The sequence below is a fragment of the Chelonoidis abingdonii genome, chromosome 2 (assembly GCF_003597395.2).
Source record: "Chelonoidis abingdonii isolate Lonesome George chromosome 2, CheloAbing_2.0, whole genome shotgun sequence".
Classification (NCBI taxonomy): Eukaryota; Metazoa; Chordata; order Testudines; family Testudinidae; genus Chelonoidis; species Chelonoidis abingdonii.
In genome coordinates, this window is record NC_133770.1 from 9,964,900 (window position 1) to 10,109,078 (window position 144,179).

At 47.5% G+C, this 144,179-nt stretch overlaps 2 protein-coding genes across 9 annotated transcripts in view; both read right to left on the reverse strand.

Moving 5' to 3' along the window:
- Positions 1-8,602: 8,602 nt before the first annotated feature.
- ZBTB47 (zinc finger and BTB domain containing 47) lies at positions 8,603-104,834 on the reverse strand. The gene is made up of 7 exons (XM_075062168.1): positions 103,382-104,834; positions 49,679-50,181; positions 39,866-41,242; positions 30,050-30,197; positions 27,780-27,895; positions 15,881-16,025; positions 8,603-15,325 (listed from the first exon to the last, which is right to left on the reverse strand). The coding sequence occupies exons 2-7, from the start codon at positions 49,703-49,705 to the stop codon at positions 15,297-15,299; spliced, it is 1,842 nt and encodes a 613-aa protein (XP_074918269.1). The 5' UTR covers positions 49,706-50,181; positions 103,382-104,834; the 3' UTR covers positions 8,603-15,296.
- Positions 104,835-125,278: 20,444 nt separating this feature from the next.
- The window catches only part of NKTR (natural killer cell triggering receptor), a 112,519-nt gene continuing 93,618 nt past the window's right edge, over positions 125,279-144,179 (reverse strand). For 6 of the 8 annotated variants that reach the window (XM_032772492.2, XM_032772485.2, XM_032772459.2 and 3 more), the window contains 6 exons: positions 142,176-142,321; positions 132,736-135,696; positions 131,509-131,604; positions 130,790-130,849; positions 130,050-130,154; positions 125,279-127,893 (listed from right to left, as the gene is read on the reverse strand). In XM_032772492.2, the coding sequence (XP_032628383.1) occupies positions 127,815-127,893; positions 130,050-130,154; positions 130,790-130,849; positions 131,509-131,604; positions 132,736-135,696; positions 142,176-142,321 (3,447 nt within the window). In that variant the 3' untranslated portion in view covers positions 125,279-127,814. The remainder of the gene's footprint in view (positions 127,894-130,049; positions 130,155-130,789; positions 130,850-131,508; positions 131,605-132,735; positions 135,697-142,175; positions 142,322-144,179) is intronic. The other 2 variants (XM_032772476.2, XM_032772469.2) reach the window with 1 other exon arrangement.

Below are 144,179 nucleotides of genomic sequence, written 5' to 3' on the forward strand. Positions count from 1 at the left end.
GAACGATAGATGCTATGCACTCAGCAGTACTATCAGAGGAAACAGAATGCACATAGACCACTAGTAAATATTAGCACCAGCCGACAGAGATGCCTTCCTGCACTGCTCTTTGTCTAAGCACAGCGACAGGAGTCCAAAATTATGATGCTATGTACACAACTCTGTGGTTATGAGGGAAAATTATTAATCATGGACACATGCATCTGACTGGCTTCTTTGTTAAACTAGGGATGGGCACCGTGAGATCCTGGAGCAGTACAGGGCGTGACTGCTTGCTTAACTTTAAGCACATCCCTATCCAGCGAAATTACACTGAAATCCATGGAAGTTAGGAGCCTAAATATGCGTGAGGATCTGGGTCTAAGAGCCTGATTCAAAGCGCACTGGAATCACTGGGAGACTTTCCACTGACTTCATGGCTTGGATCAGGCCCATGGCCATCTGCTCAAAATTAAGCATATGCTGAAGTGCTTCTTCTGCATCCTTTGAAGCAAATGGCAAAGCTCTCACTTGCCTCTGTGGTGGGAGATCAGGTCAAGTAACTACCTTGACCTGGTTTTGTGGCTGTTCTTTTAAAAAGCAGTACATATGCCGGTGTAAATCAGGAGACGAAGCTGCTCAGGCTGTGTGGCATCCCAGTAGATGAAGATCTGGGCCAAGGTGCAGATCTGATTTACAAGGAGTAGGTAAAATCTGCTAACATGAAACAACTTGCCCTTTCTTAACATGCACTCACAGCCCCCAAAACAATCTATACACAAATGGTTTTCAAGCACTTGACACTGAGGATGGACAGTTTGGCACAAAAGGATGGACTGAACCTAGGGTCCTGAAGGCAGCTTCAGGCGAGGGACCAGTGAAGCCATCTCCTTCCTCATTCTCCTCCCTGACAGTGATGTGGCTGATTCCTGAAAAACTCAGCTCTCTGGTCTATCTCCCCTACCTTCCACACCTATCCTTGGGGGCTAAGACTCTGTTAAAGAAACTGGGGAAACAGGAAAAGTCTGGGAGAGCATCAGTGACACACGCACACAGGAGCGTGTGTTCCTGTTTGGAGATAGTTCAGTAGGACACAGTTAATAAGCACAGTTAATAAGGTATAGACTCTTAGATTCCAAGGCTGGAAGGGACCATTGTGATCATCTAGTCCGATTTTCTGTATAATACAGGCCAGAGAACTTCTCCAAAATAATTCCTGTTTGAACTAGAGCATATTTTACACAGGAATCCCACCTAAACACCTTGAAATCAGGTGAAAAATCAGGTGTTGTGGCTACAAATTTGGGAGAATGGGACAAAATCAACTGTGAAAAATTGACAGCACTAGTGGTCAATTCAGTCCTTTGCTATCTCCAATTGCAGCATGTTCACACTAGTCTCCTAGATCAGTGCTTCTCTAAGCCGGTTCGCAGCTTGTTCAGGGAAAGCCCCCGGTGGGCCAGGCCGGTTTGCTTACCTGCCATGTCCACAGGTTTGGCCGATCGCGGCTCCCACTGGCCACGGTTCGCTGCTCCAGGCCAACAGGGGCTGCAGGAAGGGCGGCCAGCACATCCCTTGACCTGCACCACTTCACGCAGCCCCCATTGGCCTGGAGTAGCAAACTGCAGTCAGTGGGAGCCATGATAGGCCGAACCTGTGGACGTGGCAGCTAAACAAATTGACCTGGCCCACCAGGGGCTTTCCCTGAAAAAAGCGGTGGCCCTACTTTGAGAACCACTGATCTACACGATCATTTGATACAATGCTCTTTAAAACGTAACAAAATGAAGAGTATCAAATGAGTCTTTAAAGTCTCAATTCATGCAACCGGTGTTGGAATGTTGGATGTACAAGATAAAACAAAACCATATTACAAACTATTTGTGATGGGAGAAGAGGGAGGAGGAGGAAAGATGTACTAGACTTTCAGATCTTCACTAAACTTTCAGACTTTCAGATCCAGCTAAGCAAATGATTTGCAGGAGCTGAGAACAACCACAAGGTGTCCCATCTGAGGCATGCAAAATATCTATTAGCAAATGACTATCATCAACATTTGGGTGGGAGAGTTCACTTTTTTTTACCAACTCAAAAATCACCCCATTTTCCTGGACAATCTTACTATAGAATGCAAAGCTTCAAGAAAAAGAATTTGTAAACTCATTTTCCAGTGAGACTAGGGATGGTGCCATAGCAAATATACAACCATTAGTGAGCAAGAGCAGCCTTTGTATATTTTTTTTTAAAGCACACACTTCTTTTGAGTTTTTCATGCAAAATTTTTCATCCCCTTGTCTAAGTGAAAACAAACCCTGTAACTAAAATAGAACTTGAAGGGCTATGAAATTGGTTGAACTGGAGAACACTGTCATGTGAGATTCTGCAATCAGTAAGTGTGTATTTTACAGAGCTCTAGTGTATGTGTGTGTATCAACATGTACATAACATACCTACTATTCTACATGTTTATTTTATTGAAAGTAAAGGATTCTGAAACCTTTTGTTAAACCCTGTGGAGGTGGGGATGGCAGTTCACACCCTCCACTAGTTGTATTATAGAAGCAGTCTAAAAACTGAACAGCTGACCCTCACCCAGTTCACTCTTCTCCTGAAATTCTGGACAGTGAGGTAAATTATGACTCTGCTGCAAACCAGCCCCGTGTTGAAAAGTTAAAACTGGCCTGATGAGGTTATGCAAAATTCAAACCCAACTGTGATCTCCCCACTTCTCATGTGCATCCACGACTGTCATTTAAGATGTGTTTGTACACCACTTAACACAATCGAGTCCAAGCTGGTGTGACCTTTAAGGGTTACAACATATTAAATAATAATAATCCCCACTGAGAAGACAATGCGGGTTACTGGTGCACATGGAAAAGCGACAGATGTGCCCCTTAGATTTTGCAAGCTACTGATAGTTGCAGCTGTTCGTCTAACCCAGATTTTTAAGCAACAAATTATCCAGGCAGACAGGCAAACATAAGGACACAACCAATGCACCTAACAAATGGGACAGAAGATCTGGAGCTCAATCCATTATGGAACATCCTACAGAATTTAATAGTGTCACGAAGAGGACGCTGCGATCCTGGGAGTGACATGGGTGCCTGGAGCAGAAATGATGGCGGCGAGACATCACCCAGAAGAGGGCGCACTGGCTAGCAGAGCTGATCCCCGGGACATCCAGCAGGGGACGCCACGGTGGTGAGTCCCACCCCATCACAAGCCCTAAATCCGTAGAGCCTTTAAACTCCATCTTAAAGTCCATCCGTAGCCAGAACAGCACTTACCTCTTTTAAGCCTTTCCCATTCTATTGACTTCAAGAAGATTTTGGCACTTGCTTAAGCGCTTAAATCAGAGAAATAATGGGGTTCTACAGAACAAAAACCAGCAGAATTCAATAAAGAATGAGATCCTTTGTATATGCTTCTTTTAAACCCAGCCTACAGTAAGCGTATCATTTAAGTTACAGGGGAAAACTTCAGTTCAGAAAATCAAGTTCTTTTTGAAAATGTGGCACCAACTACTTTTATAGGTAACACCTAATCTCTGATTCAGCAGCAAAAGGGCAGCTCCCACCTCTGATCAGCCCATGTCATCCTCCATTGGCTATGTGTTATATTTCAAACAAGCCCCTTCACACTTTCTTTTATGCTGCCCTCATGCTTGAAAGGAATTCCCCATAAATATCTGCAAAACTAACTCAATATCTTCTTAAAGCCCTCCTTTCCTGTGATGACTGAAAGGATAACAAGAAAACACTCTACAAATACATTCGAAGCAAGAGAAAGATTCTCACAATCATGACAGTGGGACCAAAGACTTTAAAAAAAAAAACAAATATCACAAGGTTCATGATAAAAACCACAAGAGTTGCCAACACGGAGTATCTTACTCCAGATATAATCTCACTGAAGACATTGGGGTTACCTATGGAAGATACTACCCAGCATGTGTAAGTGTATCAGCATCCGCTCCCTGGTTTTCTTCTAAGGACATCCTTAAAACATTACCCGATAGTCTACTTAAAGGAAAATCAAATCAGAAAAACAAACATTTTAAAAACAAATCAAAGAAACAAACAAACCTAAGCTGACTGGGTCTTTAAAAATGTTACAGGATGGTTAACAATAAAATTTACAGAAAGAGTAATTTCTATTAAATTCCACAGGACTTTTCCATAGAGGACACAGAAGACTTCCAAAGCTAACTGGAGAAGAAACATCACATATACAATAGCTTCCTGGCAGGAAAGAAAAATTCCTGTGCATAGCATGAAATCAATCAAGCAATCATTTCCTGGGATAGCAGAATAGCACCTACGGCTGTGGAGGGATTTGGACATAACCACTCATTTTTATTGCTGGGCTCTCAAAACCAGTTCATTGGCGATAAGGTATAAATATATATTTAGTTCCTTATGTTGGAGGCTACACATACATAAAAATAACAGTTTTATTGTTAACCATCCTGTAATATTTGTGATGCCTTGTATATACAAACAGATGATCAGAGACCACCAGTTAGCGCCACGATTAACACGTACCCCTCCATAGCTCTACTGATAGGAAAGGGTTAAAATAAGTAATATGTGGGGGAGAGTCACATGAAGCACCCATAAGCCGACCAATATGATAAATGGATTAGAGATCATCCTAACATTGTTCCCCCATCACTGTCCCAGAGTTAGTGGGTCTCATTCTCAGCTCCAGTGAGTAACTCCATTGATTTCAGTGTAGTGACTCCAAATTTACAAGCTGGCAAGAGATTCGAAGCAGACCCAGAATTTTCTGCACTTATCCCATTTGTTTGTAGACATAATCCTGATTGTACATACTGGATCGTTCCCCAAGGAGGAAAAGGCAGCTCCTTCTCCTCGGTTACCCATTCAGAACTGCCGCTGTGCCGACAAATGACTGCTTCCAGAACAGATTGCACAGGAAGGAAGTGTCCAGTGTAAAGGTCACACATTGGAACTCGCTATGCCCAGCTGAGAATTGCACATGGGCCTCCTGAAAACTGCTGAGCATAGTTCTTACTAGCGTGAACACTACATCGAAGTCAGTGACCCAGTTTTCCTACCTGTGCTCATGCAGATACCTTACTCTGCAAGTCTTCCTGATGAAATCGAGACGAGGTGTGGAGCAGGGTAAAAGTTGCCCAACGAGGCCCAGTGGGACGATACTACTGTGCTTTAGCGATGTCCGAAGGATGAGGCCTTTCAAAAGCATTGTCCATCACCCGCTGACATTAATGGAATGACTCCGATTGACTTCAAGAGGCATCAGGCGAGGTCCTTAGTTCATAAGAGCCTACACAATCCATGTCCCCAGGACAGAACTGAGGCCTAGCAAGCAGCTCACAAGCTAATCTTTTGGGGCCATGACTCCCAGTGACTCTTTCCCATAGCCTGGAGCACAAACAAGGCACCTTCTCCACCCCACCGAGGCAATACTTAGAAATCTGGAATGCAGTCCAGGAGAGATTCTCAATGGCTTTGATCAAGAAAGCTCAGATGTAACTGAACAACTTACCCTGTCCTCAAACGTAACAAAATGGAACACGGTAATGGCTGCGAAGCGGACTTTCTCTTCCTAAATATGTCCCACCAGCTGGAAGAGGCTGCCTCTGTTCAACACCAGAGGGGGTCAGAAGAGTTCTGCACTATGGAACTTTTAGCTATTCTGGTTCTCCAAAGAGCAGGACAGTCCTGAATACCACACAAAAGCATTCAGCAACGTCCTGCTAAGGGACTACTTGTGGGAAAGTCCTATGGAATGTACTAAGGCAGAAATCAATAGGGTCCATAGAAACCACTTTTTGAAAACCTATAGATTCGAATGGACAGCGAGGTCCTTCCTGAAGGTTATGTTTAATCAGTCCTATAAGCACAGATAGAATTCTCCATTCAATTCTATAGGGCTTTTCCATGGAAATAGCTTAAGAACATAAATTCCACAGGGACAAATCATTGAAGCACCAGCAAATTCTAGAATCACTGGCATTCTCAGGTCATTACTTTACCAGCTGTGCAAAAGGCACAATTTCTAAGTGTTACAAAAAATTCCTCACATTCTCCCAAGCCACTTCATCTCATACAGACTGTCTTCAGCCAAGGCCAAAAGATCTTCACATATCTCCTCCAAGAAATCCTGCCACATGAGCCCATGTGCAAATCCATTCCAGAGTGGGGCTAGAGGTGTAGGTAGAACACAGGATCCCAAGTTTCCTGCTGGGACTGCTCTGCCAATGCAGCTGAGGAAGCTGGATTCCAAACGACTCCCAGCCACTTTCTGGGATATGTATCCCATGCTTTTGGCTGTGGTGGTTCACTGAGGCTTCCTCCGGTGGAACAGGTGGTCTACACAGAAATCATCAAAAACACACAAAACTACACTCAAAGACAGCATGACAAGACATACTGCAGGCACTCCTTTTCTCTCACACACTGCTAATCCCAGAAGGCAAGGTTGTGTCTAGAGAATATCTCCACTCCCCATACATAGATACACTCTTTTCAATGACCGACATTCTTGGACTCTTGTCTCAGCTGCATTCCAGTGCAGCATCAATTCTTGGCTTCCTCCTGCTGTTCCTAGCCCAGGTATGTTTCCATTCAGAAAAAAGCCTTTCATCCCATCTGGAGTCCCCATAGCTTGGTGGATCCAAATACATGCTGAAGTATACATTAGTACAAGCTGTTAGGCGCTTCAACATAAACAGGGTAGTAGATAACACAGTTATAACTGGCGGAGGAAAAAAGCAAAAGATAACTGAGGATCAGCCTCCATGAGTAAGAGCTATTTGTGGGACAGTCAACCCAGTCTCCTTTCCCTTCCCCTTCCCCATGCTATTAGCTTAGATCAAGCCTGGTACATGATAGTAAGTAGATCTCTGTGCAATACTTTTTTCCTTAGAAAAGGGTTAATTCCCACCAGCACTTTTCTGGCATTGGGATACCAAAGACCATTTAATCAGAACCAGGTGTTTTGAGTGACATCCAGAGCCAGTCAATTCCACACCATTTGGTTCCCAAAATATTTCATCCCATGGTTCTTTAGCTCACCAGTGGTCCCTGGCTCATGGCTCAAGAATCACAGCTTCAGCGTCCTCATCTGCTCACCCTGTAATTCTGTCCTGCAATGGAAACTGCTGATGAGTGTCGAGCAGATTCCCTTGCTCTTTAAATTCTGTCCAGGAGTCAGGGCCAGGGGCCATAAAGGAGACTAGGGCTTTTCAGCTAAGGAATTAGTTCCACCCCCCAAAAAAGAAAAGAAATTGTTTTATAAAGAGGGCCAGATCCTGAGCTGGTGGAAGCCAATGTAGCTCTACTGAAGGAAAGGGATAGCTCAGTAGTTTGAGCATTGGCCTGCGAGATCTGAAGTAGTGACTTCAGTCCCTGAAGGGGCCACTTACAGATCTGGGGCAAAATCAGTTACTTGCCCTGCTAGTGAAGACAGGGGGCTGGACTCAATGACCTTTCAGGGTCCCTTCCAGCTCTAGGAGATAGGTATATCTCCATATATATACACACAAGTTAATGGAATTATGCTTCTTCGCATCACCAGCTGAGGACATGGTTCAACAAATATTGACAACATGTGCATTCTCCTCAGAGGTGCTAGGTTCCTGGTACCAACAGGCTGGGTAAGACCAACACTGTTATTCAAATAGGGACATTCTGACTCGCTGCTGATGGGATGGGCAGACTAAATAACCTGCCTGGTCTCACTTTCCAGCTCTGACATAATTCCAGTTACAGCTGCACACAGAGACAAAAAATGAAGCCACTCAGCAGCAAGACAATGCATCGGCCTCACTAGTACAACTCCACCCACTGGCCCCCTCAACAGCCACTTCCAGTAAGGCCCCAGAAAAATATGTCTGCACGTCTCCTTCTCTCTCAAGCCACCAGCTAGCATTACACACTATTCTTACAGGGCCCAACCCGGAAGTGCTGATGTGGGTGCAGCAGGATTGGGACACAAAATACCAGATGGGCCAGTCCTGAAGAGCCCCTCTCCGCCACAGGGCTTCCTGAAAAGGGGGCAAGAGATAGAAAGTGATGGGCTTGAATGACAGCTAACATTTCCTTTTATAAAAGGCAGATCGTTTATTGGTTCAGGTCTTCCTCTTGCAACCTCTTTGGTAACAGTCAGAATATTACTGTGCTGGTAGGATGCAGACCCAAGGGCCTGATTCTGATCTCACACACCAGTGTGATGCCCTTGACATCAACTGGTTTACTCCCCATTTGCCCTGGTGGGAGGTCAGAATCAGGTCTCCAAAAATTCAGCCCATGGAGATGCGCAATTCCTCCTTAGCAGCTGGCAGCTACCAGAATGCGGTGGTGCCCCTCGATCTGAACAAAAGACCACCTAAATGGAAATGCACACGGAGGTCTTTTCCACAGGTCTCCCTCCAGTGTGACGGGCAGCTGCGATCTGCTCCATTTAAGGCAATTTGGTTCCCAACAACTTGCCCATATGGCTCTCAGAATGCGGTAGATGCTGGCGCTCTTCCAATGGCCATCATGATGACCTCCAACACGAGAGAGGAGAATCTTGCTTTCCCACCCTCCCCGGACATCAGACCATCCCAAAGAGAGTGCTGCCGTACTTGGAGTTAAAGATAAACATATATTGATTACACATGGTAATTAAAAAAAAAAGTAGTAACGCATTTCCTAGAACATTACTTAAGATGCTTTTGGGAAGCATCCAAACTCCTCTGATCCCCTTCCCCGTATCTACACAGAATAAAGTGCTTCATTTATTTTGTTCACAACTAGTAGAGCCACCGATACACTCTTTACTTGGCATGTTTGGGCAACAGATACTGAATGCCATAAAATAATACACAGCCAAACGTCAGGCATTAGAAACTAGTCTGAGGCAAGTGAAGTGCTTGTGTTTCTTTTTCTGTCTGTTTCCTTCAAGTTCCATGCTACTGAGGTTGTTCTTTTATTAGGTTCTACCCACCCCTTCCCTTCATGGATGGTGTATCTCTAGGCAGGGTTGTGGTGGAAAGTTGCTTCCATCCATGTGGACCAAAGGTGTCTGTCTGTCTACAGAGTTAGAAATCAAGGTTGTCCAGCAGCTGATGCCAATTTGCTATTGCACTGCGTCACAGCCATCTCAGTCCATCACCCCTCTGGCTGCGTTCTTGTTGTGGCTGTCGGCCAGGGGTCCAGTCCTGCTTTATGAACAATATATGAGGCAAACTGGTCTGGGCTACCAGGTTCCTGGGAAATTGAAAACAAAGATAATCCCCACCATTGCCCCCTCCCTGCAGGTTCAACCCAAGAAAATGAGGCTGGGGGAGTGGGCAGGTGTGTGTGTGTGTGTGTGTGTGTGCGCAGAGTTGTTTGCTGAACGTTCATTAACTGCTAGTGGAAATAAGCCCCTCTCAGACTCGTAGCACATTGAAGGAGAGATGCGAGGGGTTAAGGTGCAAGAATTCAAATAAAAAGATTGAAAACAGGCTGAATTTCTCCCCTGGTTGAACTCAAGAGGCTTTCTAGGAGTTCTACCAGAGACGAACATGGGCCAATACGCTTCTGGAACCATTCACTTCAGCTCTTGGTACGGTCATAAAAATACCCAAATTGACACATTTAGACTCAATAAGGGTGTAGACAAAAGGATTCAGAGATAGCACAGGAGTCCTGGAGGCATCTCTCTCTCCTGGCCTTGGAGCCCCAGGGATCTGGCTCCCCAAGTGTTCGTATGCATGCCCTGCTCTGCTGTCTCCAGGCTGCTCTCTGGGCAACATTTTAAAATGAACCCAAATGGGCAAACAGGCACGGATGGGTTCTTTATGCACCTGTGTCTGCCCGTATCACCAAGTGGCTGGATTCTCCTCCCGCTTACACCTGTTTAACGCTGGCTTCACTGGGATCACAGCCAGGTCCTCCTGTGGCACGCTGTGGCAGCTTTAGTAAGACACACAACTCCTCACCTGCACATCTTAGGCAATCCAAAATAGTGTCCTCCATGCTCCGTGACCTTGCATGTGCGGCACATGCAATGGCATATTGGATGCCATTTTGTTCTACAGAATGGGGTCCTCCGGGGGCATGCCCAGCTGGTTGTGCATGCAATACACGTTTTGTGTACACAGACGGCATCCCACTGGATTTACCCCAGTCTGTGAGGAAGAACAGGTCCTTGAGACAGGCACATGGAGAAACTGCAGCAAGCTGGGGAAGAAGTGAGCGATTCCAATCGGATTCTAGGCAATCAATGACTTTCCTTTTTGGATAGTGTGTGTTTGTGGGAGTAGATTCAGTGCTGGGGAAAGGAATCTGTTATGCAGCCCCAGAGGCTGACATTTTCAGGCCATGCTCACCTGCCTCAACTCTGACATGGAAAAGTAGGAGTGGCAGGGGAAATCAGTGCGCACAGCCCTTTCTTTCTATGACCTCTGTTGAGACTGCCACAAGGGCTAGGCAAGAGAGACAATGATGGAGGTGGCTTTTAATGACACGAACTCCGAGCCACTAGGAAGAGACTATCAAACCCCCCATGGCATACGCCTTCAGCCAGCCATCCTCAGAGGATAAGACCTTCCAGTCATGACCAACTTGGGTTGGGTTCACTCCAGTGACCTAAATGCCTGAGGGTCTCTAGCTCATTGCCAAGCTCTTGAGCCATCAGGTCTCCTTGCAGACACGTGATATCTAAAAGATGTTGGATAGGCCTAACAAAACCCAGGATGCTGAACCTGTGGAACCAGCTGAGTAGGACACCCTGTCCCATGGGATATCTGCCCCTGATCTGAGGTGCTCACAGCCATACCGGCAGCCCATTCAGCAGCCGCCTCACTTTACATGAAGCAGAACCAGAGTGTTTGCCAGCACAGACTCTGCAATACAGGACATTAACTGACTGCAGTATAGAGGCCGCGGTTGACATAGGTGACAGAAGGTGTCAATGGATGTGAAAAGTGATGTGCCTTTCAATGCCAGCTGGTGCTCTAACGAGGAGGTGTCAGATGTGGGGGGCAGCGCTGGAGGTGCACTTCGTGCGCCAAGCAGGAGTGAAGTGGATCAGTCATTTAAAGTCACAAGTCAGCAGTCTAGCCCTAGTCAGCAATGCACTTGAGCTCATGCTTAACTTTAAGCACATGGTTAAATCCCATTGACTTCAATGAGGCTTAAACACATGGCTGTTAAATAATGATGGTCGCCTGCATGTGTTAAATGCTTTGATAAGTTGGGGCTATTAAGGCACGCCGTTGCAGCTTCCGCCTTAGCCAGCCATGGCTCAGAATCTCCACGCATGTAGGTGTCTCGATTGAAGCTATACAGCCAACAGAACAAATAGCTAACGAAAAAGGGATTCTTCAGCTGACTACGTGTGTCTTCTCCCTCCTGCTTCCCTTTTTCATATCCCCAGGGCAGTGCTCGCATTGCCAACTATGAATCTGGCCAACATATTTCAGGACAGCCTTTTCTCCTAGATGCTGCTCCACCACACATTGGGACCAGAAGGAGATACATGAGGGGCAATACAATGACCACAGTCAGCACTGCCTTCTGCCACTCTGCAAGGTGCTGATCAGCTCTAAGAGCAGCGCAAAACACCCCCCAACACACACCAATGGGAGTTGAAGGTGCCTCCTGGGAGGTGCTTAGAGTCTTGCAGAGTCTAGCTTTGAGGGCTTGTTTGGACTAGGGAAAGCCTCTAGACTAGGGTAATTACATCAGTCTGGTTACACCATTGCAGCCTTCTAAAGCACAGACACCACATTGCTGCAAAACGGGGCTTATCCTGTGGAAAGTCACACAAGTGCAAGCCCCATTTTAGGCCATGGGAGGTAACAAAAAAGCCATTCTAGACAGGGCCTAAATGATCTGCCATTCCCTGACCATGGCACATGCCAGCCACATGAAATCAGGGTTATAAGCTGTACTCCCACAAGTGTGAAACGATCCTTAATAAGTGAAATGCAAGATGAGAGTTGTCCGTGTAAGAGACAGAAAAGCCCACCTACATGATGCAGCTTCAGACAGAGCCAGCAGAGGCCGGGATGAGTACTGTTCTGCTGCACTTCAGTGACCTGAGCTATCCCCCCTAGAGGCCAATGCAAAAAGGCTTCCCTGAAATGGCACTCTAAGTAACATGGCACAACCCCGCATCAGTCAAGCAGTATCATGGAGCCAGGCGAGGGAGTTAAATTTGCGGGATCTGAAACTCACATGGGCTTGCAACATTTTATAAGGTGCTTGTACTTCTTGCCAGGCCCCATCACCAATAAAGCAGCCTCTAGCTAGAGGGCCACTGAATTCTAGTAGCCAACTCCATGCTAACGCCCTCAAATGCACTTCCTCTGTACAAAGGCTTACTGTGCCATGACTGAAGGCAAAACTGGACTCCTAAAGGAGAGTAAAGTACTCGGGCTGGGGGGCATGAGACATGAACGGAGGAAAAGGAGACGAACCACCACCCTTTCTTGGTACTACGGGCAGGTTATCAGATCTAGTGTGCAGACTTCAGGCTAAGCAGACTCCCGAGCACACACCGGGGAGCTTACTTTCAATAACGGTAAGGCACTATTATGAAGAGTAACTTCCAGGGAAGTCCAGCTGAGGACTAGATTCTGCTGCGCCATTCAGGCTGGAGTGGAACGACTTTCCAGCCTGCTTTTTAGTCTAAAGACCAACGGAGAGATCACTACGGGAATGCTCCAGCTCCACCACCAGAGCCCACACACAGCTCCAGACCACTTCCTAGCAATGCGGGGCTCATTTCTAGCATCGGAGCTGGGATTATCATGGGTCTTAACCCCTTTGGGGAAAAAATCATATCCAGCTAGTGAATCCTTTCATTAAACCCAGCTGCCTGGGTTGGGGCTTTAGTCTAACAAATTGCAGAGGAAGGGGGGGGGTGGAGGGGTGGAATCCCGGCTGGAAAGGAAGACATAACAAGGGCTGCTAACGAGCAGGCTGTGATGGTGGGTTTTGGAGATGTGGGCCCCTGTCCACTAATACGCAGCCCCCTAATTCATAACTTAGTTGGGAATTGGTTCTGCTTTGAGCAGGGGGTTGGACTAGTTGACCTCCTGAGGTCCCTTCCAACCCTGATATTCTATGATTCTATGTCGTGTGGGCCACTGGAGATGCCAGATAGTGGTAACGTCTCATCCTCCCTAACCTGGCTTGGATTTCAGCCGTGACCAGGGGATTCCTGTAATGAAGTGGTGAACTCATCGAAAGCTCTCTCCTGCAGTACGGACGGGCTCAAGCACAAATATGCTAGATTACATGTAACAGCCACTACCTCTAATCCGTGTAGCTGCCATGAAATATTACCATCTTTTGTTTTCGTAGCCTGTGTCACTTGGAAACCCCCCTCCACTATGCACACAATAACATAGCATCTCTGCCTTTCCTTGTGACTATTCCTGCAGCTGGCTCACTGTGTGAAATGGCCCTTGAGTCAATCTCACAGGGACTGTAGCTCCTGTGCATTTTTGCATCTGTGTGCCCATGTCTTGTGCAGTTTTCCCAGAGAATGATGATTTGGGCTGAAACACCCATTATGGTGGCTAAAGCAGGGTTACCAAATGGTTGGTCTACGCTGCAATCAGAGGAGCGTGATGGCAGCGCATGCAGAAGTACCAAAGGCTAGCTTTGATCGAGCTAGCTCAAATAACAACAGTGATGCTACGGTACTACAGACTAGCTGTTCGAGTACAAAGCCAGGACCCTGGATGGGCTTGCATGGCCCCATGCTGCTGCAGATTCAGTGCAAGTGTTCTTCAAGCTAGCTCAGGTACGTCTACAGGTGCCACAGTCGCACCTCTGACAGCAGCGGACGTACCCAAAGTGTGCAATGCGGCAACCTTTATTTTTACCACAGCCTGCAAAGACTACAGCTCCCAGCCTGCTATGTTCCTTCCTTCGCCCAGGAAAAAGCCATTCAGCATGGCACTGCATGCTAGGACTTGTAATCTTTTCAGGTGGTTTCAGTGGCGTACTAAAGAGGGGTGCAACCCTGATTAAACATTTCCCACAGGATGCTTCGCGGACAAGTTCCTGACTAATAGCCACATGCAAAGCTAAAAGTGCTGCCTCACGAGACAAAAACACCTAAAAAAACCCAAGCCCGCCCAGAGGATTCAGGGAGTCAAGGGCAAAGTGGGGGAGCTGCAGCGCTTGTACTCACACAGTGGCGGTCCGGGTCTTCGGCGGTATTTCAGCGGCAGGGGCCCTTCAGTCACTCCGCGTCTTCAGCAGCACAGCGCTGAAGGGCCCCTCGCTGCTGAAATGCCGCCGAAGATCCGGACCACCATTGGACCAGGGCTCATGGGGCATTTCAGCGGCGGGGGGGCCCTTCAGTAGCTCCAGGTCTTCGGCAGTGCTGAAGGGCCCCCTGCTGCTGAAGATCCAGACCGCCACTGGACCAGGGCTTGTGGGGCCCCTGTGGGGCCCGGGGCATATTGCCCCACTTGCCCCCCCCCACCCCCCGCCCCGGCGGCCGTGGAAAAACCCTTACTGCTGCCATTGAGGAACTGTGAAGGCTCTATGGGTGAGTTGAGCTGTGCATTGTTAGTCTTAACGTATCTCACGGACATGAGGAACACGTGCAGAGTGGAAGACATGTTGGCAAAGCGTTACCGATAACAACGTGACTCAGCGAGCAGAGGTAAACCAGCTCAGCAACAATCCTGGTGAGCGGAGGAAGGACTTGACAGGGCTTGGGAAACGCTAGAAGCCACTGGAAGGAGGAGGGAAGGAAGAGCCGTTTGTCTCACCCTGATTGAACGCACGGCACGCCAGAAGCTTGCAGGGAGCTTGCGTGGCCCAGAGCCCCTGTCTTTTGACGGAGGCTGACAGGCTCATTCATAAACCAGAGGGGGTAAAAATTGAACAGAGAGAGAATGGAACACGCTCTTCTCTCCTTCTCCCGCGATATCACGTGGACGAGCGCCTGCTGGGCACTCCCTGCGTGGCAGAGCAGTTCCCGTGGCGGCACGCTGCCTAGTTGTTCGAATTGACCGCCCGCTGGGAACAAGGGAGGCGCGGTGGCGGTAGGTGCAGGAGGGGAGGGCTACGGGTGGAGCTCAGCGGCAAGTGAGTGGTGAGGTGAAGGGGCACCCTGGGGAGCGGAGAGGCCACGCCGTTGTTGGCGGGTGTTGAATTGTGTCCGAAGCTAGCGGTTCGCTGAGCCGGAACACTTCTCCTGTGGGCCTGAGCATGTTGGAGAACGGGAACTGCTGGCCGCACACGTCACAGGGTAGGGCTTTTCTCCCTGTGGTCGGCGGTGGCCGTCATGTTGGGGCGCGGCTTGGTTGAGCTCTTGCCACATTATCTGCAAGAATGTAGGGCTTTCTCACCTGGGGGACGAAGACGGCTGGTTTAGGGACAACTCCACTCTGTGTGGTGTGCACATCCTCCCAGCTTGCCTCCATCACCCAGAGCCTCCCCATAGCTCAGAGTTGCTAGGAGTTCCTCCAAACCATCAATGCATTCCCAGCTCCCCAGAGCCAACTGGGGAGTCCCTCCCGGCTCGGAGTGATCATCCTCCCTCCATAGGGGGACCAGGAATCCCAGCTCCATCTCCACCTCGAGGCCGATTTGCATGGGCGGGCACGATCACCCAGCCTTTGACAGAGCAAGCAGGCATACCCAGGGATCTCATTCGCTACAGCCCTAGGCATCGCTAATGTTTCCCGATCCCATTATTATCCAGCGCACCAATGAACAGCCCATCACAGAACAGAACCTGCCCTGATCCACCAGAATGGGGGGCAGAAGGGGAGCAGCAGAGATATTCCCTGCTCCACAACCCCAGAGGTTCTCGGGGGGGGGGGGAGCAAAAACTAAAGCAGGGTTCCCCCAATGCCCTGTAGCTGGGGGTGGGGGAAGCTGGACATTGGGGAAGTTCTCACCTGTGTGTGTTTTCATGTGCTCATCGAAATACTGTTTCATGTTGAAGTCCTTTCCACACCACTGGCACATAAACTGCTTGTGTCCGATGTGGATACTCATGTGAGAGCGCAGCTGGTACTTGTACTGGAACCGCTCGTTGCAGTTCTGGAAGGCAGAGGATGAAGTGAGAGACAAAGGCAAGTGGCTGAACAGCAACAGCCCAGAACAGGAGTGGAGAGGGTTTTCAGCAGCAGCAATCTCTCGCTCATTCACGTTCAGTCATGGGTAGTGATCGCTGTTTTACAGAGGGGAAACTGAGGCTCTGAGAGGTTAAGTGACTTGTCCCAGGTTCACGAGAAGTCAGTGGCAGAATAATGACTCCTAGATATGAACTAAATTTTATCATGAGACATTCCAAATAACTAGGCTTATGATTAGGGGCCAGACCCTGATGCCTTTACTCAATTTTTATTAAGCCCTTGCTCGGTTTTTATTAAGACCGCTCCTAAAGACTTGAGGATTAATAGGTCAAATAGTAATTCAGCCATGCATGTTGCACTAAATCCTGAAAGGGCTCCAGCTTCCCAGAAAAAGTCCCTGTTGGGCTGAGCTAAAAGCTTGTCTGATTTAGGAGAAACTGATTTTATCTTCAACGTCCTGCGTGGTGCTTCGCAGAACAAAGTTATCTGAAGCGCACACCAAGTCCTCCCTTACAGGGAGAGAAAGAGGTGGTGGGTGTGCAGACAGTAGATAGCTAAGAGGACAAGCAGTCCAGGGCGGTGACGGGGGAACATTCAACAGATAACCTAGCACTTTACATCCTTTTCACTAAAACAACTACTTACCAACTCATCACCAATTCTAAAAGTATTTTAATCTGCAGGACTAGTTAAAAACATTTCTTGGGCTCTAAACAACAAAAATAAAATAAAATAAAAGCAAAGAATTAAAATGATACACTTTGCCTCAAGAATTTGCTGAAAAACTATCACACAATTTTTTTTCATACTATATCCACATCATAAAGTTGCAGAGTAAGTGCATTAATAGTAAATCGGGATTAGACCTGTCCAGGAAACAGAATTTCTGTCCCATGGGAAAGTTCAACATTTCATCCCACATCAGGACGAAAAGTCAAATATTTTACGGAACAGAAATTCCAAAAGGGTTTGATTTGGAAACATCAAAACAAAATGTTAAATATTGTCAAAATTATTATATAATATATATAACAGCAATATTATTGTAATATAAAAATATAAAGTTACTGAAACAAGAAAATTTACACAAATTGTTCGGAAACTTTTGCATTGAAAATTTCATCAAAATCCCAGGAAACATTTCCATGTTGACAAAACAGCATTTTCTGATGGAAAAATGCTGACCCTCTCTAATGCTAATATTGTTCACTGCATCCCAGAAGATCCAGGAACACTTTACACACTATGGGCCAGCTCCAGCCGCTGTTAATCACCCTAGCCCCTGCCATAAACAGATAGTTAAGGGTTAATGTCTCTTTTACCTGTAAAGGGTTAACAAACAGGGAACCAAACACCTGACCAGAGGAGCAATCAGGAAACAAGATACTTTCAAATCTGGGTGGAGGGAAGCCTTTGTTTGTAGTTTTGGGTTTTTGCTTTGTGCTCTCTAGGCTTTGAGGGTGACCACACGTCTCTACAGGCTCTCTAAGCTTATGTCTCCAAATTGTAAGTACAAAAATAAATTTGTACTTACAAATTGGAGACATAAGCTTAGAGAGCCTGTAGAGACGTGTGGTCACCCTCAAAGCCTAGAGAGCACAAAGCAAAAACCCAAAACTACAAACAAAGGCTTCCCTCCACCCAGATTTGAAAGTATCTTGTTTCCTGATTGGTCCTCTGGTCAGGTGTTTGGTTCCCTGTTTGTTAACCCTTTACAAGTAAAAGAGACATTAACCCTTAACTATCTCTTTATGACAGCCCCATTGACTTCTATAGAGTTATCCCGATTTACACCAGCTGAGGATCTGGACTGATACCAAGCTACTGTACTCTAGGGTGAACAGCAAGACAAGGAGTTAGTGGGTTACAGATTGTAATAATGAGACATTAAACCAGTAGCGCTATTGAGTCCATGATTTTTGGTGTCTAGCTAAGTTATGAATTTAAGCTCCCAGGCTCGTCTTTTGCAGGTAGTCCGCAGGTTTCCTTCTAAGATTAGGACTGAGAGATCAGATATGGAGCGATCACTCCATGGAAAGTGTTTGCCCATGAGTGACAGGGTGTTTTTGTCTTTTATCATTTTACTGGGAGAGTTCATTCAAGAGTGTAGTGATTGTCTCTGGTTTCATTCACATAGTTGTTGGGACATTTGAGGCATTGGATGAGGTACACCAGATGTTGTGATAGGCATGTGTAGGACCCCCGGATCTTGAATGGTGCGTTATGGGGGGTATTGATCATCATAGCACTGGAGATATGTCTGCAGATTTTACATCTGTTGTTCTGGTGCCATGTTCAGTTGGCGTGTCCTGGTCTGTGGGGAGCTTGCTTCTGATGATAAGCTAGGTGAGGTTGGGGAGTTATTTGAAGGCCAGAAGAGCAGGTTCAGGAAAGATTTCTTTCCGGATGGAGTCCCCATCAGGCATAGATTGTAGCTGTTTGATGATACCCCATATAGGTTCTAATGTGGGGTGGTAGGCATGTGAGGTGGTTGGTGTGTGATCAGTGGGGGTTTTTCCACTGTATTAAAGCAGGTTCTCTTGGAGATTCAGAGAGACCTATTTCATGATGTGATCCACTTCTCTGAGGGAGTGTCCTTGCTTGGTGAAGGCAGTTTTAAGTGTGTTAACACCTGTATCCCAGACTTTCTCTCATATTCTGGGGTAGCTAGGTGCCTGGTTGCAGATAACCAATTTCTTGGTGTGTCTAGGACAGGGCTGTCCTTAGGTATATGCAGAATATGCAGCTGTGTAAGGCACCAAGAAATTTGGGGCTGGCACTGGCAGCAGGGGTCAGGCCTACCCCTGCACTCACTGGCAGTGGCAGGAAGCAGAGCAACCCAGCCCCAGGCCGGTCCATTCCGCTGGCTCCACGCTGTGCTGCTCTGCTTCCCAACGCTGGTGAGTGCGGGGTGGGTGGGACCCCTTCCCCCAAGCCCCCTCCCCCGAGCAACATGGCTGGGGCAGGTTGTTACACTTCCTGCTGCCGACGCCAGCCCCCCACTAATCCCCCGGGCTGCTCCGGACCTGTGGGGCCCTCCAAAGTGAGCCAAAAACTCCTGCCTCCGTGGCCCCACAGGCCTTAAGCGCAGCCCAGACCCTCTGCGGGAGAGAGGGATGAGAGAGGAGGAGTAGGTGCTCGGGCTGCGTAGGGCACCATAATTCGTAGGGACGGCCCTGGTCTGGGGGGTGGGTTCTGGATCTGTGGAAGTTGTATGTGGTGATTTGTGGGTTTCTTGTATACAGTTGTCCGTAGGGTTTGATTGTTGAAGCTGCACATGGTGTCCAGAAAGTCCACGCTGGTATGGAAATGTTCCAGAGAGAGTTTGATCGAGGGCTGGCACAAAGACCGACACTGATCAGACTGGGATTAAAAGTACTTCTCTGTGTAATTTATTTGATTGAATTTTTAATCTCAGAAACAAACACCATTTGTTAGGCAGACCAAAGGACAAGTGCCCCTCGTCTCATTGCCAGGGTATGAAACATGTGGTCTTCCCCATGCAGCTCTCTGTGATAGAATATACCTTTGTGTCCACTACTGTAATAATCTTGTTACAAAGTAGCCCTGCAAACTATCATTTGAAAACTCATAATCTGCTGGTCATTATTGTCCCAGTAAAATATATGTGGCAACACTGTATGTAAAGTATAAGATTCCACTGTATAATGTTACTAAAGCATGTTCCACGTCTAGGGAGTGGCCAGACCAGTTCCTCAGAGAAAATGGGGAAGCAGGCATCTCGACCAGATGTAAACCAGCTAAATGGCCTGCTAAATGGCCATTCTTTGGGCAGGAAAGGGAGCCTGGGGGAAAAATCTACATCTTAGCAAAGAGACAGCTTGGGGTTCCCGTCCACAGACACTGCCTGTTGCCATACTTCCAGCTGGAGATGCTTCTCAAAGGGGGAGAGGACTATAAAAAGAAAGGGGAGACACCTCCAAAGCATCATGCCTCCTCTCTCACTCTCGGTCCAGCAATTTGCTGCACCAGAAGGAACACAGGAAGCAGCCATTACACAGGAGAAGGGGTCCTGGTCTAAGAAGTTTGGCCAGTAAGACTGCTGAGAGCATATGGTAGGGAAAAGTTAGCTTTGAATTTAACCTAGATTGTTAAATTAGGCATTAGTTGTGTGTTATCTTCATTTTTCTTGTAACCATTTGTGACTTTCATGCCTCATTACTTGTACTCACTTGAAATCTATGGGCACATCTACACGTAAAACACTGCATTAGGGCAGCTGCACCACTGTAGTGCTTTAGGGAAGATGCTCTACAGCGATGGGAGAGAGCTCATCCATCAGCATAGCTAATCCACATCCCCAAGAGGTGGTAATGGAGGAAGCTCTCCTGCCAACATAGCGTTGTCTACATGAGGAGTTAGGTCGGTAGAACTACGTCACTCAGGGGGGTGGACTTTTCACACCCCTGAGCAACATTGTTATAGCAATATAGGTCCATGGCGTAGACCAGACCTACCTCTCTGTAGTTAATCAACTTGTTTTATTGTTTTATGTAAACCAGGTGTGTCTGAATTGATGTTTGGGAAACTGCATTTGAAATAACAAGATTTGTGCATATCATTTCTACTAATAAAATGACAGACTTTATAAAAGCTTGTTGCGTCCAGGAGAGGGCTGGGCAGTACAGGACGTGCATTGCTGGTGGGGGAACCAGGAACCAGGGGGTGTTGGGGTCACCCTGCAATTCAACCAGGCTGGTAGGGGCCAATGTGTGGCTGGCTGGCTGCAGCATGCACAGATGTATCCGGGAGTGATTTACATACAGGAAGCTGTATGTGAGCAGCCCAGACTGGAGGGTATAGCAGGAAGGCATTGTACAAGGAACCCCAAGTTAGAGGGCAGGGGACACAGCTACTCACTAGTCTGGACTGTACCCTGAGTATGTCACACTCTCCCACCATGACAGTTAAAGAGATGACTTACATTCACACAACACCTTTCAGCCTGGAGAACGCACAAGTGCTCACACTCCGTATATTCAGGAATCACTTGCCTATTCTGAGACACAGCCAGCTCCCTCGGGAGTGGACTGCCATGGCTATTTTGCACCAGTAATGGTGCAACATCTTTTTAGGTAGGGAAGAGACTTCCTAAGCTGATGATGCAGAGGGAATTTCAAGAGGTGGGACATGTACAAAATGGAATTTGTCCGGGACCCCGGGGCTCTCACAGAATGCACTGTGGGACTTTCGATGACCACAAGTGTCAGCGCTTTGGTTTTCCGTCTCATCCGAAAGAGTGCACACATCACCTCAGTGCTCCCCAACACCATACCAAGGCCCTGCTCCAGGGCTGACTCAGAGGGAAGAATGCCACCCACTCAGTCAATGACCCTCACTCCCATGTAAGAACAACAGCTACTTCAACTAGTGTAACTGCAAAGCCCCAAGGGCTGCCACTCATCCTGTTTCATGCTTGACGAGGATTTAGCAGCAGAGTCAAGATAAATTACAACACGGTTAAGTGCTGAAGTGCGGCTTCCCACCTTCCGTCGATGCACGTGGCTTGGCGACATAACTACAGGTCCTACATTCCTAAGCAGGGTCGAGGGGAACGGAAGGATCAACAAATAGATGGATGATTATCCCAGACTACAAGAGTGGTTAAGACTCCTTATTCAAATGCATTAGAGCAAGAGGATTTACTGTATTGCTGCTCAGCTCTGGAGGAAGCAGAGAAGACACCTTGCTCTATGTAGTTGTGGACAGTGGGAAGCCAAATGGTCATTTTCTGCACGTCAGGTCAGGAAGTGCACATAGCTAGGCTGCATCCCAGGGAGCTTACATGCATGACCCCAGCCTTGAGCAGCCCAGGGATGGCCAGCAGAACCCAGAAGATAAAAAGAAACAGCAAAACAGGTGTACTATTTGCAGCCTGCTGACGAGGAACTTTCACATGAGCAAGTTTGTACCTTGCTACCTTCCAGGGCCAGAATACAAGCCAAAGCTCCAGCGAGCTCAGAGCTTCACATGGTTCCCTCCACCAACTCTATGGCTTGGAAGAAGTTTTTGCATTGCTACAAGAAAAGCAGCCAGATTATTCAGCACTTTTTTTTTTTGACTGTGCAGTTTTCCAGTGGTGAATTTATGCCCCAGCAGCAGTTGTGTGGCCATTTAGGTAAATTAGATAAAAGCAGATAGTGACCCTGCATCTGTAGTGGCTGGAAGAACCATGGAATTCAGAATGATTGTAGCTGCAGAATACAGGATTCTCTGAATTCACACTCACCCTTGTTTTAATGTGTCTTTTACATCAATACACTTTAATATCCTGTGGATGGGTGATATATTAGTACCAGGTGGAATCCATGTGTCCCTGTAGGAGCCCTGAAATCAGGCACTCCCATTAAGAAACATTTTGATAACCATTAATCAGACCAGATGATTACACGTGTCCTTTCCAGCCTTGAAATCTACAGCACTTATCCAAGCCCCTGTTACCACAGCATCTGTGCACCTCACATTCTTTAATATCTTTATTCCCATGGCAACCCTGTGAAGTAGGGCTGTGCTACTGTTCCCATTATACAGACAGGGGAAACTGAGGTACAGTGAGACATCACTGGCCGAGCAGGAACTTGAACTCAGGTCTCAGGCTAGTGCCTTAACCACTGGACCATCTATCCTGCTCTGGCTGTTGTTAAACATCTGACTGCCAGAAGCTGTAACTTGATGACAAGCAATGGCTTACTTCATAATTCCCTCTGAAGCGCCTGTCATTGGCCACTGTCCGCTGACAGGATACAGGGCTACATGGACCATTGGTCTGACCCAGTGTGGCCATTCTTATATTCCTCTCCTCTCTGTACTTTTATCAGCCTCTCCAAACTAGCAGTGTGCTGGAACACAGCATAATTCACTCCCCATCTAGGGGCCAAAAGAACCCTAATCTGTTGATCTTCAGGGCATGCTGCAAAGCCCACCTCCAGGCTTTTGGAAGGGAAGGAAAGCCAAAGGTTGGGTGTAAATGCAAGGCTGGGAACCAGCTGCCAGATTAAAGGATTTCCCTGCCTTGTCCCTTTTTCAACTTGAGACACCTGCCTTGCTTGCTTCCAGCTTTCTGAACCTATAACAGATGTAGAAAGTACCTGGAGATTTTGGAGTGATGCTTTTCAGTTACTTAGCTATTGAACGAAATCAGCATTTAACACATACCCACGTTTCAAATGTGTGCAGCGACAACAATGGCATACGCAATGCCCTCCCAGCCTAACCGTGGGAACCAGTTCTTAAATTTAGAAGCCCTTTTAGAACCAGTTGTCTTGTGCGGGCTTCCAAATTTAACAACCGGTAAGCTGAAGTGACCCAGGAGCATAGCTGGCAAAGGAAGGGAGCAGGGGGACTGGCCGCTCCCGAGCACATTATCCAAAAGTGGCACCTTAGGCACCAACCCCGTGGGTGCTCCAGCTCCCTACCCAGCCCCAGCTCAGCTCCGCTCCGCCTCCTCCCCTGAATGCTCCCCCCTACTTCCCGTGCAAACAGCTGATTCGCAGGAAGCGGGGGGGGCTGCAAGCTTGGCCTGACCCGGTGCTTCAGGTACTGCACAGCAGCGGTGTGACCCAGCTCCAGCCAAGCCGCACGGCTGTAGCACCTCCAGGCAGCATGGTAAGGGGGTAGGGAGTGGGGAGGTTGGATGGAGGGCAGCGGAGTTCAGGGGGGTGGTCGGGGATTCGAGGGTTGATAGGGGTCAGGGCAGTCAGAGGGTGGGGAACAAGGGGATTGAATGGGGGCAAGGGTCCCAGGGAAGCAGTCAGGAAGGAGCAGGGGTTAGATGGGGCGGCGGGGGGCAGTCAGGGGACAAGGGTTCCAGGGACAGTCAGGGGCTAGGGAAAAGGGGTGGTTGGATGGGGCAGGGGTCCCGGAGGGGCCATCAGAAATGAGAGGAGGGGTTGGATGGGACAGCGGGGGGCAGTCGGGACAGGGAAGGGGGTGGATGGGACAAGGGTCCTGGGGGGCCAATCAGGAATGAGAAGAGGGGTTGATTGGGCAGTGGGGGGGCAGTTCGCAGACAGGGAAGGGGGTTGGATTGGGACAGGGTCCTAGGGGCCCATCAGGAATGAGAAGAGGGTGGATGGGGCGGCAGAGGGCAAGTCAGGGACAGAGAAGGGGGTGGATGGGAACAAGGGTCCTGGGAGGCATACAGGGAATGAGAAGAGGGGTTGGATGGGGGCAGTGGGGGAGCAAGCGGAGACAGGAAGGGGGTGGACTGGACAAGGGTCCCTGGGGAGGCGGGGCTGGCCATCAGGAATGATGAAAAGGGGGTTGGAAGGGCAGTGGGGACAGTCGGGAGCCGGGAAGGGGGTATGTAGAGAAAGGGTCAGGGGGCCCGGAAGGGAGTAATCGAGAATGGGTTTGGATGGCGCGGATCAGAGGGGCAGTCAGCGGGACAGGCGAAGGCGGGTGGATGGGACAAGGGTCCTGGGGGGCCCAGTCAGGAATGAGAAGAGGGGTTGGATGGGCATGGGGGGCAGATAGGACAGGGAAAGGGGGTGGATGGGACAGGGTCCTGGGGGGAGCCATCAGGAATTGAGAACGAGGTTGGATGGGGCAGTGGGGGGGCAAGTCGGACAGGAAGGGGTGGATGGGACAAGGGTCCTGGGGCCATCAGGAATGAGAAGAGAGTTGGGATGGGCGGCAGAGGGGCAGATCAGGGACAGGGAAGGGGGTGGATGGGAAGCGGGTCCTGGGGGGCCATCCAGGATGAGAAGAGGGGTTGATGGGGCGGCGGGGGCAGTCGGGACGGGAGGAGGGGGTGGCTAGAGGGGCAGGGGTTCCTGGGGAGGGGCCTCAAGGAATGTGGGGGTTGAGGGCAAGGAACCCTGGGAGCGGGGGCAGGCTATGACGCCTTGTAGGGTGAGGAGTGGAATGGTATGTTAGAATTTTGGCCAGCTCATCACGCCCGATTCTTAATTCAAACAACGCTATGTTTATCCCATTAAAAATAACATTCTAGGAAAGGCGGGGAGGCACCAGAACAAAGAGGCTTTCAGTGCGGCGGCTCTCTTTGCATCCATCGAGTAGCAACTGCAGAGGCAGAGTGGTGCAACGCTACCCCAATGCCTGTTTCTCAGAGGCTTAACATAGAGCCTGGATGACCAAACCTCAGTGGGGACGAGACAGTCCCATTCGTCTCATACCATTCAGTCGCTTGGCTCCCTTCTCCTTATTAGGCAATGAGAACATTAAGAACGGCCATGTCTGCATCAAGAACCAAAGTCCTCTAGCCAAGTATCCTGTCTTTCCACAGTAGCCAGCCAGGCTGCCCCAGAGGGAATAATGACAGAACAGGTGATTCATCACGTGATCCATGCCCCTATCCACCCAATTCGCAGCTTCTGCAACAGTCACTAAGGACACCATCCCTGCCCATTCTGGCTATAGCCATTGAATGGACCTATCCTCCATGAATTTACTAGTTTTAACCGCTTTTCAGTCTGGTGTTCACAACACCTCCCACAAGGAGTTCCACAGGTGAAGCTGTGTGTGTTGTGGGAAAAAATACTCTCTGTTTGTTTGTTTTTAAAAAATTGCTGTCCTATTAATCTTCGATTGGTGATGCCCTATTTCTTGTTTAGTGAAAAGGAATAGAATAACACTGGGGGGGGTGTTCGTATTTACTTTCTCCACACCAGTCATGAATTTATGAGACCTCTATCATATCCCCCCTTAGTCATCTCTTTTCCAAGCTGAAAAGTCCCAGTCTTATTAATCTCTCCTCATATGGAAGCCTGTTCCATACCCCTAATCATTTTTGTTGCCCTTTTCTGAACCTTTTCCAATTCCAATATATTTTTTTGAGATGGGGCAACCACATCTGCACATGCAGTATTCAAGATGTGGGTGTACCATGGATTTATATAGAGGCAATATGATATTTTCTGTCTTATTATCTATCCCTTTCTTAATGATTCCCAACATTCTGTTTGCTTTTTTGACTGCTGCTGCACATTGAGTGGATGTTTTCAGAGAACTATCCACAATGACTCCAAGATCTCTTTCTTGAGTGGTAACAGCTAATTTAGACCCCATCATTTATATATGTATAGTTGGGATTATGTTTTCCAATGTGCATTACTTTGCATTTATCAACATTGAATTTCATCTGCCATTTTGTTGCCCAGTCACCCCCAGTTTTGTGAGATCCCTTTGTAGCTCTTCGCAGTCTGCCTGGGACTTAACTATCTTGAGTAGTTTTGTATCATCTGCAAATTTTGCCACCTTACTGTTTACCCCCTTTTCCAGATAATTTATGAATATACTGAACAGGACTCGTCCCAGTACAGACCCCTGGGGGACACCACTATTGACCTCTTTCCATTCTGAAAACTATTTATTCCTACCCTTTGTTTCCTATCTTTTAACCAGTTACCAATCCATGAGAAGACCTTCCCTCTTACCCCATGACTGCTTACTTTGCTTAAGAGCATTTGGTCAGGGACCTTGTCAAAGATTTTCTGAAAATCTAAATACACTATATCCACTGAGGGTAGCAACTAGTGCCAATTGCGGTGCTGATTTTGTGGCATGGAACTGGGCTGAGTTCCCTCACGAAAGAGCCAGTGGTTGTGGACTGGTGACCTGGGAGGTGTAAAACTCTATCTCAGTGCCAGTCCCCAAACCGTCTCGCTGCTTTCCTCCATGAAACACAGGAATTGCCGCACTGGATCAGACTCATGGTCCATCTAGTTCAGTATCCTGTCTCCAACAGTGACCAGCACCAGCTGCTTCAGAGGGTAGTTCAGATAGGTACTTTATGGGATAATCTGCCCCTTGGGAAAATTTCTTCCTGACCCCCAATAGTTACAGGTTGGCGTATGCCTTAAACTTGATCCGCAGGACAATGACTGAAAGCTGGCAGCAGACAGAAGTAATAGGGTTGTGGGTAAGATGCAGTACTGAGAGCTAGGACTCCTGGGTTCCTTCCCCAGCCTATTTACTCATGAGAGTCTGGGCAAGTCAAAATCTCTAAGACCTCAATTTCCCTGCCTGTAAAAATGAGCACAGTACTAATGTAACTAGTCTGCTGCCCACTATAGCTACTGATGGCAAGAGCGGCCATCCACAGAGACCACAGGGGACAGAGCTCTGCTCCAGAAGCACAGCTTACCTGGGCTAGAAGGAGACTGTTGGCTATTCAAATTACACCCAAAAGGGGGCAGGGATGAACACTCACACTAGTGATGAGCAGGGATCCTTGAAATCTGTTTGCTGCGGAAAAACACGGAATTTGCATTTTTACAGAGAATCTGACGGGGCTTGGGCCGTCAACCCCAAACGGTGGGGCTCAGACCATCTGATTTCATTTTAATTGCAGGAAAACCCGGATATGTATGGGTTCTTTTTAATTAGAGAATTTTGGGAGTGGGTTTTATCATGGAAAACTAGGATCCCTGGTGATGACTAGCTGGTTCGGTTAGGTATTATTTCCTTCCCAAAGGCCTTATGGAAGGCTAAATTAGCCTTTGTAAAGCATATGGCAAGGCTTGGATGACAGAAAGATCCTCTGGGTTACAAGAAATGGAAGCGATTAGCAAGAAAGGTTTCAGATGCAGAAGGGCTTGTGGTGAGGGCCGGGCATGAGTGTGTGCTAATTTGAGACTGGAAGGCCCAAGCAGAAAGCAGGTGACTCGCCATGTTGAGAGTGTGAGGGGAGGGATTTTTTTTGCGGAGGGGGTGTCTGCAGAATTTCTTCTCTTACCTCGCATTTAAAAGGCTTTTCCCCGGAGTGCTGAAGAGAATGGACTTTCAGGGACATGCTGCGTTTGAACGACTTTCCACACGTCTCACATGTGAACGGCATATCCTTGGTGTGAGCTACAAATGAAGACAAAAATGCAATAAAATTTGAAGGGCGAGGTGATACAAAGTGACCGTAATAGTGAGAACGCCCCGGTGCTCCCTCCAGATGGAGCCCATCGCTGGCATGTCAAAGTAAGGCAATCTGGACTTTGCACCTCAGAAGGCTGCCATGTGAATGAATGATAAATGGAGCTACTTAACGTCTATGTTAGATTAACAGCTGAGCTAGCTCGGGAAAGACGGGGCAAATGGCATGACGTGATTTTAAATAAACAGTGATAACTTTTACGAAAGAATACATGCACCTCTCATAACTCACTGGCCGCGCTGCCTAGCTGCCAGCATATTCTCTGAACTTTTGTATTTATCACCCTCTCTTTTAATATTTTGAAACAAAAAACTCTGCTACCTTCTATTTTGTTTCTCTTTAATAAAGAGTAGTAACTATCGTCTTTCAATAAATCAAGATGAAACTTGCTCAGTAAAGAGAGGCTTTTCCCTAACCAACAGCCCTGCAAACTCGTCCTGGGATCTCAGAGTCGAGCTGGAGTCTTTCCTTCTCATGTGTATAACCAGCAGGCCACATTTTGCCTGCTCTGACTCCTTTCAAGCCCCACTGTCCTCAATGACTGAAAAGCAGCCTTTGACCATGTAACTTAATTAACAATCCTGTGGATCATGCACAAGGAGGAAGAGACCCTAGCTCACTCTCTCATAGCTGTGTTGGCTCTGCAGGGCTAACAAGCACCAAAAGCTCGTCCTGCTGCAGTTTACTCTGACTCTGAATAAAAGCCATTGAAAAGAAAGGGTCATTTTTATACAATCACTTTTCTGAGCAGACCCACACTTAAATTCTATCACAAGCCACTTGAGACCTGTGACAGATATTGCAACTATATGCAGCATCTTTGGGGCAAGCATATTGTATTTTATGTTTAAATCAGGAAAACCTCAAAAAGCCACTGAGACAGACCAAACACTATGAGCTGTAGACTATTCATAGCCCTCTGCACCAATACAGGCGATGTGTATTTGAGTGTTCTTGGCCTGTTGAGTTGGTTTCCTGAGGAATATGGAATCACCAGAGGGCGACTTATGCAAAATCTCAAGGCTGGCTATGTAGATTCCCAGCCTTTGAAGCTTGAGCTCCTGGGACACGGGTGAAGCAACTGATTTTACCCGTTTTCAGGAGGCTGGGAGACAAAGCCAGACCTCGGTTATAAAAGGTTGAGTTTAAACAGGCTTCCTTCAGATTCAGCAAACAAACAGGACCTTTGGAAGAGCTGTGCAGTCACCGGTGGAAAAAAACCCTGTCATTGTCTTTGGAGAGAAAGTAAAGAGCCGGGAGCTAAGTGTCTGTCAGATCTGCTGGAGATATCATAGGGTGTGGCAGGGAGCTGTGCAGCTATAAACCGCCAGTCAGAAGGGAGTGGGACGAGGGTCCCTGCCCAGAGACAGGAGATGGCTGGAGGCCAGAGACCAGACTGGGTGCTCCTGAACTGGATCTCAGCGGGAAAGTACAGGTGCAGTTACCCTGAAAGTGTGACAACGACAACCTGCCAATGGAAAAGACTCCCCGTAAGAGTCGCTTTCTTCTAATGCTCAACAAGGAGCTTTATTAGCAAAAGGAAAAGAAGCATTGTCTCTAAAGCGCCCATCTCTCATCGCCTCCATAAACTAGTTCCCAAGAACACATACATTTCATTTAGGGTGAAATTTTTTGGCCAATCTTTTTTTTTTTTTAATGCAAAAATGCAGGTTTGACAACAACCGAACATTTCACGAATTCACGTTAACTTCGTTGAACTGTTCATTTGAAAGCAATTCAGAAAAATGAAAACATTTTGTTTAGACGTTTGTTAAACAAACCGTTTCAATTTTTTGGCTTGAAACGAATTTTATTTAAAAATGTCAATAACATTAAAAATGGTCAGAATTGAAATGGTTTGATTTTATCTAAGAAAACATTTAATTCAACCGGAACCTATTTTTCCCCGTTTTTCAGAACTTCCAATGAACTGAAAAATCTGTCATTTGCTCAGCTCTAATTTCAGTTTTTTTAAGAGATATGTGGGAAACCTCTTCAGCGCAGTCTAGGAATAGGGTTAAACTGCATCTCCATTAAGCATGATGCCCCCGCAGCCCCAGCACAAACACCCATGCACTCACCAACCATGTGTTTCCGAACATGTGCCATGGTGTAGAATTTCTTCTCACAGATTTCACAGGAGAACTTCTTCTCCGCATAGCCATGGACAATTTTATTGTGTTCATGCAGAGACCAGAGTTTCTTAAATGCTTTCCCACATGCCACACACTGCAAGGGAAGAGAAGAGTAAGACAGGGGCTGAAATACGCCAGAGGGGGAAATGTACAGGGAAGGGTCCCCAGCTTACAAATTAAACGTAGGATCATGGGACAAACTGTCGCTTTACAGTGGGTGGGTATGATAGGGGGTCCAGCCAGAATTTTTTCACTCTATGCTGCTCCCCTATGCACTCCCAACAATCACACTCCTCTTGCCCACTTGAGTTCTACAAGGTCAACCGAGCTCCAAGGGAGAAGGAGAGTGCACGGAAGAGCAACGCCCCACCCCAGCCCTTCTGCATCAGACAGAGCTGGCTACCCCAATGGGGACCACATGGTTGTAGCAGAGCAGGTCGGGAAATGTTCCCGCGCCTGGAACATGTAGCCAAAAATGAAAACAAATGAGTTTCGTGAAATTTTCTCACAGAAAATGGTGACCTTTGGTCAAAAAGCCCCAAGGTACTCGTTCAGCTTGAGCCGAATATCCAATTTGCCGTCACAAAAGTTTTGAGGGAAAATTCTTGACCAGCCCTAGTTTACAGGGTGCAGCGCTGGCTGCTCTCACCCTGGGTTCTGGCTGCTGAAGGCCTGTGCTGTAGATCCAGTGCAGTTCTGACGCATGAGGGCTGGAGGGCTGGATCCCAGGGAGTGGGACATGTGTGACGGTGCAGCTGGGCATCTGCTGTTGTGCAGATCCTCTCTTTCCTCCCCTGGGCAGAGGATGCTACCACTTTAGCAAGCAGAGAGGCAAACAGAGTTACGGTGAATGGACTAAGCAGCAGCATGTGGGTAGGAGGATGGATATCCTAGACCCCAGCAAGCCTGGGGTGTCATTCGGAATGTAAGCCATAGGCTGTGTGTCTTCAAACCATCAGCAACGCTAGGGGGCATCGACCTAAAACCCAGTGGTGTTTGCAAGACTGATTAGGATCCTCCTGAGCTTGGATCCCCTGGAGCTTCACTTTGGATTCAAATGAACTGAAAGACTCAGCAAACCTCAGCCAGAACCTCCTAGACTGGTCTGGCTCAGCCTCTCTTTCTCTTCAGCTTCAGGCTAGTGCTAGTTTCTTCCCTGGCTGTACATAGTCTAGGGAGCAGGAAGGCACAGGGCAGAGAGAGCCTGGAGACACCCTCCCAGCTGCTAGCTGCACTACAGTGTGGGACCTGCGCCAGGACCAGCTTGTCCTTGGGCACTAGATTCCCTGGGCTGCCTGCCAGCTGGGGATGGTGGTATCCCAGCATGCAATGTGTTCAGCCAGTACTCGCCTGCCGCTGCATGGAAGCTCCTTGTATTCCCCTGAGGCCATACCAGCTCCCACACTGACTCAGGCCTAGCACGAAAGCAGCAGCCATCCCAAAGGAGTCCAGCCAGACATCAGCATCGGCTGGGCACAGAATCGCCAAGACCACGGGTTCTCTGGGGCAGGGACTGTTTGTGTTACCTGCCTGTACAGCATCTAACACAATGCAGGCCCTGATCCTTGACTGGGGTTCCAAGGCACTACTGTAATGTAACTAATAACGCTCACATGACATACCTGCCTATAGCCTCGCAATCAGAGCCAGGCGCATGCCCAGGTTTCCTTCACTGTCTTTCCAGCTAGCACCAGATCATGAAGATCCCACAAAGTCCTAAATTATCCATTTATCACATGCTGCCCTACAGGTTACAGTCCTCCTGCAGGAGCAGGCATTGCAACCCCAGATTTCATTAGCTAAGGGACTCGGCTGGAACTGACCTGTCGGGCACCATGAGTGGGGCTTCACCTTCACCGCACCCCTGACGCTTTCACTGGGAGCCATCACCGCGCAGGGGAATGACAGTGTGAATGAGTGTCACTGAGGGCAAGAGCGAGCAGGGGAGCTGATACAGCTTCACTGAACTCTTTCATGACAAGCACCACTCATTGCTACAGGACACACAGGGAGCACTTCGTTTCCCTCACTGAACTGCAGCCTTCTCTTGGGGGTCGGGGTAGTGTAACACAGTATAACACCAGAATACTGATCCCACTTGTCACTGCAGGAGGGATTTACAGAGGCTGAATATAGTTATCTTAGGGGAATCTGACCAAAAAGCTGCCATGGGATCGTTAATGGCCAGTCGGCCACAGCTTCAGTTTTATGTCACATTCAGAAGAGGGCCTCGCTCAGTACAGTGCCCTCTACTGCCACGCTTGGGCACTGGGTCAGCACCAACCGCCTGGGGAAGAGTGCCCCTGCTGGATTACCACGCCACTCCCTGCAGCACCTCTGTCTCTGGGAGATCTGCTGCTCCTCAATAGCCTCTTGCAGGGCCTTGGGCAAGGGATGAATAGGAGCAGGATGCAGAGAAGAGCAGAGATGCGAGCTGCCCCACCACATCAGCTAGAGGCGCTAAGCCATGCACAGGCATATCACCTTGCTCCACTCTGCTCAGGAACTACACGTGTTTTCCTACTAGCTGTAGCCAATGGCCAGTGGCTCGCAGAGCCATAATCTGGCTCTAGCTCTCACTGCTCCACTTCCAGGCGATAACTTTCAGGGGGAAAAGAACTGCCCTTGAATAGCCAAGTCACAGGATTGCTAAGGAATCGCTGACTTCAGATGATCAAGCATCCCAGTGTCCTGAACACATTTTCACCGTGAAGGAGTCAGAGACAGGATAGTACCACTTGCTATAATCCCTTAGCTGTGCTTACCCAGCAGCAATGAGACACAGGGACACAGCGCCCTTTCACATTTCATAGGCAGCAGTTATCTTTTATTGGCCTCCCATGATCCTCTCCTTTTGCTAATCCCCACCCCTACCGTGTCTTGAAGTTTGTATCTGTCACATTCTCTGAGGAGACTGACTGCAAATTTGGTTTCAAGACCCATTTAAGGAGTACAGCTCACAGCACGGGCAGAACTGCAGGGATTAACCAACTCTCCGCTTCTCAAGCTGCCAGCTCAGTAGGCTTCCGCTGCCACAACACCTCTGGCCGCCAGGGCTGGGGAGAACAGAAGCTAAATGGGGTTGGACTTGGCCAACATTTGGATGGGAATCCCCCACGGTCTGGAGACTGCTGAAAAAAGTGACAAATTATTGACCCACCAAGGTAAAGTTGGTGTTGAATCAAAGCCCCAGCAGAGGGGGCACTGCCCTGCAGCACGTGCTGTAATTTGGTTGGGGCTTGTAAAATCAAGCACGTGTGGTCACTGAAGACGCTGGGGTGCTCTGTGTAATCACCAATGTGTTAAATCTAGCATCCGGGCTTAACTCCATTTTTGGCCATTTTATTCTGTCAGTCCCAGTTTATCTGCATTCTCAGTGTGGAGGGAAAACTGTTCTCCCTTGCCCACCCAAATCGCTGCCTAATCAGTCAGCCATGTGCGTAAAGTGTTGTGGGATCCATTAGGGGATGGGATCAGATGCGTCTGCTGCTCCAGTTCCCCATCTCTCTCCCAGGAACTTCTACAGGCCCGCACGCCACCGAGTGCTTTCACGCCTTGTCTTCAGCATTCAGCGCTCTGGCCACAACCCATAGCTCAGCCCTTCTGGAGAACGAGCTTTCCTTCCCTTGCATTAGCTAGCGCTTTATATGTTCAAAGCAAAGCTCCCACTGACTTCAGACTGGGAGTGCTCAGCACTTCGGCAAGCCACACCCCAGGTGTCTGAAGTTCGGACAACCCAGAAAGAAAGAACTAAAGAAGACAAAATGGCCATTTGGGAAGTTTGGTTTAAGTGATTTGCCCAGCACCATGTAGTAGTAACTCAGTGGCAGAGGCAGGGACTTATTCCAATTCTTCAAGGCAGCATTTGCCTTAGCCACGAGACCCTCTTTTCTCTTCCTGCAGTCCCCTCCTTCATTCACTACACACCTTTCAACTTCTGCAGCTTCTGGACGTCCCACAGAGAACCACCTCATTATGGAAGGGATGGTATGATGGGAAAGCTTAATTTTGGCAATTGATCTTTGATTATCAGCAGGTAAGTATGCCCAGTGGTCTTTGATGGGATGTTAGATGGGATGGGATCTGAGTTACTACAGAGAATTCTTTCCTGGGTGCTGGCTGGTGAGTCTTGCCCACATGCTCAGGGTTTAACTGATCGCCATATTTGGGGTCAGGAAGGAATTTTCCTCCGGGGCAGATTGGCAGAGGCCCTGGAGGTTTTTCGCCTTCCTCTGCAGCGTGGGGCAGGGGTCACTTGCTGGAGGATTCTCTGCAGCTTGAGGTCTTCAAACCACAATTTGAAGACTTCAATAACTCAGACATAGGTTAGGAGTTTGTTATAGAAGGGGATGGGTAGGATTCTGTGGCCTGCTCTGTGCAGGACGTCAGACTAGATGATCATATTGGTCCCTTCTGACCTTAAAGTCTATGAGTCTAACTACACAATCCCTGTTATGCTCTGAGCACTGTCCAGCACATTCATATTATTCAGAAAGCCATTTCTTGTTGAAAGAAATATGTCAGCCATGTGTTTTCAACCAGCCCTACTCTCTAACCTCCTTCCTGTTAGATACTTGTACTTTCCCCAAGCCGACACAATGTCACAGAACTCTTCATATTCCACAATGCTATTCCCCTCAATGCACAGATCAAAGAACTGAACGTCTCACTGCCGTGCAAGCTAAGCATCACTGTCAGACGCAGAAAGAACATAAATTCGCTCAAAATACTTATTTTACCACAAAAAACTTCTATAGATTTGCACGAAGACTTAAAAAAAAAAAAAGAAAAAAGAAAAGGCTCAACTGTACAAGAAAACAGTACTAGGCAAAAATCCTTCACATGCACAATGTTTTGTATGTAGATTTATAAAATAGATTAGTTTAAATTCAAACCAATAAAATACTTCCTGAAAATTCTCAGAAAAGTTGTAATTTTGGTTGAAGTCCAGTACTCAAAAGTTAGGAAATGCCAGAATTAAGGCTGTCTGTACAATTTTAATTCTGTTCCCTTGTGCATGTACATTATGATACAATATTTAATTACATGATCACCTACCATTTTTTCCACAGGACTCCTGCCCTGTTGAGTACCTTTACACTGGAACATAAGACCAGCAGCATGGCCGTTGCTGACTCGTGTCAGCGGACTTAGGCTCAGGGCTCAGGCTGTGGGGCTAAAAATTGCTGTGTAGACATTCCGGTTCAGGCTGGAGTCTGGGCTCTGGGACCCTTCCCTCTTCCCTTACACTTAATAATGAGGAGAAAACCAAATATTGAATAACTATCTTGTGCACTGAATGAGGCAAGGGTCTTGTGGGGAAAAAAAACGGTATCTGATCATCTAAAAAGATTGTACCATCATGCATACATGCAGGGGGCTGAATTAAGGTTGCACGGGCAACCTTAATTCTGTCATTTTTGAATTATGGAGATTGCAACCGTAATATTTTAATATAGTTTTTTTGTATGTGTAATTCATACAGTACACAGAAGTTTAAACTCTGCTTTAAGTTCAGTCTCAGGACCTTAGACCTAGGTTCTGATATTCAAACTCATGTTGAGCAGTGCCTTACAGCACGAGTGGATGCAAGTGGGTCTGAACCTTAGCTGGTGGAGCTGATGTAGCTATTGACATCAATGGAGCTATGCTGACTTACAACAGGTGACAATCTGGCCTGCTGACTTCAATAGGAACACTAGGGATAAAGTACTCTTCAACCTGAGTAAGGACACCAGAACTGCCCATAACTAGGGCACCATGTCTGTCACGGAGGTGGCAGAACTCACGGATTCCAGTGACTTTCCGCCACCTCCGTGACTTCAGCAGCGGCCAATGCGGCTGACACCAGGGTCACCCAAGCACCTGGCCCCAAGGCCAGCTGCTCAGGTGGCATCAAGGATAGCCACACCGGCTGCTGCTGGACCAGCCCCAGGGCCAGTTGCACCGATCGTTGCTCAGGTGATGTGGCTGAGCCCAGGTACCACCTGAGCAGCAATCTCCAGGATGGCCGGAGCAGCTGGTACTCCAGCAGCCCCCGGCAGCTGGTGTCATGGCTGGCCCCGCCTCTCCCTCCAGCAGCAACTCCCCTGGGTGCCCCGCCGCCAAGATTTAGTCAGGGATATTTATAGTATAAGTCATGGACAGGTCAGGGATGTGAATTTTTGTTCATTGCCCAGGACCTGTCCGTGACTTTTATTAAAAATACCAGTGACTAAATCATAGCCTTACCCATAACTATAGACCATTATTCTTTTTTTCCCCTTCTTCTGTGGTTTCTCCATTGCAGGAGGTTCGCAATCGTGGTGGGCCTGTACTGTGCCTCCCTATTTCCCCAAGAAATATTGACACAAGAAGTTGATTATAAGCAATGTTATTTATGCTTAGAGAGAACCTATCTTATTTGAAGCCTTCTGCATTCCTATATTTCCTGCATCTTTTACACCAAGTCCTTATCCCTCAGCGTCCCTCACATGTGGGTAATGGAAGGGCAAGAGTTCAAATTTTACACGGCTTCACCAATCCCATGGCCCAGAGCTATAGTTTTAGGAATAACCCACACAAGATCAGAGTGGATTAATTTAAAAATAAATCACTCAAGCGCTGGACAGATAACAATGGACTGTCTAGGATTTTATATATATTATATATTAGTAATGACAGCATCACACAAAACAGTTCAACATGGATTAGAAGATTCGTTGCAGTATTTTTTTTAAATGTGCACTTTTACTGCTTAACCAATGCAGCTGCAGCATTCAGTATTATTAAACTTTTCCTGGGTTTTGATTGGTTCATGTCACTTGTAATGTCCCAATGTAGCAGCCAGCCAATAAATTACTCTTAAAGAAGACTTGGTCTATATTAGAAAAGTTGCACTGGTTTAACGGAATCTATTTTAAGAATCCATTAAATCTAGTTAAATTGGTACAAACCTCTAAAGCAGACATACTTAAAGCGATTTAAGCAAGGATTAAACTAATTTAGCTGAATTCAGAAATTCGCTGACACAAAAGTGAAACCGATTTAGAGCGAGAATTAAAGCTGTTTTACCTCACGCAGCAAATTTCCAAATTAAGCTAAATCAATTTAAGACAGGGTTAAATTGGCTGAAGTGTGTCTATGTTAGGAGTTTGTATCAATGTAACTGGACTGATTGACTGATTTTTAAAATCGGTTTGGATAAGCCGGTGCCGTTTCTACTATAGACAAGGCCTAAGTATATGTATGAAAATGACAAGAAACTTTAGATAAGTACCTATATACAGTAGCATCATGGATTATCCGAACTGATTGAGTGACACTGTTGTGTATTTGAGTAAATTGGGAGGGAATATCAGAAACGGACCTACTAGCAGTTCCTTGGATCAGCGTATTTGGATACAAGGGTTGTGCTGTGTGTGTGTTGGGAAGGGGTTGTGCTCTGTTTGTGGGGTTATGCTCTGTGTGTGTGTGTTTGTGTGTGTACACATATATATACACAAATAAATTAGCTTTACTTTTTCCTCTCGTCTATATAAACAACTCTGATAAAATCCTTGGTCATCATTGCTCAAGGTTCTAATTGTACCAGACAAACCCGTTGCCGAGACACACCGGTAGATAAGCAATTTCTTTGTGTCTCAGTGTAAGGCAGTGGGAGGCAGGGGGCAGTGACTGCAGAACAGGAGAGCAATGCTTGAATGGTTTGGGGCCACAGAAACCCAGAGTTTTCCTTGATTCCCTGTTGCTCGTATTTCATGTTTACACAATAACACGAGGATGCACACCACTGTCCACTCACTGCAGTGCTGCAATTTAGTTTCTTTCCAGCAGTTGGCACTGCAGTTCTACAACTGACATTTGTCAACACCTTAAAGCAGCGTCTCTCAACCTTTCCAGACCACTGTCCCTGATCTGTCATGCATACCCCAAGTTTCACCTCACTTAAAAAAATATTTGCTTACAAAATCAGACATAAAATTACAAAAGCGTGACAGCGCACTAGTACTGAAAATTGCTTACTCTCTCATTTTTACCATATCATTATAAAATAAATCAGTTGGAATATAAATATTACTTACATGTCAGTGTAAATGATACAGAGCTATATAAATAGCTCACTACTAGTATGATTTTATTTGATTGACTTCACTTAGTAGCTTTTTATGTGTAGCCTGTTGTAAAACTAGGCAAAAAAAGCAAACGTGATTCTGGATGCATTAACAGGTTGTGTTGTGAGCAAGACACAAGAAGTCATTCTTCCGTCATCTACTCTGCGCTGGTTAGGCCTCAACTGGAGTATTGTGTCCAGTTCTGGCCGAACCGCATTTCAAGAAAGACGTGGCAGAATTGGAGAGAGGGTCCAGAGAAGAGCAACAAGAATGATTAAAGGTCTGAGAACATGACCTATGAGGAAGGCTGAAACGAATGGGCTTTATTTAGTTTGGAAAAGAGAGAGACTGAGAATGGGGACATGATAGCAGTTTTTCAGGTATTAAAAGGGTTGTCATCAGGAGGAGGGAGGAAAACTTGTTCATCTTACGCCTCTAATGATAGAACAAGAAGCAATGGGCTTAACTGCGCAAGGGAGATTTAGGTTGGACTTAGGGAAAAAGTTTCCTAACTGTCAGGGTAGTTAAACACTGGAATAAATTGCCTAGGGAGGTTGTGGAATCTCCATCTCTGGAGATATTTAAGAGTAGGTTAGATAAATGTCTATCAGGGATGGTCTAGATAGTATTTGGTCCCGCCTTGAGGGCAAGGGACTGGACTCGATGACCTTGTGAGGTCCCTTCCAGTCCTAGAGTCTATGAATCTATGAATCTATAAATATCTAGATGAGTTGATGTACCTCCTGGAAGACCAGTGGGTACCCCCAGGGTACGCATACTCCTGTTTGAGAACCACTGCCTTAAAGTAAGAGAACTCCCATGGGTGTGATGTCAGAATGGTGGGATGTTTTCTGGTGTCAGAGCTATGGACCTACAATGACATTGTTAACACGGGCTTTAAACACACTGGCGCCAACCATTCATCACAGCCTTACGTCACCTAGCTTTCTATGCCATTTTCTCTCTGTGCCCACAGCCTGCCCTCTAAAAAGGGCCACGCCAGTGCGCTCTGACACTAGGCCAATCCTTTAATCCTCATTATGAGCCCCTTTAACAGCATTTGAGCAGGGGGTTGGACTAGATGACCTCCTGAAGTCCCTTCCAACCCTGATATTCTATGATTTCGGGGCATGTAGCCCCTACCCTCACCCCCATGTTTACATTTTTATTCCTGCCTCTCAAAGACCCTATTATTTAGGGACAACCCTGTCCCCAAGCCCTCCCAGTCTTTCAGTCAGGAAAAGCTGGACAGGGACCCCACCTGTGCCTGTCTGCGTTTAAAATACAAAGCTCTGAAATACAAAGACTATAGTGACCCCACCGGACACAGCAGTAATCTGGGCCATGCCTCTACGGTACCTCAGTGGTTTGTTCCTGTTACAGGGCGATCAGAGCCATGCAGTGTAGATCACTTACTGCCTCTCCTCCCCACCCACTAGGGATCGGGACGTGCTGGGTAACTGGAGCCCCAGAACAACATACACAAACCTCACTGCCATAAGGAACACCAGCCACAATCTCTGAGCACTTGGAGCATCACTCGTGGCTCTGTTGGGAGAGTACCATGCCCAATCCCCACATACCTCTGGCATGTCACCAGGCGATGGCACAGAGCGCCCGGGCCCTTCTGCAGCGCCCTGGGGCCAGGCGAGGCGTGCCGGCGGCTCACCTGAATGTTCTTCTCGCAGTCCGTCTGATGGTGCAGCAGAAGCTCGCTCTCCAGCAGGAAACGCTTGCCGCACTTGTCGCAGATCTGCATGCGGCTGTGGGTGACGTTCATGTGCTTCTCCAAGTACCAGCGGTTGTTGAAGACGCGGGGGCACTTCTTGCAGGGGTAGTGCTGCTTCTCCTCCAGCTTGACTTTCGGGCCCAGCCCATCCTGCTCCTTTTTCCTCTTCCTCCCACGCTGGCCCTCCTCTTCCTCCATTGCCTTGGCCAGATCCTGGGACCTGGTGGACATGGTGGACTTGGTGGCCTTGGACAACCTGCTCCCCCTGCGGGGCTGCCCAGATTTTTCCCTTTTCACTTCAGACGCCTCTTCATCCTCCTCCTCTTCCTCCTCCTCCTCTGTGGTCTCCTCCAGGTCTTCCTCTTCGCTGTGCTCCTCTTCATCCTCCTCTCCCACCTCAGCATCCTCCTCCTCCTCCTCCCCCACTTCCTCATTTTCCTCCTCCCCTTCCTCCTTGGTGTCATGTCCATCCCCGTCTGGTCGGCTGATCACGGCGGCAGCTTCATTGGCGGTGGGCTTCCCTTCCATCCCCTTGGAAACATTGAGGGTTTGGTTGTTGAGGTTCACCTCCACAATGATCTGCTCCCGGTTGTAAGAGCCCTGACTGTCCAGATCCTCCTCAGACTCCCCGCCCTCCATCTTACACATGGTGGCCAGGCCACTGTCCTTCTCCTCCTTGTAATACTGCTTGGCAGGCACAGCCGGGAGGTGCTGGTTGCCACCTCCACCCACCCTGTCCTCTACTCGCACCGAGTAGGGATCGTTTCCTTCCCGGGCATAGATCTTGGGATGCAGAGAGTCCACTTCTTGCTTAATCTCACAGTAGTATTGCGGGGGGACAGCGTTGCCACAGGCGTCGGGGGGCAGGGCCATGTCACTGGCCATAGCCAGGCTGAGGGACCTGGTGTTGATGAGCTCCTGGCAGGAGGAGGCGATGTTGTTCATCTGCAGCACAGCGGCGGCGTTCAGGACGTCCTGCACATTGCAGGCATTCACCAGCAGCTTGGAGGTGTAGATGAAGTTGAGGATCTGCTGGAGGCCTTGGGAAGTCAAAGCCTCCAAGGAGAGCTCTACCCGCTGCAGCTGCTTATTCTGAGTGAAGAGAGAGTGGAAGAACTGGCTGTACGCGGCAAGGACCCCCTTGTGGGCGGGGAAGATGCTATTCTGCTGAACTAGGACGATGTCCACGTCGCACAGGTCCGGCTGAAACAGGCGCTGCTCATTCAGTCTGTCCATCAAACACGTGAAGTGGAGGGCTACATCCTCCACCAGAGAGTATTCAGCGGAAGGGTAGTCAGTTGTCTTTTCAACTATCAGCTGCAGGGAGAGAGAAGAAAGGAGATGCAAGAATTCAGGAGCGAAAAACCTTTTCCTTTAAATGGTCCCTCCTTTCCCTCCCTCACAACAGAAGCTAGATACCAAGGGAGAAAGCTTAACCTACTAGTCAGACCACCACACTGATAACTAATACGCCTGGCTCTACTCCATGACTGATACCTTCTCCATAACATGATCCTGGGCTCCATCACCTCCCTCGTCTGTCCCCCCACAATTGTGAAGGGGGAACAATAATATTTGCCCACTTCCATAAAGTGCTTTGAGATCCCTGGATGACAACCACATTGCAAGCATCAGGCTTTATTCTTATCTGCTGTGGTGGGTCTCTGACCTGAGAGAATGAGTTGTCCCCATCTCCTTACCCATCCACCGTGCTCTGCTTATCTGTGCAGTCTGAACTTGGGACCTCTGGATTCAAAAGAATGAAGTTCTACTGCCTGAGTTGAAAGCCCAGGTCCATAAATGCGACAGCTGACTCAAACCTCCTTACAAGGTCCAGCCACTAGAGTGAGACAAAGCCCCATCCTGATGCCAGTATGAGTTCTTTCAGAATTTGGCTACGCAGTCTCATCCACAGTGTGAAAGGGAGTTCAGGCCAGTTCAAACCTTCATCTGTCTGAGGAAACTGTCAACAATTTGTTACAAATGCAATTTGTGGCTCAATGGATACCTGTTCCCTGGGAGCTGGATTGAGAACACCAAACCTACGTTACCACAAACGGCGAAACGCCCTCCCCACCCTTACCCTATCAACTGTCAGTCATTACCATTCCAACGCAGTGCTGAACGGGCTTAAATGATCGTTTGAAATGGAGACGAAGGTGCTCCTGAGCCACTAAGCAAAGAGGCAAAGTCACTTGGACTACAACTGCAGAGACGCGGCCAGAGCTGCCTGGTCCAGACATAGATCAGAATGCCCCCAACTGGTGGTGGGGATTTGGGTTCGGATTGAGGTCCATCTCCGCTACAGCACATTAGATACTCGTATCTTCATCCCAGATATGCCCCAAATGCCCAGAAGGAATGGACCCAATTCCCAGTTGCTCTCTTGCGGCACTTGAAGGAGGGACAGAGATAGGGGATAAAGAGGACTTTAAGCTACCTTTACACTCCCCATTATGGCTGGTCAACGTCTTTCATTCAAAAATGTTTTTCCCTCCTATGAAAAATGGCTTTGTTGTCAAAACAGAAACCTTCATGGGATGTATCAGTTGCCAGAAACATTTTTCAGGTTCTCAATGTTAAAATCTGAAAGTTTCAGCCCCCAAAATCAAAATATTTCTGTAAAACATCTGAAAACAACCAAAAAAAATCCAGATTTTGGCCAAAAATATTAGGATTTTCCACGTTTTTGCTGAAAATTTGGGGAAAAAGTACTTTTGCAGAAAAAAATCAACAAAAAAATGAAACAAGAGTGTTTATTTTCATCATAATTTTTGCAGGAACAAAAGATCATTTCCCAACCGGCTCTGCTGCCTGCATTGTGGGGCTGTTCAGGGACCTACCCAGCTCCCACCATACGGCAGAGCAGCCTCAGAGCTGAACAAAAAACAGAACAGCCTTGGGGCAGTGCTCTCTAACCATGCCCCCTATCTGCCTCCTAGTTAAGAGCTGGTCAGAAAATGGGCTTTTTTCTACAGAAAATTTTGATGAAAAAAAGAATCATTTTCTCCAAAACCCCAAATTTTCAAACAGAAAAATTTGACTCCTTGGCGAAAAAGCAACAACTCAAAATATCTTAGCCAAAACCAAAAATATTCCACTTTGGATATACTGCCCTGGTGCCTCATGCGAGTTGTAGTTCAGGTACCTGATGGCCCTATTTCTCCTCTCTAGGCTGGGTTACCTGGTCTAATAACATCTCCCATGATGCCATTTGTGGCTTTCAGTCAATTTTGGGGTCCAATTTTTTGACCAAAAAAAATAAAAAGAGTGTGCGTGGAAAGCAGACACTTTCTGTGAAAAACTGAGTTTAGCTGAAAACCCAATTTTCCATCTAAACAGTTCTGATGGAAAATTTTCCACCAGCCCTTTCCTCCGATGCTGGGGCTGTGAGCTGGGCTGGTGGAGAGCTACTACATACCAGCCAGGGAGTCTCGCTGCACAGGAGAGCTTGTTCCAACCACTTTAAGGCTCCCACTATGCTACTGGAGTGGCTCAAAGCATCCTTAGCATAAGTCAGGCCTGCTGACTTCAGAGCACTTTATAGCTTTAGCCCCTTGGTTCTTTGTTTCACCCGATCAAAAATCCACCACAATAAAGTTATGAGATAAGAGCATGCTCAGGAGAATCTAGGTCTACCTGCTGAGAGGCATACATGCCGGATTGCTGGCCTCCCCCACGCAAACACACAGCACTAGCTAATCTCAGTTATTAGAACTGTTGTGCTTTTTATTCGCAAGCCATGGATTAAAGACGCCTCCTAACAACCGCGCTGAGAAACGCAAGCAGCAATGGGCTCCCTGCGAAAGTAATTCCAGCCGTTATCTGTGAGCGGAAATTATCTTCCAGCTTCTTGTGGTCCTGGCAGAGGGGCAGCGGAGGAGAGATTTAGTCAGAATATGTAAGTGACCTAGAAATCTGGATGAAGATTTCAGATGCTGGAAAGATGAACCCTTTCCCTACCCCAGGTACAAGGTATCACTAAGGCACTGATCTCCCTGGTACATACATATGTACGTACGTGTGCGTGTATGAGAGAGAGAGAGAAACAGCCCAAATACTCAATTCAATTAAGAACTGGTGACTTTAAGCCTAACAAGACATTTTCAAATTTCACTCATTAGCCTGAGGACAAATAAAGGAAATAAACACACATGCACGCCCCCTACTCACCCTGTGAAACTCACTGTTGCAGGAGTGCAAGTAAAAAACTACAGCTAGTTTGTTTTAAGAAGGGCTAAGTCATTCTTATGACCAACAACTTTTACAATCGTGCAGGAGAAGATCAAGGTGATCAGATTTCATGCTTCAGGATGGAAGCTGTTGTTCACTAGGGTCAGGAAGAAAATATTTCACCACCACGGAGCACAGCATTGCACAGCTGGCTAGGTGCTTCATGAAGTGTTCTTGCTGTTGGAGAAGCACACAGCTCTACCTAGTCCTTCACCACCTGTGACCACACCACTGCCACCAAGAAGGCCGAGTGCTTGGACAAGATCAGCTCATGGAGGAAGAACAGCTGACTAAAGCTCAGACTGAGAAAGACAGAGGTCATACTGGTGGGCAGAGGAAAGCATTTTGAAGAGTCTGCTGCCAGCACAGTGCAGTGTCCTTTGATTAAAAGTACACCCCCACAATTTGTCAATTCAGTCCGGGGTTTGGGAGTACTCCTGAATTCCTTGCTGATGCTGAGCTCTCACAGAGCAGCATCCATGAGTAATGCTTTCTATCATCTCTGGCTGGCTCTGACGCTTGGTCCTATCCTGGCAGAGGGTGACCTAGCATCAGTTATTCACGCTTCCATCACCTCTCAGCTGGTCTATAGCAATGTGATATACCTGGGCATTAAAACTTCAGTGCTTAGGAAACTCCAACTAGTACAGAACGCTGCATGTTTCCTCAGCAACACAGACTACCGTGAACCATCCAGCTTGTCCTCTGCTCTCTACACTGGGAGAAGAGCAACTCAGTCTTCAAGGTTTCAGTCCTTATCTTCAAGACACTCAGTGGCCTGGGCCCTGGATATCTAGAAGTCCATCTGAAGCTTCACAATGAAGACCATGGTCAACAACGCTGCTCCTCTGGCACAATGGAACTCTCTATGATCAGGGTAAAGCTTGTCTGCAGGAGACAGCTTTCTGAGGGGCTTGTTTGAGACTGTGAAATAAACTCCCTCGAACTAAGGGCCGTTAGAAACCTCACCACCTTCTGCTCCCAGTGCGAGGCGCATTTCTTAGACCTCACCTTCTCTAATATAAAACACAGCAACAGGTATCTATATTTAAAAAAAAATTACAAAAACTGCATATGCTTCTACCCCAGGGAGAGGCTGAGAGAACAAACAACACATGACAGATGTTAGTCACTTAATGCACGACTGGAAGACATTCAGATACTACAGTGATGAGCGCAGTTTAAGAACCTACGTAGAACAGAAGAGACTGAATGAACTGGCACAGGGAAAGTGCCTCCAGATCAAAATTGAGGCACGTTGGCCATAAAGCCAGGGGAGAACCAAACCAAACCACAAGAGATCCAGAGGAAGCCAACGGCTCATGTTCACGGTGGAATGGCCAGAAGGGATTGTTGTGATCATCTAGGTTCACTCCTGTGTAACAAAGGCCACCAAAGTTCGCCCAGTAATTCCTGAATCAAGCCCAGTAACTTGCGGCTATGCTAGGGTGTTACTTTTAGAGAGACATCCTATCCGGATTTAAATAAAATAGTAATAATCCCCAGCGCTGACACAGCGCTTGTCATCAATGGATCTCAAAGCCCTTTGCAAAGGAGGTCAGTATCAATATCCCCCTTTTACAGATGGGGAAACTGAGACGAACGGAGGAGAAGCAAGTTGCCCAAAGTCACTAGCAAGCCAGCCGCAGAGCCAGGAATAGAAACCCAGGTCTCCTGATTCTCAGTTCAATGTCTATGCACGAGGCAGCACCGACCAAGACTCCAAGTAGTAGATCATTTCCCATGGCACCTGGTGAGCTCTTCTAAGAGCTAGGAGTTTTTCAGCCATCGGTTCAGTGAGGCATCAATTGCATTGGGAGGCTAAAAAGAATTAAAGTAAAACCTCTCTCTGTTGGAGAGCAGCACATGATATGGCCACATTCCCAGGTATATAGAGCACTCGGGTATGCAAGACCCTCCCTGCAGAGGAAAGAGTCATCCAGAGCACTGACCCTTGTCAGCAATTTCAGCAAAGCCTCCAAGAGCTGAATGGGCCCTGAGGACTGAACTCCCCTCCTGGCTTTTCAAGAGCATGTTGGCTGGCAGGGCAGCGTGGGTGCAGTTTGTTCTGCATTCCGCCAGTCCTAGTCTGTGGCCAGCTGAAAGAACTCCCACTGCAGGGCTTTCCACACAGCTCCTGGGGGTACATTTATAAGCAAGGTTATAAATGATTCTGATGATGGACAGAGGGAGATTTTTTTCCTTGTAGTGGGGTGGCTCCCCCACTCCAGCGGAAAAAGGGTTAAAGTCAGCCCTGGGAGAAAGTTGTGGCTGAGAGCTGCTAAGCTGGGCTGATCGGGGAAATGGCTGGGCCACGTCCCAATCAGGCCAGGCTGGCCTGTATAAAAAGGCTGTGAGCCAGAGGCCCAACAGGAGTCTCTCCCCAGGCTGGGAGGGAGCAGGGCCTGGCTGCCTGCAGGAAGGGTACTGGGAGTGAAGCAGGGCTGGGGAGAGCCAGAGGAGCTGCGGAGCTCCAGGCTGGCAACTCCCCAGGCTGCAGGGCCTGGTCCGAGGCCCACAGAGGTACTGGGAGGCAGAGGAAGGCAGCAGGTCCCTTGCCTATGATGAGTGGCTTTTACACTGCAGTCTGCCCCAGTGAGCGGGTGCTTGGTGATGGCTGGCAGTAGCCCAGACTGAGGCAAGGTGAGGATTAGAGGGTTGGGGGTTTCCCAGAGAGGGGAGACCCATAGAGACTGGTGGGGGTATTGCCAGGGGGCAGCCACAGGGTAAAGGGGCACCGGGGTCTGGGAGGGACATGGAGCCACCTACAAGTGGGACCCTGGCCCTGCAGAGGGCGCTCTGGAAGCTGAAAAAGAACTAATTCCTGAGACAACCACCAGGAGGTGCCACAGGGGTGAGTCCCACACGTTTACATTCCCTTGGCTCATTAATCGCTTGAGCGGGGGGCAGCGTGATTTTCCAGCTGGGAATTAACAGGGGTTATGTGGGCATATGGAGAGCAGAGACCACATTCCACACAAACCTCGTCTGTTTCAGAAGCAGCTCTGAAGAGCAAGGGCATGATTTTTATCTACACAATCGCCCTCTTGGCCCTACACTAGAGTAAACGGGGCCTTACAAGGAGAGTAAACTTACACACACCTGAAGACTCCTATACACTGCCAGGGCGGTGCCAAGGGGCATTGGCGTAAATGAGAAACAGGCCCCGAATGACTAGACAAGAGCAGCACCATGCAAGTGCTATGCTCCTTCCTCCTCGACCTGGGTTGTGACACTGCGGGATCCAGGGGAAAGGCACCACCAGGCACACACCACATACTTCTTACACTAAGCCTGGGGAAAGTCACGAGAGAGCCAGCGTGCACCAATCACCGCAGGCATGCAGCAGGGACAGTGTTCCTCTTGCTCAACCCAAGAGCTGGAATTCATAGTTCATAAAAGACCTGAAGGTCAATTTGGCTTCTTTCCTCAAACCACAAAAGGAACCAAATGAGCATGTAGGCTTGTAGTGATTTCAGCTGCTTCCCTCCCCTGCTATCACTTAGCGTCTCCGAGCTTAGCATGATCCGAACCTCAGCAGCGCTCAGTGTTTGATACAGCAAGCCAGCCTGCATACTGCAGTGAAGTACTGCACCCTACACACGCCTACACACAGACACACATTACAGTAAGATAAATCTAAAGGCTGCAGGCAAGAAACAATTATTGTCTAAAACACACACGGGGAGCTGGGGCTAGAACGCTGGTCCTACAGTTCTAGGGGCTAAAAATTACAGGCCTTTATTACTTCAGGGTGCCCTTAGGTGACAGTATCTATCCATCCCTGGCCAGTCTATATGGAAAAGTTTTTTCTATATAACCAAAGGTGTGAATTTAACCAGAAATAGCCATCCTGGTGTAACCACCAGTACATAACTTATTCTGGTGTAAGAGTACCTTTTTTTTCAGTTTAGCTCATGCTGCTTGGGACAGCATGTAAGTTAAACTGAAAACAACCCTTTTATAGCAGAATAACAGAGCAGCCATACGCTGGAGGGGTTGTTCTATACCAGTAGAACGATACCTGAATAACTGCTAAAACCTTCCCCCATAGAAAAGCCTGTAGGCATTTATGCAGCCCTTATCCTCGAGGTATCTGAGAACCTTGCGCTATTTACTGTATTTCTGCTCACAAGACCCCAGTAAGGCGGGGAATGTATTATTCCCTCTAGTGAATATGGAACTGCCTTGTGAGAATTTATTACTGCTGCATATTGGGCCTTGCTATTGGGATGGTGTTTTCTGTGTTTGGGTTTAAGTCTTTCTCACTCAGTGAAAGCAGAGGGAAGAAGGAAAGGATGAGCTAGACAGCTACCATCTGACACTGAAGACTGTTAAAGGGACAGTGTAAAGACTATTAGCCCAGTGAAGCTAGCTCAATTCCCCACTAAGTCTACCAGACTGGATCGACCAGCACGGGCCAAAGCTCACAAAGACTTGAATAAGCCTCCTATAGGACAAAGAAGGCTGGCAAGGTTTAACAGGACAGAGAGTGTCTTGGGGAGTGCAGGGGAAACCACAATTAGACCCAGGAACCCACTGGGTGTGTCTGAAGAATCTAGACCAGGAAGCCCTTTTGGGATGGTAGGTAAGATAGATGTGTATAGGCTGGTTTGTTGATGTAAAATCATTTTTCCTCTAGTGCTTGTTCCTACTGTTAAATAAAAAGCACGTAGTCTTAAGGTCACTGGCTCCCCATTGGAACAAAAGCGGGTGCCTGCACCCAGTCGGATCTGCAGAACAACATTCAGGTGGTGTCACCAGATCATGGTCTGAGAGGGAAAGAACGGGGAACTCCACCTGCAGGCAGAAAATGGGCAAGAGGCCCAAGACCTGAGGCGCTGCCCCTCAGGGGGCCGGAAGTGCAGCTTGCCCTGTAACCATGACATTCTCACTTTTGTCAGCTATCCTTAGATTTCAAGGCCAGAAGGGTCCACTGTGATTATCTAGTCCGATCTCCTGCATCCCATAGACCGGAGAATGCCACCCCACCCCCCACCCCCACCCCCAAAAAAAATTCCTAGAGCAGATCTTTCACAAAAATATCCTATCTTGACTTAAAAATTGCCAGTGATGGAGAATCTACCATGACCCTTGGTAAATTGTGCCAATGGTTAATCGCCTTGTCTATTTAGAGGTGGGGAATTGAGACACAGAAAGACAAAGTGACTTGCCCCACTTTATCACTCAGCAAGTCTGTGATAAAGAAGGAAGTTGAACCCAGATCTCCCATGTCCCAGTCTAGCCCCCTAACCACTGCACTGTGCTACCTCAGACAGAAGTAATATATCCCTTGTCTACAAGTAGCCCACAGGATGACATCACTCGCTCATACACCCAACGCTAGTACATCACAGCATATAATAGCTTCTAATTTTTACTAGGCTACGTTTCCCATTTTTCCCCACACACACACTTCACTTCAGTGCTAAGTTACATGGCTACTTTATCCAACATGGTTTCTCTCACTGTTATGGAAGATGGCATTGGCTTCTTGACCTCCAGGCCATAAGTACATACCTTGCAGAATGAGACGGCCCCTGGCATGGTGAAGAGTTCAGAACCAAAAGTCTGGTCTTTTTTGCATCCATTAAATGAAGACTCAAAAGAAAAAAAAAGCTGTAAGCAGGGCAGTATTCCTGAATGAAATCTGTGTTGTTAAGCAATTGGGATAACTCATCTTCTCATCCCCCACACCTCTGCCCAGCAGGGTCAGCAAACCATCGGAACAAATCAATAGCAACTTCTCAAGCTAATGGAAAATAATGGAAAATACAGCAGATGTTGCTCAGCCTCATGAGTCAAGTCTGGTTTCTTTAACCACCTGCCTGGGAACATTTTCACTCAGGGCTCCTAGTTCAGCCCCAGAATGGATTTATTGAAGTCAGTGGGGGTTTTGCTGCTCACTTGAACAGCAGCTGGCCTAGCTTCCTCTACGTTCTTGGACAGAGAACAGGACGCAGCACAAGTTCCTGCAGCGGTCTCTCAAAAGGTGCTGCATTCTGCCTGCCAAACCCACACACCTGTTAAAGGCAATTACACAATTACAGTACATAACATGCCGACTCACATTATTGAACTCATTATCAGCCCTGGTTAGGATGATTTAAGTTGTTGTATTTCTTGTTGCCTAAGGCAAGGCATCACCTGGAAAAATTTAAAGTCATGCTGCAGCTGTTTAGTAGCAGCCCAAGGCTAGAGAACAGCATAATTGGTTGCTCCCTTTCTAGCTGTACTTTCCTTTCCTTTTGAATAGTAAAGGTCCCTAAATCCTACAATGTGTCTTGCAGCTCTGGAGCAGTGCCAGACGGGGGTCTAATCACCCCCAGCAAAAGAGAAACCCCTCCATCTTAAGCATCTGCCAATTGTCCACAGCAAGTACGGCATAGGGTATTTAAGCAGCAACTCTAGGAATACATTCATACAGTCTAAGGCAGCGGTTCTCAAACTTTTCTGCTGGTGACCCCTTTCACACAGCAAGCCTCTGAGTGTGACTCCCCTTATAAAGTAAAAACACTTCTTAATATCGTTAACACTATTATAAATGCTGGATGCAAAGCAGGATTTGGGGTGAAGGCTGACAGCTCACGACCCCCCATGTAATATCCTTGCGACCCAGTGAGGGGTCCCGACCCTCAGTTTGACAACCCCTGTTCTAAGGCCAGACAGGACCGTGGTGACCATCTAGTCTGACCTCCTGCATAACACGGGCCATAGAACCTCACCCGATTTCTGCATCAAGCCCTGTTTGAGCTATAGCAACTCTTTTAGAGAGACGGCAGTCTTGACTTAAAGACCACAAGCCATGGAGACTCCACGGTGTTCCTAGATAAGTCATTCCAATGGCTGGCTAGCGAACAGGAGCAGCAAACACGGGAGTTCTGCAAGGGAGGCAGATATACCTAACAGACATATCATCAATTTAGGCCAATAATCCCCCCCTAAAAAAAACGAAGAACAAACAAACAAAGACAGACCCCTGCAAGCGTAAAAATAATCCAGCAGCAGAGTGGGGGCTGTCCAGTTTATTGCACCAAATGCAACATGTGCAATTACCTGCCTTGTGGGCAGGTGTGTGCATTTGGTGCAGGTAACTCACGGCCCTCAGAGACCGAGTACAGACTCTGGAGACTGGAGTGGCTGAACTGGAGGAGCTACAGGAGACAGAGAAGTACACAGAGTAGACTTTCTGGGATATAGCAGAGTGGTCCCACCCCCAGACTGACCCTTGTTTGAGAGGATAAAAGTCTTGAGGAAGAAGATCAAGCTGGAGTGGAGGAAATGAGCCTATATCTGGGACTCTCCTTCCAGATGATCTCAGTGCGAGAGGATACCGTGACGATACCCCTCCGGGGGAAGGGACCCCCATTATTAGGAAGAGACAGGTAATAGGGGGATTGGATCATTAGAAATATAAATAGTTGGGTTTGTGATGATGAGGAGAACCACATGGTGAATTGCGTGCTGGGTGCCAAGGTTGCAGCTCTATTGAGACATCTAGACAGACATCTAGGTCTGACCCATATTGGCCGTGCTTATGCTCTTATTCTTATGTAATGGTTAATTTCCCTCGCTGTTAAAAATTTGCACCTTATTTCTAGTCTGAAGCATCAGCTTCCAGCCAAAGGATCTTATTATGTCTTTTCCTTATCACCTTCAAATCTGCTACTGACAACCAGAGCTGCCCACTGCAGAGCATGAGACTCTCTCATATGCCAATAAAAAGGACAGTTGTTCTGGGTGGGCCTGATCTGAGGCCCTTTGCAATACAGTAATGCCTAGAAGTACTCCTGCTTGATGCTCTGCAAAGCACGTAATAAGACACAGTCCCTGCCCCAAACAGTGCACAATTTAAATAGGAAGGACGAGTAAAGGGGTCAGGGAGGGGAGAGGAAACAGTTCAAGGTCACACTGCAGTGCAGTGGAAGAGATGGGATAAGAAACCCCCTCTCCTATCCACTAAGCAGCGCTGCCTTCCATATTTGACAGAAGAACATCTGAAGCAGAGGTTGAGTTTTTTCATTTGAAATGTTTGAAGCGGGAAGGGGGTTACAAAAGAAATGACTTTTTGGTCAAAACAGAAATTTCAGTGGGAATTGGGGGGGGGGGTTGTTGAAAAAAACCAAAAACCTGAAAAAATTTCTATTTTTGGTCAGAAAACTTGTCGGGTTTTCAATGAAACACTTTTGCAGCGTGTGGATGCAGGTCGCCTGCCAAGATTATCTGAGTACATCTCATTTAATAATTTAATGCAGGGCCTCAGGCACTTCAGTCCTTCCTGTGGCACATAATAGCCTTCTGTGGGCGATAACACTTGGGTCTCATTCTGGTTGTTGGGTTCAGTGTGCGGGTGTTGGGTGGCGGTGGTGGCTTGTGAGCTACACGAAATCAGGCTAGAAGATCTGGGGGTCCCTTCTGGCTTTAAATTCCACGACTCAAACTTTTTCATCAACATTTTTGGTGGGAACAAAAATCATGTCTTGAGCAGCTTGAGTGCAAGGGCCAGAATGCGGGGACAGGACAGGCCAACCCATTCCATGGCTGCACTCTGATCGTACAAAGGAGTCCTAGGGGATGTCCACATGGAGGGCCGGTACTCTCAGTAAGTGGAGAGGAACAAAGCTTTTCTTGCCCGTTTCCCTTTAGTGTCCTCAGCCATGGAACAGGAAGGGAAGAGGAGCCGGAAGCTTGAAGCAGCAGGTCCTTATTGATGGAAGCAAAATACCTGAGTCTGATTATATCTACCAGAAACTAAAAACAATCCGAGCCCAACCACACAAAGAAATTGCTTTGAAAATATTGGGGTCGGTTTAAAGAAAGATCCTAGTGCCCTGTAGCGGGGCAGGGAAAGAGCCAGGGTGGCATCCATCATCCACCCCGCTGCAACTTATGAAGGCAGAAGCAGATGGACAGGCTCTTTAGGAGAGTGACAGGTCTCACTGACAGTGCCTGACAGCTCTGGTTTCTGCCCCCAAAGCTGCAAGCAGGCTGCAGACCCATGGTGAGATCTGTGGATCTATCTATGATGATAAACTGTATTTTTTTTTTAAAGGATCGTTACTTGGACAGCGCTGTCATTACTAAAAAACAGGAATTCACTAGAATCTAGAGTGCAGGCTGCTTGCCAGGGAAACACTTGAAATGCTATGTGGGGGGGACCCTACCTTACTGAAGGGACCTGTGTCACCCCACGTATAAGCCAACCTCCAGTTGAGTGAGGATGAAACTAACAAGCAAATGATGCCAATATAAGTCGACCTCCACAGTTGCAGCCATCTCAGTACTGCCTTGCTCCTCGTGACCTTCTCTCCAGCCTCCCCAGAGATCTCCTGGCCTGGCAAGACCTGACCCTCAGCTTACCATACTCCTCCATTCCTCTTATTCAACTCTGCGTTACCGTAATTCACTCACATATCAGCCCCCATCACCCAGCTGAGGGCATAAGGGCCAGATCCTCAGCTGGTGCAAGTCAGCACAGCCAATGGAGTTACACCAGCTGAGGATCTTGGCCTTACATTGGCAAACAAGCCTCCAGCTGCGAAGAGTTTGGATGCGCTCTCAGCGCACCTGCTCTGCAATTTGCAGTGGGGCAATATTTCAGAGGACAGAGAAGGCTCAGGGACTTCCTGTATTTCTACAGCACCCCAGCACTAAATCATAGAACATCACGTCATCAGTGTCTGAGCCCACCATCTGTAAGCTTCAGATTGGACCCAGCATGCTTCTTGGAGATGCTGTGCTCTGCAAAGGGAAACACAGCAGAGTTATGCAAAGAGCAGCTCTCCGAGTGTTACATTTCACTCCAGTGCCACAGTGCTTCATTTACTCAGGGGAGATGGGATGATTCACTTCATGCTCTGCGTGTTAGAAATAAATACTTCCCTCCCTCTTCTTATCAATGGCCAACGAAAGATTCCTTCTGATGCCCACAGTGCTGCCAACTCTTGAAATTTTATAGCAAGCTTCACAATAGTCTCTTAAAGTTCCCAGATCCTGGACTCATGTGAATACCCAAGAACCTAAGCTTTCATCTCAAAACAAAGACAAGTCTCTAGGCCTTCTGGTTGCAAAGAGAAGTGTGAAAACATGAACCCTTAAGGTTCAAACAGCAGAAGAAAAATGTAAGCTCCCTGAACATTTATGTTTTAAAAAAAATCTTGTGGTTTTTTAAAGACAACATCAAGATTACTGGAGGTCCAGCTGGCAATTTTTGAATGTGTGGGGTTGGCAATGCTGGGTCTAGGAACAGTTGCGCTGTTACTGTTTGTACAGTGCTGTCGGTGTCCATGGTGCTGTGGAAACTACAAGGCCCAGCACCGGAGGAAGTTACAGTCCAATTTGGGCAGGGATTTTCAGGGACCATTGTGAGCAGTTAGTGATCAGGGTCTGGCTGGGAGCAGGAAGTGACTGAATAGAGATCAGGGTTGGATGGGTGAACAAAAAAAGCAGCAATGATAATGAAAGATTTCTGCACTTTATCAAACTTCCCCCATAGGCACAAAACACCCCTCGGATGTTCTCTAGACCTTTGAAAATCCCATCTGATATGCAGATTTCCCTGCTGTGTGCAGGGTCAATACCATTGAACAACACTGAGTCCCTGTTTAAAACAAAGAGACCCCAAACACACTGAAAAGGCTCAAGTCTGTACTAATCTCTTTTTCCTTTCGGATGAAAAAAAAAACTGACTCCAAGAGGTTAGGTGACCTGCCTAAGGTGATGACCCTTAGCAAGTCAGTAGGAAATCTATGGAAAGAACCCAGGAGTCTTGATTTCCAGTCCCATGCTAGAACCACCTTTCTTAGTGTGATGCTGCACCATCGTTTGCTTAACCTCACACTTCAGTTCTTGCTGGAAAAGGCCTTCGCTTCTCAACAACTTCTACCATCAATGATCCAGGACAAGCCAAGCTTATTCCTTGACCGTGACTAACTCTTGCTCAACACAGGGATTTCACCTAACCGTTTCCCCAGCTGGTTTCCTTCCTTTCTGACACACCCAAATGCTGTTAACCTCCTCCGTTTTTGCTAGGCATTCAGTTGGTTTTATTCCCAGTTCTCGTGAATGCACTCACCAGAGAAGCATCACTGGCGGAAGTGCTAGCCAGGAACGATAGGCCAGCTCTGCGGACCAAGCATCCCCCCAAAGTGGAGGCCGTGTTTTAACAAATTCATTCTGCATACGTGAAATCCGTAACCCCATGCTCGTATTTTACCCCACCAGGCAGCTCTAATCATCCCAGAATCAGTGATGACAATACGGGCCTTAGCTGCGTCCTGCCAATGACCTAAGCTTTGCTTTTCAGCAGCAGATTTGCTCGTTATTGATATCAGATGCTTTCATGCTCTCTGTGATGTTGCACTCCATTTGGAATACATCCATGTGAAGGATAATCCGATAACCTCTTCCAATGGGCAATGCAACTCACTGTTAAAAAAAATAATGGGTCCTGTTTCTAGTTTGGAATTTACTGACTTCATTTTCTGGCCACTGATCTTGTTATGCCTCCATCTCCTGCTTTTGATTCGTCTTTCAGTTTGGCAGGAACACAGCGACCCTGGCACGAGGGAACCTCTATCCGGTCCATAAACCAAACGTCTAACTCAAGAGAAGCAACACCTCTGGGGAAGCAGTGGAAGCTGGCTGCAGCACCCTCCCGTCACTTTCACAGGTGAGAGAATATAGCTGTGTTCTATGCAATGGACTTCGCCAGCCTCTGGAAATGCCAACACAAAATCAGTGCCTGGATTGACAGCCCCAGAGATCAAAGAGCTCTCTATCCACAGAGCAAGTACAGCATGGACCGGAGCAGTGTTAACATCCAATCCACAAATCCCCACCACACCATGACCTGGAGAGACACTGATTCCAATCTCCAGAACGCATCTAGGTCATGGAAACAATGGAAGGGGAGAAGCTACTTTTAACTTATTTATTGTTAGGAGATACAGCCGGTGCAGCTCAGCTTAATTCATCCCCAAATACCAGTGCTGCAACTTTCGTTGTCGACTCACCCTCCCTTCTCCTGGGGCGCTCCCAATCCAGTGCCACCAACTCAAGCCCAACTAGCTGCAAACAAATTGAAACAGGCAGCTTGCAGAACAGACAAAACTAATTCAGGGTCTGAACCCAATGCTTGGCATTGGCTTGAGTCTATGGATAAAAGGAAAAGCAAGGAAGAACCAGGGCAAGCGGTTTTTTTAGCATCTCTCACTGGCAGTTAGTGACCTCTGAGATCACCATGCCTCCTGCATTGGAGCTAATAGCTTTGCTGGCAATTTGTTTGGAGGGAGCTGGGTCAATTTCCCACCCACCCTCCCCTTGGCCTGACTTGACACCAACGTCAAAATTTTATGGCTTACCTGGATCTGCAATGCTATTCCCAGGAACCCTAATAATTCTGTTCTGTTGGGGACCAATGTTAGACTTTAAATCTTTGGGCAGGAGGGAAGGGTTTAATACATTCAACCCGGAGGGGCGGGAGGGAGTTATTAAAGCCACTTGCGGAAAGCAAGAGCAGCCGCCAGCATGTATTATGAAACGAGCCACAAGAAAGAGCAGAGGCATTACTGCAGCTTGCCAGCACATGGAAATGGAGGAGAGACGATCACAGCCTCAGGCCCTCACTCCTCCTGGCCAGTCCTATTGCATCACAGGGTATGTGCCCCTCTGGACATCCTTCAGCCAAGGGATATCTGTGTTTATCATCATCCCAGGGCATAGTTCCAAGCGCTGAAATGCAGTAGTCGTCCTGATCACGGGAAGGTTAGAGCCCTCGGAGCTCTCATCAGTGTCCGGGGTAGCTGCGGGTACACAGAAACTCAGGCTCAGACCCTGTCTTTGTCTGCATGGAAGCCTCACAACATCCCCCATAAGTCTAGTGACAAGGGACCATCCACAGGTGTTCTGGCAAAGGATGAAAACCGGAGCGGCTTTTCCAGCATTTCTGTGCTGCCCATAAAGACACTTGCGCACGTTGAGATCTGGTCTCAGCAATACCCTGCTTTACTGTTTCATCCACCTTCAAGGATGCTCTTTGCTATTTTTAAGTTAAAGCTAGAGCTGGTTGAAAATTTGTGGATGGAAAATAGGGTTTTTGACTAAACTAAATGTGTAAAGTGTCTGCTTTGCACCAGAAAAATACATTTGAAATAAATCAAAGCCTGAAAACCTAAATAATGTAGCTAAAATCCAAAATATTTTAATTTGGTTATGTTGCTAGTGACTCATGGATGTTGTAGTTTGTTTGCCTCATGTCTCCATTTTCCTTGATTTGCCAGGCTTCCCAGCTGGACTACATCTCCCATGATACACCACAACCTGGGACTCCCATGATGCATCACCTCTTCTCTCTAAAAGGATTGGATTACATCCTGGGAAATGCAGTCAGACCATGTAGGTCAGCCTAGCCAGGGGAAGGAAATCACTAGATATTGCAGATGCATTTCCAAATTGAAATTTTTCAGCTTTCAAATTTTCACTGAAAAACACCCCAAACAATTTTCCAACTAGCTCTAGTTAAAACATAAAATCACACTGATTTTGTCCACTTCAATGTAACTACAGAACAGTTCTTTAGAAAATATTTTTGTGTATATGCAGGAATTATAATTATTTATCCGGTAAGCAATCACATGGATTCTAACAGATCAATTGGCCAATAGCATCCAATGGCAACCCCACAAATCTATTCCTCTTTCTTTTTAGATTAAGAAGAATTTTTATTCTGTTTTTCCAAACAAAAGCAGCACAGCAGGTTCTATGGCCGGTTTGCTTCAGGGGGTGCTGGATACAACAAAAAAAATTTGCAATCAGGTATTGCCAGAACAATATTAAAATAAAAGGGGAAAAAATTATTAAACATAATCAGATCAAATCATCACTCGCTGTACTCAGTAGAAAACAATGAGTGCCTCATTAGCAAATAGACAGCATGGCAATTGGTTCCCTATGAATACGTACCAATCAACAGTCAGGATTGAGGGATTCAACCAAGGAATCACCTCTGACAATAAATTACTTTCTTCTCCCAGGAGAAATTTGTTCCAGAAGCAGCCTATGTGACTCTGTCTGCAATGATGGCAAGTCCAATGAACGTTTGTGGTTAGAGAAAGTTAATATTTTTTTCATACTATGCCTCATGAAAAGAAAAAAGATATCGTATTATTTTTGTTCTTAACTCTTTATCTGTAAATTCATCCTCCACCGCTGGATTATGTCAAACTTGCTGAGCAGGCCTTTCCTGATGCCAATTCGATCTAACCTTGAAAGGATCATGAAAATCCTGGAAACATGATACATTTGCACGGGCGTGGACAGAATCTGTAACCAATCATCCAATCTAGGCACCCGGACTCCCCCACTGGAAACACCAGATTCCACTAATGTACCCGGAAACAGCTCTTAGGTACTGGGAGCATCCCAAATTCTAACCCTGTCTTTAACTCCTTCTGCGTGGTTGGGAAAGTTATTAAGATGTCTCAGGTGGAGAAGTCGTCCCAGATCCTCAAAGGTATTTAGGCGCTTAGCTCCCACTGAAATCAACAGGAGTTAGGTGCAGCCTGGTATTTCATATGTACCACGGCTGAATAAAACTTCAGCCCAACTTCTGTGATGGCATCACCGTGACAAGTAGGACAAGCGGCTCTGTAAACCCAGTGGATTAGAGACCTGCATGTCTGGTGCTGAAGGACCCCAGAGCTATCATTAGGTCTGCAAGTATGTCACGGTGGGGAAGAGAGTCACAAATAGTGAGATTTTTCCATCTGGCCAGGACTTTTTTGCATGTGTCCGTGACTCACCCTGCAGCGGTGGCTCCCGCAGCTCCTGTCCAGCAGGCCTGGGCCAGCTCCCCACTCCAGATGCTGTGACGTGGCACTCAGGATTGCAGCCCCACTCAGGTTTGGCCCAGCTGCCCCTCTGCCATGAGGGATGCAGGGTCACAACACCTGGAGTGGGGAGCTGGGCCCAAGCCGGGGGGACACAGGAGCTGCTGCTGTCCATGCCTTGAGTGAGTGCGGGACAGGCTCACTCTCCAGCCCTCCCCACCCCAGGCCACCTCTCCCCTCAGCACGGGGCTGGGATTAAGGTTGCCGGGGCAGTGGGCACTGCTGAAGCAGTCAGTCCCTCCTCCTCTGTCAGGGTATTTTTACCAGAACTCGCGGAGCAGTCACAGACCCCGTTACTCTGACTGAATTTTCCATGAGGGCGCTGTGATTTCTGCCAAATCAGCAGCCCTAGCTATCACCCATGACACCTGTCTGATCAGTAAGCGAAAGCCGCTCGGTGTAGCGCCATCACCCTCCAGTGGTGGCTGGGCCACAGGCGGGCTGATGGGCTGCGACGGCTTTGGCCAACAGACATGCTCGTGGCAGCCCTGCATTACTAGACCTTGGTTTTGAGAGGTTCCTCACTCTTCTTCCCTCCCCTCAGAGGATCCAATGTGATCCAAGCACAGGAAACAGGGATCCAGGAACTCCCAGCTCCCATACACACTGCTGCTGGAGCCTCTGTAAGGTCCTCAGCCTGCCTTCCTCAGGTCCCTTATCTGTAAAATATCCATCATGCTGCTTCCTTACCTATCACTGGGGAACATTAATCTTCATATAGGGTGACTAGATAGCAACTTGTGAAAAATTGGGACAGGAGGTGGGGAGTAATAGGCACCTATATAAGACAAAGCCCCAAATACTGGGACTGTCCCTATAAAATCGGGACATCTGGTCACCCTATCTTCCTGCAGCATTTGGAGATGAACAATACAAGCACTAAGCAGTCTTACTACTGACCACTGCACAGGTAGCTTTACTGTGGCAGGCAATGATATGAAAATAGCCTGGTGCTGCTGAAGTAACAGGCATGTGAGCACTGAAACCAAGAGGGTTGAAAGAGAACAACGCTAGAACTCTCTCTCCTGGAGCACAGGGAGCCAGACTGTGCCAGCTTGGAAGGGGAGAGGTGGCAGTTTGCATCCACCTGGATCCAGGGGAGAGTGATGGGAAGAGGAGGCTACTTTGCAAGTCAGCAGAGATTCAAGAGGAGACTGTTACAAAGGAACATTTCTAAACCTAGAGGGCCAGAGCCTCAGCTAGTGCAAATTGGCCCTAGCGCCACTGAAGTCAGTAGGGCTATGGTCATGAAGAGCAGCTGAAGATCTGCTCCAGGGGCTTTAGAGGGCACAGTAGGGGTGGACGGGAGGCTCCTGTGTGTTACGCCCTTCATCCTTTCAGCGGCTGCTCCTCCTCCTCCTCCTCTTCCCCCGTGCTGCAGTAATCCCAGAGGTCTTGGTTCTCAGTCCCCACCAGCTCCCCACCCGTGGGTGACCTCACCTGCTTGCACTTTTGTGCTGACCCTCAAATCTACCTCTCACCTCCACTCCTCACCTAGCTCATCATCATCTCAAGTTCAGCGTAGCTCAAAGCAAGCTCATCAGCTATCCTCCCATGCCTGCTCCACTTCCTCCAGCCTCCCCACCAGCTGAACATGCCGGTGTCCTACCTGCCACCCAGGCTCAGGACCTCAGCGTTATCGTCAACTCCTTCCTCTCCTGGCCCCCTCACAAATCAGGTCACTGATTTCCACACTTCTAAACTCTGCCTCTTCCTCCCTGTCCTGATGGCCAAATCGCTCAGCTACATCTCCTTCTCTCAGGTCATTGATACTTGGCTGACCACCTCTCCAGACAATCCATAATGCTGCTGCTTCCTTGTGCATCACTGAGCCCATGGCCTACTTCCCAACAACATGGAGTCACTGCATTGGCTCCCCGTTGCCTGGCACTCAGCTTCACTCTTCCTGTCCTTGCCCTGTGTCACGTGGCCCCTGCCTCCAGCTCGCACCTGGTCTTCCATGGAGTTTTCCCTCCCTTCCCCAGCCAAGCCAGCCTCAATACCCATTATCTCAGCCTCATACAGGGGTCACCATACCCACTTCCACACCGCCCCCTTATGACTGGAAAGCTTTCAACCAAGTCTTCAGGTCAAGCTACCTCCTTTGTGTCAGTCAGATCCCTGCTGAAAACTCACATCTGTGGCTAAGCCTATGAGAAGGGGAAGCCAGGGAACAAAGAACTGAATTGTCACCGTGGGCACATGTCTGACTCAGTAACCATGTGGGCTGACTGCCACCGTATCCTTGGTATTATATTACATTGGTATGATAGTAGCACCTAGAGGCTGGCTCCGGTCGGAAACCAGGCCCCATTGTGCTAGGCGTAGTATATACACTCAGTAAGAGCCAGGCCCTGCACCAAAGAGTTCACAATCTGCATAGACAAGACAAAGAAGCCACAGAAGAAATAGAGGCACAGAGAGGTAAAATGCCATGCCCAAGGCTAAACATCAAATCGACAGCAGAGCTGGAAACAGAATGTAGGTCTTCCAAGTCCTGACCCAATGTCCTATCCACTAGGCAGTGCCACCTCTGTCTCACTTCGGCACTCGTGTGCCTGTCTCTGATCCTCATCTGCAGTGCTTAGTTTAGTTAGCACACTCAGGCAGGGACCGTGACAGCACTTGTCACGGTAAGGCGCCTAGCACGTTTTTTGTGCGGCTGGAAAATAAATAACAGGTCGGCACAGGCATAACAGAGCATTTGGCTTGAAGAATCTTTGCTACCTACGAGGCTGGACTTGCTAGAGAGAGCACAGCTTGACTTCCACATCTTGCAGGCCTGGCAATTTAAAACCTATCACAAAGCATTTTTTCATGTTTGATCTGGAGTCACAGAGACATAATGAGCCAGATTTTCAGCTGGTGCAAAAAATCAAGGTAGTTCCAGTGATTCCCATTGCCCTGTGCCAACTGACAGGAGCTGACAATCTGGTCCAATCAATGTTGATTCCCCCGATACCTTTTTCACAAGGTCGCTTTTCAGAGTGGAACTGCACCGGAAAATTTACTTATCAGTGGGGCAGTTTTCTTTGTGCACTGGACAGTGAAACAAGACTGAGCAGTTTCGTTCTGTTTGTAGCTATGTCCTGTACTAGGCTGCCAGTGCTGCAGGGCAAAGGTTTAAACTATCATTTAACTAAAAAATTTAATAAATGAAAACATTTCTATTTGATTTTGCTTTCCCCTGAAGTTCATGTGTAATTGACCATGCTTGGACTGACAACAGGATTTGAACCCAGATTCTTCAGAGCTAGGGTGACCAGATGTCCCAATTTTATAGGGACAGTCCCGATTTTGGGGTCTTTTTCTTATATAGGCGTCTATTACCCCCCACCCTCTGTCCCGATTTTTCACACTTGCTGTCTGGTGGCCCTATTCAGATCAGCCTCCGCTGTTCGAGCAAAAGGACTTACGCAGACCAGTCATTAGAGAGGGAGAAAGATGCTTTGCTTGTGTGGATTGCACACTAACGCTCCCAAGCCTGCAAAGGAAATGGGTATGGAGAAGGCTGGACTGATGCCTAGCTGGCCTCCCCAAATTCCCAATTTGCAAATGCATGTATAGCAGCATGCATGAAAGCAGATGCACAAAAAGTGTGCAAAGGCCCAGTTACTGAATATCGGCCTGATGTGGGGCCAAAGTCCGTTTACTACTGGAAACCTGCAGAGTGGAAAAATACATTCGCTAAAGAACCAAAGGCAAAGCCACATTCAAGATCACACACTGAACCAGTGGGAGTTTTTCTTGAATGCAGAGCACAGAGGGGAGCTGTTTGGTATCAGTGCATGGTAGCAACTAGGAAATGCACAGCAAGACAAGTAGATTCACCATGCCGGTGCATATAAGATTTTCTCAAGGGACTAATCATTTCGGCCCGACATGAGACACCTTAAAGGGGCCTGATTTCCAGAAAGTGCTTTGCACCCCTCTCTAATAACCAGTCCCCCATAAAGACATCTCAAATGGGGCACCCAAAAATCACTAGGCACTTCGGAGAATCTTGGATCTTATTTTCTTGTGAGCTCTAGAAATGGCAAGTCACAAGGGGCCCCGGCTGAGTGTGGGGGTGGATCGTTACAGGCTGATTTGCATCATCATATTTTAATCAAATAATGTCACACCTGCCTCAGTGGCAAGCTCCTGCTGCCAGGGGCTGTCTCTTAATATTGTGCTTGTGTGGTGCCAGGCCTACTGTTGGCATCATGACTACGGGGCTAGCTGCATCTCTGACCCCTTCCCGGGTCTCTCTGAGTGCACCCCCCACATAGTCAGAGGCCTTGTGCCTCTGTGCCCCTCCGTGAAGTCCTGCCTCTCCCACTCTGAGACCATGTTGCAGGTTATCACGCCCTGTGGATCCACCGTGCTCACCCAGCAGGCCTGCATACCTGTGATTGGTTCCTTCAGGAGTCTGTGACCAGTGGTAAATACTGTGCCCCGAGACAACCTCCTGAAACCCAAGTATTGTTGAATCTCAACAACAGGAACAAAGCAAGTCATTAAGAGCAAAGATCTGTAAAGCAACAGAAGGCCTCCACATATGTCTACCTCATCTAAAGGTCCGCGTAGGGATATCCTACGCCAGGCCCTGACCACTGGGCATCAGTCTGTTCCCCAACAACCTGTCTCCCTGTACCCCCCTCCCCCAGCGTAAATCCTTGTGGCCTCTTCAAATCCAGCCAGAGGTCCCAGCTTGGCCTGGGGACCCAAAACCAGTTTGGCGAGCTCCCCACATCATCGCACCAGGCCATCAAGACAAGGACACGGGTGTTTGCAAAGATGATGTTATCTGGGCTACCTGCCTGCATTTCCTGTCTAACCTGCTATTCACTTGCTCTATGTAGTAACAGACAGAACATGTCAAACCCACACGTTATTACAGAGCTGCTCCCAGTCCATCACACTAGCATGAACCAAATGAAGTCTCTGAAAACGCCGGCAGCTTGGCATACATTTCAGAGTCCCTGATCTGCACCCAGAGACCCAGTGCTCCCCTACCAGCCAGGCTGAAATGGGCAGCCAGAACTGTACAGTCAAATCCTACTCTCCCCTCCAACCCCCTCCGCCGCCTCTGCCCCACACTAGCAGTGAGTTCAGGGCCCAACCCTGCACTACTGGAATCAGTGGGAATTGAACCCCAATTCAGCAAAACTGGAGGCCGGATTGTCAAAGGTGCCAAGTACTCCCAGCTTCCATCTCCAAAGAGACTGCAAAGCAGTGCCATGCCCCAGGACGGCAAATAATAAACAAACTACAAAAGCCTGGATCCAAAGGGAAGGGCGGAGGGGAAGGGCACAGACCTGGTGACCCTCAAGGCTCTTCCTCATGATCCACTTATCTCTGCTTTGCAGCTCTCGTTTTTACCTGTGAGAGCATTTCCAAGACATCCTCCTGCTCAAATCTGTGCAACCTTCTCTGACTATCTGTCCCAGACCATCTCTGACTCTTCCGTTCCTTACCACATGGAAGCGAAGACCCGGAGAACTCCCAGCAGGTCAGACCCGGAAACACGGCAGTCTCTAGGACCCAGAGGAAGCGTGGACAAAGCCAACTGCTGGGAAGGGAGCCTGAAGCCCTTGGACCAGTCCAGCTGCTTGCATTTTGCTTTCAGAGTCCCAAGCTGCAGCGTCGCAGGGCCTTGGGGAGGGGGGACCCTGCTCAGAGCCAGCAATAACCATCCTTCCACGCTCACGCTATCCGAGAGACAATCCATAGCTCCACGCTGCATGCGTGGTTATGTATGCGTAGCAGGGTGAGCGAGAGACAGGAAACACACAGAGGGGCGGAGGGAAAGAGTACACCAAGCCAAATATTGTTGCATATTCGGGATAACTTCAGGGCATTCGGGTGAGAGGGGCGCCAACCAGGGGTTACCTAAGGTCGTACTCTTCCTGTGAACTTACAGACAAGACTGCTGAGCAGGCTCTGACTCATGTTTCTCTTGCCCTGTAATTTTTTTTATGTACAGACAGTCCCAGATTTTCCTTCCTTCTCTTGGAGGCCTGAGGAAGCCAGTTCCTCTTAATCTTATGGGGAGAAAAGCCCAGGAGCGACAGGATGAAAAGGGAAAAAGCGAAAGTTAAATATCAGGAAATGTTTCCTCCCGGAGACACCTATTTGATCCTGGGAGAGTCTCTCCCAGGCAAGCAGAAGTCACCCCAGCACTTCCATCCTGTTAGGCCAGTGGGCAATGCACTGCAGGGAACACTTGCAGTGACCGCAGGGGATGCACTAGACAATGCTTTGCCAAGGTGACAGGTGAGCTCTGAAATCACTGCCGAGTTCTAGTGATTGGAGCCTGCTCCGGGCAGGGACTGCCCCTCCAGCACTGACAGACCTAAGCTACCCCTGCTAGCTGTGCAGAGAAAGCAAAGCACAGATATGACCCGACTGGCACATTATATACATTTTAAGAAAAGATTTTTTTTTCAGGGGGTTGTATCTCAGGAACCCCTTAGATAAATGGCCCCACAGTTGGATCGCTAAAAGAATCCTGCAGCTCTATGATTCACACCAAATTTCAAGGCAATCCAAGCAACCATGCAGATTTTAGAGCACTGAAAATAGTTGAAATTTAAACACAAACTGATACGTTCTCCTAAAAGAGACAGGCCTGGTTTAGTGGTCTGAGCACAGGACTGGGTACCAGGATCTCTTGAGTTATAGTCCCAGTTCTAATGACAGCTTCCTCTCCGCCCTTGGAAAATGTCACTCACCCTCTCTGTGCCTCACTTTCTCCATTGCCAAATGGACATACTGACACCTACCCATTTCACAGGGGTGCTACAAGTATCTTTGCAAAGCGGTTTGCAAACATTAAGTGCTGCTCACACTTCAGGATTTTCAAAACCACTCAGCCCCGGCTTCAAACTTCTGCCACGGTAATAAAAATTCCAGGGAATCTGACGGGAGTCAAGTGAGACAGGCCAGTTGTGGGCCCTTTTGAAAAACTGCACACTAATACATATAGTGCCAGCAACTCCATGAAACGACAACTCCGAGATTAGTTTGCATCTCCATTACTTCCATATTTATTTATTTATAGCAGACTATTGCACTCATCAACATGGCAGCTGAGATCATTAATACCTCTGACACAGAGCTAATGAGTCACATCAGAAGTTATTAAATGGAGTACAAGCTTCAACACCACCTGTGAAGGGAGTGCCCCGATTATACCCCATTAGGTACATGAAATGATTGGATTAAACGTTAAAATAAGGGGATACAATAGTTAGGATCCAACAGTAACATTAATTTGCCTCTCCTGGCAAATTAGTGCAGCTCTGGGTTTAACACAGTACCAACGACCAGGTAGGCTGCTGATGAATTTTCACTTTCTGTTCTTAATATAATTGCTAGTAGAGATGGTCGGGAACCAGAATTCCTGTTCCACAGGAAGTTCTGCCTGGGGGGAGGGGGAGGAATAATCCATTTGGAATCGGAATGAAAAGCTGAAATTCAGAATTTCCCACAGAACAGAAATCCTAAAAAAATTGATTCAGGAACATCAAAATGCTTCACTTAGACTTTTATATTACATGAAACTATTGCTTGAATATGTTATACACCTCTACCCCGATATAACAGTCTTCTCAGGAGCCAAAAAAATCTTACCGCGTTAAAGGTGAAACCGCATTATATTGAACTTGCTTTGATCCGCCAGAGTGCACAGCCCCGCCCCCCCGGAGCGCTGCTTTACCGCGTTATAGCCAAATTCGTGTTATATCAGGGTAGTGTTGTATTGATATATATTATGCATATGTACAGCATAAAAGTTTAAACAAAACATTTTGATCTTTTCCCCCATCTAAAATGGCACAGAAATGAACATGTTCCTGCAAAACACTATGATTTCAACAAAAGCAGTATTTTTCCAGCAGAAACCTGTTCCATCTACATTTTTCAAGTGGCTCCAGTTAATGCTATTACTAGAGCTTTTATTAATAGAAATACAATTTCCTTATGCAGTTTATTTCCCCCTGGTATGATGCACGTGCATAAAAATTCACTCCACTACATAGCCCGCCTCAGGTGAGGAAATCCATGCACCATCTACAGTACCGTCAACCACCAGCATGCAAAAATTATGAGTCAGGCCCTGAAAAATTAGACTGGCTTTAAAAAAATTCCACAAGCCTTTAAAAAAAAAAAAAACCAATCAGTGTGGGGTTCTTTTTATTTGTCTTCTCCTTTCTGAGCCTTTAGATCATGTTTTCATGCTTTTTGCCACAACTATGAAGGCAAGCAACTAACTTTTCTTTTTTTTTTTTTTTTAAATGAAAGCTGAGATTCTTACATATTCACATGGCTACAGGAGCTGGGGCTTTCAAAAAACAAAACAAAATTAAAAGAACCCTACCAAATATCATGAGAGCTGCATTTACCACTGAAATTACATGTGACCCTGGAGAAACTGAGGCATATAGAAGTTAAGAGACTTCCAATCTGAAATATATATCACTGGGACTTAAGTGCTCCATCAGATCAGACCGATAGTCCATTCCCAACTGTGGCCAGTACCTGATGCCTCTAAGGAAGGTGCAAGACATCCTGAAGAAGGTGGTTATAGAATATCCTGGCCCAAGGAAAATTTCTTCCTAATGCCTATTAGAACATTAGAACAGCCATACTCGGTCAGACCAATGGTCCATCCAGCCCAGCCAGTATCCTGTCTTCCAATAGTGGCCAATGCCAGGTGCTTCAGAGGGAATGAAAGAACTGGTAATCATCAAGTTGATCCATCCAGCACCCACTCCCACGCTTCTGGCAAAACAGAGGCTAGGGACACATCAAGAGCTGGTTTTATCCTTGCCCATCTAGCTAAAGCCATTGATGGACCTATCTCCATCAAATGTATCTAGGTTCGTTTTTGATTACACCCTTATAGTCTGACCTTCACACCATTCCTCTGGCAAAAGTTCTCACAGGTTGGACTGTGCATTGTGTGAAGGAAACTTCCTTTTGTTTGTGTTTAAATCTGCTGCCTATTAATTTCATTGGTTGACCCCTGTAGTTCTTGTGTTAAGAGAAGGAGTGAACTAACACTTCCTTATTTACTTTCTCCACACTGGCCATGATTTTTATAGACCCCTATCTACCTCTCTTAGTCATCTTTTTCCAAGCTGAAAAGTTCCAGTCATATTAAATCGCTTTCAGTATGGAAGCTTTCCATACCCTTAATCATCTTTGTGTGCTTTTTTCTGTACTTTTTCCAATATCAATATATCTTTTTTGAATGGGGCAATCAGATCTGCATGCAGTATTCAAGAGATGTGGTGATATTTATGGATTTATAAAGAGGCAATATGACATCTTCTGTCTCCTAGTCTATCCCTTTCCTAACTGTTCCCAGCATTCCGTTCACCCCTCTGTTCACTTTTCTGACTGCTGCTGTACATCGAGTGGATGTTTTCAGAGAACTATCCACAGTGACTCCAAGATCTCTCTCTTGAGTGGTAACAGCTATTTAAATCCCATCATTTTATAGGTATAGTTGGGATTATGTTTTCCAATGTGCATTGTTTTTGCATTTATCAACACTGTATTTCATCTGGCATTTTGTTCCCCAGTCACCCAGTTTTGTGAGATCCCTGCAGAACTCTTCACAGTCTGCTTTGGACTTAACTGTGTTGAGTGGTTAAATTAGAGAGTGCTTGGCTTATGCCCTGAAATAGAAAGGGTTAGATCCCTTTCAAAACAAATTAGGGTTTTGTTTATTATTCAATGCTTTCTCATGCAACCCTGCATGATGTTCTCATCCAGCTGAGGTGCGGCTCCCTTTCGAATTCAGTCCTCAGAAGGATCTTGTTGCAATGAGTTCCACATGTTAAATACACATTGTGTGAGAAAGTATTGCCTTTCTAGCCATTCTAAATTCCCTGCTTTCATAATTCCAGCGAATAATGAGCTAGATGGAATTCCCCTCATTCTTACCACCTTATGTGGGGGTGACAAGTAGCCTAGACCATTCATTATTTTAGAAACCTTTATCCTGTTCCCTTTCTGAGGTAGTCACAACATTTTCACTTTCTCTTCAGAGGAGAGTTTTTCCGTACCCCTATACATTCTCATTGCCTGCCTCTCCCTTGTTGGAGATGGGCTGACCAGCAATGCCAGTTTAACAAGCGATGACGTCCCACTGGTTTTACAATGACATTATCACTTTTTCCACATTCCTTATGCAGCCCAGTATTGTGCTTGCTTTTTGACCTCCACACAGGGGTGATGCAATACCATCCATCCGTGGTCTGTGAAATGCTTGGAGTTGCAGGACATGCCTAGAGCTCCTGCTCCATATGTTGCACATTGAGCTGGTTAGTGGGATATTTACTGTTGGAATATGTTTGTTTAGTTAATTAGGGAAGCATCAGGAAAAACAAAAGGAAGGGAAACAGTGGCCTACGATAAGCACCCTCGGCCCTTGGTAAAGTGCTTCAAGGCTGCAAAAGAATAAATGGACACAAATCTGACATCAAGAGTCATAACATTCAAACACCAGTAGGAGAACACTTCAACCTCTCTGATCACTCAGTAACAGACTTAAAGGTGGCAATTTTGCAACAGAAATGCTTCAAAAACAGACTCCAACAAGAAACTGCTGAACTTGAATTAATATGCAAACAGATACCATTAACTTAGGCTTCAACAGAGACTGGGAATGACTGAGTCATTACACAGAATGAATCTATTTCCCCATGTTAAGTATCCTCACACCTCGTCAACTGTCTGAAATGGGCCATCTTGATTATCACTACAAAAGTTTTTTTTCCTCTTGCTGATAATAGCTCATCTTAATTAATTAGCCTCTTACAGTTGATATGGCTACTTCCACTTTTTCATGTTCTCTGTATGTATATATATCTTCTTACTATATGTTCCATTCTATGCATCTGATGAAGTGGGCTGTAGCCCACGAAAGCTTATGCTCAAATAAATGTGTTAGTCTCTAAGGTGACACAAGTACTCTTGTTCTTTTTGCGGATACAAACTAACACAGCTGTTACTCTAATACCCAAACTGTTAGCTTTAGGATTCCACTTCCTGGCTCCAGCTAACACACGGAACCGGTTTGGATGTGTCAGGACACGGCCCGGGAAGCAGATGATCAAAAGGACGGTTAGCAATTTACAAAGGGCCACACTCACAAGAGGAGCCGTTGTTCAAAGAGGTGTTGGGGGAAGAGGGGTCGGGGGGGTGGGGGGAGAGGAGCCAGACTCACACCCAGGCCCCGAATGTCAGGAGAAGTTAGGCCTGCCTAGGTCACCATCAGCAATTAGGTAAGACAGACGTTGTGTAGCTGTTTCGTGGTTTAAAATCCTTTTTCTCTTTGTTCCTATTGCAAAATAAACAGTCTTCAGTTTAGAGACACTGTCTGATCGGTGGATACCACTGGTCACAGATTCCCAAGGGAAGGACCACAGGTGCTGGGTAAGCAGCACTGTGTAAGGAGCAGCGTATCTAGACCCTAGTTCTGCAGATTCCCCCGAGGGGTGACTGTCTCTACCACCTCACCACTCTGGCAGTGGAAACACTTAGCAAGGCATGAGCCTCTGGAACCATCATATACCACAGGACCTGCCACTCCAGGAGAGCCCAATTGACAGGATAATCTCAATTCCTGATTGGCCCAGACATACTAAAGTCTAGGGAGGCTACAGGAAATCTGTTTGTGCAACTAGGCAGAACCCCAGCGAGCTGCTGCTACAGACTCTGCTTCCTTGTCCTGCTTCTGACCTCTGAGCTTGGCTCTACCTCTTGGCTTTGATACCTACCCGATTTCGGGCTTGTCTTGTCTCCTGCTTCTGATCCCTGGTTCCTGACCTTGGCCTTACCTCCCAGCAACAATTCCCGGCTCCAGACTTGGCCTCGACTCCTGACCCCGACCCCTGGTTCCTGACCCCGGATTGCCCCAGGACTCCGATTCCATCTAACTCTGGCTCTAGCCACTAGGCCCCTCCCACGCTTCACCTCTGCCTCCATGTTGGCTGCAACACTTTTTGAGGTAGAAAATTGTCATTTGTAATATTTAGAAATCCCAAGGATGTTTTAGCACTGACACTAGGAGCCCTCCAGCATGTGTCACTCAAATTGAAATCCCGGATGATCATGCAGTTTATTTTCCCCTTACACATTATAGACAGGTGCAATCTAAACAGGTGGGAACACAGAGGCACATTTCACTCAGGCCCACCATCTCCTAGCAAACACAAGAGCTGCACCGCACTGTCTTCTCTCAGAAGCACGCTCACCCTTGTTATCTCAGAGCTCCTGGAGAAGGGAACCCATAGCTGGCTGCTTTCAGTGCTGGCTCTGGATAACCCAGCAAACAAGGCAAGGATTCGACAAGCAAAGCATTAGGTCTTCAGTAACTTCAGAGCTTAGTAAGTAGGATGAGATGATTTTTTTTTTAAGCCTTTCCAGGACAAGAGGATCTCGAAACACAGACGCTACAAACCAAAGGAAGCAGAGGAGAGAGTCAGAAGTGAGGCCACTGGCTCATTTAGACAGAGGCTGTCCATGACGAGGGCAGGTTTTGCTGTCCTGCCGCCAGCAATGAAAGCGACACTGATGCTTTTGGCTCCAGCTGTTGCAATGTGATGGAGAAAACCAAAGACCCCAGAATACAAAGGTCCCTTCCCAGCTCTTACTGACCTTTGGATCTGCAGCTCCACAACATGAAAGGCTAAGAGGCAGCTGAGAAAGCAAGAAGGTTCCAAGGGGTAGGGTGCTAGCTGGAGACCTGAGTTCTGTTTGTTCCTCTGCCACAGACTTCCCCTGTGCCCTTGGGCGAGTCACTTAGTTCCCCATCTGTAAAATGGGGGTAACAGCACTGCCCTGCCTCATAGGGCTGTTACATTAAACACTGAGGCGCTCAAGAATGGGGGCCATTCAGTTACCTAAGAGACAGGAAAACAAGCACAGTTGCAGTCAATATTTTTAAGTGAACTACCAGGATTAATTTAAAACAGCATAGCAGAACCTGGTAGCCATGCTGACATTTTCCAAGGCACTCAGCACCATGATACATCCTGAAACCAGCTTGGTGGTCTCAGTCCCAACCCTCGGTAGGGCAGATGTCAACCTCACATATTAAGAGTCACGATCACAAATGGGACCAAATTCTCATCGCACCCTTAGGGAAGAGAGCAAGGATTTAATGGGTCATGGACACTGACCTAGTAGCATTCTGCAGTTTGGCAGCTCTCAAAATCGAAATAAAATGAAACAATAGCACGTGACTTACGTCACCAAACAGAGCTAACCGGCACAGCTGAAATTTTGAGTCCAGAGAACCGAATGCTTGCAGGAAACTGTCTAAGATCCATCCTGGGAGGAAGAGTTGTGTCAAGCACATGTTCAAGCAGACTGAGGCAGCAACTAAGTCATTAGGATCTGATCATAGGACAGTCCATGAGCAGGAGGAGGCAGCTAGTTAACCTGGTCATTCACTCAGCCAAATAACTCTGGATGTGGGGAGCTGATGTTTGGTTAGAGAGAGACTTTAAAGATTGGAGGCCAAATTCATTCCTGGTATAACCCCACTGCTTGCAATGGGCTGTCAGGGATTAATTTGGTCCATGCTATGTCTTGACAAGACAAAGGAAGTAGTTTTGTCCTCATTTGACACCTGGAAAACTGAGGCACAGAGAAATTAAGTGACTTGCCCCAGAACACACAGGAAGTCTGTGGCAGACCTGGGAATTGAACCCAGAGTTTCTGAGTCCCAGGACAGGACTGTCACGAGAAAACTGCATGCCTCCTTGCACAAAGAGCACAGCTGTACAAGGGACAGGGTGTTCCGGTCACAGGTGGCAGGTATCTCAGCGTTCAGTAGCACTTGGAAAAGCTGCGTTGGGAGAAGGAGCAGATGAGACATGAGGAAGCTACAAGGGACCCTGAATAGTGCTTGGCTGCTGAAGCACAGGAAGGAACAATCTGACTGCTTAAGACAAAGAGAGGGGATGATGCAGCAAGGACAGTACAGAGAGAGAATGGAGAGCCAGTAAAAATCCACACTGGAATTCTTTCGCACAGGGTCCTGCTAGGCCCAGATTCACCTCAGGCCCCCGCAGGCCTGCTGCTCTTTACTGCTTATTCCACAGTATTTCAAGCTCAGGAAGCGTGACTCATGCTACCAAGGCTGCAGAAAGCTTTGTGCATGTATTAAGAGGAGACAGTCTAAAGTATCCTACTCAGAAGTTAAAATCCCCTGCCTGCTCCTGGATCACCTCCCACCCACACTCCACAGCTAGGACCTACCTCAAAAACAAAATCAGTGCCCATCTAAGCAGGACACATGTAACTAGCTGCCATGGGTAATAAAAAATCTCCTGGCCTGAGGGTCAAAGGCCCCCAAAGCTCACTCCAGAGTCACAGGGTTTGTTTCAAGCAGCGTCTCTTTGCACCCCTTCAGCATCTTTCCCTCTTCCAAGCACCTTCCCAGCACTACAGTGATTCAGAACCGCCCCCTGCGAAGAAGTCAGGTCTCATCAGCATTGTCTGCAGGGAGGGTGGGGGAGAAACAGAGGCACAGCCAAGAAAAGCCACTTGCCCAAGGTCAGCATTTGGCACTCAGGGTTGTGGAATTCCCTGTTCCCACCCCTGGCTTATGCTGCCCTATGGATCTTCCTTCCTCTTAAGGAACTATATGTTTTGAGGCAGAGGGAGACCAGCCTCAGGGCTGGGATTGCAAGTCAGAAGCCAGCTGACTGAACATCTTTGCTGGGATTTCTCAGCATCCCAAGCTTTCCTACACATAAAGGCTTTCTTTCCCTTGCTCAGAGCAAGAGCTACATTTGCACTAGACGGCCCCCGTGAGTTCACAAGTGAATCGGTGCAAGGGAAACTGGAAAGCAGAATGTGAACGGGTACAGTGGGGGTGAGTTTGCTTCATTTGGAAGCAGAACATGGGGTGGAAATTCCACACTGGGTGTCTGCGCCCCTACGAAACAGCCAGAGGTCTCATTAAGGAGCGAGAGGTTGGCTTCCGTCACCAATCGGTCTCCCTTTAGCTACAATTCCTCGGCAGCGCTCCAGAGCAACCTTCTTCAAGGGCATCCCCGTTCAACCGTGCGCCCAATTCTCACACCTGTTGCTGCTTCACTTCAGATCTCGCTCAGGTAAATGTTTACCAACAACACTCAGAGCGGCCGAGCGCTTAAAGAGAAAGGAAGAAAAGTTGGCTGGAAAAAAAAAAATACGAGGGGATTTACATCTGAGCCCTTCCAATATTGTCTGAAGGGAACCTGAGGGCAGGCCAGGGCTCTGTGTCTACGGCGAAATCCAGGGCCTGGGCAGACACAGCGAGAGGCCTGAAACCTGAAGGAAGCCATGTAGCACAACAGAGCAGCGGGTGATTTTACCTGCGCTCAATTAGCTGTGCAGAGTTAATCACTGGGACAAGGTGTAAGCTAGAATCCCACGTCCCAGAGACTCTGCTTGCCCTACCCCTGGTTAATACAAAGGCATCCCTGGGTAGCAGGGAGCATAGGGGTTAGGAAAGGGGACCGCAGCAGGATGGCATCCAAGGGAAGGAAGGCCAGGTGAGGGGCTGCCTCCTTGATCCCTACATCAAGTGCTTCTCCACACCCCCAGTTCAAGTCTCAGGGCTGCCCCACACCAGCCAGGAAAGGCCAAGGCCAGGGTCACCCAAGGAGGCTGGAACAAAATCAGCTCCGCTCACACACCGAGCTACGTGGCATTGGAAATTTCAATCGGTGGCTTGGAACCAGCCTCCTCACCCTGATGGGGTCATTGCCGAGAGCCTGGATTCCTTCAGGACAAGCACAGGGCCAGGCCACTGCTCCAGCCAAGTCAACGCTGCTCAGTCAGGCACATCGCCTGCGTCTGGAATCTGTGCCCAGAGGCTCCAGCCGAGATCAAGGCCCCATTGTTCTGGGTGCTGTACAGATATACAGCAAGAGGCAGCCCCCCACCCCCTGGCACAGATTATCATACTAACTCTTAAGTAGCACTTTTCATCAGTAGATCTCAAAGTGCTTTACAAAAGGAGGTCGGCATCATCATCAGATAGGGAAACTGAGGCACAGAGCTGCAAAGCAACTTGCTCAAGGCCAGTGGCAGAGCTGCAGTTAGAACCCAGCTCTGCCACCGTCCAAGCCAATGCCTACCCATGCTGCCACCTTCGCAACTCCCAGCAGTCCCTGCCTGTTCTGCAGCCCCAGTCCAAATTCCCCCAATGACTAAGGAACAAAGTCAGCAAACATTAAACCCAGGCATCCAAATGGCTGGAAGAAACAGAATGAACTCAACCCAACGCAGGCACTGAGAAAGCCACTGGGCCTCAAAGGTTTGATTCATCTCCAGGTGATGGACAGGGGGGTTAAGTTCACCGGCTTAGCAGCAACAGCTGCACCAGGTACTGAGTACACAGAGAAACAACAATTCTAAAGGGAGACCACAGCAGGACTCCTGGACAGAGGAGTCAGGACTCCTGGGTTCCACGCTACCACAGAACTGCTGTGTGATCTCCAGCAAGTCATTTCCCCTCGCTGGGCCTCAGTTTCCCCCATCTGTCACACAGGGATAATGATTCCTGCCCTTCTCTTCCACGAACGGGGTGAGGATCACTGATGAAGAGTGGCAAAGCACTTCCGGATGCTGAAGTGGGAGGTGCCAGCCTCAGAGCCCTGGCGGTAAAATTCTGCAAAGCGTCTCAGTGATTCTGAGGCCTTTCTTCCATCCCTCAGAGCCCTGAGTCAGAGCAGCGATGGGGTGATGGCTGCAGAAAGTAGGCTCCAGCCAAGCCCCAAGTGGCATTCAAGGTCACTTCTACCCCAGCCCTCCCTTCTGCCCTGCACCCAGGGGAACACTATTGTCATGACGGAACAGAGGCCCAGCATAAAGAGCTGTGGAAAGTCTGCTAATTACTATGGTCTCTATTGTTAGGATGTGAACTGTTCCCACCCACCCCGCGTGCAGGTGGCTCACAGTAAGTAACTCTCCATCCCTCCCCCAGTCTAGCTGCCGCGGCTGCTCCTAGCTTATTCTGCCCTTTGCTTTTCAGGGAAGAGCTGGAGCTCACATTAGGGATGTCCACAAAGACAAGAGGCCAAATTTGCAGCCATTTTAAAGACTGCCAGAGTTGCTCTAGTCTCAGTCTCACAAATGCAGCATCCATGTCTTCAGACTTGAACCAGCTAGTGCTGTCCAAGGAGGTAGGAACAGTACATGGGGCACGAGCCCCATTCCAAGGGGAAGGGTTGTCTTGGGGTTACATCATAGCAAGGGGACTCGGGAGTGCTGGGTTTGATTTCTAGCTCTGCTACACGCTTCGCGTCGGACCATGGGCACGTTACTTATCCTCTGTATCTCAGCTCTCCTTTCTCCTTACCCTCCGTCTAGTCTATTTAGCCTAGCACAATGGGACCCTGCTCTCAGCTGGAGTCTCTGGTGTCTAGTGTCTAAGGACACAGGGGCAACATGCCTCACGTATCCTGTGCATCATCTGTGAGACCATCGCAACGTGGCCCTCAGCGGGGACACTGAGGGTGACTGAGCCACAGGTGAAACCACTGGGATGCAGGGAGAGGGGCCTCTGACCACGAAGGATCTGAAGAGGCCACTATAGCTTGTGACATGCAACAGATTCCCACAAGCCCCCTCCCTGAGGGACAAGGGCTGGAGACAGCCCAGTGTAATTTTGGATGGCACAATGCACTACGTGCAAACTTGGATTCTTTGTGGATAGGAGTAAGCCCTAATTTTATATCGTTCTATCTATTCCCCGCCCAGGCCCCTTCATCACCGTAAGATCCAAACACATGCCAAATACATATGGACTTATCCTCACAACACCCCCAGAGACAGGGAAATGATCCCCATTTCACAGCTGGGGAAACTGAGGCACAGAGCAACGACATGAACTCAGACCAATGTCTTAACCACAAGACTTTCGTTTTTCAATCCTGACACCCAGGTGATGGGTGCATTAGAGACACCTAGCCAGGACTTTCAATGAGACACCGCCTCAAAGAATGCTGGTGCAATATGGAGGGCCGCACACATTCATCACGGAAGGAGTTAGGCAAAAAGGGAGTGGAGCGTTATTTCCCCGTCGGGCCTGCATCCAATCAACCAACAGCAGCAGTGGTGAGAGCTCTAGTGTAGACAAGACTCCGGAGGCTCCAGCCCCGTGTTAGTGAAGCCTGCGGAAGAACCTGCCCTCCACTACCCATGGGCGATGGACAGGGCTGCGCTCAGCAGGAGGAGAGGGATGTCTGGTTGATTTGATTAAACATGGGAGCTGAACACCCCCAGCTCTGGAGTCGCGGAGAGACGCTAAGCATGGAGCCCAAGGGGCTCTGACACAGTCACTTTCCTGAGTATAGAGCACTTGAAAACCAAACTGGACAAAACACTGGACAATCCACCACAGGGGAAACTCCTGCCCTGTCCCCATCACCTGCTGGTGTGCAGAGCCTGAGGAATACACCACAGGGGACAATTCTGCTACCACTTGATACAGACTGCAGGTAACAATCCTGCACTAGCCTCATGTGGATGCTTCCCCATAATTGGCCTTTGCCACCCTAATTTCTATTCAGATTCACCGATCAAAGAAGTCAAAGTACTGGAGGCCTGAGTCTTAAACGACTAGATGAAGCTGTTCTCTAGACACAAGAGGTGAGCAAAACTCCTCTGAGCAGCGACTACCAACCTCCCAGCTGCCTATGGTATAGGTTCAAGGCAAGGAACCCAGCTGCCACCCGTCACATCCCCACGGAGTATGCAGAACCAGCAAAACATTCAATGGGAAATGTTCCTAAACCACCTCAAAGGAAGCTGAAGGTAATTTCTTACACCATAGAGAGCTGTTATGGAGGGTCCTGGAATCAGATCCTAGCTGGGCTGAACGGGAAAATCAAAATCACGATGTTTAAGGAGTTGATTGATGGGTCCACGGGTAAATCACATATATGGTGATTGGTAAAGACATTCAAGCAGCTAGCACTAGAGTTTGATTGAATACCAAAGGGTGCTCATTAAAACGGGACAGCTCAGCGCTCCTGCAGTCACTCCAAGGTCAGACGCTTTTGGGGGTAGTAGAAGAGCCAGCAGATACTCAGTGGAGCGTGTTACTGACTAGCTGTGGCTGGATATGGGTTTTGCTGGAGGCGTCTTTGGACAGGTATCAGGGCTACAAGCGACAGGCCTGATTTTCAGCCGCGCTCAGCCCACGCAGACAGTGGGAGCTGAGCGCACTCAGCACGTTTGAGACCCTGTATCTCGCATGGGCCAGCATGTGCACACGGGGTGCCGAGGTTCCTCTGCAGAGGATAGAAGGGAAGAGACAGAATTGATGGGAACAGGAGGAAGACAGGGAAATGGGGGGGGGGGGAGACAAACCAATGGAGGCCTTCCAGAAAAACTACATTTAAAAAGGGGATATGCAGAAGGCAGCTCAGCCTTAACCTTCCTAACTGCCCCATTCATGGGGTCTGCTCACATCTGAGAGCTGGAAACCGATGAGCCCGTTGAGCCACGTAACATGCTGCTCCTTCACCCTTAACTTGCACCCACCTGGGACCCAATCCTGCAGGGTGTTGAGCACCTGCAGAGTCCCAAAGAAATCAAGGGGAGTGGAGAGCACTGAGCATCTAGTGCAGGACATTCCACGCCCACAGGTCTCGCCTGCAGACACTGCTGCCCAGGGAGGTCCAGGCTTACACTTGGGGTGTTCAAGGGCAGGTTGGCTGTGGGAAGTTATGGGTAACAGCACAGGTGGATCTGGGGTGGCGGAGGGAGCAACGGCTCAGAGTGAGAGATTGTGCTGGGAATGTACAACCCTTTATGTGCTTTCCCACCCCGCCTTTCGTGCCTACAAGGTTCTGCGTCTGGGAAGGAGGCCATCAGCTGCCTCAGACCGGTGCAACAAAGCCAGTGTGCGTTATGGGCAGTACAACGTTATGAGCACTCAGCGGGAGATTTGGGGCCATGGAAGAGCTGAGCAGAGCTGCTGGCCCTCTCGACAGTGTGGGAGACACTGGAGCTATTTCACTCCCCAGGCCTCTCTCGTTCCACTCCCAGGTCAGCTGGGAGAAGGAAACCCTTTGGGAGGCTCTGCTGTAACCCCCGGTGGCCAAGCCAAGTGGCTCAGAAGGGAAGTCTCAGCCAACCTGCCTTTGGCCATAGAAGGCTAAAGGGGATAAGAGGCAGGAGAAGGGAAGGCTATTGAGGGCCTGCCGCCCATGAATAGCACAATGACAAGAAACAATTCTCAACCTCTTATCCTTGCTTTACAGAGAGCTTGACGCTACTTCCCAGAATTCAATATTTATAGAGCCCTGGGCTCATCTGAAGACACGTCTTTCCAGTAAGCAGATTGGAAACAGACGCCTGCTCTCACTCCAAGAGAAATTTCCTCCTCCCCTCCACCCCCAGGCAAAAGCCCAGTCCAGCAGGTTTGCTGTTTACTTGACCTGGGCCAGCTATCGCGCAGCAGGTCACAGGTGTGAAATTAAAGAGCCTTTGGAGAGTAGGGCTGGCTCTGAAGTGGGAGAGAGGTCTAAGCAGCCTGCTCAGTCAGCCCGCCTCAGCCAAGCCTGGCGGCCGATCCGAGGCATTCTCCCTCTTGTGGTGCACAAAATTCATCTGGCCGAGCAGAAAGGGTGACTTGGCCGAGGCAGGACGGTCTGACGCGGCGCGGGCGCCTCTCCTGTGACACTCTGTGCCCTCCTACGAGCGCCTGCCAGCTGCAGATCTCCAAGCACTCAGCAAGCGTCAATGAATCACGACTCCCCTGGGGCGGGGTGGGGGAGTATTGCAGATGGGGATACTGAGGTAGAGGTGACATGCCCGGATGACATGATGGCCGGCCCTATGCTAGTGCTTCCAGCTCTGCTCACTCTGGTGACAGAGGAAGCTGCGGAGTATTCCCAGGGTGAAGACGTCTGATCCAGGTCAGCCAGCTGCCTCCTCCCACCCAAGCACACAACGCTAAAGGGAACAGACCAGGGGGGCCTCCATCACCTGCGGCCTGTTCCTTCGCCCCAAGCCTGCACATGGGGCTGCAGCCAGACGCCTGGGTTCAGCACCTCGGCTACTCCGGACCCTCGCGTCTAGTGAAGGAAGCAAGAGGGAGGGAGAGAGCTGGGGTCAGACTTTGCCCTAGGCGCTCGGGGCAGGGGAAACGCCTCAGCTTGGCCTCTCAGCAGCCCTGTTCCCTGGGGCCAGGCCACACAAGGAAGCCCCTGGGCTCCAGAGGAAGCAAGGTCCAGCGTTCCTCGGCCAGGAGAGGAGCCTGCTGGCCTCTTCGAGGGGGACATGGCATGGAAAGGGGTGAGAGTGGCTCTTGGCTACTCCCCCCGTGCAGCAAACACAGCTCTGCTGGGGCACAATTGTCAAGCTACTTTAGGTCATAAAGTGGGAATGGAGTGAGCGGGGGCCGTGCCTGCCAGGATCTCTTCCAGCCCACAGCTGGCCTAGGGAAGGGAATGGGCTAGGAGCCGGTGCCTCGCTATGGCCAGAGAAGCTGGACCGCACCAGCCCTCGCCCTCTGTAGAGCAGAGCAGTACGACTGCCTGAGCGTCTCCTGTGACAGTGGCACCATCCTTCGGTGAGCTGGTCCCTTCCTCCTCCCCCACCCAAGCTGGGCTAGGTTGAGTGGTCCAGCCACTTCCCTCCACGTACAGGTTGGAGGATGAAGGGGAGAACTCTCTCCCTAGCGTAGCAGAGACCCTGCATGGCAGCAGCTGTCTGTCTGTCTGTCTGTCCATCCATCACCTGGAGGGGACCAGCAAAGGATCTCCCAGACCTTCGCCACAGGAGAGCATGGATGAGTCAGCAAAGCACAGGATCGCTCTCCAGGTCTAATGATGCTTTCACAGTAGCTCCTGACGCTCAGGGATCACGGTGCTAGACACTGCGTGAGAACTGAGCTTGGAGTGTTTCTTTAAGGACATTCCAGGTTGGGAATATGGAGCTGGAGGTGATGCTTGGAAGATCCCTTTGTGGGTGGGGCTGGCTGGGGAAAGGAGGTTAGCTGCTTTGGGATCCTGAGGCCAACTCAGGGAACTACACTTTGCTTCCCAAAATCCCCCACTGCAGTTTCAGGTGCTTCTCAGTCCTCTCAAAATGTGCAGCCTTGCTCTGGGCTGCTAAGCCACTGCCTGCTCTGCATCAAAACTGGCTCCATTGAGTCACTGCTGTGAAAGTTATGGGAACAATCCTGCAACCTCTGCTCACCCCAGGTGGTCTCAACCTACCAGCAGAGTCCCAGTAGTCAATGTGAGCGAGTAAGCACACCTGACACACGCCAGGCTGCTTGGCATGCAAGAGCACTGATAGGACAAGGAACATTTCACGGCTTGCTTGCGCTTTTGCACTTGTGCAATGCCCAATGCACAGATTTCATCTGCACACTGACGGGGTGCATAGGCATGCATACTTGAAAAGCTGAGCCTGCATTTATCAGTGCCGGGTATCGGCACCACTATTTGCGCAAACTACTCGGAGAACACCCCTTTCTCCCCATGTCAGTTCTATAGGAACAAGCAAAGTGATTTGATCAGTGCCATTTGAGTACTCTAGATACGCGTACTCATGGGAATACACATAGGTCTTCCAGGGGGTACATCAACTCATCTAGATATTCGCCTAGTTTTCCAACAGGCTACACAAAAAGCACTAGCAAAGTCAGTGCAAACTAAAATTTCAGACAGTCAATGGCTTGTTTATGCTGTTCTATATACTATACACTGAAATGTACATACAGTATTGACATTCCAATTGATTTTATAATTCCATGAGAAAAAACGAGAAAGCCAGCAATTGCTCAGTGCTAGTGCGCCATGACACTTTTGTATTTCTATGTCCGATTTTGTAAGCAAGTAGTTTTTAATGAGGTGCAACTTGGGGGTCTGTGAGACAAATTAGACTCCTGAAAGGCGTCCAGTAATCTGGAAAGGTGGAAAGCCACTGCTCAAGGTATGCTTGTGTCATAAACAGATAGCTACGGGTTAATGTTTCTTTCACCTGTAAAGGGTTAACAAAGGGAACCAAACACCTGACCAGAGGACCAATCAGGAAACAAGATTTTTAAAAAGCTCACAGAGGGAATGTTTGGGTGTGTGTCCCTTTGTGTGTGTCTTTTGTCTGTCTCTTGGCTATGAGAGGGATCTTTCTATCTTCAAGCTTCTAATCTTCAGTTTCCAAGTTGTGAGTACAAAGGTAGAAAAACAATAGGCTTTTATTGTTTTTTTGTATTTACATGTGTGTAGTTGCTGGGATGTTTAAATTGTATTTCTTTTTGAATAAGGCTGTTTATTCATATTTTTCTTTTAAGCAATTGACCCTGTATATTGTTACCTTGATACAGAGACCATTTTTATGTCTTTTCTTTCTTTTTATATAAAGCTTTTCTTTTTAAAACCTGTTGGATTTTCTTTTCTAAGTGAGGCTCTAGGGGATAGAAATCCCTGTGCCAGGATTACGGTCTCTCTCAGGGAAAGACTGGGAGGGGGAAAAAGAAGGAGGGGGGAAGGTAAATTGCCCTCTCTGTTTTGTAATTCAAGGAGTTTAAGTACAGTAATCTTCCAGGATAACCCACGGAGGGGAAGCCTGGGGAGGAAGTAAAGAGAAGACAAGGGGAGGGGGGTTATTTCCCTTTGTGGTAAGACTCAGGGCATCTGAGTCTTGGGGTCCCCCAGGGAAGGTTTTGGGGAGACCAGAGTGAGCCAAACACTGGAAATTTTTGGCTGGTGGCAGCACTATCAGATCCAAGCTGGTAATTAAGCTTGGAGGTTTCATGCAGGCACCCACATTTTGGACTCTAAGGTTCAGAATTAGGAATTATGCTTATGACAGCTTGAGGAAGGGATTCAGAGGGGGAATTGTGAAAGGCTGGAAGCCCTCATCTTCCCCACCACATTCGCTGGAACGGACTTTGCCTCCACTGAGCTCTCTTCACCAAGAGATCAGCCGCCGGGCAGGCATGATGGGACGGCAGAGATCATCTTGCCTGGGGACTCTCACCCGCCAGTTATAGAGAGGGGAAGAAGAGGAGACAGGCTGCTGGGGTGTGGCCATGACAAGTCTGTTCTCCAACTTCAAAAGGATTTTGGCTGACTGATCTTCTCACCACCCCCAAAACCTCAACATGCCCATCCAGCTCCTGGAAAAAGGTCACTCATCACTGGTCAGTTACAATAGATCCCCATCTTCCCTCTCTGAGCCGTATCCCATCCTTCTGCCCTTGGCCTCAGCCCGTCCAGCTCCGTCTCCCCCAAAACCTAGACAGGTCTCCATTCTCCTCCCCACATGGCTTGCAGGGGGTGCTAGTCAAGGCACAGCCGCCGACTTCCCCTGCCACCGAGGGTGAGCAAGTGCGTGGCAGGGACAGTGGGATGGGTGCAGAAGGAGGAGTTGGGTGGCCGAGCTCCCCTCTCCAAAGCAACCTGGTGAGGCTTGGAGCAGCTCTGGAGCAGGAAAGAGACAGAGGGAAACTGGGTTGGAATTCGAACCCCCAAACAAGCCGCTTTCTTGCAGCATCAATCAGCTCCCGCAACTGTGTGAGGGAGAACAGGACAGTGGCGCAGCGGGGCCAATCCTCTGCTGCTGTTCACCTGCCACGGTCGTTTACCCTGTGCAAGGTGGGGGTGCAAAGTGCCACCCCACCAGCACGTGCATGAGGGCACCAGTGACACGAGGGGAACAGCAGGAGAACGCTGTGCTCTGATGGGCTCGGCTCCACTGGCTCTTCAGGTCTGACCCTCCAGGAGAAGCCCCCCTCCCCTCTTGACAGGGAAACGGGGCAGGCCCTGAGAAGAGAGACCTTTCTAGGACACAGGCTCACCCTCCTCCCAGCCTGCGCTGTGAGTCAGAGAGCTCCTGCCACGCACTCTGAGCCATGCAGCCCCGGGACACACAAAATCTGCCAGCCCAGCAGAGACTGACAGCCCTTCTGCACTTTCTCTGGGCATCTCAGCAAAGCAAGGAGGCCTGTTTGGGGGCTGGGAGAGCTGCTGATCCAACTGGGGAAAGGTTCACGCACAGCTGGAGTTGCGGTGGGGCTAGTTTAGCTAAGCCAGCTTGTCAGTCCCTAGAACTGCGCACAGCTGGGGGGTGAAGGGGTTTAGAGACAGGAACTATACCCCTTCACTCCGGTTGGGAGCGCCTGCAGCAACGCTGAGATCTCGCAGTAGCGTGAGCTGCACAGGGTTAAATAGGGTTGGTTACATTTTTCTTTTTAAAGCCCTGTTTCCTTGCCAGCTCTTCTGTGTATCCTTCTCCTTTTGTTCTGCATGGACAGCCCAGGGCAGCTGGGCCACAATAAAGCTTTGTTGCGGTAGGAGCCAGAGAAACAATCTGGGATGGCAGGGACGGCATTTAGCTGCAACTTCTCCACTCAAGCCACGCCAGAGCTTAGAGACCCGATAAAGTTCCCCTCCCCAAATCTAACTGCCCCAGCCATTCCTCTGGGGAGCCAGAGCAAACACCAGTCAGCAGTGGGGCCCAATCCTGCACCCGAGACTGCAGGATGCAGAATGCAGAACGGCACCTCTACATAGTTATTCGTATTTCCACACCGCCTGGGAGACCCAGTCCTGGCCAGGGGCCCATGACGTTAGGTGCCGAACAGACACAGAACAAAAAGACGTTCCCTGTCCCAAAGAGCTTACAACAGTCGATTCAATGCTTGTCATCCTGGGTGGCTTCAGAGTGCAAACAGGTACTGGCAGATTTGCTTCTTTATATTAGACTCCTTTCTAGAACTCCAGGTACATATGGAAAACATAAGAACATCTCTACTGTGTCAGACCAAAGATCCATCCAGCCCAGTATCCTGTCTTCTGACAGTGGCTAATGCCAGGTGCCCCAGCCGGAATGAACAGAACAGGTAACCATCAAGTGATCCATTCCCTCTCGCCCATTCTCAGCTTCTGGCAAACAGAGGCTAAGGACTTCACCCCCGACCATCCTGGCTAATAGCCATTGATCGACCTCTCCTCCATGAACTTATCTAGTTCTTTTTTTAACCTCATTATAGTCTTGGTCTTCACAACATCCTCTGGTCAGGAGTTCCACAGGCTGACTGTGCATTGTGTGAAAAAAATACCTCCTTTTGTTTCTTTTAAACCTGATGCCTATCCATTTCATTTGGTGGCCCCTAGTTCTTGTGTTATGAGAAGGAGTAAACAACACTTCCTTATTTACTTTCTTCACACCAGTCATGATTTTATAGACCTCATTCATATCCCCCTTAATCGTCTCTTTTCCAAGCTGAAAAGTCCCAGTCTTATGAAGAAGTGTTTTTTTACCCACAAAAGCTTATGCCCAAATGAATCTGTTAGTCTTTAAGGTGCCACCAGATTCCTTGTAGTTTTATTAATCTCTCCTCATATGGAAGCTGTTCCATACCCCTCATCATTTTTGTTGCCCTTTTCTGAACCTTTTCCAATATATCTTTTTTGAGATGAGGAGACCACATCTGCACACAGTATTCAAGATGTGCACGTACCATAGATTTATACAGAGGCAATATGGTATTTTCTGTCTTTTTATCTATCTCTTTCATAATGAGTCCCAACATACTGTTCACTTTTTTGACGGCCACTGCACATTGAGTGGATGTTTTCAGACAATTATCCACAGTGACTCCAAGATCTTTCCTGAGTGGTAACAGCTAATTTAGACCCCATCATTTTATATGTATAGTTGGGAAAGAAGGTACTTTCAGCACTGAAATCTGACAATAAAGACGCCTGTCCCAATATTTATCCACCACCATTGTAACAGCCAGTGCCTACTCAAATATACCTTCCTCCCTATATCCAGAAATGTCCAGCCTTCTAACCCTCCATTCTGGGCTGAACAAATATGCCCTGTTTGGGTTACTGTACAAGAGGTTACGTCCATGGAGCAGAGACCAAAGACTCAATGAGCCACGAAATCTGACCGCTTAGCCACAGACGTGGTCCCTCCAGATCAGTGCTGAAACACACTTGTTTTGTGAAGAGGAGATTTCCGTCTCCAGCATTATCAGTCTGCCACCTCTCCCCATGGCAGCGCGGTATGGTCTGAAAGGTGTTATTCACGCTCGTCTGGAGCGACCTGTGTAACTCATTCACAGATGCAGCAATCCCAGCCTCATGAGAAATCCATCATACCACACCCACTACACTAACTACCACACATTTCTGCCCTGTGGAGAATTATGAGGCCTGTGCAGGCTCCTAGGTGAGGATGGCCAACGTGTTGCTGAGCCCAGGTTCTGGATACTTCCTGGTGAACAGGAGGGATGTTGTTATAATGGCGTGTGAGGCACACAAGTAGCTGGAGGAAGTGAGGGGGCAGGTGGCTGTGTCTGGGGTGGGTGCAGGGATGGAGGGAGGAAAAACACACCTCAGCCCACAGAGTAGGTTTGTTTAAATTCTGCTTTCAGAGGGACGATGGACCCGTGGGCCACAAGTAGGAATGGACTGGCACATACAAGCCCATCTCTGCTCATGGGATCCCTGGCCTCAAAGCTCCTGGATGCAGGAGAGCATCTAAACCGTGCCGCTCCCTTCCTCCTACCACAGGGAAATTCTAGAACAGAGGCCGCTGCCAATGAAGCCACAATTATCCATCTGTGTATGTTATTCACAACACAGCCAGCCAGCGCTGCATAATACTGAGGGACTGCAGTTATAGGAAGACAGCCCAGTTTGGGGTCTGCAGACTGAGTCAGACTCTCTCAGACGCTCTGCAGGTGGGGACGGGTCACCAGTACAGCAATCTAGGCCTCTGTTTCCCCATCCGTAAACGGAGCTAATACTTCCCGTCTCCTATCCATCATCTGTCATGAGTTGTCAGCTCCTTGGGGCTGAGCACAAGGTCTAGGCTCCTGGATACCGCAGGAATGAAAAACAAGAGCCTGTCACTTGCCCTGTATGTGTGCAACACCCAGCACAATGGAGACCTTTAGGTGCTGCTGGAAGCACATTCGCTTCCTCCACGGAATAGTTTGGGAGATCCTGTTTTGTTGCCCAGGCCATGTAAAGCTGGACAAACGTCCCTCCAGCGGCCAACACCACAGGATTTTTGAAGGCTGGGGACACACAGGGGTTAAGCCCTCAAGTTATTTCTCAGGCTGTAAATGCACAGCAGGGCCAGGCATGGTTCATCTCAGGGGCGAGACATCTGGTGGTACTGTCCTGGGAGGCTTTTCCGGTATGATCCAACAACACTCCCCTTGCTAACAAGGTGGCTGTGGGTGGGCAGAACTTGACTATGTTACTGGGAGCTGAAAGTCCTAGGAAGGGAGCGAGACAGGACTAAGAGCCACGTTTTCCCCCCAGGCTTTTTAGGTGTTAAGCGGAGAGGGCATTTCTCGTCCTCTGCCCGTGGAAGCCACACGGCTCCCCAAGCCTTCTCATAACTGATCCTGCAGATCCCCCTCTTGGAGAGGCCAGCAGTAAAGAGAGACTGAGAAGGAGGGAGCAGCAGCTGGGCTGGGCAGGGGAGACTAAGCTCAGATGGCAGCCCCCATGCAGCCAGAGCAGAAAGGCGAGAGGCCAGAGACATCTTGGGCGGGGGGACAACACGGGCTCCCAGCGAGCAGTAGAAGAAAGAGCTGCACCAGCAAGTATTGTAATTCTTCTGTAGGAACGTGGAGGGGCAAAGGACCCTCCCTCTGCTCCAGGACTGCACAAGCTGGAAGAGGGGGCCGCACCCCATACACAGCAATGCTCTGCAGCCCCTCTCGTGCCGCCCCTCTGGGCCCCTTGCTGGAATTGGTGCTGTGACCCCTTTGCCCCCCGGACACAGGGGTTTGTAAGCAATGAATTCACAGTACCATGCACACGCTGGCTACAGACCCACCCAATCCTAGCAGGGCAGAGCTGGTGTAGTGCCCAGCTAAAGCCCTGTCGTGGCAGGGAGCCACGTACAGGAGAAGGAGGATGGGTCAGTGTCCAGAGCTCCCCTGGGGACTTTCTTCCAGGGTGCTGTGATGAACCCACTGTAGGGAGAGCTAGGAGTACGATCAATCTAAAGAGCAGGGCCGTGAGAAGTACCAGCTCTTACCAGAACTGCAGCTCATGCAGCACAGATCCCAAAATAAGCCCTACAAGGAGCAGTGAAATGTACCTGACTGGCAGGGTCTGCCCAGGACTGAGCCAGCAGGAAGAGTTTCCCAACCCCCAAGAAAGGGAAATCCAGGCCCCGGGGCATCCGACATCAGCACTAAGCTACATGTGCCTGCAATGTATTTTGTCAAGATAGCCAAAGTGACCATTAACCTTAAGCCATAGCAGCTGGAGTTCACTCACCAGCGGTCTCTTCAGTACAAAAGGCCGCCCAGAAACACCCCATCTTGTTGGCGACAGAGATGCTCCCCACACAAGAGACTGCTCCTAGTGTCAAGGGCTACACATTTCTGCCCACCCTTCAGGAAATCTGTCTGAGGGCCTGAGCCGGAGCCCCCTGAGCGCTATGCACCTGGCTGGGCTCTGGACCGGGCCTGTAGCTGGCTCTAGCTAGGACTCCTCGCTCGTCACAGGGAACGCACAAGAACTAAGAATTTGTTTGGTGCTGAAACAGGCAACTCAAATCCCATTTGGCATCCCAAGGGATTTCTCCATGCCTGAGCGTAGGCAGCTTAGCCATTCCACACACACACACAAATTGCTGGTACATATCGGGCCCCCATAAGCACAGCACTGAGCCCTTCACACTCTTTAATGTGTTCATCCTCACCACACCCGTGAAGCAGGGCAGTGTTACTGTCCCCATTGTGCAGATGGGGAACTAAGGCACAGAGAGGCTAAGTAACTTGCCCAGGGTCACACAGGAAGCCTTTGGCAGAGCAGGGACTTGCATCCAGTCTCCCCAGTGCTAGGTGAGCACCCTAACCAGTGAGCTACCCTTCCTCTCCAGACAGGAGAGCTTCACAGCTCTACTTGAGGGCATTCAAACAGGTTCTTGCACGTCTCGAGAGTCAGTACCAAATCGCTGCCTCCCGTCCCGTGTGCACCAGAGCAGCTTTCCATCTGGGGCTCACAACCCATCAGCAGGTTTGGATGCCAACTACCGCTGGTCTCTGTATCTTTGCTGGGGGGTGGGGGGGGGAGAGCCAGGGAATGATCCTGTGCCCAGTGCAGTAAGCTCAGCTGTGAGCAGAGATTCCCCGTTTTGGGAGCAGTCGCCACCATGGGTCAGACCCAGCTGCCACTGGAATCTGCAGCAGCGCTCCCATTAGCGACAGCTTCTGTATATAACGCTTGGACAGCAAAGGATCCCGGAAGTTGCCACCCAGATTTAAGGGGGTCGCACACAGCGGTCAGACCTCAACAGCAAGTGCTTTCGTTACCCAGGATGTAAACAGCCAAAATGAGGGAGGAGCAGGGAAGGGCCCTGAATGCACTCAGTTATGGGAGCACTAAATACGGCTGCTATTAAGAAGCTGCATTTGTTTCCAGGCTGTCGGAGGAACCTGGCTGGCTTCCGTGGGCTTTGGATTCGGCTGCTGGAACGGAGTTCGGTGCTGAAGGAAGCTCAGTGACATGGGATGAACACGCTAATCTAAACGGGAGCTGCCCCCACTGTTACCATACAGGGGACATTTTAAGGGAGGAGGCCAGTAGAGCCAGAACCCTAAAGGTGCAGCGATCCCCCACTCATTCAGAGGCTCTCAGTCCAGGGGGGGTCATGATCACCCTGCTCTCCCCTACTGCTAGCTGGGAGGGGGTTGAGAACCACAGGCTTCCTGGTATTCAGTGCTCCTTTTCCCCCAAGTAACCCCCTCAGCTCCTCAGCTCTGTTGCATTCAAGGCCTGGATCCTGCCCCCACAGAGGGCAGTGGGAGTTTTGCCTTCCATGGCAAAAGGGCCAGTCCCTAATGGACTGAGAAAAAGCAGCAGAGAGAGATCAAGGGGGGAAATGAGGACAAAACCCAACACTCACTTCCCCCGCCTGGGCTGTGGGCCAGGTGTCCGAGCGAGAGGCCGGCTCACCAACCATCCCTGACAGCAGGCGGGCCAAGACCAGCGGGGGAGAGGCGGCTGGAGAGCAGCCCCTCCCTCCTGGCACAGGCTGTGCTGCAAAGCAATGGACCCGGAAAGGACACGGGGCCAGGCCGCCCGCAGTTCTCTCGCGGCCTGGGCAGAGTCAGGGAAGTTTCCAAAAGTCTCACATCTGTTTTGAAAGCAACCCTGCTCCTCAACCCCCATCACATTACAGAGGCTGAGATTCTGGGTGTGCTGGCACCAGCCACCGCACAAGCAGCCCTGGAGGAGCTGGGCAAAGTGCTTGCTCTGAGGACTCCCCTGCAGGGTTTTTACAGAGCCCATGCACCCCAGCAGAGGAGAATCCTTCCCACACTCTTGCTGGGGACCTTGTAACAGGGGCCAAGATAGCACCAAGCTGAGGTGATGTCCAGCCCGATGGTCACCGCCATCTCCAGCCCATCACCTTATGAATGACCCCTGTGCTGATCAGCTGTTAGCGAGCAAATGCAGCACTGCTGGACGGTGCCCAATTGAGAAACCTGGAGACTTCTTGCCCACTAGGGACGTTACCTAAAGCTGCGCTCCCATCTCTCCAAAAGAGGGACAGCTCAGTGGTTTGAGCATTGGCCTGCTAAACCCAGGGTTACAAGTTCAATCCTTGAGCAGGCCATTATAGGGATCTGGGCAAAAATCTGTCGGGGGTTGAACTAGGTGACCTCCTGAAGCCACTTCTAACACTCGTAATCTATGATTCTAAAGCAAAGATCACACAGAGCCTACCTGCTTTCATTAGACACATGAACCACAGGCCAGCTTCAAGCAAAAGGCTCCTGACCCTGGAGCCAAGGAATGGGGTTTTGCAGCAAAACAACACTTGTGTCCACAGAGTTTCAGCTCAAGAATCAGATGGGAACTCTGAGAACCAGACTGAATTTTGCTGCGAGATCTGTGAATTCAGTCCGGGGAAGAGGATGTGGGGCTAGAGGCTGCAAACACTTGTGGAGCAAAACCCAAGGCCCATTCTTGCAAACCCCTGTTCTATTCAGGGTCTTATTATTTGCAGTAGGGTAGCACCTAGGACTCCCCAACAAGGGCCCGCTTGTGCCAGGCGCTGTACAGACATGTAATAAAGATGCCAGTCCCCACCCCAAAATGTTCAGCATGGAGGAGTCAGACTAGGGTGACCAGATAGCATACGTGAAAATCTGCAACGGGGTTGGGGGTGGGGTGGAAATAGGTGCCTGTATGAGAAAAAGCCCTGACTATCGGGACTATAAAAATCGAGATATCTGGTCACCCTAGGTCAGACAGCACATGACAGGGGGACAAGACAGGCAAAGGGGGCAGAGACAGACAACTGAGTGAGCTAATGAAACAAAGTAAGTCCCAGCTCACCACTTGCCTGACCAGAGCCGAGGAAGACTTTAAAGACAGATTTAAAAGGAGGATAAGGCAGTGGCTTTTACAGATTTATGGTTCTTCTACTGCGCCCATCACCCAAGAATTTAATGGATTCCTGGAAGGCGCCTAAGTAGCATCTGTCATGTCGTGCAATCAACAAAGTCCTCAGTCAATGAGGTCCACATGGCTCTGCCTTTAACCTAGCGCCCGGATGAATTCCAACACGCTCATTTCGCAACAGGAAGATTTCAATGGCTGCATCGAGAGCTCGGCTCTTCCAGCAGATCAGTGCAGCATTATTAAGCCCAGATGCATCTGAGAGCGAGGCAAGGGGCAGCGTGCGATGTTCTCCCTCACCAAGGCAAAACGGAATAAGTCACATTAAAGATGGCACTAACAGCACACACAGAGATAAGCATCGTCTAATCTACAGAGCTGCTGACAGGCAAAGGAAGATCCTGGGCCCTCTGCCCAGTGTTGGAGAGGGGTCCATTTATTGCAGTGGCTTAAAAGCTGCATCCAACTTACACTAAGAGCTTGCGGAGAACAGGGGGGCAGCACTCATTGGCTGGGCTGTAATCAAAACCATGCAGGGCTGCTCAACGGCTGGCGATCCTCCCTCCCCCTTTCTCCTAGCTACAGTTTTTAGCTTCTCTATTTCCAGTCAAGCATTTTCTCTCTTTATGCCACAGGGGACAGACCTTTTCACGGCAGTCCCACAGCTTCCCAAACCATGAGTCTCCCTGCAGGGTCCATTAAGCACCAAAGAAGCCTCTGAGGCAACAGAGCAAGACAGTGGACATGGAAACATCAAAAGGATCAGAACATAATGGCCATACTAGATCAGGCCAAACATCCGTCTAGCCCAGTATCCCGTCTTCTGACAGTGGCCGGTGACAAGTGCCCCACAGGGAATGAACAAAACAGGGCAGTTATCAAGTGATCCATCTAGGAGTGACAGAAGCTCCCTAAAAGTGGGAGACCCACTGGTGCCCAAACCGTGGGCCCGACCCCCTTTGCCCGTGAGTCTCCGCCCTTGCACTGGACATTCCCCTCAAGGCCCCACCCCTATGCCACCCTTTCCCCTGAGGCTCCTATCCCCACCCCCAGTCACGGTCCCTTAGCCAGACCTGTTCCAGCGCCTCTGCATCCATCCCATCATCCAGTCCCAGCTTCTGGCAGTCAAATGTTTAGGGACACCAAGAGCATGGGGATGCATCTGTGACCATGCTGGCTAATAGCCACTGATGAACCTTTCTCCCATGAATTTATCAAATTCTTTTTTGAATCCAGTTATAGTTTTGGTCTTAACATCCCCTGGCATCAGGTTCCACAGGTTGGCAGGGCGTGGTGTAAAGAAATACACAAGCCTTTTGTTTGTTTTCAACCTCCTGCCTATGAATGTCAGTGGATGACCCAGGTTCTTGTGTTAGGAGAAGGAGTAAATAACACTTCTTAATTCACCTTCTCCACACCAGGCAGGATTGTACAGGCCTGCATCATATCCCCCCTTAGTTGTCTCTTTTCCCAGCTGAACAGTGCCAGTCTTTTCACCCTGTCCTTGGCAGCCTCCGCAGGCAGTAATGAGCAACTCTCCCCTGTGCTGCACCAGTGGCTCCTTCACGTCAGTGGAGCTGGGGCTGGAGTTCAGGATGACAGGGAAAATCCCCGTGGCCAGCAGCCCCTGAAGCACCCAGCCCAGACAGGCCATGTGAGCGGCTATGTGTGTACAGCAAAGGCAATGCATGCAGAGAGCACATCGGATTTACTCCCAGGCCCGTCGCAGTCAGGGCCAGTTGTGCCGCTGGTCTCAGTGGGAACAGGAGCGGATGCCGACCACGCAGTGAATTGAGCCAGAGATTGAACCAGGACACCAGTGAAGAGACCGCGGTGCAGGTCTCAGCCCAGCCAGCCGGGCAAAGCAGGCTGGACCATGAGAGGTACTACAGCTCTAGCCGGAGGGAGTAGCCCTGCAGACCCCAAGATCTTGACTACACAAGGAGGGCTTGACCAATGGGGTTGTTACCAGTATTGCTATGCCAGCAGAACCCTCTAGTGTGGACGCAGTTACACCAATACAGCTTATGGTGAACTGGCCAGAGCTATCCTGATATAACAGTGTCTACACTGGAGGGTTTTGACAGCATAGCTGTGCCAGTGAAAAGCCTCATGCACCTCTAACTAAACACTTCTTAATTGTAGACTTGCCCTTTGTAAATCAAACCCTCCCTGCTGTCAGTGGGCCAGGAACAAGGTGAGCAGGACTGCCCCCTGCTGGGGAGGATGAGGGCCATGTGCGTGCAGCACTGCCCCCGATGGGGAGAATCAGGGTCACGTGTGTGCGTGCACATGTCTACACTGCAAAGAAAAGCCCATGGTGCTGGGTCTCAGAGCCCAGGTCAATGGGCTGAGTTCATAACAGCAGCGCAGACATTTGGGCTTGGGCTGGAGCCTGGGCTCTGAAAAGCGAGAATGGGGGAGGTTCTTGGTGCCCGGGCTCCGGCTCAGATGGCTACACTGCTATCTGTAACCCCTGCAGCCCTCGCCCAAGTCAGCTGCCCCAGGCTCTGAGACCTGGCACCACACTGCAGTGTAGACGTCCCCTGTGCGTGTGTGTGAAGCACTGGCCCCTCCTGAGGAAAACCAGAGCCCCGTGCACACACACATGCACCTAGCGGGGGGGAGGGGAGGGAGAAGAGTTCATAAGCTCACTACCTGTCAGCAGGGAAATGGCTCTTTTCCCCCAAGGCTGGGATGAGAGAGAGGAAGAAGATTAAGACAAAACGTCCTCTCCAGTGGCCCAGGGGGCTTTAAACCAACAGAGCAGCCGGCTTTCCCCTGTGGGACAACTGTACTCAGAGAAGGATGATGTGAAGGTAACGTCACTACACCTGCTCCCTGCATCTCGTGTTAGTAAGGGTCTGTCAAGATTAGGACAAGGGACGAGGTGAGGTGACACCGAATTCCTTCCCAGAGTCTAGACACTCTAGAATAACCTAAATTACACTAGGTTTCACTCTGGTTGGCTCTGCAGAACCGTCACAGAGCAGCAAGACAGCAAGCCACGGTTTGTTCTGCTTCATGCAGCTATAATGCCACCAGCTACTTTCCGGCTGCAGAATGGTTATTGTTGGGGATAACCGGGCTAGACAAGCCCCGCTGGGAGGCTGAGGTTCTTCCTGATGAATGGAGAAGCCTCAGTCATCAACTTTGGCAGAATTTAAGCTTCCATTTAAAAAGTGGTTTTCAGTATTATGGTTGCAAACAGAGGTTAACAAAGGTCATCGATGCCTACTAGCCTAGGGATTAAGATTACTAGCTAGGGGGCAGGGTTATAGAAAACTGAGCTGACACCCCTACTCCCAGAGCACCACACTCTCCCACATAAAGGAATTAAATCATCGAGTCTTGCCACAAAGCTCTGATTCAGCAATGCACTTAAGCAAAGGGTGACTTTTTCCAAGAGTACTCAAGTGATTTGGGCACATGAGCCCTATTGAAAGCCAATGTGACTTATGCATCTAACTCACTTAGGCACTTTTGTAAACTCAACCAAGTTCTTTGTCTTAATTATGACACTAGCATCAAACCTTCTATTTCATTTTTATCAAGAGGAACTTCTTGACAGGGCTGACTAGAAAACACCCATGAAAACAAAAAATCCAACTAAAAGAAAGTGGAAAAAGATATACATTTTGGGGGGAAAATTTTAAGGATTCCTTTTTTTCTGGCCAGCCACCATCAACAAGCAGGAAAGGGGATTTGTTGAAAATATGTGCCGAATATCACTGGTATTTCTAAGCACATATTCACACTGCAAGTGAAGGGGTGATTGTAGTACAGACAGATTAAAGCTAGCACAGTTGTGTCTAATAAACAGGGTAACAAACGTAGTGTAGACGCGGAGGCGTAGCATTCAGCATGGGCTAGCAGTTTGAGTACAAACCGGGTACATACTCTGGTTGCTGGCCCATGGTGCCATGTCTGCATTACAACTGGCCTGCGTGCTAGCTACATCAAAACCTATCTGCGCTCCAGTAAGATAGTCACTGGAAGTGTAAACATAGCTTGGCGGGCCCACTAAGGGTATCAAGTTGGAGGAATGCTGCACAGCGGTGTTTGCTGCATACGTTAGCTGATGAATTCTGAGCCTAGACTAGGTTTGCTGAAAGCTACCTAGGGCAGGAAGGGACTCACTGAATCCGGTCCTCTGCTATCATCAGAATGGCCACACTGGGTCAGACCAATGGTCCACCAATCCCAGAATCCGGTCTTCTGACAGTGGCCAATGCCAGGTGCTTCGGATGGAATGAACAGAACAGGTCATCATAGAGGGATCCATCCCCTGCTGTCAACTCCCAGCTTCTGGCAGTCAGAGGCTAGGGACACCTGGAGCACAGGGTTGCGACCATCTCAACTAATAGCCATCGATGGAATTATCCCCCATGTACTTATCTAATTCTTTGTTCAGCCCCATTATAGTTTTGGCCATCACAACATCCCCTGGCAATGAGTTCCACAGGTTGACAGGCAGCTTCACATGTCATCCTGTTCATGCAACTGATCCAGCTCCATCTTAAAACCAGTGAGGTTTCTTATCCCCATGGCTCCTACAGGGAAGCTGTTCACAGAACCTCACTCCTCTGATGGTTAGAAACCTTCTTTGGACTGCCAGGCTCAGCACACTCATAACTAGTTTATCCCCATTTGTTCTTGTGCCAGCACTGTCCTTTAGCGTACACAGCTCTTCTCCCTCCCACGTGCTCCCTGCCCTGCCCTGCGATATTTAGAAAGCCCAATTCTATCCCCTCTCTGCCTTCATTTTACAATTCTCCCTGCTGGAAAGGACGACAGTGATGTCCTGGGGTGACCAATCCAGGGCTCCATTTTTCAAATCAGCCACTGGCTAGCCAGGGTCTGAAATCTGAAAAAAGAAAGGTTGGGAACTAGAGGGGTTGGCATAAGGTGTTACAGTGGCTTATGGTGCAATTTATGCCAGGGACGGGAGGTAAAGGAGAGAAGTAGAGGCCATGGTAAGACTCAGTGCTCACTGTCTTCTTACAGAGCTGCTGACCACCAGTGAACTGAACGAAGGTGCCAATTCCGGCAGCACAGTAGCCCCGCTGTCTAGGAACGGGATCTCAAGCGGAGCAGGGTTGAGCCTGTTTGGCACAGGAATGAGACATGAAGCAGGAAGTGGCATCGGCGAGGCACTGTAGGAAGGAAACCCCATCCTGCTGTGTAATGATCCAGGTCAATCTGTATTATGATATTGCCTGAATAAGACCAGGGCTCCACCGTGCTAGGCGTCACACAGACATGTAACAAGAGACAGTCCTTACCCACCAAGGACTTCCAAGCTAACCAGACAGGACAGCCAAAGAGAAGGAGTAACTTGCCCAGTGTCAGAGTAGAACATGGCATTGCTGGGACTAGACTATGGATCTTTTGATTCCCAGCCAGATGCCCTACCCACTAGATCGTGCTGCTATTCACAGAGCTGCAGGGGCAAGGGAGAGGAAATTCCTTCCTAACCCCCACCAGCAATGAGGCTTAACCACCTCTTTACCTAAGGAGTTATGCTGGGCTTGTCATTCTGGCATCCGAGAACCTCAACGAGACAAAGACGTTTCTTTAACTCACACGGCTCTCCCATCCCTTTGCTCCCAAGGTACAGATACGCAACTGTTGGTTGGTTTTAAATTGCTGTTTATCATCATCACATTATTCAGTCCTTTTAAAACAAAATGTTTAAACCACAAATTAAAAAAAAAAAACAAAAAACGAACTAACTAGATACATTCATGGAGGATAGGTCCATAGATGGCTATTAGTTAGGATGGGAAGGGATGATGTCCTTAGCCTGTTTGCCAGAAGCTGGGAATGGGCGACAGGGGATAGCTCACTTGATGATTCCCTGTTCTGTTCACTCCCTCTGGGGCACCTGGCATTGGCCACTGTCGGAAGACAGGATACTGGGCTGGATGGACCTTTGGTCTGACCCAGTATGGCCGTTCTTATTTTGTCTCCATGCATCAAAGGTTTGGACAAACCTAATTAGCGCTCTGATTAGGGCTAGATGCCTGTTAATGCCGAGATCGGTTATCTGGTGTCTAAAATATACTATTCCAGAGCAACAAAATTGCTACAGTGGTGAAAGATTGAGCGCAGAACTTCCCAGGCATACAGCTATTGCACAGAATTTGTCAGGTAAAAGTATCTTGCCTGCACAGTTTCCATACACACTTTTGTCTCCTTCAGAACTTTCTATCCCAGAACGGGAATCTGTCTCAGCTACTGACACCATTTATCATCATTTTAATTTCACCTTGGCTGATGCTGCTCAGAGGACTGACTCACCCGTTTGGGAAGATCAACCAGAGTATTAATTTAACATTGGATACGCCTTTATGTGGGGACTGCATGTGCCCCTGGAGCGGAACGGAGTTAACCTAATAGGTACTTTCCACCTCTAGCTGCTGGGATCCAAAATCCAGCCTCGCAACTTGACTTTTACCAAGGTATACAAATCAGATTTTCCTTCACTCTGCAGAAGTATCTGGAAGATGAGCCAGTCCTTTCTGCAGACCCTGCCAGTCAACAGGTTTAACAATTTTAGGAATGCACATAAAAATTGAGTAACTTATTTTTTATTGCCACTGTCCAGCAAATTCAGCAACTTTGAAAGAGAGGCTTTAATCAGATTGGTTATTAATCTTCGCTCCGTAGGGAAGGACAGACTGCTGCATGGTACTGGAAAAGACAATTTAAAAAAGCCTCTTACTGATTGCAATTAAGCACTCTGCACACCTGGCTAAGAGCATTCACCTCAGGGCATCATTCCCCTGACCCCCTGTAAGCTCCTACCAAACTGCAGTTCTGCAAAGGAGGTCCCTCCCCAATGTACCACATCCTTACCTCAAGGTTCGGTGTCACCTCTCTATTCCAGTCACTGTGGCTGTAAGCCAGCTGCTGTTCACTCCTTTATGTATCCGTCTGGGTCTGGGTTTTCTGCTGCATGTTGTACAGGGCATATGCATAATAAATGGTGATGCTTTCCAGGCACTATGTACTTCTATTATGAGACGTGAACTAACCTTCCAAGCCCCTTTGCAAGTCAAATACAAACCCTCTCTCCCATTGTACAACTGGGGGAATGGAGGCACAGAGCAGCTAGGGTTCCACTCTTGAGAAAAACTCAAGCATGTGCTTAGCTCAGTGGTCCCCAAATGTTTTACCTCGCACCCAGCACCTTACCTGCGTGACCGCAGCTGGTGGGGCGGGGGGGGGGGCACGGACCGGAGTAAGGAGGCTAAGGCTGGTACCATGGCTGGAGGTGGGGGCAGAGCTGAGGTTTAGGCTGGCAGTTGGAGTCCCGGGGTGGCCGCTAGGGCCTGGAGTAGAGCAGAGCGGAGCTCCCTCCCTACCCCCATGGGGGCTGGCCCATGCCCCAGCCATGTCCCGCCAAACGTTCCTCCATGCCCCCTCAAGCGGGGCACACCCTCAGTTTGGGGACCTCTGGCTTAGCTGTAAGTCTGTGAGCAGTGCCACTGACTTCAGCAAGAGTTCTGCTGGATAAACACCTTACTGACTTGAAGGAGTTAAAGGCAGGATTCAATCTCGGGATTCCTGACTCCCGCTGCCCCCTGCTCAGACCAGATCCTGGTCATTTTTGCTACAAGAGAATTTCACACCTAAGTACAGTGAGTGGTACCCAGCTGTGGCAGCAAAACCTTCTCTTTCCAAAGGCAGTTTCATATGCTGAGCGCTTGCAGGGCTGGGGCCAGATTCTCCCAGGACCCAATCCTGTTCCCATGGAAGCCAGTGGCAATAATCTCTCTGATTTCAGTAGTGTAAATGCAAGGCCTCAGAGCTTTGGGCTTTTCATATCTTTGTTGCTCCACCAACAACTCACATGCATCACCCTTTCCAGGGTCAGATCTTCATGGATCCTTAACTGCTGGATATAAATGGGCATCAGAAGATGCCTCATCAAAGCTGAAGTTGTTCAGGCAGGAGGAGGGAAAAGAATCTATAGATCACAAAGGGGGAGGGGGAAATCCCTACAGACAATCCTTGTTTTCCCCAGCACCCGTTCTCCCCACACATACAGTATTTCAGCTCCAAGCATCAAAGGAAGTCAATAGGAGCTTTATCATAGACAGATAGATGAAGGATCAGACCCTAAATGCCACAACATTATGCTGTCATGTTCATCCTTCAGCTTAACTCATGCTGTCAGAGGGACTACTCGAGGGTAGAAGGCTACAGCAAGTGCACAGGCAATTTGTGATACAAGTAACAGAGACACATGGGAGTTTCCCTATTTACTCTTGGCATAAGTGTCATGGCTGCATTTAAAACAAAAAACAAGAAAAAAGTTTATACATAAAGAAGAGAGAGACAAGCGATGCACCCTTCCCATATGCCCTTCTAAACTGACAAAGTGAAATGCAACAGCTCCAAAGACGGATTAGTTTTATCGTCTAGTGAGATACGGTGGATCACGGACACGCATTCAGAAAGCATTTCATGTGAGATGTTCAAAGAACGACTGATGTTTTGACACATTCAGTTCATATGCAAAAACGTTTATTCTCATTTTCCTTAAGCAGATCTTCTGTACCTTAATTCTGTATCCTAAAAATAACCAATATTTAATTTTACTCACAAGCAACAATCTCCTCCATCTCTCATGCACTAGAAATTTCAAAGACAGCATCACATTATTTTCGTAAACTACATTACATGGCTTTCCTATATGCAGGGGAGAATGGAAATACTGGGCTGTTTGACTTTTATTATTCCAGCATTTGCCTTACAACATTTGACTATGTGATAAACTTCTTGCAAAGAAAACAAAGATAAGCTGCATCTCTAAGGAAGCAAAAGATCGTACAAATCTGTTAGGTTACTTTTTGGGAAAACACCAACAAAAGCATGTTCCACTGCATTTACTATACCTCAAAACCAGATCCATCTGACTTGATAAATTGCAATAGTAGGAGTGCTACCAGCTGAATCATTTGCATTGCAGAAAGTTTTATTTCAGGTCCAGAAACATTACATTAAAAGGATATTGAGATTAAAAAAAAAAAAAATCCTTCCCATAAAACAGCTTTCCTATGTTACTTAATAATCTTGAGACCCGCTGGTGGGACAGTGAAACTCAACTGGTCAGTTTCACTTCCCGGTTCTCAAGCACTGAGCTGGATCTGCCCTGTTTGGATGGCAAACTCTGCAGGGGGAATGCTTCAATCCAAACCAAGCTCGTGATCTGATCCGTGTGGCGGGGCCTAAGACCCACAAAGACTCCCATTCAAGCCAAGACTGCAGCATGAGAGTCCAAAACAGCTTCTCTCATTTCAGTTTATTAAAAAAAAGTCATAAACATTATACATATTTGTAGTGTAAAACTTCACTGGCACAAAATCACCCAGCAGTAGTCCTCTAAACGCTGATCCTAAAGAGGCTACTGAATCTCACCAGGCCACTACTTAGGGTGACCAGAAGTCCTGATTTTATAGGGACAGTCCTGATTTTTGGGTCTTTTTCTTATATAGGCTCCGATTACCTCCCACCTCCTCGTCCCAATTTTTCACACTTGCTTTCTGGTCACCCTACCACTACTGCACTCCACTGTCAGTGGTAATTTTCAGTAAGCAAGGAATCAGGCACTCCGATTAGGCTTCTCCTGTCCACACAGAGTACAGTGTCTTCAGGGACTGTCTCTTACTCTGTACAGTGCTGAGCGCAATAGGGCCCCATTCTCGGCTGGCTGGTCGGTGCTACTATAATACTAATAATGAACCGATCCTTCTACCCACCAACTTCAGCGGAGCCACCACTGACCACACAACCCTCCATATGGGCCCCATTGCAGGATCAGGGCCGTAGTGTGGGTCAGTGCACTGCCAAGCAGGTTCAACAGCAGGCTTGTTCAGGGAAGCACTTGGCACATCCCAGTAATTATCTCACACACCCCAGAGCGAGGCCCCACTAATATGAAAATAATAACAACCTGGGCAAACCAAGCACTTCATTGCTATTTCCTAAAAGCTACTCAAATTGCCGGCTGTGTTATTATGGGCATAGTGCCATCGCTCTCGCAATAACATAAGAGTAGACTTTTACTGAAAGAGAGAGGGAAAAAGGAGCCAGAGAGTATTTGTTTGGTGAGATCCATGGATTATTGTCCTCATTAGTAGCAGATTTCCCAGAGAATACACTGCTGAGCTCTCTTTAGATGAGGGGAACTGGATTTCTGTTTACATGTTTCAGTATTTAGTTGAAGGCCTGCGTTCTACAAGGATAAACCACCCAGCTGCAAAAGTCTGCACCTCAAACATGTCACCACTACAGGGCCGGCACCTACACCCCTCGCAAACCCTGAACTCCCACGAACCTCAAAGGAAGTTTGCTGCTGCTCAGACTGGGCCCAAATCCGCAATCCCAGCAACCCCAATCAAAGCTGCATAGACTTAGGCTGGGCCGTTATCTACACAGACCTGTACAGCACCACTTGTGGGATAAACGCCTATACATATTCATATACATCCGCGATTTGATTCCGATTTCACTGACACCACCGCGCTCTCACCAACTTCCCTGTGCTGATTTGCACCAGCATGAAGGCAGAATGAAGCCCTTAAATCAGGCATCATGGAATAACATATTAGATTCGAAGCTCACATCAACTTGCAAAATCAGATACTAATCGAAAGTGAAATGCACTGCATGACACTGGGATATATGTAAACCCAAATTCAACTCCATACATTCCACCCCTGGCACAGTATTCATGCCCCTCTTGCTAACCAGATCAGGTCAGCAAGCCTGTGGCCCTCAGGGCTTTAAACCTCAAACACCTTCGCAGATGCACTGTGAGAAAAGATAAGAGAACTTTCCCCAGCACTTAGATGGGAAAATGCTAACCACACATGAAGGGGATGGAGCAGGGAAGAAAGTTGTCTAAAGGAGGGCATCCTCTGGAAGGAGTGGAGGCGCAGGGGGAGCTGCTGATGAATGAATTCTCCATTGGAGTGTTAAGCACAAAGGGAAAAAATAAATCCAACTTGAATATTTTCCACATTCCAGAGAACAAGCTCCGACACCTGCAGGTAAGACCCCCCACCCCCGCCTTAACCAGAGACAGAAACTGTTGGCAGCCACCTCCAATGGTGTCTAGAACAGTCCCCCCTGCCCCCGCTTCGATTCCTGCCCTTGAGCAGAAACCTCGCCCCTTTCCTCCAAGCCCAACACCTTCCCCCCATTTGCTCACAACTGCAATGCAAGTTCCACCACCTCCCCTCTCCTGCAGGGGAAGGGAGGAAACCCAGTACAAACTTGCTCCTTCTTACAAATAAATCCAGCGGAAAAAAAACAGCCCAGCCCAAGTTTCACTCCCAAATAGCTGCTCCTTCTAGTTCAAGATCCTAAGCGGAGGGGTGGGTTAGAGGGAAGGGTGCCATTATTTCTATGCACCCACCTACAAGCAAAATTCTCAGCGCTGGGGGGGGGGAGGGGAGAGCAGCGGGGCATAAAAAAATCAACTTGTAATTAAAATGCTTGGATTGTGACCTAATCCTTTGCAAAGGCATCAGCCTGCTATGAAGGAATTTTAACTCTTTGCATGCAGCAAGGCAGCTATTGTTGCTCCAGCTGCATTCCTACTTTGCAAATCCACTTTCAAAATGCAGGGATGCATCGTTTTTCCAAACCGCCCAGAAACAAGAGCTCACTCCCCTCCAACCCTGCCTCTTTATAGTGTGCATAGATGTGTCGTGTCCCTCACACAATCTGTGGATGCAGCATGCACATAAAATAAACCATGCACCTCTTTTTAGCCCTCCCCAACCCCCTTCCCCCCCACCCAGCGTGGTTGCAATTATTTAGGCAAGTTTCAGAGGCCTTTGCAAAGTCTGCAACGCCCTGGGAGAAATCAACAAGCAATCAGAGAAATGAAAGGTTTGCAGCTCTACCATTTTGATGCAAGGGTCTCAGCTCAAAGGAGTCCTGATCCTCCCCAGCTTGCATGGGATTTTTGCTCTCCATGAAAATGTTGGGTTGGGTGTTTTTAATTTTTTCCCCCTTCTCCTTTCCTCTGCTGCAATCCCCCCTGCTGTGCTCTCTGCCCCGCTTGTGTGTCTATGCAGCTGCAGCTCTCACATCCCCCTGCTTCTTCACCTCATCCTCATCCTGCCATCGCCATGTTAGCCCTTTAGGAAGAGGGAGGAATGCAGAGCAGAGGCTCCTGCTGCTGCCAGAACCCAGGGGCTGCTGATTGGAGCCGCCGCATCAGATGGGGCTGTGTCTGGGCCTTTAAAGAGACAGGGCACTTATTCTGCTGGCTCTGTCACATTCACCCCCTCACACACACATTTCTCTTTCTCCTGTACCTGGCACTTATGCCTCTGACACACACACACCTCTCTGACCTACCCTCACTGCACACATCTGCTTTTGACACAAATGCACACTCGCACACATCTGTCAGCTCAAACCCCTGTGAGCACTGCTGACGCACACACACATCTGACACAGGTACCCCTCTGAACACAACCACACACACACACACGTCTGACACAGGTACCCTCTGAACACAGCTCACACACACGCACACACATCTGACACAGGTACCCCTCTGAACACAGCTGACATGCACACACGTCTGACACAGGTACTCCTCTGAACACAGCTCACACACACGCACACACATCTGACACAGGTACCCCTCTGAACATAGCTTACACACACGCACACACATCTGACACAGCTACCCCTCTGAACATAGCTCACACACACGCACACACATCTGACACAGGTACCCCTCTGAACACAGCTCACACACACACACACATCTTACACACCTCACATACATGCATCTGATACACACACAGGAAGCAGACAGTTCAATCCAATGACACTCTAATGGCATGACAAACTATACGTCTGCTGCCAAAATATAAGAAAATGTCAGGCCCCTCAGAAGAGAGGACACGCAGTCTTTGGGGCTTGAGGCCCCTCAGAAGAGAGGACACGCAGTCTTTGGGGCTTGATCCCCTGAGCCCATTTGGCAGTACTGCTCCAGATCCCCATGCCACCTCGGCCATCTCTCTCCCTCTCCCAATGTCAGACCCAGAGTCCCCTCATTGCCTGGTGACAAGAAGGCTTAAGATTGAGAAAACCTCTTTCTCACCCATGTATATCTCTAGGTCTCCAGCTCTCCTTGGGCCCACTGATTGCATCACCATTCCCCTCAGGGCTCAGAGTGGACTTTGTGCCTCCCACTGTCCACTTCTAGGTTCCAGTCACCGAGGCCATAGTTGGCATGAGTCTGACCTGGCTTTGAATATTCCTGTAGGGATGTGGGTCTGCTGCTGTGAGAGACTTCGCTGCAGGGCTCTGCCACAGCCCAGCTTCTTGGCTTCCATTTGTTCTGTGCTAGCTGCTCTCATATCTTGAGCAGTTTCCAGTTTCTTTCGCTGAGGTTGTTTGCTCCATGGGCTGGGAGGTTAGTGAGGAGATACTGGAATGGGTGATGCTTTGACTTGGCTGTAACTTCCTGTGCACAGCTCGCTGTCTCTGGTACTTACACCACAGTAGATGAGCACCTCAGATTTTACTGTGTGCATCCTCCTGCGAGGCAGGCCAGGGTGTTATCCCCATTTCACAGATGAAATTAAAATGAAATTTCCACTAGGAAAGTGGTGAAGCACTGGAATGGGTTACCTAGAGAGGTGGTAGAATCTCCATTCTTACAGGTTTTTAAGGTCAGGCTTGACAAAGCCCTGGCTGGGATGATTCAGTTGGGGATTGGTCCTGCTTTGAGCAGGGGGTTGGACTAGATGACCTCCTGAGGTCCCTTCCAACCCTGATATTCTGTGATTCAGCTCAGACCTGCAGAGGGTTAGCACAAGCAGGCTTTAATCTGAGCAATACTGTGGAACCCATTTCCTGGATGAGAAGTAAAGCACAGGGTTTGACTTCTGTGTATTGGTAAAAGATCTAACTGCATCGCCTGCGACAGAATGAGAGTCCTGGGACTTGATTCTTCACTGCTGTGTGTCGCTATTCACACCAGTGCAGAATGAGTGTAAAGTGCTACCATTCTGATCTGAGCATTATGTGTTCACCTTACATTGGCTGAAATGACTGCACAAGGTGTAGGGGGAATGGACACTAACGTCCTGGCCAAATTACATCCTGCCCACCTAACATTTTCCCTGCGCTTCCACTGGATGCCATTTCCTTGACTTCCTCACTTCTTGATTACACTGCAGCTGCATATCCACAGTGGTTGAAACAATCTTTCTATTATTATCATTTTTATTACTATAGCCCCAGTGTGCTAGGTGCTGTATAAACAGAGTGGGAGACAGTCCCTACCCTGAAGAGTTTACAGTCTAAACAGACTGAGTGTAAGAGGGGAAATGGAGACACATACAGATGAAGTGATTTGCCAAGATCATGCACCTGCTCCAGTACTGGGTCCTGCTCCGGTACCCAAGCTGCTAGACCAGTCCCTGGCTTCCCGCATGAGGCTATTGCTGCTCTTAACTAGTGAACCTGTATAAAGGGCTTTGAGATCCTCAGAGGGGGAATGCTGTAGATACACCAAATATTGTAACAGGAAGCACTCTGGTCACTCTGCATTGCTAACAAGGCTTGCAGAGGGAGTGCTTTTTTTACTGGCAGTCATGGGGCAGAGGCATGTGGGCTTTCAATCACTTCTTGCTTGTTATATTGGCTGTCGGTATCCCTGCAAATGCAGCTTTGACTGCACCTGCTAATTACAAAAGGCCAGCAGTGACTTTGTGTAACAAGATTTAGAGCACGTCTCCAAGGGATACACTCACTCACTTCCCCCCTCATCTCATTCCCAAAGTCGGAGGTGGATTTTTTTTTATTTTGTATCTCTTGTTCTGCTCTATTTTGCATGAGACTGAGTGGGTGGTGGGAATTTTTTTCTTTTTATTATTGTCATCTTTCAAAGGGAACACATTATGAAAGCAGATTTTATCCTGCTTTCTCTGGAAAGCAGGTCATAAATATTCATATGCAGAGATCCTGCATCCAAAGACTGAGGAAATGAACAGCACTGAAATGACATGGGGCCCAGCTCTGCCCCTTGGTTACATGCACTCATTGATCTTAGCACATAACCTAAGGCTGAATTTGGTCCTTAGCGAACCACTCGTGCACCCCCCTGCATTCTGCCATGAAGAAGCCTGCCTGGCCACCGGTGCACATTTAGAGCAACCTCAGGGCTGCTCTAATTTATGCTATACATGCCAGGGGACAGCTGTAATGCAATGCACGCCAGTCATACCTCAACAGGTCTGCAAGCATGGCTGATACAGGTGCTGGGAGCAGCATAAAGCGTTGTTAGGGCCTGATTCTTGATTACATTATGTCTTTCCACCTGTATCTTAGTTCCCTGCTCTCCTAGAAGCTCTGCTCTGCCATCCTCATGCTGGCAAAATTCCCGTTTCATCAGTGGGATCTTGCCTGGTGAACGGTCTGCGGTTCGGGACCTCTTGGGAGCAAGCTCAGCGAAGAATCCAAACCGACATCAGATTCACCAAAGGGGATTGCAGGCTGCGAAGGGTCACGTGCGTGGGGACAAAACAAATTGCAGGCAAATCTGCTTGATCATCTGAGCAAGGGCAAAGGAGTTCACTTAACCCTGCCTCCCAACTGCTCACAGTTATAGCCTGGTCTTCCCATAGCTAAAACACCCAATAGATCTAGGACAGAGAATTAAAGAAATTGCTGCAACTCAATAGGACGTTGCTAATAACACACACAGCAGGGGCTGGAAGAGGCTATCTAGGCTAACATGCTTGCGCTATTTGCTTTATCACAGTCCCACCTTCCTGTCTTGTTTTACCTCACCCTTCTCCTGACACAAACATGGTTACGTCTTGCACTTGCTTAGATTCTGCTTTGCTTGTCCTGGGCAGTAACTTCTTCCAGATGTGTTACTCTTTACATAATATCATTCTAGCCACATCCTGTACTTATTGTTTCCTGATTTAATTGATGATGTCCCTTTGGTTTTGTAACTCTGCTCCAGTGGGAAAAAAAATATATCCCCATTGGCTTTTACCATTCAGAAAACTTTATCGAGTCCTCCAGTGAGAAATAGTTTGAACACATGCAGCAGCTTTCACTGTGGGGAAAAAAAAATCCCAAGTGCTTTGTAAAGCTACATACAGACACATCACTGAAATGCAGCCACCTCTGGGGTGTAAGGTGGCAGCCAAGTAGCACAAGTGATGGTGAGGGAAAGTGTGAATGGTGCATGAGCCACAAGGGAATCCAGTTCATTCTGCCATAGCTATATGAGCTCTATAGGCTACACTACACAGCCAGTCCAGGGTATAGTGGAATCCAACAAAATAATTCTTTTTGATTGGAAAGCAGGTGGCTACAGCAAATACAAAGGAAGATGCAGTTCCTGCCCTGAAGAGTTTTCATTCTTTAAGCATAAAATTATCAAGCACTCACAGTTTACAATAATGCAACCCATCTGCTTTGTTCCACTGGCGTTAGGTTTATTAGAAGACCACCACCAGGTTACAGCCCTGCCTGCCACCATCTTTTTCTGAGCAATGGGACCATCAGAACATGCATTCTGCCGGGGTCTGATGCATTGGCTGGGCCATGGGTTTATTTTGCCTTATGCCCTTGTGCCACTGGTTGAGTCCCTTAAGGTTTTCCATGCCTGGATGTGGCATGTGCAGAGCTCATAAGCAAGCCCCGTGCTCAATTTGGTGAGGCTCTGAGAAAGGGGAGTTGCAACCCAGCATGGAGAATCAGGAGAGCTTTGTTCTGTTCCTGGTGGGCTGATACTCTGGCCAAGTCACCAGCAAATGAGCACTTCCCTCTCTCTGAAATGATGGCTTAATTCATTACAGCCCCTACAGCTCATGGGGATCCTCAGGGGAGAAGGGCAAAGCACTGGGATAAATGATGCAGCCTTGCTGGGTTATTCAAAGTCCTGTAGGATGTTGCTGAGATGGACTCAGGCGAAGTCCACCCCATAGTCTAAGGCCTACGTTGTAACGGCCTCTTCCTCCCTTCCCCGTCTTCCTACCCAGAGGTATGGAAAGCAGCTGCCTCAGAGGCCATTGCCAAGGCTGGTTTCCAGGGGTCTGATGCCCCATCTGCACAGAGAACATGCCTACGTCCTGGAAAGGTCTCCAAGGACCTGGTGATTCCTGGTGACACCATCTGACACAGCTGGGTTACCTGAATTCGTTTTCAGAATCAGGCTCTCGAAAGCTGTTTCAAGACACAGCCTCGTTCCCTGGGCAGACAGGCCTGCAAATGGCTGGTGCTGTTCTCCCCCTCCTGAGCACGCAGGCGAGGGGGAGTTATCGCCAATGTTTGTACAAACTGAAAGATTATGGCCCAAGCCCGGGAAGAAGATGTCATTGCAATCTGAAAGGATGCCATGAATGTCAAGTCTGTCCTCCCCCTGCTGCTAATCACAGCTCAGGCTGGCCCAGACTCTTGCTGTTTGAATGCGCAGCAGTGACCTCTCAACTCAGCAGGAATCATATCTTTATTGTAGGGGTTTATCCTGCTTTCATCAACTTAGGATCTGAGCACCTTGCACATCAAATTGAGTGATGTCCCCAGTGGATTCCATGGAGTCTCAGACACTTCTCCCTTTCTGGGGTGAAAACTGCTAGGGGAGAGGTTTTATTTTTGGAAGGGGAGAGTCATTGGTGGAACGGCCTGATTCTCAGACGCACTGAGCACTCATGACTACACTCAATGCCCATTGGAGCTGGAGGTGCTCAGCAGCTCTGATTTAGTTGGAAGCAGCTGTCATGTCTACGTCATCATGCCTGCCAGCTGGTGGCCAGAGACTGGGGCGGATGTATCCAATAACAGGTTGGATTTATTGAAGGCTTTTTAGTATTGCAGGTTCTCTTTTCTACTCGAAGAGTTTTTAACGATTGTTTTTTACCCTGAGATGCCAAGTTCAGGAAGCACAGGTCTGACTTTGGGCATTCGAATCTACAGGTCACAGCGAGGGGACGAGCTGAACCAGTTAAGAAACGGGAAAATTTCTTGCCAAAATTTTGGCTCTTCTTTTTTTCTGCATTGAAAAACTTCTGCACTGGAAATTTTTCAGCCATCGGTAAGTCCAGACTCTGAGGAGCCAAACAAAGAAGCAATGGCTGGAAGTTGAAGATAGGCAAATTCAGACGGGAAAGAAGGTGTACATTTTAAGTAAGAATAATTAACCATTAGAACAACTTATCAAGGGTTGTGATGGATTCTTCTTCACTGGGGATTTGAAAATCAGGATTGGCTATTTTTTGAAAGATCTGCTCTAGTTCAATCACTGCTACTGGACATGAAGCAGGAGTTAATTCACAGAAGGCTTGTGGCCTGTGTTCTGCATTAGGTCAGACGAGCCAATCACAATGATCCCTTCTGGCCCTAAAATCTAGGAATCTATGAAAAAGGCCTCTCCAGCACAGAAACAACATGAGCTGGAATTAAGTTCCAGGCTTGGAGGAGTGCCTGTTTGAACATTAAGACATTTTAAAAATATTTTTGTTCCCATTTATAGCTGTTTTGACAAAGCTTTTTATTTGCTGAGCTTTTACTGTCTTCTGCTTCCCACTAGTTTAACTACAAAGGAGACATCTGTGTACAATACCGCTCCTTCCAGCACAGAGCAAAGCAGAGACTGCGCCATGCCGGGGGGAAGGCACTACAAAGCAGCTTGTATTTTATGTAGCTTCTCACCAGTTCATATCCCCAGATTCACAATTGCTGACCAACAGAAAGGACCTTCTTTCTCTGCTTCTATTTCTATACCCTCACCTGTACAGTATCCAAGCACCTCACAGTCATTAAGGGATTTTATCCTCACAGCATCCCTGTGAGCTGGGGATGTTTTATCCCCATTTTACAGGTGGGAAACTGGGGCATAAAATAGATTAAACAAGTTGCCCAAGGTTCCACAGGAAGTCTGTGGCACAGCTGGGAAATGAACCTGGATTCTTAAATTCTAGCCCCACACAGATTATTAGATTAATTGTCCTTGATATTCCGCCCTCCTGCTGTTTAAAATGAACAGACACTTACTTGCTATCATGAAGAGGTTTGATCTTTGTCGTTCCCTTCTTTTACGCCTCAGAGCAACAAAGCACTTAAGCATGTGCTCAAGTCCATTCTTATTCAGCAAAGCAGTTAAGCACATGCTAAAATCCCACTGATGTCAGTGGGACTTGTGGCATGCTTAGGTCCCAGGTCCTTAAAATTAAGCATGTGCTTAAGTACTTTGCTGAATTGGGGCCTTAGTGCAGGGATGAGTCACACTCACAGGCAAACCACAACTTTCCTTGTTTTCTATGTTTAAAATGCTGCGCAGAGTCCATGATAGTGGATGCAGTAGCTGTTAGGAACTAACATCACAACTCACTAGAAAGAGTCATTCATAGTGCAGAACAAGATTTATTGGTCCTACATAACTCAAGCAGTGGACCGGGCCCATGCTCAGAAGGGCCCCGGGCTGCTCCTCTTGTACTGTGTCCCCAGCCCATCACTTGCTTCTCTGGGCCTGCCTGACGACTGGCCAAGGGCTCCTCTCTGCCCCCTGGCCCCACTCCCCAGCTTCTCTCTGCCCCCTGGCCGGACCCCAGTGCACCTCCATTTCCGGGCAGTCTCTGCTTCCCATCATCTATAGGGCCCCGCCTGTCCCCCCGGAGCTGAGCCACCTGGGACTGATGCCTCCGCCAGTTGCAGGAGGCAGTGTGTGGGGAGGGTGTTGTCAGTAGCTACAGGTGTGGTGCTCTGCTCTTGTTCGATGATGCTAACAGTCGGCTGCGTGCGTGTTCCCTCTGGGGGCTGCCCCGGCTCTGTGCAGATCGCTGACACCGCAGACCCCGAGAGAACCCCCAAAGACCACAGACTCTAGTGAGGTACGAAGGCACCTGAGCCAGGTTTATTGTCAAACGAAGCACAGTAATAGTTTCCTATAGCCTCTACAGGACATACTACGAATATGTGCCCCCTGGCAATGGACACAGCTCAGTCAGCGGTGGGACACTCTACTGCTCCCTAGGCTGGACAAAGATGCGCACTCCGAGACCTACTTCTATACAATTACAGGACAGATTACTCATCCCTACTGACGTTTTGAGGTGCAGCCCCTTGACTCATTAGGGTGCTGCTTCTCCTGTTACATGTTGGTTCAACAAATCTATCCATCATGTTGTCCTTTTGACCCTGTCTTTAAGATGCACCTGCCTGTTCCTCGTTATCTCGGTGGAGTGTTCTGATGCCATCTTGACACAAGTTCCTCTTATTAGCATTTATGTGTGGATCCACCTGCTTCTAGCAGCCCTCTTCTCGCCAACTTCTGTGAGTGGGGTCTGCCTCTGGCTCACAGCCCAGCTTTGGTTTAGCAATGCCTGGAAGTACTTTGGTTCAGGCTTCAGGCCTCAGACTGGGCCTCTGACATAAGAGTTTATGTTTCAGGACCTCATCTTACTACAGGGAGCTTGGCTAGGCCTCTCCAGGCAAGTGCGTCTTGAGGGAGCCGAGCCGGAGCGATTCCCTGCCCCGGACGAGCCTTGGCTGTGCTGCTGGCTCAACCCGGCAGACACAGTTGCCTCCCAGCAGGGCCAGTGAGTGCGTCCGAGAGGTAGAACATGAGGGAGTGGGTCTCTGAGGTGTTGGGGGGGGTGATGGACTGTGAGGGGGCAGGGAGGATCTGTGTGTATTGGGGCACTAGGGAGGGGGGGTTCTGTGGTGGGTGCTGGGCAGTTGTGGTGGGGCTGTAGGCAGAGGTGATGTTGCATAGGGTGCTGGGCATTTGTGGGGAGGGTTGGGGGGCACTGGAGGTCAAGGGGGGCTCTGGCCATAGGGAGTCGGGAGGGGAGGTTGGAGGGCATGTCATGGGCCCAGCCCCAGGGGGAAGGGGCATGCTGGAAGCACAGGACTGGGTGTGTGTCTGGCAACTGCCGGTTGTAAATAGTGCCCTTGCGCTGGGCAGCATGGGGCCACCCTTGCCATGCCACGTCCCATTGCCTCTGGCTGCCCGCTCCCTCTGGGGACCGACCTCCCAGCGCTTTGCTCCATTGCCTACATGGGGGCCCACAAATATGTTTGGCACCAGGCCTATAAAAGGTTAATCTGGCCCTGAACTCAGGAACTTTGCTACGTATTCTTACGTGGCACCTACTGGCATTTTATCTGTTAACTATTTACATATACATATCTCATGTCCAGAGCACTGCTGTAATGTAATGACCACTATAGTTAAGGTTGCATGGTAGTTGCCATTCTAAGCTCCTGTCTTTAGTCTCTTAGGACTTATTGAAATGTTCCCCATCAGGCTGAAATTCTTCTGGGTCATGGGCACACTTAAATTTTTGCGGGTTGTTTTTTGGAAAGTTAGAACAAAAATTCTTCAGCCATTTTGAAACAAGGGAGTGGGGGAAATTATATACCTTATACACACACACACTCTTCATTTTAAAATAATTCCTGCATATTCTTTTTGAACAGCTAAAATCCAAAATTTAGGCCCTGACCCTGCCACGAGATGATTTCAGTCATACCTTTCCACTCACGTAGAGGTGCTGGGAAATAATCTCATTGCAGGGTGGGCACCATAGCAGGGAAACAGCTCCCATTGAAAAGTGTCTTTCAGTGCTGTGATGAAAATTGTTTAGATTTCAATGAGCGATGAGCTGGCAGAATCTGCAGTGTGTGTACATGCAATGCATTTTGTAACGGGCTTTTTTGCTATGCTTAAGTACGCGCTCATGTTACCCATACTCGCTCAGTGTGGTGCTCTGTCCCCCTCTAGTGGCGGCTAGGACACATATAGAGGTTGGTGAGCCAGCTACAACCTTGGATAAGAGAGAGCTGAGTCTTTTGGCTCATGCACTAGAGAACCAGGGATACCAGTGCGATCCCTGCTGCTGGCAATCCACCCAGGGACATGGCATTTAACTTTGAGCAAATATTTAAGTACGACTGAAATGAAGTAGCAAAGCAAAGCAAAGCTGCTAGTATATGCTCAGAAATACCGGTTTCTCTTGTGTTGGTTGCTGAAAAATGCCCTCTTTTCATAGTACCACATTCCTTTTGGGACCGTTACACCCTCTCACCATTGCTGCTCCATACTGACTTTTCACCCAAACCACTTCAATTTTGGGGGCATTCTTCCACTTTCAAGATGAACGGAAAGTAGTCCCTTCAGCGGGGAGAAGAAAAAGAGGGGTAAATATGGTTTTGTTCCTTATTGGGAGCCTTAGTTAGAAAACAAATCTTTAGGGACACAAGCCCCCAAACCTGATATTTAAATAATGTTATACTTAGTTCAGAAAAATGTCCTATCAATTGTAAATAAATTAAAATAAAGCCACTACTTAACCACAGGAAAATAATAGGGTTTATCTAGGACCTAGAGTGGCTTTGCAGCAGTTCACTAAATTCATTGAGTTCTGTGCTGCTGTCTCAGTCTATATCTGACAGGGCCTAGGACAATTGGCCCCCATTCTTGGCTGGTCCCTAGGCACGATCACAGTATCAAAGCAGGAGCTTAATATTATGCTGGTAGAGGTTCCATCTGGCGAACCCAAGATTAGATGCATATTCTCATCACTTTTTTAAGTGGAGGGCAATTTTAGCACAAAGTATTTCCTGCAGTGGTGACAAACCCTGACATCCTCCACTAGAATCATCTGAGTTGGATTTCTTGCTTCCTAATACTTGTTCTTCTGCACATCGATGAATATATGATCCTAAATCATTAAACATCACTTATTGGTTCTCTTTTGACCATTCGATTTTTTGCTATTTAATTGTCTCTACTCATCCTGATGGCCGGTATGAGATTGTAAAAAGAGAAGAGTTGAAATGTACCTAATGAATACAGTGAGTTTTCAGTATCTGGGTCTGTATTCATATAGGCTCCAACACTGCTAGAAGTGTTTGCTTGCAAATGAAAAATTCAGAACATAGACTAAAAGCCATTAGAATCTATGCTCTAAGTGACAGTGTCTATTACTTCATCAAAATGCAAAATAAGGTAGATGGGGCAGGAACTTGCTTGGTAATTGTTACTAAAAGTAGACTGCTTTAGGGATAAAGCCAACAATAACTTCCAACCCAGGTCATTTAAGATCCCATTGCAATTTTTGTAAAAGCACAGATGTTTACCTCAGTGTATTGGGCATATTCCAGTTGTTGGGTAAAATGAAAGACAAGTGCTATGACAAATAGAATTACAGGTAAGCAATTTTCACTTATTTTTACACTTTCGCATTTACAAACTGTAATCCTGATCTGCTGTCAACCTTGGTGCTGGAGTCATCAGAGAGGTCTGGAGGCCATCCTGCAATATCCACAAGGATGACATCTCTAGTGTGTTTCCTTGGAATCTCTTGTCTCTTATGTCAGATTATCGACAGTGATTCTAAAAGATATAAACCCACATGCATCAACTATAGCAGGTTAGACTTCTCCAGGAGCATATTATCTCATAATTGCCTATATCTGGGCTTTGTGCACCATCCTCTGAAGCATGTGGTGTTGGCAGCTGGCAGATTGGATATTGGACTAGTTGGATCAGGGTCTGATTCAATATGTCTCTGAACCCATTTGCACACAGACATTGAATTTTACCTACCACAGGACAGGCCAAACAAGGAAAACAACAGAACACCATTGGCCATCATGTTCAGCCCCCAGCTAAAACGTCTCCAGTGCATTATCAATGATCTACAACCTATCCTGAAGGACGATCCCTCACTCTCACAGATCTTGGGAGACAGGCCAGTCCTCGCTTACAGACAGCTCCCCAACCTGAAGCAAATACTCACCAGCAACTACACACCACACCACAGAAACACTAACTCAGGAACCAATCCCTGTAACAAACCCTGTTGCCTACTCTGTCCCCGTATCTACTCTAGCAACACCATCAGAGGACCCAATCACATCAGCCACACTATCAGGGGTCGTTCACCTGCATGTCTGCTAATGTGATATAAGCCATCATGTGCCAGCAATGCCCCTCTGCCACGTACATTGGCCAAACTGAACAGTCCCTACATAAAAGAATAAATGGACACAAATTGGACATCAGGAACGGTAACATACAAAAGCCAGGAGGAGAACACTTCAACCTCCCTGGACATTCTATAACAGATTTAAAAGTAATTGTTCAAGAACAAAAAAATTTCAGAAACAGACTTCAAAGAGAAACAGCAGAATTAAAATTCATTTGCAAATTTAACACCATTAATTTGGGCTTGAATAGGAACTGGGAGTGGCTGGCTCACTACAAAAGCAATTTCCTCTCTCTTGGTATTGACATCTCCTCATCAGTTATTGGGAGTGGACCACATCCACCCTGATTGAATTGGCCTTGTCACCACCGGTTCTCCACTTGTAAGGTAACTCCCTTCCCTTCATGTGTCGGTATGTTTATGCCATATCTGTAACTTTCACTCCATGCAGCGGAAGAAGAGAGATGTTTTACCCACGAAAGCTTATGCACAAATAAATCTGTTAGTCTTTAAGGCCCCACAGGACTCCTTGTTTTCATGGATACAGACTAACACGGCTACCCCCTGATACTTGAATCTTACCGTTATTATAGATGTGCATATTGGGAGTGTAGGCAGCAGCACCTTGTTCTGGTCTAATTATCACTAAGGCTAAGATTTGGTCATGGTTATTTTCAGTAAAAGTCACAGTCAGGTCATGAACAATAAACAAAAATTCAGGGAGCCCGTGACCTGCCCGTGACTTTACTAAAAATAATCGGGGCAGGGCTAAGTAGGGGGAGAGGAATGGAGTCCCAGGGGGTAGGGGGCGACTAACAGGCCAAGATCCCTGCCATGGGGGGTGGCACAGCCCGTAGCAGCTCCAGCCGGGGGCACAACAACAGGGGGTGTACAGCCTCTGGTCCACAGCTGCGGGACAGGAGTGCACAGGCCATGCCAAGCCCGGGCGACAGTCAGGGTGGGGAGGCGCAGGTCTCTGGGAAGCTGCGAATGGGGCACATGGCACCCACTGGCCAGGAGCACACAGCCCCAGCTGCAGCCCACAGCCGAAGCTGCAGGGCTGGGGCACGGTGGGGGGTGCAGCCACAGGGGGCATGCAGCCCCCTCGCTGGAGCTGGACGCAGCTGCGGGACACAGCCTGGCTGCAGCCCCCTGCCTGTAAGCCGCAGGGAAGGGGCTGCAGGATCTCTGCTTCCAGCCATCCAGCCCCAGTTACAGCAGGGCAGGGGTGCACAGTCCCACCTCCAGTCCCTGAAAGCTGAAGTGTAAGAAGTCACGGAGGTCCAGTAAAGTCATGGAATCTGTGACTGCTGTGACTAAGTGGTAGCGTTAATTATCAATTCCACCAGGTAGTGGCACAGGCCTTTCAAACACCCCTCTGCCTTTGGAGACTTATAGATCTTGCTGGACTCCCGAATTCTCTAGGGCAGAATGTTCTCCAGCCACTGGACCAGTGAATTAATGGTCTAGAAGAGTGTTAGAAGCATCAGTTGTCTACAATCATCAAAGCATTAGGTCTCAGATGTCCCCTTCCTTGATGTTGTCTTCACAAGACACCATGATTTATGGATGCCAAGATAGATCCGGCACAAGAGGAAGCAGGGTCTAGTGCCTTTGCCTGGGGCTCAGACAACCTGGATTCAATTCCTTGTTCTGCCACAGGCTGTGTGAACATGGGGTATGTAACGCAATGTCTCTGTGCCTCAGTAACCCCTCTGTAAAAAGGCGACAATATACAGCACTTCTCTACCTCGCAGGGGTGTTGTGAAGGCGAATACATTAAAGATTGTGTAGATACTACAGCAATGGAGACCATATTGATTGAGAGAGGGAAGGGGACAGGAACAGTGGCGGGGAGCATTGATTGCAGAGCTGAGGGATTTTACAATCGAAGGCCAGGGTTGTGGTGAGGACTCAGAGGTTTCTTCTCTCCTCTTACATAACATCTGTGAATTCCCTAGCAACAGAGCAGCCACAGGTAGTGAGCCACCTGATTAAGCTGGGCTGTGTTCCCCAAGGGCTCAGTTTAATGTTTCCTGCCATCAGGAGCTTTCATCCTACTTTGCAGTGAAGACAAACTGGATTCAGGATAGGGTCCCTAGTGTCATCCTGGGACAGCTCGAGGAGCCCTTACCTCGTACTAGTGAACACTTGGTCCCGCGGCTCCGGTGGATCTCCCTCAGGCGTCCCTGCGGAGGGTCCGCTGGTCCTGTGGCTCCGGTGGACCTCCCGCAGGTGTCCCTGCGGAGGGTCTGCTGGTCCCACGGTTCCGGTGGACCTCCCGCAGGCATGCCTACGGAGGATCCGCTGGTCCCTCGGTTCCGGTGGCCCTCCCACAGGTGTGCCTACGGAGGATCCGCTGGTCCCACGGCTCTGGTGGACCTCCCGCAGGAGTGCCTACGGAGGATCCGCTGGTCCCACGGCTCTGGTGGACCTCCCGCAGGAGTGCCTACGGAGGATCCGCTGGTCCCACGGCTCTGGTGGACCTCCCGCAGGCGTGCCTACGGAGGATCCGCTGGTCCCGTGGCTCTGGTGGTCCACCAAAGCCGCGGGACCAGCGGACCCTCCGCAGGCACGCCTGCGGGAGGTTCACCGGAGCCGCCTCTCGCCCTCCCGGCGACCGGCAGAGCATCCCCTGTGGCATGCTGCCCTGCTTGGGGCGGCAAAACGTCTAGAGTCGCCCCTGTAAATGAGGATCACCAACACAAGGGTTTCACAGTTCAGCTGTTCGAGCAAGCTTGAGCAAACGCACTGAGTTGGAATCCTAAACCCCATCAGCTCCTTTAATAATCCCAGCCATCGGTCCATCCCATTTCACAACAGGGTGAACAGGGGAAATCTGCTGTACTGTGTGTGAAGATCTATTGCTCCATGACTGATAAAAGCCAATGAGAAATGCCAAGATCTACTGCTGATGTGGGGGATCATTAACACTTCCCTTAAAGATGGTTTAAAACTCTTAAAAAACAAACAAACAAACAAAACCAACCACCTGAAACTTTAATTTCAATAAAAAGCAACAAAGAGTCCTGTGGCATCTTAAAGACTAACAGATGTATTGGAGCATGAGCTTTCATGGGTGAATACCCACTTCCTCAGACACATGTAATGGAAATTTCCAGAGGCAGGTATAAATATGCAGGCAAGAATCAATCTGGAGATAACAAGGTTAGTCCAATCAGGGAGGATGAGGCCCTCTTCTAGCAGTTGAGGTGTGAAAACCAAGGGAGGAGAAACTGGTTCTGTAGCTGGCAAGCCATTCACAGTCTTTGTTTAATCCTGAGCTGATGGTGTCAAATTTGCAAATGAACTGAAGCTCAGCAGTTTCTCTTTGAAGTCTGGTCCTAAAGTGTTTTTGCTGTAAGATGGCTACCTTTACATCTGCTGTTGTGTAGCCAGGAAGGCTGAAGTGTTCTCCTACAGGTTTTTGTATATTGCCGTTCCTAATATCTGACTTGTGTCCATTTATCCTTTTACGTAGGGACTGTCCAATGTAATTTCAATGACAATTAACCCTTTGACGAAATAAGAAGGTTACTCACTCTATGCATGAACTGAAGTTCTTTGAGATGGCTGTCCGGTGGGTGTTGAATCTGTGCTTCTGCACTTGTAATCAGAGATTTTTAGTAGCAGTGCCTGATTGGGTATCACATGCACTGATCCCCTCTCACACTGTCTCTGGCGGTTACACAGCGCCGTGACACCAATTCCCACTCACTTCCTTCTCTACCGCAGAGCCACTAGCATGAAAACTCTGAAGTACAGGTGAGGAGGGAAGGGTCGTGCAGCACCCAAAGGGACAAGCATCTCAAAGAACCTCAGTTACTGCACATGGTGAGTAACCTTCTCTTTTTCTTCAAGGGATGTCCCTGTGGGTGCTCCACTTTAGGTGATGGTAGAGCAGTGCCCCTCAGTGGAAGGGAGGGGTTTCGGAGTTGCAGTCATGGCAGATGATAAAACCACAAGTCCCAGTACAGCATATGATGTCGAGCGCTGCTCTATGGTATAGTGCTGTGTGAACTTATGGGTTGACACCCAGGTTGCTGGTCTGCAGATGTCAGCAATGGGCACATTGTTGAGGGAGGCTATCAACGTAGCGAGAGCTTTGGTGAAGCGTCTGTGTGTCCCTGGTGGGGGTTGTAGCTATTGATGGCGATAGCAAAAGTCAATGCAGCTGGAGATCCATTTCGACAGCCTTTCCCTGGATACGGCGTCTCCCTTAGATTGTTCGTCGATGGAAAGAAATAACTTTGGTGACTTTCTGAAAGACTTTGGCCTTTCAATGTAAAATGCTAGTGCCCTTCGGATGTCCAGGGTATGAAACATTGCTTCTTGCTTGTTCCCGTGAGGATTTGGGAAGAACAATAGGAGATGGATGGGTTGATTCAAATGGAATGATGGAACTATTTTATGTAGGAAGCTGGGGTGTGGTCATAGGGTAACTTTGTTTTCGAAAAATATTGTGCATGGCGGATATGCCATGAGGGCTCCCAGTTCTCCCACTTGTCAGGCATAGAGTTGCCAACTTTCTAATTGCACAAAATGAAACATCTTAGCCCCGCCCCTTCCGAGGCCTGCCCCTATTCACTCCAGCCCCATTCCTTCTGTCACTCGCTCTTCTTCATCCTCACTCACTTTCACTGGGATGGGGCAGGGGGTTGAGGTGCGGGAGGTGGGTGCTCTAACTAGGGGTGCAGGCTCCAAGATAGGGCCATAAATTAGAGGTTCAAGTCGTGGGAGGGGGCTCCAGGCTGGGGCAGAGGGGTTCAGTGTGTGAGGGCTCTGGGCTGGGGCAGCAGGTTGGGGTTCACGGGAGTGAGGGCTCTGTCTGGGGAGTGCAGACTCTGTGGTGGGCCAGGGATGAGGGGTTTGGAGTACAGGAGGATCCAGGTTTGAGGGGAGGCTCAGGGCTGGGGCATGGGCTTACCTCCAGCAGCTTCCAGTCAGCAGCGCAGTGGAGGGTGCTAAGGCAGGGTTCCTGCCTGTCCTGACTCCACACTGCACCCCAGAAATGGCCAGCAGGTCTGGCTCCCAGGCGGAGGCATAGCAGGTAGCTCTGTGTGTTGCTCTCACCTGCAGACACCGTCCCCACAGCTCCTATTGGCCATAGTTCCCAGCCAATAGGAGTGAGGAAGCGGTGCTCGGGCAGCATGCAGAGCCCATGGCCCCCATCCCCCTAGGAGCCAGACCTGCTGGTCACTTCCGGGGTGCAGCACGGAGCCAGGACAGGTTGGGACTAGCCTGCCTTAGACCCTTAGCACCGCCAACCAGACTTTTAATGGCCTGGTCGACGGTGCTGACCGGAGCCACCAGGGTCCCTTTTGACCGGGTGTTTTGGTCAAAAAATGGACATTGGGTCACCCGTGTCAGGCAGATGTGATAGCAACAAGGAAGGCCACCTGCATGGAGAGGTGGAGAAGTGAGCACACTGCTATGGCTCAAAAGGGGACCCTCTAAGGTATCACAGCACCAGACTGTGGTCCCATGATGGAGGGGGGGCTTATATTTCAGGGTAGTGGCTGCAAAGACCCTGGAGAAAATGTTTAGTGGTAGGATGGACAAAGATTGAGAACTTGTCCATGTTGTGGTGGAAAGCTATGATTGCCTCAAGGTGGACTCTGATTGAACTCACTGAGACACCTGATTTCTTGAGGGCCAGTATGTAATCCAATACCAAAAACCAAGACACGCCTTAATAAATCCTGACTAGAACTTTCTACATCATGGGGAAACAGAAAAAGGGCCATTGCCCTGTCTCCTCCATGTGCTTGTTTGCCTCAGTTACCTATTCTGTCTTGTCTTTTAGATCACAGGTCTGTCGCAACTTACGCGCATTTAACATGCGCAATTTCAACTTCATGCTGTATGGCAGGAGTCCGGGGGGCATGGCCTCAAGTGGAAGAGGGATGGCCTCAAGATTTAAAGGTCCTGGGGCACTAGCTGTGGCTGGGAGTTCCAGGGCCTTTAAATCACCTAGGGGGCTCCCAGCTGCAGAGGTGGCTGGTAGCCCCTGGGGCAAACTAAAGGGCCCAAGGTTCCAGCCACTGTGGAGCTCCGGGTCCTTTAAATGCCGGCTCCAGCCCGGCTGCCAAAGCTGCGGGCGGGATTTAAAGGGCTCCTCTGGGCTCCCCACTGCGGCAGGAAGCTTGGTGGAGCCTTTAAAACCTGCCCGCAGCTCTGGCAGCTGGGCTGGGGTGGCATTTAAAGGGCTTCTCCAGGCTCCCTGGGGCTTGGGGATATAATTTTGAGTGTACGCGGTTTTCGCTTTACGTGATAACCAGAGAATGGAACCCCCGCGTAAGATAAGACTTGCCTGTATAAGCAGTTTCTGTATTTTTTTACATAGCACTTAGCATAATGGGGGCCCAACATGGCTGGCCCCTTGGTACTATCACTGCTAAATAAGTTCCATTTTAAAAAATATCATTTGCAGTTCACCTTTAAGGGCTTTAAATATGACAGATTGCAAAATAGTAAGGACTTCTATTTATATATACAAGGAAGCAGAGTCAGGATGAACTCTACCCTGACATCTGGTGGTGAATTATGGCAAGTGTGGAAAAGAATTTCAGGGGCTGATCGTGTTTGCATAGGCACACCCACCTTGCTTGGCACAGCCCACGGCAGCCTGGGATGGTTGCTTTGGCAGCTGTGGGATCCCCAGATTCTTTGTTGTTGGGGTGGGAGGAGTGGAGTATTGTCACCCTGATCGTGTGGATGAGGAACTGTGAAACTGCTTTGTGACAGGGAGTCTCACCATCAATTGAGTGGCACTCGCTAGATAAGGGCTCCTTGTGTGAACCAGATGCACCAATTGCACCTTCTTTTCTCTCTACTGTTGGATGTCAGAGCTGATTTTTGATTCCCTTAAGAATCTAAGTTACAGGTTACTGAGCTGAACTATTTGGGTTAATAGTGCACCAGCACTGGGGTTCCCCTATGAGCTAAAATCACTAAAGAGCTGTGCTAACTAGTGAGGGAGCCTGAAGCTCCCTCACTAGTTGCAGAGAAGAGCACCTAGCAGAGAAGGGCACCTAGCAGAGTGGAGCAGTTTGTGGGACAGTTGGAGTGCCCATGGAGCGAGCAGAGCTGAGCAGTTTGCGGGGACGGCTGAAGCGGATCACAGGTTGGCTGGTGGAACAGAGCAGCTGGCAGAGTGGAGTGGAGCAGAGCTGAGCAGAGCTGAGCAGTTCATGGGGAAGACGGAAGCAGAATCCCATGGAGAGGCAGGGCAGTCGGCCCCGGACCACGTTAAGGTTCCCCTTTCTACCCAGGCTGGCAGGGGGGAGGGGGAACCCCTGCAGATAGACTCTTGAATTCTGGAGCTGCACTGACCTGGGACAGAGACTTTTGGGTTGCGGGACTTTTGGGACTGTGGGTGATTTTTGGGTTGCTGGACTCTTGGGACATTTGAGGTATTGGACTTTGGAGTCTTGGGGTGATTTTGGGGTTGCTGGACTCAAGAGTCCAGGGAAAAGGACAAGGCCTAGTTGAGGTGTTATCCCAATCTAATGCTATATTGTTTATCTCATGTTATTAAACATTTTCTGCTACACCAAGACTCTGTGCTTGCAAGAGGGGAAACATTGCCTCTTAGAGGCACCCAGGGATGTGTGTGTAAGATTTTCCCAGGTTACTGGGTGGAGGTTTAAGCTGGTTTGCATTACATTGTAGGGAAGGGACCCCTACGTATTGAATCCGGCCCTTGCTGCTATCAATTCGGCCTGGCAGAAGGGTTACACACATACACACACATGCTAAAACACTGGTACTGGGTTTTATAAAACACTGGTAACACATCCTAACTGGTTATACCCATGCAATTCCATTGACTTCGGGTTGAATGGATGTAATTTTAAATGCAGAAATTGGTCCCTTTAATTAATAGTTTATAAAATTTTAATAAGAGATTTAACCTCCTATAAATAAATAGCTAAAAACTAAAATGCAGGTGGATAAGTGTGTTTCACAACCATATTAATGCAAAAAGTTGTTTATATTGGTGTAAGACTGCAGACGAATTTGAAGCTTTATTTTGTGATTTAAATCCTAGGCAGCATTCATGTTGGAAATTACACCAGATGAGTTCCACCGTACTGCAGCTCAAGGTCATCTAAATGCTGCATTCTGCTCCAAACAGTAAGCATGATCATGATGAACCACGTAAGGCCATCAACAGAAATTTAATACACTGTCAGCCAGTGGGTGATCCTCAGCTTCCTACCACCCCAGGACAAGGACACAAACAACCCTCATGTAAAGGTGATACTGGAACTAGAGACCTCTTCATGTGCAAATCTATTTAAAAAAGAAAAACTGCATTTATGTTGCTGCTTTTTAAATTGTTTAGAGCACAAGAGCTAGTTATTCATGTGATGGATTCCACTATGCCCAAAGTTGTTATTTTTCTCCCTTAGGCATATTAAAAAGGAAATTGCTTACCTGTAATTATAGATTCCTGAAAATAGTATCCTCTACAGAGCTACATTGCTAGAGCATTCTGGATGCCATGTAGTTGATAAGCTAATAAAAACAGCCAGAAATATGAAGACATAATCCGCTGAACCAAATTTAGGTTTTTACTGTATCTGAAACATAGGTATTATGTTCTCGGATTTTAGATTTCAATTTTACGGAATGATGCCCTGAACTAACAATACATCCCTTAATATATGGAGGTATACATATTTCATAGAACTGGAAGGGACCTTGAAAGGCCATTAAGTTCAGCCCCCTGCCTTCACTAGCAGGGCCAAGTACTGATTTTGCCCCTGATCCCTAAGTGGCCCCCTCAAAGATTGAACTCATAACCCTGGGTTTAACAGGCCAGTGCCCAAACCACTGAGCTAGCCCTCCCCTCTGACAACTACATTATTTTTTTAGCTGTAAAACCTACTCTGTCTACTGTTTATCTCCACATACAATTCTATAAACTGTGGTTAAAGAGAAATAAATATGCAGGGCTGGATTCTGGTCTTATAGCAGTGTAATTTTCAGAGTGGAAACAAAATGTAAATTTTAACAGAGAGTAATTAATCGGTGGAACAATTTACCTAGGGTCATGATGGATTTTCAATCACTAAATTTTCAAGTCAAGATTGGATGTTTTTGTAAAAGATCTGCTCTAGGAATTATTTTGGGGCAGTTCTATGGCCTGTGTTATAGCAGGTGAAATTAGATGATCACAGTGATCCCTCCTGGCCTTGGGATCTATGGATTCCACTGACTTTTGCTTGCAGTTTACACCAAAAGACAGAGATCACATTTTGGCCCACAATGTAGAAAATAGAGGTCAGCCAGCTCGTGCCAGAGACTAGATCTAACACCACAGATGCATGCTATTATTTGCCCCTCCCTGCAGGAAATCCATTTTTACCATGTACAGTGGCAATTAGTCTGTCCATTAAGACAATGCTGATCTTTCCATGAAATCCAGTTTTTCTGAAACAGAAATTCTAAAAGACTAATGGCTTAGTTTGCTAAGCCATTATATCTGCTGACCAAAACTTATCCCACGTTCTGAGTGTTACACAAATGATGTGACAATGTGTATTTGGGAAATAATATTTAGCTTAGCATTTAAAGTGAGAATTTCAGCCAAGATCTGTTATGCGTATTCTTTCACCAAGAATAGGCACCTTTTACATATCTTGATTTGGTGTCTGACCACTTCCTTGCTTCAAAACTTTTCAAAATATTTGTTCCTCAAGCAGCTATTATGTAAATTCACTATATAGATGTAGGAATCCTTTCCTATATTGGTCAGGAAGACAAAAGACAACTTGTAGTCTTTTAGAGAGGAAACAAACACACAGATGGATATAGAACTTGAAGTATACTTTTAATTTCTTTAAGTTCCCCTCTTAAGTAACAGAGGAATTTTTTCAAATGTAAAGAAATCAGTGTTTGCATATATGTACAAAAATTCCATTGACATTTCTAATCACTACCTGCTTCTGAATAACAAATCTGCAGTAAGTAAACAGAATATTATAAAAACGCTCAATAGTGCATTTTCTATTAGGACAATTCGACGTAATACAGAGTCCTAAATACTGAGTGAATCCCTTTATAAAGCGACAACTGCTGATGTGAACCACAAAAATATAACATTCTAGCAGTATGCTTTGGACTGGTATTATTAGTTGACAGTATTTCTATTGCACCCTGTTTTTCTAGCTTTAAAAGTCAACTCTGGCCTGAAACACGACAAAGTTATAGCCTGGGAACACTTTTTGTTTTTACCCCATGTGATATGGCAGTGTTTAAGATTTTGGATGCCTTATTTCATGTTTAGCACTTAAAATAGTAAAACTTTAATATGAATTAATCCCTTGCAAAGAAGGTGAAATATTCACTTACTTTTGCATTTAAAATTATGGATCTGCTCCAAATAACATTATAGTTGTTTTGAGTTAGCAATGACATTCATTCATTGATTAGCAGGTTGTAACTTTATTAGAAAAATTTTTGTAAACCTGCATGACCTGCTAGAACACAACTATTTATAGCTTCAGTTGAATGTATATTTCAAGAACGTACAAAATATGGATTTAAAAGATTATGGGTGTGCTTTTTCTTTTAAAGCTACCATAAGTGTTAGAAGGGTTTAATCCTAACTTTTGGAATAAAGAACCTGATTTGGACCTATGTTTGAAAGCTGGATATTCATATCTCAATTAGTTTAGATCTAGGTATCCCAGGACCTTGCAAACTAACTGCCCACTCTTATCTATGCATAGAAGGTAAGTGGAGTATGACATTACATTTTCAACCTTTTTTTAAAATTTCCTTTGCATGTTTCAGTTGAGCACCTAAAGACTAATTTTTAGTAATTTAATGCTATCAAAAATTATTGAATTAACTAAGAAAAAAATTGACAATTTTACACTTCAAAGCTCCTGATTTTTTTTTAAAAAAATTTCACTGTTGCAAAACATTTGAGAAAAGTAAACAATCTCAAAGTATTACAGATAGTTAGTAAAGCAAGCTATTATAGTACATTGCAGTACTCATTAGCACCGCTAAAGCCATACTAGTCAGCTTTTCCATTATAAACCCAGATTTCAGGAGTTTATTACTGCCATTTAAATAAAAAAAATCATTTCTTAGTATACAAATTCTTAACCAATGAAAAATGTATTTACAAGTAATTTTAAATCAGTTGAACCAGAGTTTTGCAAAAAATTATTCAACACAACTTTTGCAAACCATTTGTCCATAATGTGGACTCACTTTTGGTATCAAACTTTCAAAGTACTGTGGATACTTTTTATTAAGCATATCACTTTTATAGCAATGCCATATTACAGATTAATAAATAGTCCAATAACTGTACAATGACATCGCCCTAAGATAGAAGGGATACATCCTAACTTAGAAGAAAATGTTTTACCTACAAATATTTTGGAATGGGCCATTATGATTTATTCTGTCAAAACTATTTTTCATGTCTATTTTCATGGACTTATAATGTGACTCAAAGATTTATAATATTGAGCTTCAGAGACAAACTGATGTGCTCCATGCACAGCAGCATGAACTGAAATAGGACTGCCTAGAAGCAATTTTTTTTCTGGGGTCTTAAACACTGAGTTAATTATCACAAAGAAAATCACTTAAAAACATTTAAGTTCTTAGACAACAGGTTGGATATTAAGAATCAACTCTGATTCATCACCCTTTTCTTTGCACACCGTGCCAAATTATTACAATCTGCTTGGTATACAATATCTCACTCTTTTCCTTATACCTTTGCAATATCAAGGTACAAAGGGGTTGAGTGTTAAGACAGTGTGGCAGTCGGTTTTCATCACCTTGCTACTGTTAATCAAATCTATATTTATAAGAAGTATGTACAAGACACCACTGAACTGACGGCCAGCATTTAAAAATAAGCATTTTAATAAAATATACAGATGGCAGCCTTTACAAATATTTTTCTTCAAAGTTTTATAGTTATCAGCATTTATTTCAAAATAATAGGCTGAGAGCCCTCCGGTATTTATATGGATACTTTGAGACAGTACAGACTGCTGCACCCGGAAAAGGAATACTAGCAAATGTATATAAATGTAATTTCATGGCTTGGAAAATGTGATTCAATCAAATAAAGTTAATCTTCGTAGTTTGTTACAGTAGCATTTGGTATAAGGGAAAAAACCCAAAACCTTAGCTGAGTTGTGCTCAAAATGTCCATTCATCAATGCAGCCAGTCAAATGAATCCACTGCTAATAAGCAAGTTTCACCTCACTCGGTAAACATCCTTTACCTTCACTTGTGACACTGACAGAACAAAGGTATTACAACATTTACACAGAATTACTAAGTACAATCTACATTGCTGAGGACACATTTTCAGCTAGATCTGCTGCTTTCACTGGGGCTTCGGTTGTTAGAGGAACTGCGATCACTTTCACTGTCAGAACCATAAGACCTACAATTTGAAAAAAGAAAAAAAAAGAAAAAAGAGTAAAACTTCATACAAATCAGATTTCTATCTGTTTGTTTCAAGTTCAAAACTGTGGTGATCCAAATCTTAGGAGATGAGTGTAGGTGAAAAGAAAAAAAAAATCTGTGAAAACTTCTACAGGAACACAATATATATCCATTTTGAAGCACTTGGAGGAGAGGAAGGTAATCAGGAACAGTCAGCATGGATTCACCAAGGGCAAGTCATGCCTGACCAATCTGATTGCCTTCTATGATGAGATAACTGGCTCTGTGGATATGGGGAAAGCAGTGAATGTGATATATCTTGACTTTAGCAAAGATTTTGATAGGTCTCCCACAGTAATGACCTATCAAAACTAGGTTTTGGAAATATCAGCATATCAAAATGAGCACAGGCACTTTCTGGCTGTATAAACCAGAAGTGTTGACTACTTGGCCAATGGCCAGGATGCAGCTTGCTTGATTTTCTTTTTTGGTCCTTTTGGTTGTGAAGAAAACCTTCCAAATGCAAATAAGTGTACCCCGATCCAATGTTGTCTTCCTGATGTTTGCAGGAGGCCTGAAACAATTATTCAGAGGGTTCTACTTCCCACCCTCCATTATCCTCATGAGGATGTCAACATTAATGCAGAATGAAACAACTTTATGGGCATGTCTACACAGTGTGGTATGCACACCAGTGTGGGGATGTCAATTCTAGCGTTGTGCATTAACTGACTGACATAGACCCTGTTGGTGCGCACTAAAAGTTCTCTAGTGCACAGTAGGAAACTTTGAGTGCACACCAGCAGGGTCTACACAAGCCAGTTAGCATGCAACACATTGGTGAAAGTTAGAATTCACACCTCACTGATGTGTGTTACTGCACTGTGCAAACAAGTCCTATGTCACCAGTGGATGGAATGGGAAGGGGTGGGAATGATTTCCACAGGCTAGAAACAGAATTGTTACAAGGGAAGAAATATAGAGGAAACAAGAAAATTGGGGAATGAAAAAGAAAGGAGAATGGAGAAGGAAGAAAAAAAGGGCAGAAACAGTGATGTTGCTAAACACTGGCACATTTTCCCACCCAAGTGATGCTGGTTGAGAGAACAACTAAAATTTAACTTAACTTACTACCGAAAGATCATATTCCATCCTTGATCTTTGTGCAAACCTCCCACAGACATCTGAAGGAATTCCATTGTGGATTGAGGGTGAGATATAGTCCCAAATTTATATCATGGACCATACTGTACAGACAGCAATACCAGCAATGCACTAGGCTTGTAGACAATTCTTTTTTAAACATGTGCTAGGAATGTCACCTTTAACAGCAATTGGACTGTGAAGAATGTAGCCAAAGTCTATAGAAGTATAAATGTAATTACACTTAGAGGTACTTTAATTGTAGCTGCAAAAAGAATAGGAGTACTTGCGGCACCTTAGAGATGAAGCGAGCTTATGCTACAATAAATTTGTTAGTCTCTAAGGTGCCACAAGTACTCCTGTTCTTTTTGTGGATACAGACTAACATGGCTGCTACTCTGAAACCTTTAATTGTAGCTGTAATTACATTGTAGGAAGCATCATTTCGATTGTCATTCCTATTAGCATAGTTATTTTTCATCTCCCTTTCACAAGTTTTTTGTATTAGACATTGAGGTCTAGCTAAAAAGGATCTACCATCCAGTAGAATCTTGACAATTGGGCTAGTTTTCAGTCCTTTATACCCATGGCATTTAAGCACAAGCGTGGTCAATTTTAAATTCTGCAATTACTATTCCTGATTTAGCCAATGGGAATTAAATGACAGATTTTTAAAAAATGTGTATATGCATGTGTAGAGATGAACATATGCACACATACACACAATGGATTACATATAATACAATGATTTCTCTCTCCTCTCACATCCCTCTACCCTCCTCTTTCCTTAGAATTCTTGGAAGTAGGGATTGCCTGTGTTTGTGTTCTCTCTTTATATTTCTGGTTCTTAATTTACCATTAAACAAATTTGCTAGTAACAGTACATTTTATACTTGAAAAAAGACTGCATCTATTGAAATGTTGTTCCTTATAAACTTCCAGTAAAGCACCTAAGGAAATTAATTGTGTACAGTTAAGTTTTTGAAATTGTGGCACTGAAAAATTACATACCTGGATCGTCTGTCATAACTTCGAGATCTGCGGTAGCTGTCACTCCTCTGACTTCTACTTCGACTATGACTTCTGCTGTAGTAACTATCATAAGTATATGACCTACTTTAACAGGGAAAAAATAATTGAAGACTTTGGAAAGTTCTTTTCTAAAATGATCAAAATTAGAATTTTGGATGTTTCTTGTAAAGACATTTATATAAGGAAATATTTTTGTTGCTATATTCCTATTACTACTTGAAGGATTTGGCAAATAAGCCAAAATAATTGTAAATGTAATAAAATATTTATCAGGAAGAGTATAAAATTTCTTCACAAAGCAGCGGTTTACCCAAATAAGTGGTTTACTTTCAAAAATAATGTATTTTTAAATAAAATAAAATTTTTTACAAATCTGTCAACAAATTTTGCACAAAGTATAAAGAATATCAAGCCTTGACTTCCCTCCTTGACCATACGCTTGTAAAATTTTGGAGGGATTTAAAATGGAGGACAAAAGAGTAGAAAGCAGCAGTAAAGGGCACCAATCAATTCAATTCTCTTCAGGCCCTAATACCATGCCCATGACTGATATCTGGATACTTTGGTTGCTCTTTTCCTCCTTTAATTTCAGGAAGGTAAGTTTGCAATATTTTGGCTTACTATAAAGCTGTACTTTGAACAATATCACTGTCTTAATATATTTGCTCATTATAAAAATTACTTTGTTCCCAGTATTCATGTAGTATCATAATCCATACCTGGATCGACTGTGATGATCATACGAACTGCTTCTGGATCGACTTCTACTATAGGTTCGACTGTGACACAATCAAAGAAATACATTTTAATCATTAAATTCGGAACAAGGACTGAATTAGAAAAAAATTCTAAGTGACTTTCTTGATATTCCTTGTCCACACTGCATGACATTTAACAATTATTCTTCAAAAATAAGCGGTTACAAAGGTCTGTTTCTATTCTTAAAAAGCATACATATTTCAGAGTAGATTGCTTCCAGGATGCACCTGCATAGCTACAACTCAATTTAACTTACTAGGATGTGTCTGATTTGTAGTTTGTGATATAAACATACTTAGGGTGTTCTTATCTCGATCACAGAAACTTACCTGTGATTAAGGTTAAGATTTTGTCATGGGAATTTTTCAAAGTCATGGACAGGTCATGGGCAATAAACAAAAATTCACAGAAGCCGTGACCTGTCGGCAGGTGGGAGACTGACAGTCCAAGCCCCACTGTAGGGGGTGGAGGGGAGGAGCTGAGAGCCGATTCAGCCCTGAGACTCCAGAAGGGGGGCAAAGAGCTGAACGCCACTCCAGCCATGCTACTCCAGACCCTGAAGTCGAGGGGTGGGAGGGCCCTGAGAAACGCTCCAGCTGAAGCCGAAGAAGTCATTGACATCCATTAAAGTCACAGAATCCATGATTCTGTGACCTCCCTAACAAAATCGTATCCTTACCTATGACTCTTGTAACTGTGGTAAGATCTACTTCTACTTCTTGACCGATCTCTACTGTACCATCCTCTGCTTCGGCTTCTTGTATAGCTTCTTGATCTATAATTGATAAACAACTTTGAAAAACATATACAGCAACTCCTCGTTTAATATTGTCTCACTTAATGTTGTTTCAGTGTTACGTCCTTGCTCAATTAGGGAACATGCTCGTTTAAACTTGTGCAATGCTCGCTTATAACATTGTTTGGCTGCTTGCTTGTAAGATTCAGTGGAAGAGCAGCGACTTTACAAGGAAGCACAAGTCCTGCTTCTCCGCTTCCTCCCCCTCCCTCTCAGTGCTTCCCCCACCACCAAACAGCTGCTTAGTGGCGCTTAGGACTTTCTGAGAGGGAGGGGAAGGAGTGGAGACACAGCACTTCCCCGCTTCTGCCCCTCCCTCCCAGAAAGTCCTAAGTGCCATGTGCTGGGAGGGAGGGTGACAGCAAGAAAGCCCCACACCTCCACTCCTCCCCCTCCCTCTCGAAAATCCTAAGTGCTGCTAAACAGCTGTTTGGCGGCACTTAGGACTTGGGGGGTGGGGCAGTGAGATGTGGCGTGCTCCGGAGAGGAGGTGGAGTGAGGGTGGGAAGAGGTGGGCTTGGAGTGGAGCGGGGACAGGAAGAAGTGGACGTGGAGCATTCCCGGCAAAATCCGATCCTGTTCTCTGGGGAAGCTGCTGCTGCTGCAAAGGTGCTTCCTAGCGTCCTTGCCTGCAGCGGGCTGTGCCTGTGTGGGGTAAGCCAGGGGCACTTCCCAACCACAGTATAGTACAATCCTGTACAGTATAATGCCCTTTGTCTGCCCCCAAAAAATTTCCATGGAACCTAACCCCCCCGCATTTACATTAAATCTTATGGGACAATTGGATTCGTTTAACATTGTTTCACTTAAAGTTGCATTTTTCAGGAACATAACTACAATGTTAAGTGAGGAGTTACTGTACTGAAATATAATTAAAATGACAGTGATGGAACCAGAATTAACACTTCAAGATAAACTTGAAAAATAAAGTGCTTTATTGCAAACTAGTTAGTGAAGAGATATATTGCTAGTTTCTAGTTAGCACATTACTGCTGGAAAACGAGAGATCCTGTCAACACAGAACTTGCATTTCTATCTCAGATTCATTTGCTTACCATTTAAGTAAAACTGTAGATTACTAAAACAGAGATTACATAACAAATTACTAACCTATATGAGTAAGTGGAACTTCGTGATCGACTTCTTGAGTGACTGTAGGATAGAGATCTTGTTCTATGTCTGGATTTAGATTCAGATTTACTTCGTGACCTACTTAGACTCCTGGATTGGCTGTTGTCATCTCTACTTGGAGGAGACTGTTCATCACTTGAACTCTCTTGCTTCCTTGGTCTCCGATTTAACCGTGCTGTCTTTCTAACTTCATCAAACAGAGATCCTGGCCTGACTTTATTTTTACTTTTTATTTCTATTCTTAAACCTTGTGGCTTAGAGTCAGGTGCTGACGTACTGTTTGTAACTTCTGCAGCACTACTAGTAGTAGCAGATTGTAGATTACCTACACCCTGTAAAGGTTTCCATTTATTATCTATCATATTGCTTTGTATATTTTCAGTTATTTCAGTTTTCAAAGTGTTTTCCACAGTAGCGACGATGGTGACAGAACTATTGTCTTGTATTTCTGGTTTTTTGACTTCTTTAACATTGATCAATTGTTTAATACAGTTTCCTTGTTTGGCTGTGTCTGGTCCAGGGCTCTCATTCTGTAAATCTTTGTTTGCACTAATATTTACAGTCTGAGATTTAGCACTCAGGATGACAGGAGACAAAACGTCCACAACCACCTTCCCAGGAGAGTTACGATCTGGAGTACAAATCTCCATGTTATCATCAGTCTGCATAACATCCTCTGATCCATTTTGTTTACTTTCTTCAATATGTTTAACACCTTTCTTTGAAGTAGCCACATTTATTTCTGGATTTAATGTACTGGCTGAATAGTTGTGCTCACTGTTGTCTTTATTAAGGTGACTATGATCTGGTGATGTATTGCACGTAGTGTTCCTACTCGAGAGGTTCTCATCTTCACAATACTTTTCACCATTTCCAGTTTTATCTTTGCACATTTTGTTGTTTTCATAAGCTTGTTGGTTTTTATCTTTACTGTCCCTGGTAAGTTGCTTTTGTTTTTTATCATCTCTGGTAACAGGCTTTTCATTCATGTCCTCATCTTCCTCCTCCCCAAACTCCAGTGGAGGCTGCCAGTGAAAAAGCTCTTTTTGTTTCTGAACCTTATGCTTCTTCTCTTTTTTCTCCTTTGATTTCTCTTTGGCTTTTTTGGAATGTGACTTTTTGAGGTTCTTTTTGGACCCATGTTTGTGTTTTTTTGACTTTCCTTTAATATTTGCCAAACCGGAGTGGGAATTCTCAGATGCAGAAGAGGAGGACTGTTGCTTGCTTGTTTTCCAGGTATGATCAGAAGAATCCAGAAAACCTTCTGAAGAATTTGATTTAGTTTTCACCCTGCTTTTGGTAAGACTGAGCTCTGTATCAGATCCTGATGTGGCCTCACCTTCCTCTTTACTAGATGAAGGCCTAGAATCTTCTCTACCACTTCTAGTCTCTCCTCTTTCTGAATTTGATTCTGAGTCCCATTTACTGCCTGAATAAGTCTTTCTTTTTGTCTTTGCACCACTTCTATGCTGTTCAGAAGTTCTCTCCCTCAAAGATTTCTTTTTTGAATGGTCACTGTCCCATTCAGACTTGGATTTCTCCTCACTTCTGTCATCAGTCAAATTGTTTTTATTCTCTTTCTGGTTGTCTCCTTCTGGTTGAGAATGTCCTTCCTTCTCCTGGACTGGCTGTATTTTAACAGAATGCTCACTATCCGTAGAAAAGTCTAAAGATGATCTTCTCTCATTCTCTTTTAGTCCTTCAGAAGACTCATCATAGGCTTTACTCTTCCTGACAACTGTGCTACTTTCAGAGCTACTCTCTTGCCTTTTCTTCAATGATTGGAAATTTTGCTCACTGGATTCAGATTTCCTCTTGCTACCATGTCTATCATCATCACTAAGAGAGTAATAAGATGATGACCCGCTATAACCTGACTGGTCACTGCGGTATCTATTTGGTGACTGAGATCTGCCAGTTGACCGAGATCTTGATCTTGAACTAGATGGACTCCTTGATCTTGTGTAAGATCTAGAGTAGGATCTGCTTCGAGAAGACCTGCTCCTTGATCTTAGCCAACTATCTGAACTTCTCTCACTATGAGACCTTGAATAACCACTTCGATCACTATCTGAACTCTTTCGTCGCTTATGGGAGGAGGAGGAAGTATTAACCTCTTTAATATTTGCTAAATTGTAGTTACTTTGGGTAGGCATTAAATGGGTTGTTTTAGCTTTCATTTCCTGAATTCGCTCATAGGATGGTTTCCAGGGCTTTTGTCCAGGTTTCCACCTGGAAGGTGGAGGACTGTCACTTAAGGGTATAACCGGAATATTTTCAGCTACAACAGGCTGTATTACAACTTTATCACTCTGTGGTATTGCTGCTCTTACAGGTTCAGTCTTATTTGGCTTATTTTCATTCAATTCTGCTTTAGTATTTCGTGGTGAATTTGAAACTGTTCTGTGGTGCCTGGAGTTAGTGCTAGATCTTGATCTGCTTCGAGAATGAGACAATTTAGATGCTGTTCTTGATCTAGAGCTTCTTCTGGAATAAGATCTAGATCTAGATCTAGATCTGGATCTACACCTGGACCTGTAATATGATCGAGAATCTCTGCTTGATAGAGTTGATGAACTTTGGTCATCTTTGTCAGATTTAGACCAGTCTCTTCTGGATGAGCGTCTAGAAGATAATGAGGAAGAAGGAGACTTCCTCTCATGATCCCGAGATGACTTTGCCCTCCTGATTGAAGAACGAGAGGATTCTACCTCTGATAAGGGTGAGGCTCTCTTTTTTTTAGTTTGCTTATGTTTCTTGAAATGCTTTTGCTTTTTAGCTTTCTTTTTGTGTTTTGGCTTCTTTTTCTCTTTTCGGTGCTTTTTGTGGTGGCTGGTATACCTCAGGGTACTCAGGTCAGAATAGCCATTATGTGACCAAGATCTTGACCGCTGGGACAAACTTCTTTCATCCCATCTGCTTGAACATGGATCACTCAACCTTTAAAATAAAATAAATAAATAAATACATAAAAAAGTACACAACATTAAAGGAAATCCCCTAAAATTAGTTTTTTTATTTTCTCCATCCAATATAGAATACCAATACAATTGGTTCTCCAGAGAGCTGAATGAAATTAGGTATGGGAAAATGTTACTGTCATAAACAAATAGTAGAAGTTAATAGAACAGAAGTACTTTATACCTCTTTTGACTGTAAAGGGTTAACAAGTTCAGTGAGCCTGGCTATCACCTGACCAGAGAACCAATCAGGGTACAGGATACTTTCAAATCTTGATGGAGGGAAGTTTCTGTGTGTGCTGTTAGTTTTTGGTTGTTGTTCTCTCTGGGTTCTGAGAGGGACCAGACGTGCAACCACGTTTCTTTCCAATCTCTCCGATACAGGCTCTTATAAGTTCAAAATAGTGAGTAATAGGTAGATTAAGGTGAGTTAGGCTTATGTTTGTTTTCTTTATTGAAATGTGCAATGTTGGCTGGAAGGGAGTCAATTTGTATTTGGGCTGAAAGATTTTAATTTGTACTTGAATTACTTAGGCTGGGGACAGTATTCCCAGTGCCTATAGCTAAAAAACCCTGTCCTAACTTCATTCCTAAGTTTTACATAAGTAATTCTTACTGTTTTTTCTCTCTTTAATTAAAAGTTTTCTTGTTTAAAGAACTGACTGTTTTTTTTATTCTGGGTGTTGAAGACGCCCAGGGACGGTGGGTCTGGATTCACCAGGGAAGTGGTGGGAGAAAGGAGGGAAGGGAGAGAGAGAGGTTAAATTTCTCTCTGTGTTAGGATTACTGTCTCTCCTCAGGGAGAAGTCTGGGAGGGGGAAGCGAAGGAGGGGGGAAGGTGAATTTCCTCTCTGTTTAAGATTCCAAGGAGTTTGAATGCACAGTGATTTCCCAGGGTAACCCCAGGGAGGGGAAGCCTGGGAGAGACAACGGTGGGGGAAAGGGTTTACTTTCCTTGTGTTAAGATCCAGAGGGTCTGGGTCTTGGGGGGTCCCCGGGCAAGGTTTTGGGGGGACCAGAGTGTACCAGGCACTGGGATTCTTGGTTGGTGGCAGCGCTGCAAGTACTAAGCAGGTAACTGAGCTTAGAGGAATTCATGCTGGTACCCCATCTTTTGGACGCTAAGGTTCAGAGTGGGGATTTATACCATGACAGTTATATTTGGTAGTAAGTAAATATATATCTTAAAAAACAGCCTATTATACTATAAAAAATATTCCCTTTCAGATGTGAAGTGGCTTTTATTAATTATGAAGTTAGACAGCTACTTCTCATCTGGGAGATAACAGCTATCAAATATCAGTTAAAATCATTAGTTTTACATCATGCAGATAAGCTAAAAGATGTGACTGGCTTATATACTGCACAATCTCGCCATCCAAAAAAAACCAAACCAAAAACTGGTAGCTTACCAGTACAGTAACTGTTGTTCTTTGAAATGTATTGTGCCCATATACACTGCAGGTGTTTGTGCACCCAGTGCACTCGAGTCAGACTTTTGCAAGGAGTACCACCAGATGGAGCATGTGCTCTGCGGTGAGGGCATAAAGCAGGTATGCTGCTGCCTCCCTCTCTATTCCTTCACATTGTTGTATATAATGTCCAAAGTAGCAGAGAAAGTGAGAGGGTCCTGGAATGTATACGTGCAAAACACATCTCAAAGAACAACTGTTTTTTCTCTTGTGCGTGATTATGCATAATATACATTCCACTACTAGTGAAGCATAAGCAATTCCCTTACAGGTGGAGGTAGTTCAGATCATCTGAACAGAGACTGTAAGATTGACTTGCCAAAGTTGGCATTGTCACAAGACACTTGAGAGATGGTGTAATGAGCGCAAAACGTATGTACAGACAACCACGTTACTGCCTTGCAGCCATCAGCAAATGCAACATTGCTCATAAATGTTGATGAAGTGGACATGGAGTGACCTCACTCTTGGTGGAGGAGAGACTTCAGCAAGATTGCAATAGAGCTTACTGCAGTCAAAAATCCAATGAGAGATTCACTCAGTTGACGCTGACTGACCATTAACTTGCTCAGCATAGGCTACAAAAAGCTTGGGAGAACTCTAGTGAAGTCCAAGTAGAACACCAAACCTCTATGAACATCCAATGTATGAAGTGTTTTCTCAGCTTTAGAGGAAAGGTTTCAGGAAAAACACTGGCAAATGAATAGATTGACTCAGATGGAAAGCTGGCACTACCTTATGGTGTGATCTAAAGGAAACTGCCTAAATGGAAGTCCACGAAAGGAGGATCGACAAGAAAACTGTGATGTTCTGCAACCCTCTTAGCAGATGTAACTGCCACCAGAAAGGCTACTTTCATACACAGTAGCAGTAATGCTGTTGTAGCCAGAGCCATGTGTGTGTATTGAATTTGGAGAGGACTAGACTGAGATCTCATATAGGTACAGGATCAGACGTAGGAGAGTAAACATTGAGAAGATCTTTCAAAAATCAGGAAACGAGAGGGTGAGAGAAAATGGAAAACCCATCGACTCGTGGATGTAGTGCAGAAACAGGAGCAGGTGAACTCTCACAGAACTAACTGAAAGCCTGACCATTTGGGGGCAACAGATACTCCAGTACATATGTAGCCTCTGTGTGAAAGGGCGATAAATGTTAAGATTGTGACCAAATCAAAAACCTCTTCCACTTTCCTGCATACATGGCTCTAGTGGGTTCCTTTTTGCTGTTCAGAGATGGTCTGAACCTCTCGAGAGCACAATTTCTCGTGAGAATTCAACCACAGATCATCCATGTCATGAGATCAAGAGATTGGAGGTTTCAATGTAGAGACTTACCTTGGTTCTGAGACAACAGATCCTCAAACAGAGGCAAAGTTAACGGAGGTCAAACAGAGAGCTGATGAAGGACTATGAACCAATACTATCTTGGTGCATCAAGACTGAAGTTACTTTTCAGTTTTCTGAATACTCTTGGAATGAGAGAAATTGAAGGGATTGCACATAGAAGACAACTGGACCACAGAAAAAGAACTGAATCTGTGATGGAATCTGGATTGCAGCCCATCCTGGAGCAAAATCTCATGCACTTGTTGTTCTGGTTGGTTCCAAACAAACGAGTTACTGGTGAAAAATCTGGAGGACGTCCTTCCTCATTGACCACTTGTGTTGGTCTATGAAAACCCTGCTGAAGGAATCTGCAAGTGTGTTTCTTAATCCTGGATGGTGAAAGTCCTCTAGGGAAACATGATGAATGCATAAATTCCATAGGATGGACTCCTGGCACAGTTGGGACAATCTTGCACCTCTCTGTTTCTTCAGATGAAATATGGCAGTGGTACTGTATGTAAGAACTTGTACCACCAGATTCTCAGTGGTGGACATAAACACCTTGCAGGCAAACTAATAGCTCGGAGCTCTATACATTTATGTGGAGTGAAAATTCCTGGGGTGACCAAAGAGCTTGTGTCCAGAGTTGACCGAGATGAGCTCTCCAACCTTTGGTAGATGCATCTGTTATCAGAGTCATAGTCAGTTTTGGGGACAAGAATGGAATAATCTTCCACTCATTGTGGGGATCTAACCACCAAACAACAGACTGAAGCACTCATGGCAGGTACGCAAATCTGTACGGCCAGAGGGTTCTAGGAAGGACTATATATTGAATGGAGCCAAGCTTGCAGATAGGTACGGTGAAGTCTGGCATGCAGAGTTACGTACATGCATGTGGCCCAGAGCTGAAGGCAGGCATACACTGTTGTCATTGGGTAGGAATTCAGGATTTTGGAAAGGAAGGCTAAAGATTGGTATCTTTCGTTTGGAAGATAAGACTTGGCTGTCCTGGCATTAAGGTCTGCTCCTATGAAGGATATGCACTGATTATAAATGTGATTTGTTCACATTTAGTTTCAGACCCAGACGGGAGAACAACTGCCTGATTAGAATGCTGTTTTGGACCTGGTGGCTCGATGCTCCACAAACTAGTCAATCATCAAGGTAAGGAAATATCTGAACACCCCAGCAGAAGATGTGGGCTGCTACGATTTCCATGCACTTGAAGACCCTTGAAGACTGATGACAGTTCGAAGGGAAGCATTGCATACTGGTAATGATTGGTCTCTGCTAAGAATCGAAGGTACTTCCTTGTCAGAGGAATTTATCGCCACATGGAAGTAAGTGTCTTGTAAACGGAGTGCTGCATACCAATCTCCAGGGAAGGGATAAAAGCAGTGAGTGTAACCAGCTTCTTGATTTTTTGATTTTTTTTTTTTTGATGGTTCAGCTTTCTTAGATCTAGAATTGGGTGAAGGCCACCAGATTTTTTTGGGACCAGGAAGTACCAGGAATAGAAACTCTTTCTTCTGTGTTGGTAAAGAACTTCTGTCACTCTCAATTATAGAAGAGACTGGCGTTCTTGAAGTAACAGTCTTGTGAGAAGGGTCACTAAAAAGGTACTGGGAAGGTGGGTTGAGAAAAGGAAGGGAGGTAAATTGGAGAACGTATCCCTCCTTCACTGTGCTGAGCATCCACTTGTCTGAGGTGATGCTTTCCCAAACACACTGAAAGTGGAACAGGTGCAATCCAGGGAAAAGATGTAGTTGGTGTGCTATCCTTGACTAAGAAGTCAAAATGATTGCTTGGAGGATGAAGCTGCCTGGTGAGAAGGACCTCCCACCAATTAAGATGGCTAGTTATGTCGGGAAGGACTTGACCTTATCTTGAATGCATATTACGACCAATGTTGGAAAGAGGATCTGGAGTAAGATTGAGGTCTAAACAGTTTCCTCTTGGTAAATAGAGTATAAATGCCTAACAAACCAAGTGTTGCATGATAGTCCTTCTTGTGTGCATAGCGTCATCTGTTTTAGCATCACACAGTTTGGAACTCTCAAAAGATAATTCCTCTATTGTGTTCTGCAGCAACCTTGAAATGCCAGAAACCTGTAGCCAGAAAGAACAAGTCATGGAGATTGCAATGCCTTTGGAACACAGAATATGGAGGAGCAGTTCCCATTGCTGTTCTAGGTCACCTGGATACAAGAGACTTTAGGCTCCAAACAAAGCAAGGGTTGGGGTTGGTAGAATGCAGAAGAAGAGACCCATGCCAAAGATGCTAGCATAACTCATAAGGGCATAAGAACAGCCACATTGCGTCAGATCAATACAGCACCATGCCGGAAGTGCTGCCAGTTGCAGAGGAGTTGGCTCTGTGAGCGCGATCAAGTCCCACACTGTTGAAAAGGTCTCCGGTGTGGCGGGTAGTCACAACTCAACCGCGGTGTGCCCCGGGGAGCTTATGTGCACTGGATTAGATGGCCCTTGCAGCGCTAGAGTCGACGGTGCAGGAGCTGATATTTGTCCTATGCACTCCGGCAATGGATGTGGCTCCAACTGTGGTGTGGGAAGCGTTGGCGTCTGTCGCACCGACAAACCAGATGTGGCTGGCACCTGCTTGGGCTGCTGCTTCTTCCAGCTCGGATATGAGAGACCTGCACCATGGTGGTGGAGGTGCCGGGGAGATCCGGCGCCACGAGTCTTTGGTAGAGTCAGAACGCGGTGCCGGACCTGTCAGTGCCGCTGGGGCACTCCACACCAAGGACGACGGTGCTGAGTCTTGGTGTGTGGAGGAAGGGACTGGCCTAAGTGCGGGCTCCATAAAGTGCTGTTTCAGTCTAAAGTCCCACTCCTTCCTGGACCTCGGCTTGAAGGCTTTGCAATTGCAGTATTTGTCTGCTTGGTGGGCTTCCCTTAGACACCTTAGGCAAGAGTTGTGGCGGTCTCCCGTTGGCATCGGCCTCTGGCAAACCGAGTAGGGTTTGAAGCCCAGAGACCCAGGCATGGGCACTGGGATAGGGGAGAAGACCCCCCCTAATTAAACTAACTCTAACTATACTAAGTAATTCACAACTATTAATAACTATAACCAACTAATCAAAAACTATTAACGTGTACTAAAGTGAATGCTAGGGAGGGTGGGGATCAGCTAAGCTTCGCTCCACAGTTCCAACGACCGTCACGGGTGGTAAGACAGAACTGAAGGGGCGCTGGGTCGGCCAGGGCATATATCTGGCACCGTAAAGGCACCACTCCACTCCCACCGAGTGTTGCTAGGGTAAAAATCTTCCGACAATAGTGCACGCAGCGCGTGCACGCCTAATTGGAATCGATATGAGCAAGCACTTGAAGAACCATCAGATACATAAATGCAGAAAACTGAACAAAACTATACATATACTCTGATCGTATAACAAGATTCACACCACAGTCACCAAGTCACTAGAATTTCTTGATAGAGCAGCTTCTGTTGAAACATTTAAAACTGTATAAGGACTGTTTACAAGAGTGATATATTTCATTTTCACTGTGCTTCCAAGAGAGACCGTAACAATAGAGAAAAGTTATGGAACAGGTCTTTTCTATTTTTAATATTCTGAACATGAAGACAAGTAACATATATAACAGTTTAAAATTTGTAGTAAAGATCTTACTTATCTCCTTTACTCCACTTCTCCCCACTGGGTGGTCTGTATGTTCTTAACCTCTGCATCTCCTCTTTCCAATGAGGAGGGGTTTCACTGCTCTCATCATCATCAGATTCAGAACAGGATCGTGATTGAGGTGGTGTGTGGTATCGCTGGAAGAGTACAAAAGCAGGCTTAAACAAAGGGCAAAAAGGAAAACAAATACCAAATAGGAGAGAAAAGACGGTTACTCACCTTTGTAACTGTTGCTCTTCGAGATGTGTTGCTCATATCCATTCCAGTTAGGTGTGCGTGCGCCACGTGCACATTAGTTGGAAGATTTTTACCCTAGCAACAGTCGGTGGGTCAGCGGGGTGCCCTGTGGAGTGGCGCCGCCATGGCGCCGGATATATACTCCTGCGGACCCAACCACCCCTCAGTTCCTTCTTGTCAGCTACTCCGACAGTGGGGAAGGAGGGTGGGTTTGGAATGGATATGAGCAACACATCTCAAAGAACAGTTACAAAGGTGAGTAACTGTCTTTTCTTCTTCGAGTGCTTGCTCATATCCATTCCAGTTAGATGATTCCCAAGCCTTACGCAGGCGGTGGGGTCGGAGTGAGATGTGGCAGAATGTAAAACTGCTGAGCCAAAGGCTGCATCATCTCTGGACTGTTGAACCAGAGTATAATGCGAAGCAAAGGTGTGGACCGAGGAGCAGGTAGCTGCGTGACATATCTCCTGGATAGGTACATGAGCCAGGAAGGTGGCAGATGAAGCCTGAGCCCTGGTAGAATGCGCGGTGGTGTGGCTTGCGGAAATATGAGCCAAATCATAACAAGTGAGGATGCAGGCTGTCAACCAAGATGAGATCCTCTGAGAGGAAACAGTTAGGCCTTTCATTCTATCTGCTACCGTGACAAAAAGTTGGGGCTTTTTACAAAACGGTTTTGTCTGCTCAATATAAAATGTGAGCGCTCTACGGACGTTCAGTGAGTGCAATTGTTGCTCCCGTTGCGTTGAGTGTGGCTTCGGGAAGATGGCCACGAGAAAGATGTCCTGGTTAACATGAAAGGCCGAAACCACCTTAGGGAGGAAAGCCGGGTGTGGTTGCAACTGCACCTTGTCTTTGTGGAAAACAGTGTATGGCAGATCCACCGAAGAGCCCTAAGTTCGGAGACTCGTCTGGCCGATGTAATGGCTATGAGGAAAGCTGTCTTCCAAGACAGGTATAGCAGTGAGCAGGTTGCTAACAGCTCCAATGGGGGAGACATAAGTCTGGTTAAAACCAGGTTGAGGTCCCAGGTCAGGGCTGGGTGGCGTACTTAAGGGTATAAGCGCTCCAAGCCCTTGAGGAACCTCAAAACCATAGGATGTGAGAACACGGAACGACCACCTTCGCCTAGGTGGAAGGTAGAGATGGCTGCCAAGTGTACCCTCAGTGATGATACTGCTAGGCCCTGCTGTTTGAGAGACCAGAGGTAGTTCAAAATAGAGGGGATTGAGACCTCAGTTGGAGTAAGATTAAGCGTTTTGCACCAGCAAGAGAAACGCTTCCACTTGGCCAGGTACGCTGAGCGGGTGAAAGGCTTCCTGCTACCCAGGGGAACTTGTCATACTGATTCAGAGCAACGTAACTCTGACTGGTTTAGCCACACAGCCGCCATGCCGTGAGAAGAGCCTGCAGGTCCGGGTGGCGAAGCCTGCCATGGTCCTGAGTTATGAGGTCTGGGTGGAGTGGCAGGGTAATCGGGTTGGCTATCGACAGGTCGAGCAACATGGTGTACCAGTGCTGCTTGGGCCACGCTGGAGCGATCATGATGATGCACGCTCTGACCCTGCGGAGTTTCAGCAGGACCTTGTGAACCAGTGGGAATGGTGGGAAGGCATAAAGGAGCTGGCTCTTCTATGGCATCAGGAAAGCGTCCGAAATCGATCCCGGGGAGAGACCTTGGAAGGAGCAGAACATCTGGCATTTCCTGTTCTCACGGGAAGCAAACAGGTCTACGTGGGGAAATCCCCACTTCTGGAA

Bases quoted from the DNA above. Each gene is read 5' to 3' on its own strand.
- ZBTB47 (XM_075062168.1), bottom strand. From the start codon at position 49,705: ATGCCAGGGGCCGTCTCATTCTGCAAG. The intron at 41,243-49,678 runs GTATGTACTTAT...CTCTCCCTGCAG, and splicing joins GGGCCGTCTCATTCTGCAAG to CTGATAGTTGAAAAGACAAC. The intron at 15,326-15,880 runs GTGAGAACTTCC...TTCGTCCCCCAG, and splicing joins GCACATGAAAACACACACAG to GTGAGAAAGCCCTACATTCT.